Source organism: Schistocerca nitens, chromosome 2 (genome assembly GCF_023898315.1).
Source record: "Schistocerca nitens isolate TAMUIC-IGC-003100 chromosome 2, iqSchNite1.1, whole genome shotgun sequence".
NCBI classification, from domain to species: Eukaryota; Metazoa; Arthropoda; class Insecta; order Orthoptera; family Acrididae; genus Schistocerca; species Schistocerca nitens.
Window position 1 is genome coordinate 688,207,435 of NC_064615.1, and position 144,179 is coordinate 688,351,613.

The 144,179-nt window shown below is 42.4% G+C and overlaps 1 protein-coding gene across 1 annotated transcript; it reads left to right on the top strand.

Annotated features, from left to right (window-relative positions):
• The first annotated feature begins 29,122 nt into the window (after positions 1–29,122).
• Positions 29,123–119,273, top strand: LOC126235260 (uncharacterized). Its single transcript, XM_049943989.1, has 3 exons — positions 29,123–29,241; positions 113,042–113,895; positions 118,788–119,273. Exons 2-3 carry the CDS (start codon positions 113,065–113,067, stop codon positions 119,190–119,192), a joined length of 1,236 nt encoding a protein of 411 aa, XP_049799946.1. The 5' UTR covers positions 29,123–29,241; positions 113,042–113,064; the 3' UTR covers positions 119,193–119,273.
• The last annotated feature ends 24,906 nt before the right edge of the window (positions 119,274–144,179 follow it).

Below are 144,179 nucleotides of genomic sequence, written 5' to 3' on the forward strand. Positions count from 1 at the left end.
AGCAATGACAACGTGACTGCCCTTTTACGTTTTTCCCTTTTTCCGTTTTATTGTTCTGACTTTTCTGAGATGTCCCGTTAGCAGAATGGAGTATATTTGAAACAAGGGACTGATGACATTGCTGTTTGGTCCCTTAAACCTCAAACAACCAACCAACCAACCTAATTCGTCCCGTGTGTCGACGGCTTTAACGCTGCGAGCACAGCGCTGCGCGTGATTGTGTCCGTTACATCCGGCGGACATGTAACTTCCGTGGAGACGGATACCTGACGTACAAACAAACCTACTGGCATGATAATGTAAACAACACAACGTCAAGTGAAAGTAAGAATAAAAGTTGTAAATAGTAATATACAGTGGAATCTATTAACGAAAACCTTTCAGAATAACAAAGCGAGTACAAGACAACCCTAGGTGATGATGGTCAATGAAACAATTATTTAACAAGACTTTCAATGGTAGATAGTGGATTCAGAATAAAAACCAGAAAGGCAGCTCGCGGCCTCTCTGTAAACACTTTAATTTTCTAATGGAGTAACTTGCGATTCCTGGTCCTTCGCGAAGAGATGGTCTGCCCACTTCGTTCTTCGCCATCAGGGTTGTTTGACCTACTTGCAAGCGTCTGTGTCTTCTAATTACTGTGTCATGTGATGGTGCATTGCTGCCATACATTTCCATCAACTCAGTGGGGACTGTCGCAGCCATGATCCTTTCAAACACAGAAAACGAATTGTCGCCCTGTACTTCAGTTTATCTATGGCCTGCGCCACTTTGTTTTGACACAACTGTACGGTGTTGCGGCGCGGGTATTTCCATGGAGGTAAACTTGAAGCCGACCCAAGTGAAGATCCGCCATGTTAGCTACCCCAAAACATCCGCTTCTGGTAGTTTGGTTCTGTGTAGTCGTGAAGTGTTTTGATAAAAAATGCCGGCCGGCTTGCGTCGCTTACTGGTGTACTAATCGTTCTGATTGTAGTCTAAAGTTTAAACAAATCACATTTCATTCGTAAGTGGACTTATTAAAACGCTATTTTCTTATATATACTTGAAATTCTGATGCACTGTGAAGTTTTACAGTTTGGTTTTATTTCTGTGATTTGACTTTAGATTTCCTATCAATCCAACGCGAAGGTGAGCAATACACTTGGTTTTCATTGTTTGGTTATTCCCAAGTAACTGAAAAGTCCTGGCAAAAAATATCCTGGAAATGGGGACTAATGTTTTAAAATGCGATAATTTAATATAAAACTAATGTAACTACATGTAGTTAATTAAATCTTCAGTAAAATGTGTGGAACACCTGTTACAGTGGTTAAATTACAAGTACTTAAAGGGTTACATATTTGATAAAGCAAAGTTCCGTATCTAAGTCCAGTCTATTTAGACCATTACATTAATCACTGTGTTGTCGTGTTACCCTGTAAGTTGCTGTTATTTGCCACACTGAATGTCACTTGGTAGGTACAATTTAAAAACAAAGCACATGTGTAAACTGCAATGGGCCTGACAATCTTAAATTCACTTCTTTTCCTTCGTAATTTTACGAATCTTTCACTTTGTTGACATGACAGCTGGCTTGTTTATATCATCCCTGCATACATCTATGGGACACCAAAGGAAATAAGGCAAGTTTCTTGAAACTTGAACATTTAAAATTTGCATTTGACTTGAAAATGCAACGAATACAAATCGGTGCCTCTACACTATCAATCATTGCTTTTGGAGTTCTGGCTTTATCAATTATAGACACAAACACAATGAAAGTGAATAGAAATGGATTACGAAAGCACGCTTTTCATAGCACATACTTCTCGGTTATTCGAAGTGTATAAACAAAAAGAAATTACAGTACTGAGGCCAGAAGCGTCATATTTCAGTGTCATATTTCCGTGTCGTATTACTGTTTAACTGTATCGAATACGCATTTAAGACCAGAAAAACGTTTGAAGTTGCATTCCTTATGCTGTGTTGTTTACTAAAACAGTGTAACATTTACTATATAGCCGGTCGGAGTGGCCGTGCGGTTCTAGGCGTACAGTCTGGAACCGAGCGACCGCTACGGTCGCAGGTTCGAATCCAGCCTCGGGCATGGATGTGTGTGATGTCCTTAGGTTAGTTAGGTTTAATTAGTTCTAAGTTCTAGGCGACTGATGACCTCTGAAGTTAAGTCGCATAGTGCTCAGAGCCATTTGAACCATTTTACTGTATAAAATAATTATCGCGTGCACACGACAGAAATGACGAACAAGAAGGAATTGTAATGTCTGCTAATGTTTTGGGGGATTCAAGATGGCGGCAGGCCCCGCCCACTGGCTTCAAGTCTGTAACGCCATCTCCACTTATTCTACCTCCATGGGTATTTCAGTGTGTACCAGGCCTGTAAACATGTTCCAACAACATATTAATTCGGAATTTTATTTTTTAGAGTCATAAAACGTTGATACTATTCTTCGTATTTATAGTATGCCAGTAATGAACTCTCAATCTTTTTATATCTACGGTATTTATTTTGTCTTGCTGGTGACAAAATTCGTATGACAGTAGTCGTCACCCCCAGGGCTCCAGACATATTCAACATAAGCGAAATAGTAACTAAGCACCTGACAGCTCCCCGTATGCAAGGACGTTAGCACACGTAGCCGGATTGGACAGTAACGACTCAAGAGCTCAAAACAGCGTAAAACAAGCACATGTGTAGCAATTCCAAGGGTTAATTTACTCCCCGCAGTACCATGGAGCGTCTCTAGTTTTCCATATCTTTCCTCACATCGGCTTTTTCGACCTTAAAATGTACTTGTTGTATTTTCCGTCGCTTTCTTTAGACTAAAATTTTTGCTCTACTTCCCGTTTCTTACTACATTCTCCAATGATACTCCATAAAATTTTCTCCTGTTTTTATACTGCCTTTCATATTTCGTGACTCTTCCACTCATTCCTATCAGCTGCCTCTAGAATTCTTTAGCTTCCTTGTCTCCTGTACTACTTATTTCCTATTTTCACTATAGTCGACAAAATCGTCCTGAGAGATTCAACAATTCTGAAGATAATTAAGATAATTCTCATTTATTGTTCGGTCTCTGTTGTACATCTTTTAAGGAGATTACATGCTTCGATTACTCTAGATCTTTAGATGTAAGTACTCTGATATGGGATTCTGAGCAGACAAGACGGGTTGCTGACGCAACTACTTAGATCTGAAGATGATCCAGAGTGATCGAAACATGTAACTAATTTTAAAAAATGTGCAATTGAAACGGAACAATAAATAAGAATTATCTTACTTATTTCCTGTCGTCTTTTCACTCACATTTCTGTTCCTCTTCTTTCTCTTTTTTTTTTGGTCTTGCTCCCACTTATTTTCTAGAGACTTCCATTTTTATTCTCCTGTTCTTCTTTTTCCTGCTCATCCTTCTCTTACAACCCCTTAATCTCTGCAGGAGCCGACATCTCTTTCATATCCTGTGTGGCTACCTTCAATATTACTTCTGCTTTAGCACGTATAAAGAAGTTTGTCACTGCTGTTTCACTGCTGTAAACTTCCTCTTGCCTTCTTCTGCATTAATCTACGGTGATCGAACATCGGTGGCAGGTGCTTAATGTAGAGAACACGCTTCGTTGCAAAATAAATTTGACCATGTCACCTAATACGAAAATATTTCTCATTACTTTATGAATATTAAGGTTGCTCAAAAATTTAAGTGGAAAAATTTTGCTTTTAAAGGATAAAACCACAGAAAAATTTACTTAGTGGTTGTTTTTTTTCTTTTTTGCGAGTAACCACATCCTAATAATGCTTAGACCCTATCATGTTCGTATTAAAAGTTAAATATGTTTCAATTTCACAGTGAAGGTTGCCAATGCTATATTCCTCTTCTGAATTAATCTTTCACGTTGTTACTGTCCACGTTAGGTTTTTTATAACTTTTCAAATAAACATATGTTCCGGGAACGACAACCCACTGATTTAGTGGGTAATAAACCAAATCATTACTCGCTGTTACCAAGCCAATCGACCTAATACCTGTAAACCCATAATTCATCATTTTGGCAAACCATTCAAATAATTCATTGGGGTTGCCATATCTAGCTGGCACCTCGTCGGGACACTCTGAGATGGGGCCATAGAAATTAAGCAAAAAATTAATTTAATATGATTAATTTTTATTTAGAACACAATTTCATGGAACTTCTTGCGGCAGAAGTAGTTGGTACACTACATTTTCGGAAGGTTTCACCTTTTTCAGCAAGTCGTTCTTTCCGTTTTACGTATTTATAAAACTCCACGCAAGTCATCTTGTAGTTAAACTGGAACTGTAAGATTGATTCCGATCTCCCTGGCAGCAGTCGATTCCTTTTATAGATGCACTGGCTAATATCAACGAAAATACTCTTTTCACAGTGGTGTTGTGTGCAGGAATTAAAAACGAACATTCGCATCATTTTAGCAATTGGCAATTGCTGTCAGGATTTTCGGTTTCCTTAACAAAGTAAATCCACCTTCCTTCCACGGAGTATTTAGACTTCCATTCTTCCGAGTCACGCTTGGTTTCTAACAAGCTCTTCAGATACATATATTCCTGAATACAATTGTCATCTGAAATCTGCAGGGATATAATAGTGTTTTCAATCATTACCCAGTCTGGGGTTTCAGATAGCGTCATCCAGTCAAACACTTGATATTTATTAAAGGAAATAGCCCATTTCTCTAAGTAATCAAATGCTATGGTATGAAAGTCATTGTCCCTTTCTCAAATTGCGAAATCAAATTAATTATTTTTCGGTTAGGTTCTCATTCTTTAATTTGTTCAAATTCCTCTCGGTTTGATGCCACTAAGATTGGTAGTTTTCCTACCATTCAGATATATCTGACTGTCGATTAATAAACACAAATCAAAAAAAGTTTTCCATCACCTCGGTTCCGTGAGTTTCGGAACCTGTACCTAAAATTGGAGTAGAGATCAACATAAACATCATTTCCGCTCTTTTCATTGCTCATGAAAACCACTAATTGCTCGCTGTACCACCATACAGCGAGACCTTCAGAGGTGGTGGTCCAGATTGCTGTACACGCCGGTACCTCTAATACCCAGTTGCACGTCCTCTTGCATTTATGCATGCCTGTATTCATCGTGACGTACTATTCACTAGTTCATCAAGGCACTGTTGGTCTAGATTGTCCCAATCCTCAACGGCGATTCGGCAGAGATCCCTCAGAGTGGTTGGTGGGTCACGTCGTCCATAAATAGCCGTTTTCAATCTATCCCTGGCAGTTTCGATAGGGTTTATGTCTGGAGAACATGCTGGCCACTCTAGTCGAGCAATGTCGTTATCCTGAAGGAAGTCATTCACAAGATGTGCACGCTGGGGAGCGCGAATTGTCGTCCATGAAGACGAATGCCTCGCCAATATGCTGCCGATATGGTTGCACTATCTGTCGGAGGATGGCATTCATGTATCGTACAGCAGTTACGGCGCCTTCCATGACCACCAGCGGCGTACATCGACCCCACATAATGCCACCCCAAAACAGCAGGGAACCTCAACCTTGCTGCACTCGCTGGACAGTGTGTCTAAGGCGTTCTGCCTGACAGGGTTGCTTCCTAATACGTCTCCGACGATTGTCCGACTGAAGGCATATGCGACACTCATCGCTGAAGAGAACGTGTTGCCAGCCCTAAGCGATCCATTCGTCATGTTGGTGGGCCCATTTGTACCGCGCTGCACGGTGTCGTGGTTGCAAAGACAGACCTCGCCATGGACGTCGGGAGAGAAGCTGCGCATCATGCAGCCTATTGCGCACAGTCTGAGTCGTAAGCAAGGTTGTATCACGAGACCTATCCCCACCGACAACAGCCACAGCATTCAGTGTTCCCAACAGTGTTTCGTCGTTGGTCTGAGACAAGGCCGTTTCGGGTAGCAGAGGATAATGAAGGACGTACCCAGAATGTTCGAACACCAGACGTGAAGGAAAATGAAATTAACACTGTGTAAGGCTACCACCGTGTCGGTACCAGGCATCTGGCCTGCCAGTACAGGGTAAGGCAGACGACCGAGTGGAACATTCTCCATGACAATTGTTACTGCCCTTGTCACTTACAGGGTGTGCATGGCTTATTAGCGACAGACTTTCCACATCGGGAGCACTTTTGTCACTGGCTTCTTCACCAGGCAACCACGGTTCCGTGATTTATTCAAAAATGTTCAAATGTGTGTGAAATCTTAAGGGATTTAACTGCTAAGGTCATCAGTCCCTAAGCTTACACACACACCCATGCCCGAGGGAGGAGTCGAACCTCCGCCGGGACCAGCCCCGGGATTTGTCATCTATCCTATTCGCAGATGAGGCTACCTTTACGTGGAGTGGTATCTTCAACTTCAGTAACCGTCTTTTGTGGGATAGTATGCAGAGCCCCCATGGTATGGTGACAGCGAATCATCAACATCGGTGCTGCCGGAATGTGTGGCAGGAATAATTGGCGACAGTATTTTAGGACCAGTCTTCCTTCCACGTCGCCTAACAGGCCGGAATTAGCGGCATTTCTTGTGGCTGACTTTGCCTCCCCTGCTGGAAGAAGTGTCGTTGATAATTCGAAGAGTTATGTGGCTGCTACATGATGGTGTTCCAGCTCACTTCGCCGTTAACGTCTGGACGCATCTCAATCGTGCTTTTCCTGGTCAGTGGATCTGACGAGGGCCTCCAGTTGCATGGCCTGCTCGTTCACCGGATCTAAACACGTGCGGTTTCTGGTTATGGTTACATCTCAAAAGTATCGTGTACGCAGAGCCCATTCCAGATGTGGAAACACTGGAGCAGCATATTGATCTTGCCTTTGACACTGTTGGGATGCAGCCTGGTCAGTGAGAACGTGTGAGACAGAACGTGATACGACACGTACACGCGTGTGTTGAAGCACATGGAAACTATTTTCAACACGTACTGTAAGTGTGGCTGCGTGTTACAGCGCGTATTAGACCGCAGTCTCTGTAAAAATGTATGATTGAATAAATGGTCTCTAGCATTAAAACCGTGCATTTCCGGACATAACTTCATCAGAACTTTTTTGTTCCGTATCCTCTCATCGATCAATCCCTAGAGTTTTTACACGGCGGTAAATCTGAAATTATTTTAGGTGACCTGTCTTCGTCGTCAAAAAAATTGTTTTAATTGAATCCAGAGTTTAACAAGTCCCTCATCTGCTGGCATTAACGAAGTACACGTCACTATACAGTTCACGTACCATACACACACAGCAAACATTTCAAACATTACTGACTTGTACTTGTTGTTCGTATTACGTTTAGAAAGAAACGTCTTATGAGATCGCTATTCAAGTGGGAACTGTCCGATTCTTCCGCGTGACGCTGTTTAAATAGTTCAAACTCCGTACTACTGGGGAAGTCTGGTATTTTCTCGAACGATGATCGCTATATCTAGAAGATACGTCATCGATACAGGATACTCAACATGCAACGCCAATCTGTGAAACGACATCGTCAACATAAACTTGGTGACATAAATAAAACAGAGGCTGCATTTACATGTTGTGCTAACAGGGGGCATTACTCCAGTATTCGAGCCAAGCTCGTAACAGCATTTTGCAAAATCGGGCCAAAATTGGGTCTTGCCGGGTTGTCGGGACAAGAAATCCATCACTTGTGTCGTCCCCGAAGCCTTTCCGAACGTGCAGAGCAACATCTAGCATGTCAGATATTCTGAGCGTGGGTCTGAGCGTTGACCAATCAGATGGCACAACGCCACCTACGTCACATGCACGCCATCTCCCTTCAGCATTGAGCTGCGAGGTGCCATATTGGCATTCAGTTCAACGTATATATGTCGTTTCTGAGCACCGGCAAACTGAGAATCACTCGAGAACCCGTTGTTAACTGCGTGATTCGTTGCAATAAAATGAGACATTATATTCGTGGCAAAAGAATTATTGTAACTTGCGTATTATGAGAGTATGTCATTTGAAGGTAGCGTCACACCGAGGATCCACCAAAAACACATCGTTCTTGGTACAATTTGTTATAATTAAAGTTCAATTAGTAACATAGCTACGATTGAAGCATTTAGCAAGTGACAAGATCTTAGAATTGTCCACAATTGCATTGTTGTCACTTTAGCGTAGTGAGTAGCGTTGACGGTTCTGGGCCAGATACGCGATGAGATAATGGTTCGTGTCTCTCCTATTATTCACGTATATAATAGGTTCTAATGCTTTATTAGTTTAATGTAAGTATATACTACAATATTTCATGTTATGTAAATATAAGTTCACCTTTTCTTGGGGAGTGATTGGCTTAATCTACAGGACAGCTTGCGCTACTTGTAATATTTTCTTCCTTTTTCTTTTGGGTTTCGTAATTTACATGTTGTAAAGATTCTGCTACTGAGTAGGAACAGTGATCAAGTAAGAATGACCTTAGGGTTTTACTAAAATGTGGGAAAGATAAAATAGTGTTTATCGTATGTGGAGAACTGTTGCAAATTTGTGTCGCACTGTTTGTAATGGAACTTTTATAAGCCTGTGTCCTTATTGATTGGACATGGTACTTTCCTTTTTGTCTTAAAACATGTACATCAATATTTAAGTTTTATTTGTGTATATTACATATAGAACAACGTGACCAGGATATGAACAATGGAGAAAATGTGCGTTTTTATACAGCTAACGTGGGAATTTTAAGCGTGCCTGTTGAGTAAACAGAGTGATTTACGAACTAGAAACATCCCACAATTGCCGCTGGAGTGCGTTGCGATCGCGTGTACCACATTGGGACCCACGTATCGTATGCACAGGTCGCATAGTTCCTGAGCGTTCAGCAGCACGTAGAACTCGGTACGCTCAACGTTAAGCCGACGGCTTCAAGACGGCTCCCTCCTAGCATTCTGTCATCTGACTGGTAGTGCCTGGGCACTGTTGAACGTAACAGCAAGACAATGTCTCTGCCGAAAAAGAGGCGCGTTCATAGTCCGAAAGTTCCAGCGAACCAGCGACGCGTAAGGTATGATTTACTTCGCCATACCACTATGGACAGTAGGACCCCTTCGAAATCCACTCACTTATTTTCTGTGAAGTCTGACTACGGTATACTGAAGCATTACACCCTAAACTATAACTTCATCATTCCGATATCCTGTAACTGTCTTTTTTAATGGAACAATGGAACTAATTTTTTAAGTTATTTTGTGTGATACGAACATAAATATAAAGGCTCATTTCAAATTTCCTTTGAACTCACATTCTGTAACGCAGTACTTGGGTTCCTATGCAGCAATGCACACAAACTACACTCCTGGAAATGGAAAAAAGAACACATTGACACCGGTGTGTCAGACCCACCATACTTGCTCCGGACACTGCGAGAGGGCTGTACAAGCAATGATCACACGCACGGCACAGCGGACACACCAGGAACCGCGGTGTTGGCCGTCGAATGGCGCTAGCAGCGCAGCATTTGTGCACCGCCGCCTCAGTGTCAGCCAGTTTGCCGTGGCATACGGAGCTCCATCGTAGTCTTTAACACTGGTAGCATGCCGTGACAGCGTGGACGTGAACCGTATGTGCAGTTGACGGACTTTGAGCAAGGGCGTATAGTGGGCATGCGGGAGGCCAGGTGGACGTACCGCCGAATTGCTCAACACGTGGGGCGTGAGGTCTCCACAGTACATCGATGTTGTCGCCAGTGGTCGGCGGAAGGTGCACGTGCCCGTCGACCTGGGACCGGACCGCAGCGACGCACGGATGCACGCCAAGACCGTAGGATCCTACGCAGTGCCGTAGGGGACCGCACCGCCACTTCCCAGCAAATTAGGGACACTGTTGCTCCTGGGGTATCGGCGAGGACCATTCGCAACCGTCTCCATGAAGCTGGGCTACGGTCCCGCACACCGTTAGGCCGTCTTCCGCTCACGCCCCAACATCGTGCAGCCCGCCTCCAGTGGTGTCGCGACAGGCGTGAATGGAGGGACGAATGGAGACGTGTCGTCTTCAGCGATGACAGTCGCTTCTGCCTTGGTGCCAATGATGGTCGTATGCGTGTTTGGCGCCGTGCAGGTGAGCGCCACAATCAGGACTGCATACGACCGAGGCACACAGGGCCAACACCCGGCATCATGGTGTGGGGAGCGATCTCCTACACTGGCCGTACACCACTGGTGATCGTCGAGGGGACACTGAATAGTGCACGGTACATCCAAACCGTCATCGAACCCATCGTTCTACCATTCCTAGACCGGCAAGGGAACTTGCTGTTCCAACAGGACAATGCACGTCCGCATGTATCCCGTGCCACCCAACGTGCTCTAGAAGGTGTAAGTCAACTACCGTGGCCAGCAAGGTCTCCGGATCTGTCCCCCATTGAGCATGTTTGGGACTGGATGGAGCGTCGTCTCACGCGGTCTGCACGTCCAGCACGAACGCTGGTCCAACTGAGGCGCCAGGTGGAAATGGCATGGCAAGGCGTTCCACAGGACTACATCCAGCATCTCTACGATCGTCTCCATGGGAGAATAGCAGCCTGCATTTCTGCGAAAGGTGGATATACACTGTACTAGTGCCGACATTGTGCATGCTCTGTTGCCTGTGTCTATGTGCCTGTGGTTCTGTCAGTGTGATCATGTGATGTATCTGACCCCAGGAATGTGTCAATAAAGTTTCCCCTTCCTGGGACAATGAATTCACGGTGTTCTTATTTCAATTTCCAGGAGTGTATATCGTCTGTGTTGATGATAGATGTGTTGTTGGGGCTACTTAGATGACTTAGACAAAATTTCTAGTTGGTTTAATGAATGACAGCTAGCTCTAAATGTAGAAGAATGTAAGTTATTGCAGATGAGCAGGAAAACCAAACCCGTAATATTCGGATAATAAAAATGGTTCAAATGGCTCTGAGCACTATGGGACTTAACATCTATGGTCATCAGTCCCCTAGAACTTAGAACTACGAGGGCTATTCCGAAAGTAAGGTCCGATAGGTCGCGAAATGGAAACCACGGTAAATATCAAAAATGTTTTATTTGCAACAGTTAGATACACCTTGCAGCTACTTATCTCCATAGTCGCCGACCCGACTTAGACGTGTATCGTAGCGTTGTACCAACTTTCCCATACCCTCGCTATAGAAGGCAGCCGCCAGTGCTCTCCGCCAATTCTCTACGCTGGCCTACGGCTCGTTGTCTTGTGCCGAAATGTTGTCTTCATAACCAGCGGTTCATGTGACCTGAGCTGAAACTCAGAGGGAGACAATTACGGGCTGTATTGTGGGTAATCTCACATTTCCATTTGAAAACGATGCAGGAGCATCTTCATTGCCCCTGCAGAATGCGGCTGAGAATTGTCTTGAAGACGAAACAGCACGACAGTTATGTAATGTTAGCTGCATAGCTTCAGGGGAAATTTCTCACCAGGCCCCCGTACTTGGCGGCAGACACTATTTTCTAGACATCTTTACGCACTCACTGCGAGCTCAGAAATGAGAAGAGCGACGTGATGCTAACTGGGGTTATACTAGAGACACTACCCAACACATCTGTGCAAAGCTTTATCGGATTTTCATAGTCGTTTCCATTTCGTGACCGATCGGACCTTACTTTCGGAATAGCCCTCGTACTTAAACCTAACTAACCTAAGGACATCACACACACCCATGCCCGAGGCAGGATTCGAATCTGCAACCGTAGCAGTCGCGCGGCTCCGGACTGAGCGCCTAGAACCGCTAGACCACCGCGGCCGGCAATATTCGGATACAGCATTAGTAGTGCGCTTATTGACGCAGCCACGTCATCTAGGCGTTCGCTGCAGAACGATTTGAAATGGAACGAACGTGTGAGGATTGTGGTGGGGAAGGCGAATGGTCGACTTCGATTTGTTGGGAGAATTCTAGCAAGGTGTGGTTCATCTGTAAAGGAGACCGCATATAAGACGTTAGCGCAACCTATTCTTGAGTACTGCTATAGTGTTTCGGATCCGTACCAGGACGGATTAAAGGAGGACATTGTAGCAGTTCAGAGGCGGCCTGCTAGATTTGTTACCGGTAGGCTGAAGCAACATGCAAGTGATACGAAGATGTTTCAGGAACTCAAATGGGAACCCATGGAGGGAAGGCGACATTCTGTTCGAGGAACACTACTGAGAAAATTCAGAGAACCGACGTTTGGAGCTGACTGCAGAACGATTCTATTGCCTCCCACATACATTCGCGGAAGGACCACGAAAATAAGATACGAGAAATTAGGGCTCAGGCGGAGGCATATAGACTATTGTTTTTACCTCGTTCTGTTTGCGAGTGGAAGAGGAAAGGAAATGACTGGTAGTGGTACGGGGTACCGTCAGTCACGCACCATCGATTGCGGAGTATAGATGTAGACGTACATATAGATGCAGATGATGCGCTGCTCTGATGTCGTTACTCCTACCAGGTCCTGACCGGATCTCGTGGTCTAGCGCAACGCTTCCCAAACTGTGCTCCGCGAAACGTGGCGTTCCGCTGGAAGTGAATAAGCGCTGCGAGAAAAACTGTTATTAATATACCATTTTTCGACATTTTGACGATACTAGTTTTTTTTAATTTTATTGTGATTTCTATGTTATTAGTTATGATTAGACCTCGGATTTTAGATAAAAACCTGGTTTGTTCCTCATTAAATAAAGGTAATAAAAGTTGTACATACACAAATTACGCCAATTTATGATCGAAAACGCTACTTTTATAGCACCTAAAAATACCTTAATTTCAGGTTAGTACCTGACTACCTAAATTTTGAAAATCCAATTAAATAAAATTGTTTATGACTAACATTCTCTCGTGGTCTTCCCAGCTAAGAATTACGCAAATATTTTGTCGAAAATTGTAATTTTCTACTACCTAAAATACCTAATTTCATGTTAGAACCTGATTGTACCTCATTTTTAAAAATCCTAAAAATACCTCATTTCATGTTGGAGTTGACTGTATCTAATTTTTAAAAATCCAGTCAAATAATATTTCTATTTCTCATTTCCTTTTTATTTTTAAGTAAGTTTTGAACAGAGGTCGCATTTAAGTCAGCATGTTGCAGAAAATTTAAAAACTAAATCAAAATTGAAACAGACGTTTGTAACTAAACCAAATGCAACAAACAAAAACGAATTTCATCTTGACCTGCGTCGAGCAACTGTTGCAGCAAACATACCATTCAATACAATTGAAAACTGCCGGTTCAAAAGTTTGCTAGAGAAATACTGTCACCGCCGCATCCCATCGGAATCCACACTGAGAAAGAACTATTTAGATACTATACTTGAAATACATTGAGCAGGATATGGGAAGATATAGGCGATTCACACATGTGGATCTCTGTCGATGAGACAACTGACAGGCAAGGTCGCTATGTGGCTAATTTGATTGTTAGAAAGTTAGATCGCGACACTCGCTCTGTAACTCTTCTGATCTGCAGCAAGGAGCTAAAAAGGATTAAACAGGAAACAATTGTTTACTTAATAAAGCCCTCAAATTACTTTTCCCCAACAGTGTAGATGCAAATAAAGTACTTGTAATCTACACTGATGGAGCCGCATACATGACTGCTACTGTTACATTGTTGAAAGTATTTTATCCAGCCTTGCTCCATATCACATGTGTTTCCCATGCCATGAATAGTGTAGCTAAAACGATACGTCTCGAACTTCCACGTGTAAATAAGCTAGTTTCAAACATCAAAAAGGTTTTTATTGAAGCAACTACAAAATTCCTGTTATTTTGAGAGGAACTTCTCAATATACCACTTCCACCAGAACCAATACTATACTTACTCGATGGGGAACGTGGCTAGAGGCCGTGGAACATTAGAGCGAGCATTTGGAACACATTGCTCCAGAAGTTTGACCATTACGGAATACGGGGAGTAGCTCACAATTGGTTCACCTCTTACTTTAACAACAGTTAGCAAAAGGTCATTACTCACAGTGTTGACAATGGCTGTGATGTGGGGTCTGAATGGGGTACGGTCATATGTGCAGTGCCCCAGGGATCAGCGTTGGAGCCACTCCTGTTCCTTATTTATATAAATGATATGCCCTCTAGTATTATGGGTAACTCTAAAATATTTCTGTTCCGTGATGACACTAGCTTGGTAGTAAAGGATGTTGTGTGCAACCCTGGCTCGGTTTCAGATAGTGCAGTTCATGACAAAATTTCATGGCCTCTAGAAAATAAACTAACGCTAAATCACAGACTCACTATTTACAGTTTCTAACGCACAATTAAACAAAACCCGACGTTTTAATCTCACAGAATGGGCATATGAGTAATGAAACTGAACAGTTCAAATTTCTACCTGTTCAGATTGATAGTAGACTGTCGTGGAAAGCCCAAGTTTAGGATCTTGTTCAGAGACTTAATGCTGCCATTTTTACTGTTCGAACGGTATCTGAAGTAAGAGATCGTTCGACACGAAAATTAGTCTACTTTACTTATTTTCGTTCCCTTATGTCATATGGTATTATATTTTGGGGTAACTCTTCTCATTCTGAAAGGATATTTTTGTCTCAGAAACGGACGGTTCGGGCAATAAGTGGTGTAAGTTCGCAAACCTCTTGTCGACCTCTGTTCACTAGTCTGGGTATTTTGACATTGGTCTCAATATATATATTCTTTAATGTCGTTCATTGTTAACAATATCAGCTTATTTCCAAGAATAATCAGCTTTCACTCATTTAACACTAGGCAGAAATTCAACCTGCATTTGGATCGGACTCTTGTGCAGAAAGGTGTGCAGTATACTGCTGCATCCATTTTCTATAAGGTTTCAAATCGAAACTGTAGAGTTTCCTCATAGGTCACTCCTTCTATTATGTTGAGGAGTTCCTTGAAAAATTAACCTGATTCTTATGTTATATTGATGATTGAGTTTACTTAAACTTATGGCTTGACTTTTTTGGGTTCATAAACATTTTATTTTTATCTGTTATTACTTTTATGTTGTAATTTCATGTACTGACACGTTCCATGACCTTGGAGATTCGCTCCTCAATTTGGTCCTAGGAGCTTGACAGGTAAATAAATAAACAAACATTGTTCCAAATTGTGCGAGGAGGCAGTGAGCATTTCTTCTAAAGGACCCAACAATTTCCAACGACATTGCATACATAAAATTTCGTAATGCATTTTTGGTCCCTATTATTAAACCTCTAGAGCGTTCAGGGAAACCAGGCTACAAATGACTGCGATTGATAGAAGAGTTGACAGAAAAAATCAGTTTGGTCCCAGGATGTAATGGTGTGAAAGTTAGTGAGAGACTAAAGACAGTGCTACAAAAAAACCCAAGACTGACCACCCTCTGCACAGTGGCTGACATCTTATCAGGTAAATCAACAGAACATTAGTGTAGGGTCCCATTGCGCCTAATACCGTCATTTAAATATGCTCCGGTGACATCTGTTGACTTGTAACGCTCATTTTCGGCATGTTGTTGTTGTTGTTGTTGTGGTCTTCAGTCCTGAGACTGGTTTGATGCAGCTCTCCATGCTACTCTATCCTGTGCAAGCTTCTTCATCTCCCAGTACCTACTGCAACCTACATCCTTCTGAATCTGCTTAGTGTATTGATCTCTTGGTCTCCCTCTACGATTTTTACCCTCCACGCTGCCCTCCAATGCTAAATTTGTGATTCCTTGATGCCTCAAAACATGTCCTACCAACCGATCCCTTCTTCTAGTCAAGTTGTGCCACAAACTTCTCTTCTCCCCAATCCTATTCAATACCTCCTCATTAGTTACGTGATCTACCCACCTTATCTTCAGCATTCTTCTGTAGCACCACATTTCGAAAGCTTCTATTCTCTTCTTGTCCAAACTAGCTATCGTCCATGTCTCACTTCCATACATGGCTACACTCCATACAAATACTTTCAGAAACGACTTCCTGACACCTAAATCTATACTCGATGTTAACAAATTTCTCTTCTTGAGAAACGCTTTCCTTGCCATTGCCAGTCTACATTTTATATCCTCTCTACTTCGACCATCATCAGTTATTTTACTCCCTAAATAGCAAAACTCCTTTACTACTTTAAGTGTCTCATTTCCTAATCTAATTCCCTCAGCATCACCCGATTTAATTTGACTACATTCCATTATCCTCGTTTTGCTTTTGTTGATGTTCATCTTATATCCTCCTTTCAAGACACTGTCCATTCCGTTCAACTGCTCTTCCAAGTCCTTTGCTGTCTCTGACAGAATTACAATGTCATCGGCGAACCTCAAAGTTTTTACTTCTTCTCCATGAATTTTAATACCTACTCCGAATTTTTCTTTTGTTTCCTTTACTGCTTGCTCAATATACAGATTGAATAACATCGGGGAGAGGCTACAACCCTGTCTCACTCCTTTCCCAACTACTGCTTCCCTTTCATGCCCCTTGACTCTTATAACTGCCATCTGGTTTCTGTACAAATTGTAAATAGCCTTTCGCTCCCTGTATTTTACCCCTGCCACCTTCAGAATTTGAAAGAGAGTATTCCAGTTAACGTTGTCAAAAGCTTTCTCTAAGTCTACAAATGCTAGAAACGTAGGTTTGCCTTTTCTTAATCTTTCTTCTAAGATAAGTCGTAAGGTTAGTATTGCCTCGCGTGTTCCAACATTTCTACGGAATCCAAACTGATCTTCCCCGAGGTCCGCTTCTACCAGTTTTTCCATTCGTCTGTAAAGAATTCGCGTTAGTATTTTGCAGCTGTGACTTATTAAACTGATAGTTTGGTAATTTTCACATCTGTCAACACCTGCTTTCTTTGGGATTGGAATTATTATATTCTTCTTGAAGTCTGTGGGTATTTCGCCTGTCTCATACATCTTGCTCACCAGATGGTAGAGTTTTGTCATGACTGGCTCTCCCGAGACCATCAGTAGTTCTAATGGAATGTTGTCTACTCCCGGGGCCTTGTTTCGACTCAGGTCTTTCAGTGCTCTGTCAAACTCTTCACGCAGTATCTTATCTCCCATTTCGTCTTCATCTACATCCTCTTCCATTTCCATAATATTGTCCTCAAGTACATCTCCCTTGTATAAACCCTCTATATACTCCTTCCACCTTTCCGCCTTCCCTTCTTTGCTTAGAACTGGGTTGCCATCTGAGCTCTTGATATTCATACAAGTGGTTCTCTTCTCTCCAAAGGTCTCTTTAATTTTCCTGTAGGCAGTATTTATCTTACCCCTAGTGAGATAAGCCTCTACATCCTTACATTTGTCCTCTAGCCATCCCTGCTTAGCCATTTTGCACTTCCTGTCGATTTCATTTTTGAGACGTTTGTATTCCTTTTTGCCTGCTTCATTTACTGCATTTTTATATTTTCTCCTTTCATCAATTAAATTCAATATTTCTTCTGTTACCCAAGGATTTCTATTAGCCCTCGTCTTTTTACCTACTTGATCGTCTGCTGCCTTCACCACTTCATCCCTCAGAGCTACCCATTCTTCTTCTAAGATGCTATTAACAGGCAAGAGATGCAGTTTCTCGACTGGAACTGGAGAAAGTGTTAAAATGGTTCAAATGGCTCTGAGCACTATGGGACTCAACTGCTGAGGTCATTAGTCCCCTAGAACTTAGAACTAGTTAAACCTAACTAACCTAAGGACATCACAAACATCCATGCCCGAGGCAGGATTCGAACCTGCGACCGTAGCGGTCTTGCGGTTCCAGACTGCAGCGCCTTTAACCGCACGGCCACTTCGGCCGGCTAGAAAGTGTTAGTTATTTACTGTGACTGTAATTATGGACATGGACAATAATATTATGTCATGAGGTTACCTTCCATTCAGAAGGCTGTCGCACACAGCGACTGTTATTTGACTGGTAAATAATAGATTTCAGATCTAGATTTCAACTAGAAACTAGCCATTCTCAATGCACTATCATTTTTGATCAATATATGTAATTCCTGTTGGTCGGACTTCATCCACAATGAACTGTGGATGAAGCCCGACCAACAGGCATTACATACATAGATCTGCCAATAAAATTTAAAAAGGACGACTGATAGCTGAAATCTGTTATTTACAAATAATATAGTGTGGATTTTTGTCAATCTATTTATATTTCGAGACAGTAAAATATCAGATTTTGGTCACCTATTTTCTGGTTATTATAACCTACTTTTGTAAGTGATAGAACCTATTTTTGGTACCTAATTTAAGATTTTTAGTACCTAAAAGTCCGAGGTCTAGTTATGATTTAAAATTGAAGTAATCACTGAATAACGCAAGTTTTTCTCATTTTTTAAATTTTTGTCAACCTTCACAGTAAACAAAACGCAGTTAACAGCCTACAGATTCCATGCGAAGAGACGGGAGTACGGCTGAACTTTGCAAGGAAGACTTAAGTTTTTTATTTTCACTTATGTTTTACGACTCCGGAAAAAGTTAGTTGCTTCTTTCTCAGAGCGGATACACTCTTATCGTGTGATTTGACCCAAACTCTGCCAATCGAAAACTTCAGTGGGACATCCTGATTGCCCCAGCGCAGTTTCTTTGAGATCTCTAACCATTGAACACACGAGAATCAGTTCCCAGAAAAACTAACAAATCCCATCCAGAAAACTTAACTAAAGTAAAATAAATGTTGCTATACTAGAGGCTTACCTGCACTGATCGCACTTACAGGGGATTCTTTTCGATAGTGGAAGGACCTTCGACGTAACGTCCAAGACTTAACAGGCGGTGCTTCTATAGCCACATGCAGCTTCCACCGCTGCCCTCTTTTACAACAGTCGCCCGGTTATCGAGCCGCGAACACCATCTGATGATAGATTACCTTCAGTCTCAAGACCTCTGTGTACTGAAACAGTTGTTCGAAGTGCACCAGTAAGTTTCGTTTGCATAAAGGGAATCACAAAGAGCTACTTTTCTGGAACTGACTAGGAGGCGGATGAAGCGAACTGGAACCCAGTCGGTAAACGGAAGCAGGTAAACCAAATTGTGAGGTGTTGACTGTGGACTCACACAAGAGAAGTTGCCCAAATGGGTGGCGCGCTAAGCGACAGCAATGCTGCTATTGCCATAAACATCACTGTGAGGTGTTTTTCCATCGATATATTGCGAGACGCCAAGTCGTTACTCGTTCCCTGTAATAATAGTTGCCTTCTTTTCGAATTTCCCGGTAGCCGTCTTGTTGTCTCTTGATGTTGTGGGCCTGCTATGCAGTGCCACGTATTTGACCGCTGACTTCTTGTCCGATTTCAAAGGAGTGAGGGCTATAAGGGAGCTTCTGCATTTAAATAATCACTACTAAATCACAAAACACAGTTTCCGTAATTCTTCTATTTTCAAATACGTTCTCAATACAACAACTGATAATTAACAAGGCAACAATATTGATGCTACTAGACTTCAGCAAAGCTTTTGACACTGTTAACTTTGACATATTGCTCAGAAAAATGCAACAGCTTAATTTCTCAGATAGTGCAATCAGATGGTTTGAAAGCTAGTTAAAAGACAGACAGCAATGTGTTGTCTGTGTAAATGAAAAATCTTCCTGGAAACGTGTCTCCTCAGGAGTGCCACAAGGATCAGTCTTAGGACCACTTTTGTTTTCCTTCTGTGTCAATGACATTTCGCCGGTTCTGTCCTCCTGTAAGTATCATTTCTATGCCGACGACCTCCAGCTCTACCTAAGCGTCAGACATGAAGATATAAACACTGCAATCGCTCAGATGAATGATGATCTATCTTCAGTGGTGACATGGGCGAAAAACCTGGGGCTTAAACTAAATGCAATAAATACACAAGCAACCTTAACAGCTCATCAGAAATTAATAATATCAGATTTGCGCGAATGGCTGCCTCTTATTCTGCTGGACGGTATTCCAACTTTGGATGAGCATCTCAGATGGGCAGAGAATACAGTCGCAGTGTGCCGGAAGATGTCCGCTTGTCTCTATGCTCTCAAAAAGTTTCGAAACGTATTTCCACAGGACGTGAAACACCAGGTCGTGCAACCACGCGTTCTACCGAACCTCCAATATTGTGATGTAATTCAACAAGGCATTTGTAGTGAAACCAAAAGACGGTTAGAACTAAACATGAATGCCTGTGTGCGTTACACCTGCAACATTCGCCGATATGATCATGTTAGTGCTTCATATTCCCAGCTAGGGTGGCTGCGGCCGGACAAATTGCGTGACTACCACACTCTGTCTACTTCACCGGCTCCCTTGCTTCAGACATTGAACGCCTTTCATGCCATCATAATCGAAACACGAGGTCACTGTTATTAGGTATCCCATCTGTGCCCACTCACAAAACAAAAACTTTCGCAAACTCCTTCTCAGTTGCCGCTGTCCGCCTCTGGAACGAACTGCCCTTATCTTGCGCAAAATTCAACCCCCTGCTGCTTTTAAAAAGAAGTTGAAGCATTTCCTGCTATCATCCTCATAACGTTTTCCACAAAATTAATGTACAAGGCCAATCGTCCCCTCTGTCAAATAGCAAAGCTTGTGTCTCCTACCTTGCTCCTTTCTCTTCTTCATCTATCTCTATTAGCCACGCAAGCTTCTTTTCCGTTATATTTCCTTAATTATGTTTCATCATGTCCCTATTCGCGAGCACTCCTATCTAGAATCTGTCTCTATCATAATGTCTAATTGTAGCAGTACTTATCATCTACGAATACAAACTGTATACGCATGTATTTTTCCAAGTGTGCCCTTGAAATTTTTTATTTCACTTTTTGTACTAGATGTAGTTTAACATGCCTACTAAAACATATGAAAGTAAAATAAGTAAATGCCTCGTTAGATTTAAGAGGGGGCCTGATGGCCCTAATCTTTCTATGTTAAATAAATAAACAAATAAATAAATAAGAAAGCTTTTCAGACATATTCATACATGACGCTTCACTGCTTGGCCAAACAAAAAAAAAAAAAAAAAAAAAACAAAAAACAAAAAAAAAAAAAAAAAACGTAAGTTCGAACTTAACTCGAGGTAGCATGGCACAGAGTCTATATAACAACATTCATTTTTCTTTAGTGCTTGATCATTATCGTCATGTCCCTTTCTTATTTGGAGTCCACGGCACCCCACGACTGCAAAGTGCGAGTGACTCCTCAACTGGCCAGTCCAAATTAACATCCGTCGTCGCTTTCTGCACTGTGCATGCATTTTTCTTCCTCATATTTGCACATAAATCTCAACAAACCTGAGCACAGTAGCTGCTCCTTAGGCTACTAATAATTAAAGTCACGTTTTCCCACACGCACATTTTCCTTCGATCTAGTAAAAGGAAAGTGAGACGTGTTACTACGCTTTATAGCAACATATACGATTACAACAGGCAACACAGCGTGGAGCCGGGCGAAGCACTGGCAATTCGTCGATGATATTACTGTCTATTCGTCTTCATCCAAACTAATAACAGTTAGACAATACCAACTCATGCTCAAAAATTGGCCAGATTGGGCTACAAAAATGAGACGCGTTTTTCACCGAATTACCGGCGTTCATTAATTTCAGCCATGCTGGACAAAATTTTAATACTTTTCAGTTGTAGTTCATAGATGCTATTCTCAGTTTAACGAAGGTTTCGGGCCTCACACTTGATGCAAAGGTTATGTGGCTGCCACAGCTGAGGAAATTCAGCGTGGAAGTATTGAACCTCATGAATGTTCACAAATCTCTCAATCGCATTGTTCGAGAAGGAAGGAATATTATTGTTTACGTCCTGTCGACGGCGAGTTTTGTACTGGATAAGGATCAGGGAGGAAATCGACCGCACCTTTGCCAAAGGAACCATCCACGCATTCATTGTAAAAGATATCGGAAACCGCGGAATACTTAGATTCGCCTATGCGAGTCTATGTCGTAGCCAAATCGCCACGGGTCAGAAACTACAGTGCCGTAGATAATGGCTCTACGAATTTTGCAGAACTTTCAGATTCGATGTGACGATGACTGTAGCATCTATGGGCCAGCACGATCTACTTACGTAAAAACCTTGGTGTACTGCATCGTGAAGCAATAGGACTTTAATTATTTAAGTAATAAAACTCTGCACCAGTTACGTTTTTCTATGCATAGCTTGTCGCATTTTTTGAATTTATGCCCATTTTCAAGTACTAATACTTACAATGGTATGCATTGTATGTCATGTCTGCAGGTGTGTGTCGTTCTGCTTTCCCTGTCCTGTAGTGTTTTTTTTTTTTTTTCTTCTATTTTCACACGAAAATCGTCACTCAGTCTGTTTCTTAGATTCATAAACACATCAGGGATAGTGAAACGTCCCTTTAGAAAAAATATACAAGACTGTGCTTAAACTGACACAAAATATTTTTAGCGCAACGCAATCTGACTTTCAAAAACCCCTACAAAAGAATGGCCCTGACTAACATTAACCTATACCTTTCACAAATCACTTACCTCACCAAAAATCTTCGTTACTCGAACTACTGCAATACAGCGAGCGCCACTACTGCCAACTAAATAAAAGATTCAAACTACGGAAGGCACTAACTACTGATAGGCATAGTTAGCAAATGAAAGATTTTAATAGAGAACAAACAATGTATTTACCTTAATAGTCATAATTGACATCCAGTATTACAAATTTCAAAACTCCGCCATTCTCTCTCCCCACATCCACCACTACTGGCGGCTCACCTCCAACTGCGCAACGCTACGCGCTGTTAACATCCAGCTGCCGCTGCCCAACACTACAATGGCAGACAACAATGCAAACTAGCCACAGACTGCACACAGCACAGCCAGTGATTTTCATACAGAGCGCTACGTAACGTTGCCAATAAGAAAACATAAACAGCCTACTTACAATAGCTACACATATGCACAATACAGGACACCCATTTGGATTTTAGAGCAGAATGTCAAAGCACTCCACTGACTGAGAAAAGCCAAAAATATGAAGACAAAATATTAAATGAAAATCTGGAAAGTGGCTCAGTGAATTTCATCAGTTGCTTCGATATAATCCTTTAAGAAGTGAATAAAATATATACAATAAATAAAATATAAGAAAACAATATTTCAGATTACATGCGGAAAATACTCTCTGCGTGGAAGAATAGTATATGTACTCTGTAGACAGTCTGACGGCGTTATCTCTGCTGGCTGATTGTTCGTGAGATATATTTCTAACTTAACCAACTTCGATTCCACCAGGGACCGTTGTGCACAGCCTCTGTAGTTTATAAGGAAGGAGAAGCACATAGCAATCAGTCGCAAAGCTTGATTTCGGCTATAAATAGCCATCTTCAGTGCCTTTCCTTCTGCCTACACACCTGAAGGAACGGGCGGTGACATGAACTGCCGCAATTCAGTTGAAATGTAACGAAAATGCCTGAAGATGGCTATTTATAGCCAAAATCTAGATTTTCGGCAATAATAAAAGATAATGTGATTGCGACTGACTGCTGCGTGCCTCTCCTTCCTTATCTTTCTGTCTGTTTATGTACGTTTGCCACCTTCAATGTGCACTGTTTACGTAAATTGTTTGAGTGTAGTTTCTATACAAGTTGACTACAAGAAATCTGTAAGTAAAAAGTTTTTTTTTCTTCAAATTCACCATTAACTGTAGCGGGCAGTCAAATGAAACGAGAGAGATAAAAAATTAGAAAGTTTACTGTTTATTATTTCAAAAATAATAGCCGTAACTGTTAAGACAATTATGCCACTGCCAGACATGATGGTCAGCGCTTTCATGTAGAAATGTTTGCGGTTGCCTACTGAGCCATTATTGTACCGATAAGCTTCGTACATAGAAGTACATGCCTGGATGCAATCATGGTTCTGTAGGCAACCACAAACATTTTTCCGTGAGGGCATGACCGCCTTGTTAAACTAGAATAAATGTATTAACAATTATGGTGATTACTTTTCAAAGAAAAAACAGTTAACTTACTTTTTTTCCATCTCTCGTTTTCATTTGACTGCCGCTTGTATACAGGTTGATTTAGGAGGAATGTCACATAATTTGTGAGGTGATTCTACACGAGAAAACAAACCGAAAAAGACCGATGAAATGTCCCATTTTCGATCGTTACGGAACTGGAGAGTTTGGAGAATACACACATCATGAATGGGGATTTGAGGGCAAGTGTGAATATTACTTAACGAAATGTTCTGTAGACGCTGTGGACTGAATAATGATGAGCCAGGTGACAGGTACAGCCTACACGAGGTGCGGCGATTCTCCAACAGATGGCAGCACTGTGACGTTGCACGGAGGTAACAGCTCTAAGTGTACCCAGTGTGCAATCGTGGCTTTGATCAGTGAGCAGCCGCTAGCCACGTACATGTCGTGCTGGAGTGTTGTTTAATTGAGCAAGTCCATTGTGTCCGTGAATACCAACATACAGCATACGTTCACCCATGGAGAATATGCAGACATGTTGTTTGTGTACAAGTACTGTAACGGCAGCACCCAAGCACCCAGAGGCGTTTCCCTGATCGACGAACTCCCTGTGACGGAGTACCTCCCAGGGTTCACTATCCATTATACATGTAACATCAGAATGTGAGACTGCCCAGTCAGCTGACGAAAGGGAGGAGGTTTTTGGAATGGTACAACAGAGTCCCACCACCACTATATAGAGCATTAGCCGTCAACTCGTTATTCCAGAAATGGGAGTGAGACGTGTGATATATTACTAGGGCTCGAATCCATTTATGTGCAGCTCATGCAACGTCTGCATCCAAGTGACTCAGTGAGCAGACAACAATTTTGTAAATGGTTGGCTGACACAGATACATTGTGCAGTACATTTTATTTACATATGAGGCAATTCTCATAGATGGGCGATGGAGAACCCACATGACACTAGGGAAACAAGATTCCAAGTTAGGTTCTCAGTGAACGTCTGGTGTGGTCCGATTGATGACCGCCGGCCGCGGTGGTCTAGCGGTTCAGGCGCTCAGTCCGGAACCGCGCGACTACTACGGTCGCAGGCTCGAATTCTGCCTCTGGCATGGATGTGTGTGATGTCCTTAGGCCGGCCGAAGTGGCGTGCGGTTAAAGGCGCTGCAGTCTGGAACCGCAAGACCGCTACGGTCGCAGGTTCGAATCCTGCCTCGGGCATGGATGTTTGTGATGTCCTTAGGTTAGTTAGGTTTAACTAGTTCTAAGTTCTAGGGGACTAATGACCTCAGAAGTTGAGTCCCATAGTGCTCAGAGCCATTTTTGTGATGTCCTTAGGTTAGTTAGGTTTAAGTAGTTCTAAGTTCTAGGGGACTGACGACCACAGATGTTAAGTCCTATAGTGCTCAGAGCCATTTGAACCATTTTTTGATTGATGACCTGGTTATAGGGCTTGTGTTGTTGCCAAGTCTCCTAACAGCCGCAGCATACAAACATTTCCTGATAGAATAGCTACCTGCAGTTTTGGAAGAAGTGACAGAAGAGCAGCGACGGCAGGCAACATGATGAATCACCAATTCACTGCACAAGACAAGTATCCCAATATCTGAATAACACATTTCCTCAACAGTGGATTGGCCGTGGCGGACCCATTAACTGGTCTGCCAGGTCACCCGACCTAACCCGATTGGACTTATGGGGCTGGTTAAACGGGGAGGTATGCACTACGAAGGTGGATACCCGTGAAGAACTTGTCGCTCGCACCACCAACGCTGATGTTCGATGTGCACCACAACACACCCTCCGATGCATTGACAAGTGTACTGACATGGTTTGGGAACTTTTTGAACACCTCTTGTATCCCACCATTATTCCGTCCACCACAGCTCCTACACAGTATAATGGTTCAAATGGCTCTGAGCACTATGGAACTTAACTGCTAAGGTCATCAGTCCCCTATAACTTAGAACTACTTACACCTAACTAAGCTAAGGACATCACACACATCCATGCCCAAGGCAGGATTCGAACCTGCGACCGTACGGTCGCGCGGTTCCAGACTGTAGCGCCTAGAACCGCTCGGCCACTCCGGCCGGCCTTACACAGTATATCGGTAAGTAATAATCACTCTTGTCTTCATATCCATTCATGGATGTGTGTAGTCTTCAAAACGCTCCAGTTCCGTATCGATTGAAAATCGGACACACATTCACAGGACTTCTCTGCTTATTTTCAGATGTAAAATCATCTCACAAGTTATGTGATATTTCTCCTGAACCACCCTGTACACATAGTCATTATTAACTACAAAATTGTGCGTGTTAGCTGAACGGGTAGCGCGTTGGAATGACACGCTCGGGGGCCCGGGTCCGATTCCCGCCTGGGGTGGGAGATTTTCTTCCCTCAGCGACTGGATGTTGTGCTGTCATCATCATCATCATTTCATCCCCACTGTCGACACGCAAGTCGCCCAATGTGGCGTCGCACTCAATAAGACTTGCCCTTGGCGGCCTAACTTCCCGCCTGGGAACTCCCGGCCACTGACGCCTTACGGCCATTTCCATTTTTTTGCGCTTGTTTATGTATTACAGTAAAGGATCACAAACATCACGTATAAATGCAATATTATACAAAGAAACACACTTTAAAATGGAAATCACTTCCCGAAACGTGCCATGTAAGAAATAACGAAAATAAAATTGTGCCTGGCAGCACAAAAAGCTATTTCATAAACAAATGTCGATTACGATGAATGAAAAATTGAATTAGGCCTTTAACTGCAGATTATTGAACTAGTCTCTTCCATACTAGTCTCGTACATTCTAGCGTTTAGTGTGAGTGGTTTGCTGAGCTGCCTTTAACAATCGTTGGTCGTTCCTCACCCTGACAGATGTTTTGAGATTGGGTGAGTCACAGAACACCCTGCTTTCGGCGTCGTTAGTCGCCCTCCAGCAATCACTATTTATTCATCGCTATGGAATCATGAAGTTGTTGGGATTGTAACTTACTGGAATATGCTGTAGCTTCTCCCACAGAATAAATATCCATGTTGGGTAATCCACAAGTCCACTCTAAATTTTGTCGCTGGCATACAATGAAGTGTATACTATAAATGTTATTTGCCAGAATATATCCTGCTGTATATAAAACCTGACTTTGTTCATTCTGTGATAGACACTGGCGATTCCATATAAAGGAACTTAATCAGCTGCTCTGTTTTCTCGGTGAAAAATTACCAAGGGATTTCACTGTATTTTTTCTACTCAATCCTCGTGGCACTCTAACAGGTGAAACTTGACGATGCTCTGAAGTTCCTCAAACTGCACCGGGCGATGTTGGGCAGGGCTCACACTGGACCCACATTCGAAATGACTGGCGTTCAAATCCTCAGTTGGCCGTTCAGGTTTGTGTTTTCCCTGGTTTTCCTAATTCGCTTAAGGCAAATGCCAGCACGGTTACTTTGAAAAATACTCGACCTGTTTTCTTTCTTTTTCTTCCGCAATTGGAGCTTGTGCTCCCCGTCTAATGATCTCGTCATCAATGAGACGTAAAATGTAAGACAAGTTGTCTTTTTTGTGTTTAGGCCTCTGTTTTCCCACATTGGCATTAATAAAAGTAATGTAGGCTATACTCCTTCTTCTGCGGCAGCAATAAAAGTCTTATTTAGAACAAACGCGTTTCGCTTTATTTCAAAGCATCTTCAGTGGTCAGATTTTTTGTTCGCTACTGCATTCCTATTGTTCTCCCAAACATAGGTGCTCGGTTTCCAGAGTTTTGCGCTGTACTGACACTGAATATATATATATATATATATATATATATATATATATATATATATATATATATATATATATATACGTTTTCGTGTTTTGTGGATGCTCATACACGTCATGCACCCCGAAACAAACTGCAAGAGGCGTACGTGCATCCACACAATTTGAGAACGTTTATATATCCAGTGTCAGTAAAGTGCACTGTTCTAAATATCGAGCACCCACGTGTGTAGGATCATTAGGAATAATAAAGCGAGACGCGTTTGGTCTAAACAAGACTTTTATTACACTGGTGAGAGAATGAATGTAACATACATTACTCGTAAGCATCTAATATTCAGCTCATTTGTCCAGGATATCCAGGACGCATTCTTCCTCCTCCTCACAAAATGCAGTAAAAAGGTACTTTGCTGAGTACCAATGCGCCTTCGCCGGCCGCGGTGGTCTAGCGGTTCTAGGCGCGCAGTCCGGAACCGCGCGACTGCTACGGTCGCAGGTTCGAATCCTGCCTCGGGCATGGATGTGTGTGATGTCCTTAGGTTAGTTAGGTTTAAGTAGTTCTGAGTTCTAGGGGACTGATGACCACAGATGTTAAGTCCCATAGTGCTCAGAGCCATTTTGAACCAATGCGCCTTCTTAATCCATGGAAACTAGATGGTAGATGTATCAATTAACCTAGTGTCCAATGAAATCACAGTGACTCATTGTACTATCCCCTTGCAATCAGTGATGTCGTTGTTGAGAAGTATTTCCGTGGATAAATGGAAAAGGAAGTGGCTGCAAGTGAGAGAAAAAGAGATTCAGTTAGTCAAATTGACCACTCGACTGTGGCCTCCCTCTGTACAGTCACTCACAGGATAAGATGTAAATCTAGCCATCTTTGTGTGAGATCTGCCCTTTACCGACGGTTTCCTATACCATAAAGAGCATACAAGGTGCGACGCCAGTGATGCCGCGGTAATAGCGCACCATTTATTGACCAAGTGTCAGCTCTATGTTGAATGAAAAGCATCAAGTAGTTTAAACAGCGGTATACTTCTATTTTATGCGCAGGCATTGAGACTGTCTTGTGACTATGACCTCCATTTTGGGCGAAGGTATAAGTTTTAGATGCTTCTACATTTTTTTTCCTTTTTTTGTGAGAGAACAAAACTTGGTCCTAAAACTCTTATAAAGGTTTATTTAACGTATTTACAAAATGGTTGTAACTTTCTGAGAGATACAATCTGTATACTCAATTGTCGTTCATCCACATGTATTCCAATTCGATGTTTCTTTTGATTTTTTTGCGGGTTTATTTTGTTGCGTTCAGTGCCGTAAATAATTTTTGTACACCCACAAGCAAAGTGTTGAGGTCTTCGACTTCTTCAACACAAGGACGGCGGAGTGACGAGGCAACGAGAAGTGTGTCAGACGCCCCAGCTGGAGGTATCCCCTCCACTCTCCCCCACCAACTCCGCGCTGCCAGAGGAGGAGAATACCGATTGCGCATGCGCTAGTTGCAAGTTGATCTCACGTGGACGTCGCATCGTGAAGATAACGCGTACTATTTGCACTCACGGTAGTGCGTTATAAGTGACAGTGAAAGCACAACTCATCTAAACTGGAGGTCCTCTTACCTGTGCCGTGTAAGTACTGCAGTTGCTTCTCTGAAAATTCGTTTAGAACATAACATAGCCGGCCGGGGTGACCGAGCGGTTCTAGGCGCTACAGTCTGGAACCGCGCGACCGCTACGGTCGCAGGTTCGAATCCTGCCTCGAGCATGGATGTGTGTGATGTCCTTAGGTTAGTTAGGTTTAAGTAGTTCTAAGTTCTAGGGGACTGATCACCTCAGAAGTTAAGTCCCATAGTGCTCAGAGCCATTAAACCAAACATAACATAACTTTGTCATTCTACACTTTGACAATGCGTGATGGACGCTGTATTAGTTTCTATCATATATAAAGTGTTCTTCGTGATATATTTACACTTATAGTGTGGAAGAATGTCTTTTTGTGTGCAACTCAACGACCCATAATTAATACCATAGTCATTTCTTAGAGAACCGTAGGGGTTACCTAGATTGCTCATATTCCGCCTAACGTTTCGTCTTCCACTGCTGGAGACTTCTTCAAAGGCTTTAACGGCTCAGGAAGTGTTACAGACTCAAACAAGCTCAGCAAGTCGAACTGTTTACATATATCCACGCAAAGGTCGGCTCGTGACGTCATCAGACTGCAGTCAAAGATCGCTGAGTCGCGCCGTCGTATGATGGGCAGTTTTGTGGTGAGGAGGAGCAGTTAGGAACTACAAAAATAAGCATCAGCATCCGCTTCAGAGAACACAAGAAAAACTGTTGCCTGGCCAATACGGATAAATTAGCAGTAGCAGATCATGCCCTAGTGGCGGAAAAAATCAAATTCATTTCTCCGATACTGTAGTTTTTACAAGATCTAATAATTACTACGCAAGGAGGTACAGAGAGGCCATAGAAATTCAAAAGCACAAAGCACAAACACAATTTCAACAGAAAATGAGGAGGATTGAAATTAGAAAAGTTGTGCTTCGCCGTGCTAATTAAAACAAACAGCGCAAATCTTCCGCTCTACAAGCTCCAAAGCATAGGTGGCGTTAGGTAGCGGTCTCATAACGTCACGAACCGACCGTTGCGTATATACGTATAGACAGTTCGGCTTGTAGAGCTTGTTCGAGTCTGTAGTAGCTGAACAGTACCCGTGGTCTAGGGGCAAGCCGGCACGGTAGCTCAGCGTGTTCGGTCAGAGAGCCGGTTGGCTTCTGTAATAAAAAAACTGAGTGGAACGATCAACCAACGAACTTGAACAGGATGTCTTGCGACGTCCGCAACGACCAAACACAAGGATCAATAACGAACAAAATGAAAAAAAGGGGGTAGCGTCTTTGATTCATTACCAAAACGTCTTCGGTCCTGGGTTCGATCCCCGCCACTGCCTAAATTTTGATAAATAATCAGCATTGGCGGCCGAAGACTTCTGGCATAAGAAGTCAGCCTCATTCTGCCAACGGCCTTGTCAAAGAGGGCGGAGAAGCGGACTCTTTCTCCTCTTTCATTCCTTGTCCCAAGCCCATATTCTCCTGTAACCTTTTCTTCTACTCCTTCCCCTACAACTGCATTCCAGTCGCCCATGACTATTAGATTTTCGTCCCCCTTTACATACTGCATTACCCTTTCAATATCCTCATACAATTTCTCTATCTGTTCATCTTCAGCTTGCGACGGCGGCATGTATACCTGACCTATCGTTGTCGGTGTTGGTCTGCTGTCGATTCTGATTAGAACAACCCAGTCACTGAACTGTTTACAGTAACACACCCTCTGCCCTACCTATTCATAACGAATCCTACACCTGTTATACCATTTTCTGCTGCTGTTGATATTACCCGATACTCATCTGACCAGAAATCCTAGTCTTCCTTCCACTTCACTTCACTGACACCTACTACATCTAGATTGAGCCTTTGCATTTCCCTTTTCAGATTTTCTAGTTTCCCTACCACGTTCAAGCTTCTGACATTCCACGCCCTTGTCCTAGGGGTGGGAAATTGCCCCTAAAGGCGGAAGAATCAGCAATGATCAACGGAATGAGGATGCAGAAGGCAATGGAAACCACACGTAACGTGTATCCACAGGACATGTGGCATGTAACTGAAGAAGTGTCATGATGATCTCTCCATTGGCAAAAGATTCCGGAATAGTCCCCCATTCGGATCTCCGGGAGGGGACTGCCTAGGGGGAGGTTACCATGAGAAAAAGATTGAATAATCAACGAAAGGATAACGTTCTACGAGTCGGGGTAGAGTAGAAGAAAAGGTTACAGGAGAATATGGGCTTGGGACAAGGAATGAAAGAGGAGAAAGACTAATTGAGTTCTGTAACAAGTTTCAGCTAGTAATAGCGAATACCCTGTTCAAGAATCACAAGAGGAGGAGGTATACTTGGAAAAGGCCGGGAGATACGGGAAGATTTCAATTAGATTACATCATGGTCAGACAGAGATTCCGAAATCAGATACTGGACTGTAAGGCGTACCCAGGAGCAGATATAGACTCAGATCACAATATAGTAGTGATGAAGAGTAGGCTGAAGTTCAAGACATTAGTCAGGAAGAATCAATACGCAAAGAAGTGGGATACGGAAGTACTAAGGAATGACGAGATACGTTTGAAGTTCTCTAACGCTATAGGTACAGCAATAAGGAATAGCGCAGTAGGCAGTACAGTTGAAGAGGAATGGTCATCTCTAAAAAGGGCCATCACAGAAGATGGGAAGGAAAACATAGGTACAAAGAAGGTTGCTGCGAAGAAACCATGGGTAACAGAAGAAATACTTCAGTTGATTGATGAAAGGAGGAAGTATAAACATGTTCCGGGAAAATCAGGAATACAGAAATACAAGTCGCTGAGGAATGAAATAAATAGGAAGTGCAGGGAAGCTAAGACGAAATGGCTGCAGGAAAAATGTGAAGACATCGAAAAAGATATGATTGTCGGAAGGACAGACTCAGCATACAGGAAAGTCAAAACAACCTTTGGTGACATTAAAAGCAACGGTGGTAACATTAAGAGTGCAACGGGAATTCCACTGTTAAATGCTGAGGAGAGAGCAGATAGGTGGAAAGAATACATTGAAAGCCTCTATGAGGGTGAAGATTTGTCTGATGTGATAGAAGAAGAAACAGGAGTCGATTTAGAAGAGATGGGGGATCCAGTATTAGAATCGGAATTTAAAAGAGCTTTGGAGGACTTACGGTCAAATAAGGCAGAAGGGATAAATAACATTCCATCAGAATTTCTAAAATCATTGGGGGAAGTGGCAACAAAACGACTATTCACGTTGGTGTGTAGAATATATGAGTCTGGCGACATACCATCTGACTTTCGGAAAAGCATCATCCACACAATTACGAAGACGGCAAGAGCTGACAAGTGCGAGAATTATCGCACAATCAGCTTAATAGCTCATGCATTGAAGCTGCTTACAAGAATAATATACAGAAGAATGGAAAAGAAAATTGAGAATGCGCTAGGTGACGATCAGTTTGGCTTTAGGAAAAGTAAAGGGACGAGAGAGGCAATTCTGACGTTACGGCTAATAATGGAAGCAAGGCTAAAGAAAAATCAAGACACTTTCATAGGATTTGTCGACCTGGAAAAAGCGTTCGACAATATAAAATGGTGCAAGCTGTTCGAGATTCTGAAAAAAGTAGGGGTAAGCTATAGGGAGAGACGGGCCATATACAATATGTACAACAACCAAGGGGGAATAATAAGAGTGGACGATCAAGAACGAAGTGCTCGTATTAAGAAGGGTGTAAGACAAGGCTGTAGCCTTTCGCCCCTACTCTTCAATCTGTACATCGAGGAAGCAATGATGGAAATAAAAGAAAGGTTCAGGAGTGGAATTAAAATAGAAGCTGAAAGGATATCAATGATACGATTCGCTGATGACATTGCTGTCCTGAGTGAAAGTGAAGAAGAATTAAATGATCTGCTGAACGGAATGAACAGTCTAATGAGTACACAGTATGGTTTGAGAGTAAATCGGAGAAAGACGAAGGTAATGAGAAGTAGTGGAAATGAGAACAGCGAGAAACTTAACATCAGGATTGGTGGTCATGAAGTCAATGAAGTTAAGGAATTCTGCTATCTAGGCAGTAAAATAACCAATGACGGATGGAGCAAGGAGGACATCAAAAGCAGACTCGCTATGGCAAAAAAGGCATTTCTGGCCAAGAGAAGTCTACTAATATCAAATACCGGCCTTAATTTGAGGAAGAAATTTCTGAGGATGTACGTCTGGAGTACAGCATTGTATGGTAGTGAAACATGGACTGTGGGAAAACCGGAACAGAAGAGAATCGAAGCATTTGAGATGTGGTGCTATAGACGAATGTTGAAAATTAGGTGGACTGACAAGGTAAGGAATGAGGAGGTTCTATGCAGAATCGGAGAGGAAAGGAATATGTGGAAAGCCGGCCGCGGTGGTCTTGCGGTTCTAGGCGCTTCAGTCCGGAACCGCGCGACTGCTACGGTCGCAGGTTCGAATCCTGCCTCGGGCTTGGATGTGTGTGATGTCCTTAGGTTAGTTAGGTTTAAGTAGTTGTAAGTTCTAGGGGACTGATGCCCTTAGATTTTAAGTCCCATAGTGCTCAGAGCCATTTGAGCTTTCTGAATCGTTAAAGCCTCTGATGAAGTCTGCAGCAGTGGAAGACGAGCAATAAGCCCTGGACCACGGCCATACGCCCATAAATCAAATATCAGCAGTATCACAATCCCCAGCCATGGAGCACAATTTTCTCGCGGTTCTAGGCGCGCAGTCCGGAACCGTGCGACTGCTACGGTCGCAGGTTCGAATCCTGCCTCGGGCATGGATGTGTGTGATGTCCTTAGGTTAGTTAGGTTTAAGTAGTTCTAAGTTATAGGGGACTAATGACCACAGCAGTTGAGTCCCATAGTGCTCAGAGCCATTTGAACCCAGCCATGGAAGCCTGCAATGTATGATTATTCCTAGACTGCCTGCCATACAAACCCCTTCATAAAATGAAACTACATTTCTGCAAAACAAATAGAATCTTTCTCCGAATTTTTGGTGCGGCAGTTTTCTTCGGTGTTCCGACGTGTAGGTGAGATTTACCGTATAATGTCACAACGATTTTGTTGTTATTCACCAAATAAGTACGGTGCCCAACATAAACGTAGCAGGAAGCGATCCTACCACCACAGAAATGAGTTGCTGCAGGAGGAGGCGTGCTTGCACTGTCTTATCACAGGGCAAAAGCGAACCACAGCAACAATGGCAACACAATGAGTAACAATTAACAAACATTTTTAAAAGCATCTATATACACAAATACTCAGTTTTTGTGTGACGCTTATAAGAGAGCTTGACACAGGCGTTAAACATCTGAACACTAGTATAAACGTAATTGAGAGAACAATGACTAACTAATCTACGAGGGCCGTTCAGAAAGTAGCCTCCGGTTGATTTAAAAAAATACACCAAGTTAAATAAAAGTATTTTAATATATACATCTTACAACTACATCTTTGCACTATTTTTCTACATAGTCTCCATAGCGTTTGAGGCACTTATCGTATCTCTTCACAAGCTTTGAAATTCCTTCTGCATAAAAATCACCCGCTTGTGCCTGGAGCCAGCCTGTGACCGCATCTTTGAGCTCTTCGTCGTCATCAAACCGCTGTGACCCGAGCCATTTCTTCAAATGCATGAAGAGGTGATAATCACTTGGCGCCAGGTCTGGGCTGTAAGGTGGATGGTTGATAACGTCCCACTTGAAGGACTCAAGAAGGGCCGTTGTTCTGCGAGCAGAGTGAGGACGGGCGTTATCGTGCAAAAAAATGATACCGGAAGTCAGCATACCACGGCGTTTGTTCTGTATAGCCCGTCGTAACTTTTTATTGTTTCACAGTACACGTCTTGATTAATGGTCGTACCACGTTCCATGAATTCAACCAACAACACCGCTTTGGCATCCCAAAACACCGTTGCCATCAGTTTTCTGGCAGAAAAATCTTGCGAGGCTTTTCTTGGTTTGGTAGGCGAATTTGAATGTGCCCACATCTTTGATTGTTCTTTTGTCTCAGGGTTCACGTACTTAATCCAGGTTTCGTCACCAGTCACGATTCTGTTTAACAATGGTTCTCCTTCGTCCTCATAATGTGACAGAAAGTCTAATGCAGAGGCCATTCTTTGAGTTTTGTGGTGGTCGGTAAGAATTTTGGGCACCCATCGTGCACAGAACTTACGGTAACCCAATCTTGCTGTCACTATCTCGTACAAGAGAGTCTTAGAAATCTGTGGAAAACCAGTAGACAACTCAGACATTGAGAAACGTCGATTTTCACGAACTTTTGCATCAACTGTCTGAACGAGTTCGTCAGTCACCAATGATGGTCTACCACTCCTCTCTTCATCATGAACGTTTTCTCGTCCACTTTTAAAAAAACGTACCCATTCACGGACAACTCCTTCACTCATAACTCTTGGTCCGTACACGGCACAAAGCTCACGATGAATAGCTGCTGCAGAATATCCTTTGGCTGTAAAAAACCTTATGACAGCACGCACTTCACATTTGGCGGGGTTTTCTATTGCAGCACACATTTCAAACTGCCACAAAAACTAAACTAGCGCAGGTACGACGTTCACTCGACCACGGCTTGATGCCGACTGACCTGTTGAGTGCGTGAACGCACAGATGGCGTCGCTACTCCCCCCACAACCCGCACTGTGACCAATCGGAGGTTACTTTCTGAACCGCCCTCGTATTAGCAGATCCGGTCGCGTTCTCCCGTCGTTGACTGGTAAGTCCTGTCTCTGTTAATACAGCACACGGCGACACTCGATGATTACTGAGACACTGTGCGACGCCTGTACCACAATGCCGTCCGACGACAAATGCTGGCAACTGATGACTGGCCTAGTGAAGCTGTACGTCCGCTTAAATCCGCCGTGGGCTGATGAATGTCCATTTCCGAACTCTTTTCTGACGTCAGATGGAAGCAGGATGTAGCCCCTGCAGAGCTCCCTCTGCAGTGTCAGAACATAACTATGGCGGATAGATGCGACTTATGGCAGAAGCATAATGTCGTCACTGTTCTGTACGTCATCTATGTGACACCTAACCATAACTACACTGCCTGACAAAAAAATTTGGTTCAAATGGCTCTGAGCACTATGGGACTTAACTTCTAAGGGCATCAGTCCCCTAAAACTTAGAACTACTTAAACCTAACTAACCTAAGGACATCATACACATCCATGCCCGAGGCAGGATTCGAACCTGCGAACGCAGCGGCCGCGCGGTTCCAGACTGTAGCGCCTAGAACCGCTCAGCCACCCGGCCGGATGAAAAAAAAGTGAACCACTCAGAAGGAGAGGAGGAAAAGAAATAAAAATTCACAAGTGATTACAAAATAGAGTCAAAATGACAAAGAAATTGGCAATATGGGCCTACTTATCAGTATAAAGTTGGGCACAGCCTCTAGCCTGGTTGCAAACGCTGATTCTGTTGGGAAACGTGTATAAAGCAGTTGAATCCTCTCCTGAGGCAAGCTGGCCTACATCTGCTGTAACTGTTCCTTAATATCCTGGACCTGGCGTTGGGATGGAGCTGAAGTCCAAGCTGGTTCGACACGTGTCCTACCACAGACAGATCTCGGATCTCACTGGCCATGCAAGTACCTCAGTATCACTCTGACAGTTGATAAAGGCACGTGCGATGCGTCGACGAACATTGTCCTGTTGAAAAATAGTTGCATGATACTGCCACTTGAGAGGTAACACATGAGGAAGTAGGATGACCGTGACGTATCTGTGTGCTGACAGAATTCCCTCTATCTCACAAACCATGACCAAGTTATACCCGATGAGCACCCACACCAAGACAGCAGTAGTAACACCTGTGCGCCTCTCCAAAACATTGGAAGAATGGCATCTCTCTCCAGATCGCTGTCGATGGTCATCTGGAATAGTGCGACTCCATTCGTCTTCTGTCCATGATTCCCCGTCATAGTTCCACCCAAACTCTGCCTTTGGAGCTGCGGTGTTAACGGGAACCTGCACATCAGGCGGCAAATCCCTAGTTCGGCTGCAACTAGTCTCCGCTAACCAGTGCGGTATGACATAGAATGTAGCAGCTAGTCCATTTCTTATTCTCAGATGGCCGACAAACATGTGAAGTGGTTACGATGTGCTTGATGCACAATAGAGTGATCCTTCCTTGTCATTGTCAGACGTGGGCTACCGGAACTTTCAGAACGAGTATGTCTCACCTCACCTTCCCATACAGTCCTCTGTCGGGTGACTGCCACATCCAAATGCCTACCTAATGGATAAACATCGATTCTATATATTGCAGGATTCGACCGCCCAGCCAAATGGAGACCCAAATGAGGCCTCTTTCAAATTCTATCAGGTTGTGATAACACTGTCTCACACGCGTACACGGCACTCCGCGTCCTTCGCAGTAATTACTCAACATATGCACAGTTCACACCCCATATACACGCTACCAGGCCTTGGGTGAAGTTTTTAGGCGGTTTTCCACATCCCACTAGGTGAATACTGGGCTGGTCCCCACAACCCGCCTCAGTTACACTACTCGCAGACATTTGAGAAAAACGTTCGCACTATTTCATGGTTTCGACTAGACGTAGACTGCTGGGGTACACTGATTGCGCCCCGGACTGTACGGGGTGGTGACAGGAAGGGCATTCGCCACCCTCTGATACTAACATCGCCAAATCAATGGTAACTAGGCCGACCCCGCGTTGAAGTGGGACAAACGCCCAAAGAAAATGATGATGATGATGATAACACGCTACCAGGCCTACTAACAACACTAAACACGTACGACACTAACGCATTCTGGTGGCCGTTCTACCCGTCACAGTGAACTGCAAATTCTAAATACCTCCTCAGCGTGTATGTGTAGGGAGTAACACTGACGTCCGGCCATGTCTTCTGGGTGCTTAACTTCTTTCGTGTGGTGCCACGATGGGGACCTGCCCTGCTGTGTTACGCCCTTTGTGTATATAGCTGTGTGCCGTATCTGACAGCGGACACATCAGACGCAGCTGGTACCTAATTTTCAAGGGCAGAATCCTTGGACGCCTTGGAAGGTCACAGGCCGCTGCTATGACCAAGCCACAAACGGTATTTTCAGGGTTTTGACAACTATTGCAGGGCACAGATAATGATCGTGGTACACCAGCACAAACTCGACCACCAAGAGTAAAACCACTGCACAGCAGGACCGATATTCACCCTTAACTGCTCTGCGAAATTCAACGATTCTCTCACGGCAGTGGAGTTCCAAACTTGCAATTCCTATCGCAGTTGTAGTTTCACGATTAACTATGTACCAGAACAGAAGGTCTGGGTAATGGCAGCATGGATTCGGCAACGCAGAGATTAGATTTTCACTAATTGGTGGGATGTGGGAATATGCTTTTCATAGAAGAATTAGTCGTCGCTAGTTACTTGGACATTCATCTAGAGAGAAGGTTATAGCTGGACAGTGATATGAAGGCAGAGAGCAGTTTAGTGGTGGTGATCTCTGACAAGTAAACCTACCTAATGGATAAACATCGATTTTGATTGGCTTTGGATATGTTGTAATGTGGATTGTAGAGCAAACTAAGACACACATATTTTTATACGTGCTCATACGACCGTTAAGAGGGTTAACAGCGCCTTTAAAAAACCGAGTTTAATGTTTCTTAATGAATACCATTGAAACGGTCACAGATACAAAAAAAAATTCAAATAAAAGTTCTACAGTTTTTAATGTAAGCTACAACAGTGCAACAACATTTGTCAAAAAAGTCATTTTTTTTTCAAAATCCTCTCCCCCACACTATTTTGTTTTCCATTTGGACATTTACTAACAGCGAAACGTATAGCATCGCTAATATCAGATTCAGCCATATACGATGAAGATTTATCCCAAAGACGCATTTGTCAGAAATAAGCTACAAATATCTCTGTACCACTGTATGCGCGCCCATTATGTCTCCACTTCAATGCCACCTGTCATGTTGGGTTGTTTAACCACTCTTTTCGAAATAATTAAATTATAAATGTATATTCTGCATTGTTCTATATATACATTTTTCTTTTAATTTTGTAAAATATCTTTTGTTGTATTTGTATATTCTTTTTAAAATTCGTATATTTTTTGTTTTCAAGTTGTAACCTTTTCAGAGTTAATGGCGCTATATCTGAAGTTGTTACTGTTTAAAGTTATTGTAGACCTGTACAATAATGAGGTACTGCAAAATTGTCAGGTCAAAAAAAATGTGTGTGAAATCTTATGGGACTTAACTGCTAAGGTCTTCAGTCCCTAAGCTTACACACTACTTAAATTATCCTAAGGACAAAAACACACACTCACACACACACACACACACACACACACACACATCCCGAGGGAGGACTCCAACCTCCGCCGGGACCAGCCGCACAGTTGTCAGGTCAAAAAAATGCTGAGTGGGAGAGGATTTCGAAAAAATAACATTTTTCGACAAATGTGGGTGTGCCAATTAAAAACCATAGAACTTTTATTTGAAGGTTGTTTTTTTATATCTGCTACCGCTTCAGCAGTATTCATTCATAAATACTAAACTCAATTCCTGTCAAGGGGGTGTTTCAACCCCTTAAGAGCCGTTTGGGCACGTACAAAAACACGTGTCTCTTGATTTGTTCTACGCTACAACATATTCAAAGCCGATCAGAATCGCAGTGTGTCCCTAGGGTATGTCTACTTGTGAGTGTAGGGAGACACCATGTTCTGTAGGCATACCGAGCTGGTGGTCAAGTATGTCCTTTCAGTTCCCAGTGATACAGGACTCAGGAACTGCAATCTGATGTGGGTCTCTTGAGACACTCCATTGGTCCAAACTTCATGTTCATGAATAACATTGTCGCTAACATCCAGTTGCCCTGTTGGATATCAATCGCATGGAGTCTCCAGCTATTTATCCACATCTGAATCACAGTATGGCTCAAGTCTGGCACGTATCAAGGGACCGGCTGTCAATACAGCTCTTGAACTACATCGTACAAAACGTACCACATCACTGTGCAAGCGTATGTGGAAGCTATGGGACTCATATCCCTCATTAATGTTTCTTTGTGGAAGAGAGTTTTGAGTACTGTATTTTTTAAATCTATTCCTTGGTTTTCAAAGCAGTTATAACTGCATGTTTCAGACACCGCTGGCTAATAAATGTGTTGAATTTATAACTAAATTCTATTGCCCTTTTACGGACTTATTTATTCTTGCTACGCAAAAATATTTTAAAAATATGGGATTAAAGGATAATTTATTTTTTAAAGTTCCAAAACTAGAAAACAATCTCATTTGCGAGTATTTTATTAATAATCTAAAGATGCTCTAAAAGCGTGAAACGTGTCATTATTAATAAAACACTTGCAACAGAGTCTGTTTTCTGTTTTTGACACTTGAACCACTGTTGCAGCAACAGGCCAAAATTGGAGTGGAGTAATGTTTTCAGAAATTTGTCTCATCGGACAGGGTGTCGGGCAATACAGTCTCGTTTTAAAATTTTATTACCACTAAAGCGATCTCCGTTGTTCCAAGATAATCTGAGGATGCACTAACAGCGCGGAACGTGTCGCTATTAATAAAACACTTGCAACAGGGTCTGTTCTCTATTCTTGGAACGTTAAACCTCTGTTTTTGCATGAGGTCAAAATGGGGTAATGTGTCCATTCATTCAGAATTTTATTTTCTACTGCTTTCAAGATGAAACTGACGCTATGGAAAACTACTTTCCACCACACTTCTGTAGTCATCATTCAACGCTAAGTGATACTTGCAGCAACCATAAACACATCTCGTTCTTGCGTTTCTCATTGCCAATGAACCCAAAAGGTGACATCTGTATGTTTGTTCCAGTTCAGGCATTTGAGCCCATGCTTTGACAAGCCGTGCATCGTCTAGGACTTTGCTCCTCTTGTTCAGAAAGCTTAGTAGTTTCTCTTTCCGAAATGAAAAGCCTCTAATCAAATGTATTTTAAGTTGCAGTGTAAGACGCAGCTGATCTTCCTAACCTAATGTCCTCTATTCATCTTCCATGAAACATTCAAGCCTCAACGATAGTCAAGACAATAGAATGCAAAATATCTGATTGCACCATTGAGAGAACGCTTTAATCACTGCACAGCATTCTCGTAGACGATCGAAGCTACCAGCATCTTCCACAGTTTCATTTTATCTGGTTGTATACATGGAAGAACCCTGGAGATACTAAAAGGTATCAGATAGATTATATAATGGTAAGACACAGAGATTTAGGAACCAGGTTTTAAATTGTAAGACATTTCCAGGGGCAGATGTGAACTCTGACCACAATCTATTGGTTATGACCTGTAGATTAAAACTGAAGAAACTGCAAAAAGGTGGGAATTTAAGGAGATGGGACCTGGATAAACTGAAAGAACAAGAGGTTGTACAGAGTTTCAGGGAGAGCATAAGGGAACAATTGACAGGAATGGGGGAAAGAAATACAGTAGAAGAAGAATGGGTAGCTTTGAGGGATGAAGTAGTGAAGGCAGCAGAGGATCAAGTAGGTAAAAAGACGAGGACTAGTAGAAATCCTTGGGTAACAGAAGAAATATTGAATTTAATTGATGAAAGGAGAAAATATAAAAATGCAGTAAATGAAGCAGGCAAAAATGAATACAAACGTCTCAAAAATGAGATCGACAGGAAACGCAAAATGGCTAAGCAGGGATGGCTAGAGGACAAATGTAAGGATGTAGAGGCTTATCTCACTAGGAGTAAGATAGATACTGCCTACAGGAAAATTAAAGAGACCTTTGGAGATAAGAGAACCACTTGTATGAACATCAAGAGCTCAGATGGAAACCCAGTTCTAAGCAAAGAAGGGAAAGCAGAAAGGTGGAATGAGTATACAGAGGGTCTATACAAGGGCGATGTACTTGAGGACAATATTATGGAAATGGAAGAGGATGTAGATGAAGATGAAATGGGAGATACGATTCTGCGTGAAGAGTTTGACAGAGCACTGAAAGACCTGAGTCGAAACAAGGCCCCCGGAGTAGACAACATTCCATTGGAACTACTGACGGCCTTGGGAGAGCCAGTCCTGACAAAACTCTACCATCTGGTGAGCAAGATGTATGAAACAGGCGAAATACCCTCAGACTTCAAGAAGAATATAATAATTCCAATCCCAAAGAAAGCGGGTGTTGACAGATGTGAGAATTACCGAACAATCAGTTTAATAAGCCACAGCTGCAAAATACTAACACGAATTCTTTACAGACGAATGGAAAAACTAGTAGAAGCCGACCTCGGGGAAGATCAGTTTGGATTCCGTAGAAATACTGGAACACGTGAGGCAATATTGGCCTTACGACTTATCTTAGAAGAAAGATTAAGGAAAGGCAAACCTACGTTTCTAGCATTTGTAGGTTTAGAGAAAGCTTTTGACAATGTGGACTGGAATACTCTCTTTCAAATTCTAAAGGTGGCAGGGGTAAAATACAGGGAGCGAAAGGCTATTTACAATTTGTACAGAAACCAGATGGCAGTTATAAGAGTCGAGGGACATGAAAGGGAAGCAGTGGTTGGGAAGGGAGTAAGACAGGGTTGTAGCCTCTCCCCGATGTTATTCAATCTGTATATTGAGCAAACAGTAAAGGAAACAAAAGAAAAATTCGGAATAGGTATTAAAATCCATGGAGAAGAAATAAAAACCTTGAGGTTCGCCGATGACATTGTAATTCTGTCAGAGACAGCAAAGGACTTGGAAGAGCAGTTGAACGGAATGGACAGTGTCTTGAAGGGAGGATATAAGATGAACATCAACAAAAGCAAAACGAGGATAATGGAATGTAGTCTAATTAAGTCGGGTGATGTTGAGGGTATTAGATTAGGAAGTGAGACACTTGAAGTAGTAAAGGAGTTTTGCTATTTGGGGAGCAAAATAACTGATGATGGTCGAAGTAGAGAGGATATAAAATGTAGACTGGCAATGGCAAGGAAAGCGTTTCTGAAGAAGAGAAATTTGTTAACATCGAATATAGATTTAAGTGTCAGGAAGTCATTTCTGAAAGTATTTGTATGGAGTGTAGCCATGTATGGAAGTGAAACATGGACGGTAAATAGTTTGGACAAGAAGAGAATAGAAGCTTTCGAAATGTGGTGCTACAGAAGAATGCTGAAGATTAGATGGGTAGATCACATAACTAATGAGGAGGTACTGAATAGGATTGGGGAGAAGAGGAGTTTGTGGCACAACTTGACCAGAAGAAGGGATCGGTTGGTAGGACATGTTCTGAGGCATCAAGGGATCACCAATTTAGTATTGGAGGGCAGCGTGGAGGGTAAAAATCGTAGGGGGAGACCAAGAGATGAATACACTAAGCAGATTCAGAAGGATGTAGGTTGCAGTAGGTACTGGGAGATGAAGAAGCTTGCACAGGATAGAGTAGCATGGAGAGCTGCATCAAACCAGTCTCAGGACTGAAGACCACAACAACAACACAGCAGGTGGACACCTCATCATCTTTTCATCTACATCTATACTCCAAAAGACACCTTTGGTGTTTAGCAGAGGATAGTTTGTATTCCAGTGTCTTTTCCTCCTCTTCCTTTTCCGGGCGCGAATGGTTACATTCGTATTTTTTGTAGAGACTTTTGGTGGCTTTAGGGTTTCTGGTGTTATGAGGATGGTCACAGATTATTTGTCCTCAACAATACGGTAGAATACCCACGTTTTCACTGAAACAGAAATCCCTACCTCTGCATTTTACAGTCCTGTTTAATCATTGAGAAATCCCCTAGTACTGGGTCTCACTTTCCGAAGGGAATGCAGGGTGACACAGGAAAACTAGAACATTTCCACAATCCAATAAAACTAGAAGTGATGAAGGAAAGAAATTACTGTCATAGTAATTGAAATCTTGCCATTTACGAAACATTGATGGCATTTATCATTTTTTTTAATTGCGTGCTTTAGATGGCGTCCTCCTGTACGAATACATTCGTGAAATCTGATGTTGAGATTCCTCATTGGCCGCTGCAGCATCTCATCTGGGATACTGTGAATTGCATCCCGAATTCTCTGTTTTAACTCATCCAGGGTTCTTGGTCGAGTCGTGTAGACTTCGCTCTTGAGGTAGCCCCACAAGAAGAAATCACAAATGGATAAATCTGGCGATCTGGGGGGCCAGGGAATGTTACAGAATCGTGAGATCACACGATTGCCAAACAATTCTCTCACATATGGCACTGATTGCCGTGCAATGTGTAATGTTGCTCCGTCCTTTTGAAACCAGGCTTTGGAGACTTGTTCAGTGCAGGTGTAACGACAGTTCGTAACATCTCCACGTAACGATCTGCATTGACAGTTATTGTGTTTCCCTGTTCATTTGCGAAAAATACGGTCGGATAATCCCACGTGATGAAATACCACACCATACTGTCGCTTTACTAGCGTGTAAAGGGCGCTCATGAACGTCATTAGGATTTGTGTTTGCCCAGTAACGGTAGGTCTGTTTCTTCACATAACCTGTGAGGTGAAAATTTGTCTCATCTGACATCCACAACTTCTTTAGAAATTAATCGTCACTGTTTATTTTTGTAATTATTTGTTGACAGAATCCTAATCGTAACCGGTAATCGATGTCCTTCAATTGTTACACCAACTGTAGTTTGTACGGATGAAATTGTAAATCAAGATGAAGTATCCAGAATGAGATTTCATTCTGCAGCGGAGTGTGCGCTGATATGAAACTTCCTGGCAGATTAAAACTGTGTGCCGGACCGAGGGTCGAACTCGGGACCTTTGCCTTTTGCGGGCAAGTGCTCTACCATCTGAGCTACCCAAGCACGACTCACGGCCCGTCCTCACAGCTGTACTTCTGGCAGTACCTCGTCTCCTACCTTCCAAATTTCACAGAAGCTCTCCTGCGAACCTTGCGGAACTAGCACTCCTGAAAGAAAGGATATTGCGGAGACATGGCTTAGCCACAGCCTGGGGGATGTTTCCAGAATGAGATTTGCACTCTGCAGCGGAGTGTGCGGTGATATAAAACTTCCTGGCAGATTAAAACTGTGTGCCGGACCGAGACTCGAACTCGGGACCTTTGCCGAGATCGAATCTCAGTCCGGCACACAGTTTTAATCTGCCAGGAAGTTTCAAGATGAAGTATTCTGCGAACACTCTCCCGAGACATTCCAACCACCGGTGCTTGATTACGAGTTGAACGCCGTGGGCTCTGAAAGACGGGCCCCCCATACAACATCAATGTTCGCTGGAGAACGCACACTTCTTGGTCGTCCTGTCGGTTCCTTCTTGAAAGCAGATTCAGTCTCTTCAAAGTTATTAATCAAACACCGTATAGCATGTTTCGATGCAATGGCATCATGACGTCCTAAATTATAAAAACGTTGAAACTCCCTCTGCGCCGATACCAAACTATCACTGTTTTTATAAAACATTTTTATGGCTAACGCACGCTGTTGTCCGTTCCACTGATCCATGATTACTGGAATGCCGGCCTGTTTACTCGCTAATTGTCTCGAGTCTGCAGTGCTGTCACCTGCCCATGGCTGCCACTACTCATTTCAAACATTCCCGTAATTCTGTGTCACCCTGCACATCCATTTTACGGTGAGATTACCATTATATTCATTTGCGGTGACAAAATTACCACACAACATGTGTGCTGCAAATCTTGATTAAGGCTGCGAACATTTCTTTGCCCTGAAGGTACGCTGCTCATTCAGTATAGACCAACATAATTTCTGGAGCGGGTAGTAAAAGCTTGCGCTCAAAGTCAGTTAAGATCAAGGTGTAACGTGAGCAAAAGGAAAAAGGTACGAAGTCGTTGGGAAGCAGTCTGAAGCCTGCAGCCCCAAAAAGAGCCCTTTTAAAGAAATTATGGTTCACTTTCTGAATGTGTCTGAACCTGGGACGCTAGTGCAGATATCATCAACACAGTGTAACTCTCCGGTATGCGCTCCATATTGGCAGTACTTCTCAGCTGCTTTCTCTGTACACTGTGATGGTACAGGCGTCGAGCAACCCGCCAGCAGGAGTTCATAACGCTGTATAGCGGTGCTCGGAGCAGTACTGGTGAGCTACAGTTCGTCGGTCTCAGCTGAAATGCTGATGTCTTTTTATCGAGGTCAGCGCGTCAACAAACTGAACGCTCTGCTTGCCTGGCGCTGCACTGTTTGTTCTGACTGCCGACTCCGCAGTCTGTCACTGGTGTACACAGAGGAGTGTTCCACCATTTCAACAGGAATACCTTTTGCTACGTTAGATATGTTGGTAACCTGTTATCGCGTGGGCTAATAGTAACAACTAAAAAATACTGATCGACGTGTTTGCGTAACCTAGTTGGTCCACATAAATAAAGACTTCGATTTTTTTTTCCAGCTGCAGCTAACAAGGAGACCGCGCCTACTTGTCATCCCCGATGTCGTCGAAGTTTATGGTATATGCAGGTCTTGGCCAGAAATGAAAGTGACACATGAGAAAGCTCCAGGTGGCGTAGCGCTTAGAGAAAATAGCAGTTGTGACGCGGGGCGGGCGAGGTATGAGCCATTATTTTGTGTTAGCCTGGCGGTTGACCCAGCGGAAAGAGTACGGAACAGCAATACTAAAGTCATGGGGTCGAGTCTCTCTGCAGGAGTTATCTTATTTTTTTATTATCAACTCTTACTGCGCCTGCACTGCAAATAACCTGAAGTGATGTTCCATGTATTGTACTTCTTAATATTTTCGTAAAAACGCATGAAAGGAGAGGTAAAGGAAAATGCGGAATTGCAAACAAATATCCAAGAAGCAATTATAAGGAATAGGTCTACATGCGAGCATCATACACACATCAAAAAAAGTTTGCATCACCTCGACTCCGAGAGTTCCGGAACCCGTACAGAAAATTGGAATAGAGATCAACATAAACATCATTTCCGCTCTTTTTATTGCTAATGAAAACCACACATTGCAGGTTGTACCATCATACAGCGAAACCTTCAGAGGTGGTGGCCCAGATTGCTGTACACTCCGGTACCTCTAATACCCAGTAGCACTTCCCCTTGCATTGATGCATGCCTGTATTCTTCATGGCATACTATCCACAAGATCATCAAGGCACTGTTGGTCCAGATTGTCCCAATCCTCAACGGCTATTCGGCGTAAATCCCGCAGAGTGGATGGTGGGTCACGTCGTCCATAAACAGCCCTTTTCAATCTATACCAGGCATGATCGATAGGGTTCATGTCTGGAGAACATGCTGGCCGCTCTAGTTGAGTGATGTCGTTATCTTGCAGGAAGTCATTCACAAGATGTGCACGATTTGGGCGCGAATTGTCCATGAAGACGAATGCCTCGCCAATATGCTGCTGACATGGTTGCACTGTCGGTCGGAGGATGGAATTCACGTTTCGTATAGCCATTACGGCGCCTTCCATGACCGACAGCGGCTTACGTTGGCCCACATAACGCCACCCCAAAACAGCAGGGAACCTCCACCTTGCTGCAATCGTTGGACAGTGTGTTTAAGGCGACCAGCCTGACCGGGTTGCCTCCAAACACGTCTCCGACGATTGTCTGGTTGAAGGCATATGCGACATTCATCGGTGAAGAGAACGTGATGCCAATCCTGAGCGGTCTATTCGGCATGTTGTTGGGACCATCTGTACCGCGCTGCATGGTGTCGTAGTTGCAAAGGTGGACGTCGCCATGGACGTCGAGAATGAAGTTGTGCATCATGCAGTCTATTGCGCACAGTTTGAGTAGTAACGCGACGTCCTGTGGCTGCACGAAAAGATTATTCAACATGATAGCGTTGCTGTCAGGGTTCTTCCGAGCCATAATCCGTAGATAGCGTTCATCCACTGCATTAGAAGCCCTTGGGAGGCCTGAGCGAGGCATGTCTTCGACAGTTCCTGTCTCTCTGTATATCCTCCATGTCCGAAAAAATCGCTTTGTCTCACTCCGAGACGCCTGGACATTTGTTGAGAACCCTTCCTGGGACAACGTAACAACGCGGACGCGATCGAACCGCGGTATTGACCGTCTAGGCATGGTTGAACTACGGACAACACGTGTCGTGCCGGCTGGTCTGGCCGAGCGGTTCTAGGCGCTTCTGTCTGGAACCGCGTGACCGCTACGGTCGCAGGTTCGAATCCTGCCTCGAGCATGGATGTGTGTGATGTCCTTAGGTTAGTTATGTTTAAGTAGTTCTAAGTTCTAGGGGACTGATGACCTCAGATGTTAAGTTCCATAGTACTTAGAGCCATTTGAACCATTTTTGAACCGGGGTGATGCAAACATTTTTTTTTGATGTGTGTATATAAAATTAAACACTTTTAATGCGTTATCCGATGATTTACGCGTGCTGAAGTGATATTCATTGCAAAAACAGGGAAGCAATAATTTTCTCTGCAACATGAACACTTTATAAACGCCGCATTTCTACAATTACATCGTTGTATTAAAGTTTCTATAGAAAAAAACGTGGTTTACATCCATAGAACGTTCTCTCTCATCGAACAGTTTGTCAGCAAACCACGCGTAAGTAAATCCTATATGCTTGAATTACAACCCCTTCTTGGAAAGTTATCTGCAGAATTCTCGTGGACGCTGTAAGTTCAAAACCTTCCTGGAAATTTATTTGCAATTGCATATTTTCCTTAATCTTTCCTTTTCATCCCTTTCATTAAAATATCAATAAATGAAATACAGTGACCATTATTTCGTTTTATATGCAGCATACGTAACGTAAAAACTGAAAATAAAAAGTGCTTCCGCATAGGGACTCGCTCCCACAACCCTCGGACTACCGTTCAGTTCTCTATCCGCTGACCCGATCGCTGCCTGGAAACCATGCTAACATAAAATAATGTCTCCTTCATCGCCCGCTCCGCGCCAAAAATGCTACTTTTTTTTAATTTTCTAAACTCTCGGCCATCTGGCGCTACGACTTCGCTCTCTTTCATTTCTGTTCAAACTCCGCTTATATCATAAACCTGGACCAAATTGGCGATGAGCAGTAGTCGCGGTGCCCTTGTAGGCTGCATTTTCGTCCACAATAAACGTTCATGTTTACAGAAATTGATTGCTTTAACTGTGTTGCATGTCGTTGTTGTGAGCTTCCGTACGAACGCAGGAAGTAACGTCTTGAATCAGCTGCTTGTTGAATTTTCAGTTTTCGAGCCCTAAACATAGTTTTTACATGGGTTTGAAAGAACATTTGTATGTGGTACAATAGTTTAAAAAAGTGCTACAGGTCGATCTGTTGCTCCACGCTAGTATACGCTTTGCAAGCCTCTTCAGCTCTGCGTAAGCACTGCAACCTACACCGTTTTGAATTTGTTTACTGTAGTCGAGTTTTGGATTCCCCCTACAATTTTTAGCCACCACACTTCCCTCCATTATTAAACTGACTAGAATTCTTTTTCGTACAAGGATTGTTTCAATGGAAAAAGGAGTTTCACGACTTTATTATATGTACATTCGTGTATGAAAAAAATGTATCTCACAAAAAATTAAAAACGGCGGCGCATGCTGGTTTGGGTGGATCCATAAAAATAGAAAATTCTTAAATTACAATGAATTCGAGGGGCGATCGCGACGGGATTCTGATAAATACATACTTCGAAAAAATGACGGCTATTTGTAACATATGTCAATTTCTTGGTATGTTTTTCTAAGTTCAAATGCTTAAAAAATATTTAATATTTTAATACAATAAGTTCTCGCAAATGTTCGCCAAATTTAATTCTCTTTCACTTAAAAAAAATATCAGATGAATCGGTTAATCTGTCGACGATCCAGAACGCGCAAAGAAAAATGTTGTTTCTAGGAAAACGTGTTTAAAGTTTGCAATAACAAAGAAAAGGAGGTTTCAAAACTTACAGTTATTCTACAATCCCAGAATCATATAGGCATCGTTTCTCTTCCTCAAACGTGTTGTGGTTCTCAATTTGGTGCTGCATTTGTTCAGTCCTGGATCTTTTAACAAACTGACACATTCCTTGCTCCGCGGCGACCACACGTTTTTTGCCAGATAGCCCCGCAAAGTTTTAGCTGTTCGTCCCTATGACGATTCCTAACACGTCCATGGCCTTCAGAACAGATGACTAACCTTCACTGAATATACCTGCAGCTATGCATCCTGCTGTTTCGTTTATGCCCTACAATGAAGGTGTCCGGTACCTATTAATAAATGTACGCTTTGAAGCACATATTTTAGGCAAATCTTCAGTGGAAAGAAGTTCTTATACTGGTCGAATCGATCACCTGCAGGTGCCTATATTTCGATCGACGCACAGTTCCATTCAACACTGTAACTTCAGAAATACTTTCACAATCAGAAACCCTTTTGCAGGCATAATTTATACACTTCAGTGGTGCAAATTATGCAACAAAATCTTTTTTTATCGTTCTCGATCAGAATCTGCCCTTATTGTCTCAGGGTGCGTTCTATGAACCGATTCCATCTTTTAGTGAATTTGCATCACAAATTTATTTTCTCTCCAGTTCGATTCAGTAGCTCTTCATTGGTTATCCGATGTGTCCATCCGGTTTTTTAGCCTTCTTCTCTAGCAAAACTGTTCAAAACTTCTATTTTGGTCTTGTCTGAACTGCTTGTCGTCCACTTCTCACTTCCACACAAGGCTACACTCCAATCGAATATCTTCAGAAAAGACCTCTTACCACTTAAATTTAAATTCATTGTAGTTACGAGAGCAATTTAAGGAAGAAAAATACATTTAAAAATGGAATCTTTCCGCAGTTTCCGAGGAGGCATGCATATGACGCTAAGGCGTAAATCACTCTCAACGTCTTACCTGTATATACGTCTCCTCATTTAACAATAAGTTATGTTGCACTTATGCTTGCAAACACTGTTTGGAGCATTACTTCTTTTATTAATGATTAACGGTTTCGATCTGTCCAACAGATCATCTTCAGATCTTCCACCACAAGGTCAACAGCTGTAAGAATAACATAAAATAAACGTAAAAATACAGTAGATGTTACTTTTGTGTCACCTTACCACTGTTGACAAACTGAACCTTGTGGTGGCAGATCTGAAGATGATCTGCTGTGAACCGTTTAGTTATGCAATTCGCGCAGAGCTAACTTTGGCCGCCATTTTATGCTGTATGGCTTATCAATTTGCCTTCCAAAAATTATTTTCATAGTGCTTAAGATATGTACCTTTGTTTGTTCGTAAATATTTGTATGCTAAAATAATTTTATGCAGAATAAAAATGTTGAACGTGACGATAAAATAAGGATCCGAGCTGGTAAAATTCCCTTAAGGCGAACAACAGCATAATTCTTTGTCTTACATGAGTTTATGCTCCGTCTCTAATGTTCTCATCGTGTACCCAATGCTCAGCCCTAATCTTCCTTCCTTTCTCCCCGTAGATGTTTCGCTCATCATAAACCTGCTATCTGCCAAGGTTTAGCGTAATCTCAGGCAAGATTGAAGTATTAAGAGAAAGTAGTACACTACCTCGTTTGCAGGCCTCTCCTACAACTTTTTACTATAGTTCCAGAAGAGCTAAGTCTCATACTTATTTAACAGAGTCATGTGGAGACTCACTGATAATCTATTCACAGTTATCGAATCAAATACTGATATCCATGGAACAATCTAACACAATGCAGCTTGAGAACTTTTGAAAACAAGCAGTTTTATCTGCTACACCATAACTTATTTCTGATATGTCCTGAACTTCTCTCTCAATTAGAATTTTCATTTGTCTAACTAAAATGTCGGTATGCTTCCTTCGAAATGAACACACGCTGCCACATTGCCTTATCTTCTCATTAATCGCTTTCTCGTCGTTGTCAATATATTTACGTGTGTGATAAGATTATTGTGAAGTACCTCACAATACAGTGACACCTGCGAGGCTAGACAGTGAATCAACAGGTCAGTGACCCCTCTTCCCCTCCCCCTAATCAGCCTTACCTCGTACCGCTGAACTGAACAGAAAAGTTATAAGCTGAAGTACACTGGACGCACTATGGCTCCGTGCTAACGTGGCCCACAACAGCACAGCGACATTCGCATACTTCCCGCGAGTCCAGTTTTCTGGATGGACTTGCTGACGTCACCAAAAACGCTAAAAACGTACATTACGTCAGTAGTTTGCGCAGACCAATTCTTTTGATTAAATACTTTTGCTAAGTGACTCTCCATAGGCCATAACTATTGCTTGAATGTCATAAAGTATAAACTCCCCTGCAATCGTTACGTGATTTTTTTTTTATTTTACGCCAGTTTAGGTCTTTAAGACCATATTCAGGAACACAAACATCACCGCAGTATACATATGTTCACATTATGATTTCCAAACATGTTTGTGAAATCATGACAGTCATGACAATGTGATGATGGTTTCATACGATGGACATTTCGTAAATAATGCACAGGTTGGTGTTACTGTGTATTGTTTGATGCAACAACAATGAAAATTACGTTAGATGTGGTTGGAGCCTGAGGAATATTCACATTAACTTTAAATGCGAACATTTTTAGGTTAGGCTTTACCGTGACTGTTACTGACATTAAATGAAACAACAAGTTTACTGTTACCAGTCACCGTTTTATTTATTTCCACGACGCGTTTCGAAGGTTTAAACCTCCATCATCGGGTGGATTTACACTAGTTAGTATGATATTTATGTGTGTGTTGTGTTACGATTTCTGGAGGAACTTGTGGCATTGCCTAGTGGAGAAACAAGGCAATATTTCAGAATATGGTTTAGGATTACTTTTGACAAAAATGAAACTGATATCTAATGGTAAACACTAAAAAAGTAAACTAGAGTACCTCCAGTGGTCACAGGTTCCTTTTGCTGTCGTAACACATCACATGTATACTGCCACATTTGCAAACAAAAATGTCGTCTAGAATCAGCTGGGTGCAAGGTTCGTATAGCAGAAGAGAAGACATAATCGCAAAGTGCAAAGACTATACATCGTAACAACATTATTCAAATGGTTCAAATGGCTCTGAGCACTATGGAACTTAACATCTTAGGTCATCAGTCCCCTAGAACTTAGAACTAGTTAAACCTAACTAACCTAAACATCACACACATCCATGCCCGAGGCAGGATTCGAACCTGCGACCGTAGCAGTCGCGCGGTTCCGGACTGCGCGCCTAGAACCGCGAGACCACCGCGGTCGGCAACAACATTATTACAGAATAATTGTTTAAAGCATTTGGAGGTGTTTGTTTTGAGGTGTCGAATATATCTATCTGCATATTTTATAGCATTAACCAATGTATTACCTCAACCTTAGGCAGCTAATATATGTAACATGTAATCTTAAGACTCCTTTCCATGTAAATGTTTGCTCTCATATAATCACTCTTTCCTCTCTCTCTCTCCCTCTCTCTCTCTCTCACACACACACACACTTTCTCTCTCTCTTCCTCTTCTTCTGCCTCCAGCCCCTCACATCTGTTTATTAATCCCAATCAAAGAGTGTCATCTATGTATGATTTTACTGCTGTAGCCAATATGATCATTGTAATTCAAGTCTGTAACATTTCACCTAATTGTTATTAACAAGTATGAAGTTTATGCCATTTTAACATTACTCCTGATTGTATAAACGAGTACGAATGTTTAGCTGTTTTAACTTGTCAAAATTGAATTTATATACCACCTGAAGTACACACACATATATTCGACACCTCAAAACAAACACCTCCAAATGCTTTAAACAATTATTCTGTAATAATGTTGTTACGATGTATAGTCTTTTCACTTTGCGTTTATGTCTTCTCTTCTGCTATACGAACCTTGCACCCAGCTGATTCTAGACGACGTATTTGTTTGCAAATGTGGCAGTATACATGTGATGTGTTACGACAGCAAAAGGAACCTGTGACCACTGGAGGTACTCTAGTTTACTTTTTTAATGTTTACCATTAGATATCAGTTTAATTTTTTGTCAAAAGTAATCCTAAACCATATTCTGAAATAGTGTCTTGTTTCTCCACTAGGCAGTGCCACAAGTTCCTCCAGAAATCGTAACACAACACATACACAAATGTCATACTAACTAATGTAAATCCACCCGATGATGGAGGTTTAAACCTTCGAAACGCGTCGTGGAAATAAATAAAACGGTGACTGGTAACAGTAAAGTTGTTGTTTCATTTAATGAATATGCACTTTTTTTTTTTTTTTTGCTTAACATAAAATTGGCGAGAGGTAGAAATGGATCCTGTAGGAGTATCGAGTACTATGGCCTAAGACCAGAGGTCAAACATCAAGATCGAAACTTTACGCAGCAAACTCTGCAGAAATCACAGTGCGTTAACTGAAGTATGTCGTGACTTTGCAGTGGACCGTAGTACAGTTTCACGTTGGGTTAACGGTTTTCGTGGTGGTCGTACGGGCATAGCCGATAATCCGAGATCCGGAAGGCCGAAAACGTCAACAGGTGAACGAAGTGTAAATCTTATGGCAGTTGCTCTTGAAGATGATCGCTGTGAGACTTGTGAGTTACGGGAATTTCTCGAACATAAGTATTCCGTATTCCGACAAATGATCTGAGGAAGAGAAAAATTTCTACGAGATGGGTCACACAGTGTTTGACTGCTGATGAGAAGCAGAAACGCCTGGACATTGCAACGTTGCTCAAACAACGATTCGACCGTGAAGGTCAAGGGTGCATGTGTCGAATTTTCGTTGTTGATGAAACGTGGTAGAGACTTTGAACCAGAGACGAAATCACAGTCCAATGAGTGGAGAGCTTAAGATTCTCCACGTCCGAAAACATTTCGACGCGCTCGATCAAAGTTCAAGAAAATGATGAGTTTTGCTTATGACCCCCGTGGAGTCTTCATGACAGAATCCCTTGTGGAAAGAGTCTCACAGCAGTGTATTATCGTAACTTCATGCAAAACCTGCAGAGAAAAATGCACAAAACCCGACCTCAGTTGCTCTAGGCTGGGTCACTCATTCTCCACGACAATACTCGTGTATGGGCAGTGTTGTAGCCCAGAGACTGGGCGAATACGAATGGGAAGCATTGCAGCGTCCTTGCTGCAGCCTGGACATGTGTCCACCGAAATGTTCCCGAATAAAAAAAAAAAAGAAACTATGCGTGGACGTCGTTATCTTTCTCTGGAAGAGTTTTCTACCACCGTTACCCGAGCCGTTCGACAGATGAACAGAAGTGGTGTCCTGTATGGAATAACAGAGCTTCTGAGATGCTGGGGTCATATAGCAACAGGGAACTCTCTGCATCAACATGTCAGCTCGCCGCTCCGCGTGAGATGACTGTGTGCAGCAGCAGACTTTCGTGCCTGGCGTCTGTTTGTGCCGTCCATAGAGGGTAAAGGGAAGGGGGCGGTCTTGGAGCGGCCCCGATGACTCGGATAGCTCTCTGGCTTGGGCGGCGAAGCTTTCTTGGTGGCCAGCGGTGGTGCTGCTGTCGTCTCAGGTGAGGCGACACGTTAGGGGGTTACTCTTCTCTGAGATCACGTCGGTGACAAAGTGCATCTCTGCAGTGGCTAAGGGAGTGGTTATCTGGTAGCTGGTGCCCTCTCTTCGTTGTTTGGGTAGGATGGTGGTGGTAGCAGGATACTCTTCTTTTTCCGTACGGAGATCGTGCTCGAGTGCAGCGCGCAGTCGCCGCAGCTGACGGAGGACTCATCTGTCTGCCGCTAGGGCTGCTCTGAATGCTGCACGCTCTGCCGCCATGGCGGCTTTGGAGGCTACAGCGGCCTCTACGGTGGCAGTGCGCAAAGTGGGGCGCACACCGTCGCCGATCCTCCTCCAGCGCGTCTTTCCAGGCGCGGGCAGTGCTTGACATTTGTCCTCTCGCTGTCGGCCACCATCCCCCAACCCCCTCTCCACTGCCACTGTTGGAGTTTCCCACTCACTCGAGGGCAGCGGAACCTGTTGCAAGATCGTATCCGTGTAGCGCCATCCTAGAGTCCATCAGCTGTCGACGAGTTTTGTCCTTTGTCGGTGTGTCTGTGGCTTGGCTGTGGCCAGAAATTGCCTGGCATCCACGCCGTATGGTGAGAGCTCCACCACAGCAAGTGCACTTCAGTGTCTATTCCTTGCTTCTGTCAGAGGTGGAGCAATCGTGTGCACCTGAGCACTTCACGCACTTCGTCGTGTTGCGGCAGAACTTCGCTGCACGTACTCCTTCCTGGCACCTTTAGCTTTGTGGCATTGGATCCATGCCTACAAAAGAGCCTCCATTTTGAACCCCTCTGAAGTTCTGCTTCTGCCTTGGATTGTCTGCCGTTTGCTACAACAAACAGGGGCGGCCTCTTCTTATTGGGGATGCCAAATTAAACACCTTTGAGCCATCTAGTTTCCAAACTGATTTTATTTGGCTACCAGTTTCGGCGATTTACTAAGCCATCTTCCGGCCCCTGATCGACGCTTAGGAAGATTCCACCTTGGTTCTGATAAGATAGGGGCCAGCAACACTGGTATTAGTAGCGATACCTTCAATCATCATCTGCCGAGGGTTAGATTAAACAGAACAAGAACTGTAATGCCAAAATTTTTACAATCTTGCCACCGTATCTTCAGGAAATACAATGGGAAACAAACATTAAAACCGAATTACAAACAGGGATTCTAAAGTCATATGTCTTCTACTTGACAAAGTATACTTTAAAATAAAATATGGTCTGTGCCCATGGGTTGGCATATGTACGTAAGATGCGCTGTCATTCTAACGAAAAGGCCTTTTTGCATGTACACAGGATGAACTAGAGCACCGACAAAATTTCGGAGGTCGTCCAGAAATATTTTCTTAATATTTTGGTACAAGAGACCTGTGGTCTCGAGAGGCTCGTCACAGAGTAATTACATTTCGTTTTTTACCCCTTGTATCGGTATCGCATTGAAAGTATCGGCGCAACAGTTAATACGTCGACGGTAAGCGGCGTGTGTCTTGTTTGAAGACAAACTTGTTGCATTCGCTCACGGTACTTGATGTAGACAATAGTTAGGCCCACCTTCCTCGAGGTACTCAAGCTTTCATCTACTACTGCTCAGTCCAATCTAGTGTTGGTTCTTCCGGTGGTGTTAGTTGCACTTTAATGGTGCTACAGAACAGTATGGAAAGGATTTAATGACGAAAACTTAGCTGATATGCATCTCGTCGATGGGTTCACTAAATGCAATGGATACAGGGGTAAGAAATCAAACAAAATGTAATTACTCTCTAAGGAACCACTGGTGACCACGCGTCTTTATACCAAAATACTCTGAAATGTTCCCTGAACAAACTCTGAAATATTTTTAGGTGGCGTTCTGCTTCATCCTGTACAGTTGACATGAGTTGTACGTAGATTCTTCTCTCACTTCTAGTGTTACGCTACAATTTTCTTTATAACAATAAGTCGGCCAGTGTGGCCGAGCGGTTCTAGGCGCTACAGTCTGGAACCACGCGACCGCTTCGCTGGTACGTTAACTTCCTGAAGCTACTGTTGTTTATTTTTATTTGGAACTGGAGTTACAATGGAGCCAGTTGTTTTTAATAAAACATTTCTAGAAAGTTTTATTCCTGTAAGCAGGAGTTATTGTAGATTTTGTATTACGTATTTCCGTTTTTAAATAGTAGTTTGTACAAACTACTTTTATATAGTTCACACAGTAATGATACGCAAATGGGTTACCCACTGACGTTTGAATAATACAAATCTAAGGTATTTTAACAATGTTTTTATCTATTGTGTTTGATGTTTTCCAGGTAGCCAACATTGTAAGAACAAGGCCAGTAAATTGTGTAAACTAAACTACCTATGTATGTAGGCCGCTGCACACCATTATGATGTACACCGAGGACAGTTGTGTAATAATTGGGACCTCGTGTCATCTACTCTTCTACGAAGCTTATACAACTATATTATGTTTGCTTCACGTACGTGTCTTATTGTAAGGAATTCTCATACACTTAAGAGCCAAAGAGACTGGAACACCTTTCTAATAGTGTGTAGGGACCCTGCGAGCACGCAGAGGTGCCGCAACAGGCCGTGGCATGGACTCGACTAATGTCTGAAGTAGTGCTGGAGGAAACTGACACCATGAATCCTGCAGGGCTGTCCATAAATCCGTAAGAGTACGAGTGGGTGGAGATCTCTTCTGAACAGCACGATGCAAGGCATCCCAGACACGAGTACGCTCAATAATGTTCATGTCTGGGGAGTGTTTAAACTCAGAAGAGTGTTCCTGGACGTATGGGGTGTCGCATTGTCCTGCTGGAATTGCCCAAGTCCGTCGGAAGCACAATGGACGTGAATTGATGTAGGTGATCGGACAGGATGCTTACGTGCGTGTCACCTGTCAGAATCTAATCACTCCAGCTGCACACGCCCACACCATTACATAGCCTCCACCAGCTTGCACAGTCCCCTGCTGACATGCAGGGTCCATGGATTCATGAGGTTGTTTCCACACCGTACACGTCCATCCGCTCGATACAATTGGAAACGAGACTCGTCCGATATGTTTCCAGTCATCAACAGTCCAGTTTGTCGTCATTCCATTCGACAGCTGACGGTTGTCCATATTCGCAATTGCGAATACATTTAACGTAAATTTATTTTCTGTCAGCGTATGCCAGATGTGTTGAAGTTGCGTCACATTTGAGTAAAAACTGCAGTATTGACAGATTTACACCATATTCCTCAACAGAAGATGAAGACAGCGCAAATTTTCGGAATTCGAGTCTCTAGTTAATTGCGGCAAAGTTTGAACACCGAGACTATTTTACACAACGAGTATTAATTCAAACGAAAAACCACACCTAAACTGTCTTCTCTTCAACTTCATCGTCAGTACAGAAATATAAGAGAATTCACTTTCTTGTGAAGCTGACATAAAGTTTAGCCATGTCGGAAAATATGTAGGTCTGCAGTGAGCCTTGTTCTCTTGAACATTTGATGCAGTATAACAATACTTGAGAGATTATGAAGTATTTCACGAGGATTACTTCTTTCAGTATTTAATTTGAATCGTCAGGATTCCGTAGGACTGTAGATTATCATGTGATCCTGAATGTACATGTTCGACAGCGAAACAAAACATAGAGCAGAGACAGGAGCCATTGTGGTTTCTTCTCGAACGACAGAACTCATCGTATGTCTGGGATATTCTTCCTAGGAGGACGTGAGATACTAATACTAATACTATACTATGCACTAATACTAATACTATGCACAGAAAACTGTGTAATATTGTTAACTTCTTGACAAATAAAGAGAAAGTTTCGAAAAGCGCTGTGAAACTTTAAACTTCTTCCCTCGTATCGAACGTTCAGATAACTTACTTGACTGAAGCCGGCTAACGTACTCTGAACCTGCAGATATTTCTACAGGCGAACTTGTAACCCACAGGCCTTTTGCGGGCATATCCAGCACGTGGTATAACAACAAAGACTGCTTCTCCCTGACAGAAAACAAATAAGGAGAGTGAGAGAAAATTGATTCGAAAAATCAGATTGCTTATTTACACCGCTACCGAGATAACGAATCGACTGGTCCCGAACGGCGGCCTGTTAGTTGATTTATTTAAAAGTTCATTAATTAATACGTGCGATTTGAGCACGAAAGTAAAATTTCTAATACCATTAAATCACAGCCATGTCATGGCTTCAAAGTGTAGTATCGGGCGGAGAGGACTAAATAATATTCCCCATTCTCCGATAATCTTCAGACGGCCAGGCTACGCCTCCAATCTGGGACACAGAAACGTTGACCCCTCTCCGCCCCCCCGTCCCCCGCCCCCCGGCCAAGTCGGTATCACGGAAGTGAATTGTGGGGAGATGCTTGAGGCAGCAAAACTCCGGAGGGACCAACTGCCTCCCCCAGTTACACGCAGTTGTTCGGAGAGGCAAAACGCGCCGCTTCGTAAGTAACGCAGAAGTGGCCACCATCTCATCTCAGACTCTTTCCGATTCTTGGAAGCAGTCTCGCATAACTCGTTTGCCATCGCGTACTATGAATACCAACCCTGGTGCTGCAGTGACTAAGATGGTTTCCCACGCGCTGTTACGCGAGTTTCCATGCTCGCGTCCAGTTTCGCGGCTACGAAGTCAGTAACGTAATCAGATACATCTTGCTGTCTGTGCTCCTACTTTTACCTCTCAACTCTCGTGGTTTACTATTAATGTAATTGAGGTAGAATTCTCGCAATCGTTATCACTCTCTCTGGGTGCTCAGTTCTCTATTCTATTGCGATTAACGGTATCAAAAGCCTTCTGGAAATCTTGAAATATGGGCTCAATTTTATATCCACCTGTCGATATCTCTCATTACTATATGAGAATGAAGAGGTAGTTGTGTTTCACAAGAACGAGTACACTGAATCCGTGCTATATGTCAATGGATCGCTTCCATGGAGGTAATTCACGATGTTCGAAAACAGTATATGTTCCAAAATTCTACTGCAAATCGACGTTAGTGGTATAGGTGTGTAAATCAACACTCATATTTCCTTTCTTCCGTATTTATGTTACCTGTGCAACTTTCTCGTCTATAGGTACGGATCCTTTCGTCGAGCAAGAGGTTATATATGATTGCTGAAAATGGAGCTATTACAAATGGCTCTGAGCACTATGGGACTTAACATCTGTGGTCATCAGTCCCCTAGAACTTAGAACTACTTAAACCTAACTAACCTAAGGACATCACACACATCCATGCCCGAGGCAGGATTCGAACCTGCGACCGTAGCAGTCGCGCGGTTCCGGACTGAGCGCCTATAACCGCTAGACCACCGTGGCCGGCGGAGCTATTACATCAGCATACTCTGAAAGGAGCCTAATTGGTACACATTTTGGACCAGAAGACTGGGCTTTATTAAGTGATTTGAGCTGTATAGCTACAACGAGGGTATCTACTTCTAAGTTACTGATGTTAGTAGCAGTTCTCGATTCTAAATCTGGGCTATGTACTTCGTGTTCTTTGGTGAAGGACTTTCGGAAATCCGTATTTAGTAACTCCCCTTTAATGACACAGTCGTCGATAACATGCATACTCTGTCCTAATATGAAAAATCATTGTGTTTGTCACCTTCAAAACATTTTTGTTCTTTTGTTATGCAAGTCACGGCGTTACATACGTTGTGATGAGTACTCTGTTCTTTTAAAGTGTGTCTTACTTCATATACAGTTTTATAACGCTCCAGTATCTTCCGCTTTGCAATAACGACAGTGTTATGTAGAATTATCCAGGAGTATTGCTCCTACTTATTTCTCGCATCGCTGCAGAAAGAAGTGACGTAGATATTAGTGTCAATGGTGTTGAGAAGCGGTTGAAGTCGCTAAAATTTAAGGAAGCTTCAGCACACAATGGAATATCTATTAGATATTCCGTCTGATTTCCGCCTGAGTTCACCCCTTTCAATCATATCCTGTCGTAGATCCCTCAGACAAAAAACTGTGCCCAATGATTGGAAGGAAGCGCAGGCCATACGCATCTAGAAAAGCGTATCAGAAGTGAACCACAGAACTAACGTCCAATATACTTGACATCCATTTGTTATGGAATATTATAACTTATTCTGAGCTCAAACGTAATGAGGTATATCCTCCATGCCAAACAGCACAGATTCCGTAAACATCGACCACGTGAAACCCACCTCGAAGTTTTTCACTTGACATGCTGAAAGCCACGTATGAACGCAGTCAGGAGATGCAGTATTTCTCGATTTTCAAAAAGCGTATGCCTGAGTAACACATCTACGCTTAGTATCGTATGGGGTATTAAGCGAAATTTATGACTGGAATATGGATTTTTCGTTAGGGAGAAGGCAGGACGTTATCTTGGATGGAGAGTCATCAACAGACGTACAAGTAACATCGTCTGTGCCCCAGGGAAGTGTGTTAGGACCCCGGTTGGTAATGTTGTATAGTAATTACCTTGCAGAAGATATTTTGGTAACCTCAGACTTTTCACAGATGGTGCCGGTATCTGTAACGAGAACTGTCTGAACAAACTGCACAAATGTTCAGTTAGATCTTTATAAGATTTGAAAGTGGTGCAAAGATTGACAACTTGCTTTAAATGTTCAAAAATGTAATACTGTGCACTTCATGAAACGAAAACAACGCGGTGTCCTATGACTACATAATCAACGAGTCACAGATGGAGTCTGTCATCCCGTAGGAACAACTGAGCGTATCAGTTTGTAGGGGTGTGAAATGGAGCGATCACACAGGCTCAGTCGTAGGTAAACCAGGGGGCAGACTACGATTAATTTGTAGGATACTAGGGAGATGCAATCAGCCTACAAACGATATTGTTTACAAAATAGTCGTGCGACTCATCCTGGAATATTGGTCAAGTGTGTGGGTCCCGTACCACAGAGGAGTAACAAGGGATATTCAACGACAAAGAGAAATCTGATTTGATCCATTATAAATGGTTTTTGAAACCTTGCGACTGTAGAAACAATAGGTTTGTTTATAAATAAATAAATCTTCTGCTACCAGTCACGATTTTTCTTTATTTTACTATTCGCACGACGCGTTTCGAGAAATAATTCCCATTTGCAAGTGCGTTTTTTGTGTGTCTTAAGCCATTTCTTTTGTTGTTGTCAGTATGTGAGTGAGTCTGCTTCATTTTGTTGACTTTTACTGTAATACATAAGAAACACGCGATTTTTTAGTTGGGTATCAATTCTTTTTGTGAGATTAGTGGCTAAAATTTAGAAGAATCTGTACTTACAGTTTTCTAATGGTCCATTTGTGTAGAGTCTCACACACACTTAGCTCACAAAAGGAATTGATACCCAACTAAAAAATCGCGTGTTTCTTATGTATTACAGTAAAAGTCAACAAAATGAAGCAGACTCACTCACACACACTGACAACATCAAAAGAAATGGCTTAATACACACAAAAAACGCACGTGAAAATGGGAATTATTTCTCGAAACGCGTCGTGCGAATAGTAAAATAAAGAAAAATCGTGACTGGTAGCAGAAGATTTATTTATTTATAAACAAACCTATTGAGAAAGAGAAAGGCAGCACTAACGGTAACAGGTCTGTTTGACCAGTGGGAAAGTGTCGCGGAGATGCCAATGAAATTGAACTGGCAGACGCTAGAAGACGAAGAAACTGTCCCGGGAAAGTCTAGGTAGTAAGTTTCATGAATCAGCTTTACATGATGAATATAGGCGTGTACTACAACACCCTACATGTCGCTCCCGTACGAATTGCGAGGATACGTTTGTACTAATTACAGTGCCCACGGAGTCATTTGAGCAATCATTCTTTCCTCACTCAGTACGTGAATCCAACGTTAAGAAACGTTAGTTACAGGTACAATGGGAAGTGCCTTCTGCCATGTAGTTCACAATGATTTGCACATTATGGATATAGAATTATTGTTATAAAAAAATAGTTCAAATGGTTCTGAGCACTATGGGACTTAACTTCTGAGGCCATCAGTCCCCCAGAACTAAGAACTACTTAAACCTAACTAACCTAAGGACATCACACACATCCATGCCCGAGGCGGGATTCGAACCTGCGACCGTAGCAGTCGCGTGGTTCCGGACTGTAGTACCTAGAAGCGCTTTTTTTTATCTCATTTTGTTCGCTTTTGTTCGTTGCATCTGCTCGGGGCGGACGTCGTAAGACATCCGTTTAAGTTCGTTGCTGATCGATTAACTCAGTTTTTTTTATTAAAGGGGGCAGCTGACCCTCTGACCGAACACGCTGAGCTACCGTGCCGGCAGCCGTAGCAGTCGCGTGGTTCCGGACTGAAGTGCCTAGAACCGCTCGGCCACAGCGGCAGGCCCAGCGAACGTACTTTATAAGGAACGAGAAACATTACATTTTACAATGCATTCAAATCCACACTTCCCACAGGACCACACAATTATTGCTTCAGTCTGGTGCCACATACATTGAGCTTTAGAGCCACATGGGTAAATCTAACTATTGCCGCCCACCTCGTCGAAAGTGAACATGGAATTACAGTTAGTCCTCGCACATGAGGATGTTCCATTCATGTGAAAAAAGGAAATTTATGGATGTAATGGAGGAGCTGGAAATTTTCTGCCAGCAGTCGTCTCGTGGTGCGCTACTCTACGTGGCAATGACGAGCACTGGTTTATGGGAACGTTTTAAAAACCATTTTGAGCTTGACCAGTGACAGTAATCGCCGGTAGGCACATAGGCCCGCTAGTATTGGCCTGTAATAGTTGTGGGGCTCTCATATGAGAACATGTTCGGTATTATATGACATAAAGGTTTTTCTACAGCAATAGCCAGCTTGCTCTGAAGCTCAGTGGAATTGGCACCAAACTGAAACAATAATTTATGTTCCTGTGGGAAGTTTGGGTATAAATACATTGTTAAGTGTAATGTTTCTTGTAACATACCTTCGCTGGTATGTTAGTTTCTAAAACTTCTAGTGCGTATTTTTCTTTGGAACTGGCATTAAAATGAAGCCAGGTTTCCAGTCAAGTTTTATTCCTGTAAGGAAGGGTAACTGTATATTTTTTTCTTATGTGTTTGCGTTTTTAAATAGCAATGTGTACACACTACTTTTGTTTCACACAGCAACCACCATGCAGGTCGACCCGCTAATGTGTGTGTGACTGCCTTTTGAATAACACAATTCTAAGTTATTTCAGCAATGATTTTATGTATTACGTCTGATGTCTTACAAACATTAGCCAACGTAGTACGAACAGTGCCAGTAAAGTCTGCGTTCTTCACTACATATGTGTAGAGTAGGGTGTCCATTTCATTTTCATTGAAGAAGGGGACATTTAAGATAAATTAGAGAAAAACCTGGACAATGAAGAAAAAAAAACGGGATATAAATATCGTATTGACTAAATTTAATATACACACAAGTTTACCTTTACAACGTGCACTCAGATGATCCCAAATCACTTTTTACAATTATTCTGCCACACTATCACTGTACTTTTCCCTTTTATGTACTTTATGAAGAAGTGCATTTTCGTTTGAAATTGTATCATAAAAGTCAGTACACGATACACTATTAAAGTGTGTTTTGACAATGAGCAAGGCCCTCACTGTTTCAACTTTCATTCTGTTTTTTTCATCTGACCACAAAGAGTTCACTAACGAAAACACACGTTCCACAGCAGCATTGGACCCAGGAATTGCCAGACAAAACTCCACCAAATGAATCATGGTTTTCATGTTAATGTTTTTACTTTTGAAATAAGCAAATATTTTACACCACGTTGCACTAACACTTTCTTTGTCTCCTTCTTCTCTTTTTATGAAGTTCTGTGCACATGAAAATTCATCGTCTTCATCAACAGGAGAATTTGGTACAATACTTTTAACAAAAACACAACAGTCCTGAATACTCTTCCACTGTAGCTGCTCCTTTTCAGTATTAACCCAGTCAAATCACACACTTCCTAGCGGAAATAATTGCGCAGTTAATAGCAAGTCAAACAACCAGTAGCGTAAAATACTGTAGCCAAGCGGAATCATAAGAAAACGGGACATTTGAGAATCCCCAAAAAAACTTTCGGGACAGCGGGACATTTTGGTAAAAAACGGGACAGTCCAGGGAAAAACGGGACGAATGGACACCCTAGTGTAGAGGGTTCTGCACACGTACACCGAAGTCAGCTGTGTAATAACGGTACACTGGGGCGTCAGTGTGAACTGAAATACTGACATGGGTATTGTAGTAGAGGCTACATGTATACGCTGAAACGACCCTACGGTCTTGGCGTGCATCCGTGCGTCGCTGCGGTCCGGTCCCAGGTCGACAGGCACGTGCACCTTCCGCCGACCACTGGCGACAACATCGATGTACTGTGGAGACCTCACGCCCCACGTGTTGAGCAATTCGGCGGTACGTCCACCCGGCCTCCCGCATGCCCACTATACGCCCTCGCTCAAAGTCCGTCAACTGCACATACGGTTCACGTCCACGCTGTCGCGGCATGCTACCAGTGTTAAAGACTACGATGGAGCTCCGTATGGCACGGCAAACTGGCTGACACTGACGGCGGCGGTGCACAAATGCTGCGCAGCTAGCGCCATTCGACGGCCAACACCGCGGTTCCTGGTGTGTCCGCTGTGCCGTGCGTGTGATCATTGCTTGTACAGCCCTCTCGCAGTGTCCGGAGCAAGTATGGTGGGTCTGACACACCGGTGTCAATGTGTTCTTTTTTCCATTTCCAGGAGTGTATTTTCTAAGATTTGTCGTAGGGTCAGTATTGCCTCACATGTTCCAACATTTCTACAGAATCCAAACTGATCTTCCCCGAGGAAGGCTTCTACCAGTTTTTCCATTCGTCTGTAAAGAATACGTGTTAGTATTTTACAGCCGTGGCTTATTAAACTGATAGTTCGGTAATTTCCACATCTGTCAACACCTGCTTTCTTTGGGATTGGAATTATTATATTCTTCTTGAAGTCTGATGGCGTTGACGAGGTGTAAATAGGATTAGCGCCCTGAGGGTTCGATACCAACTTCTTTATGTACAAAGACAGTCCATCCATTTTGAAAATCGAGGACCGCGATACTTTTTCTTCTATCGACGTTGATATTGGCGAAATATCGGTCCCATGGATTTATAGACTTAAAAGTTTAAAGTCTGATAAGAAATGATGGTTAAAATGGTTCTGAGCACTACGGGACTTAACATCTGAGGTCACCAGTTCCCTAGAACTTAGAACTACTTAAACCTAACTGACCTAAGGACATCACACACATCCATGCCCGAGGCAGGATTCGAACCTGCGACCGTAGCGATGGCGCGGTTCCAGACTGAAGCGCCTAGAACCGCTCGGTCATTCCGGCCGGCGATAAGAAATGAGAAAATAAATATTTTTCGTGTGATGCAATTATAAATTAATAATTTTTTTTATATACTTGTACTGTAAAATTTCTTCTTGTCAAATTTCATGATTCTACATTAAGGGGAATCACGCTATAGGATCTGATGAGTGAGCCTTGAAGCATCACAATATGCGACATATATGGCCGTATCTTCTGATTCATGAACGTAGAATTTAACGTTTTTACACCGCCAAGAGACTATAGACCATAGTTGCGACATAAATTTCAACTGGATACGCCTACCCTTTCCTGAAAAAATAGTTCTGAACAGGCGGACAACACTCAGTCGGACAACTGACAAAAAATTTTTCATGTGGTTTAATTACAAATTAATATTTTTCCGTTAGTTGTAGTGTGAAGCCTTGCTTCTTAGCAAATTTCATGACAGTAGGTCAACGGGAAGTATTCTACGCGCAATCAAAGTTGACACTCGTCGGGGTGGCTGATGGGTGCGATTGCAAAGGTATTTCCCATTTACAGCCGCTCCCATCAACCACCGTGCAGTGTCAACTTTGTTTGCGCGTTTAATACTGTGAGTGAAATCTGATGAGCGAGTTTGCGAGTGTCAAAATATGTGACACAAATGATCGTGTATCTCCTGACTGCACTGATTTACATGCTTCTCTTTTTTACATCAGCAAGGGACCGTAAACCTTAATGTGTGACGTAAGTTTCAGCCTGACATGTCTGCCTGTCCCTGAGAAAAATGTTTCTAAACAGTCGCACAGGCAGACAACACAGCGATCCTGTAAAGGTTTCGCTTTTACCGACTGATGTACGGAACCGTAAAAATGCTGCTATCTATGGCATACATTTTAAAGAAGACTGTTATTTACCGGATTTCCAAGTTAAATTAAGTGGGCAGTCCCTCTCTGAACGCATGAGAAATACCTAGGTACTGTTCGTGATATTTTTTTCACGTGAAATAAAAAGTATTGTTAAATCGGACAATAGTTTTATTCCTTACACTTTTGTCTTTAAGAAATAGTTGTTTCCTCATCGGACGCTCCCTATAACCGCTGCATCGGGTGGAAGCATCCCTTGTAACCAGAAAATTCCGGGTAATTTCCAAGAATGATTGCCTATCGAAGTTGGAGGGCTCCAAAGGATACATATCGAACGTACGATAGTAAATCGACTATGGAAGTCTCGTGGCGCGCGTTATTAGTGTGTTTAAAGTTGTCACTACAGCAACGACAAAATAAAAGCGTTAGAGAAGCACTTATAAATTCAAAGGAGACGACTTACCTTACTCGTCGTCGGTGTTATCGTCTTGTGACAGTCTGTGTGATGTATAAGGTAAAGGGGCAATTCCTTTTTTCCGGTAGCCGGGGTAAACTCTGCCAATATCGCGCAGGAATATCGGCAGAGTGTCACATGCGTCGACTTGCAAACGCAAGTTGTGGAAGTACAGGTACTGGAAGAAGTACAGTTCGTCCCTCTGTCCTGGACGCACTTCTCTTTTTATGGTAGACTTGACAGACTTCCACAGCCGTTCTATATTCTGGGTAAGGACACTGGCGTCATCCGAAGAGACGAACTCCACAGAGTTGTTCACGAATTCGGGTCGAACCCTTCAGCTTTCAGAATCTGGTACGACTTTTGTTCCAGGCAGTATGAAGTGTTTTATGAGACCCACTAAAGTCGCCTTGTCTCTCGGGACAATACCCTCGCAATGGAACACTTGCGGGACTGTCTTTCTATCCCACCGAAAACCTAAATATGACCTACTTCACTTTTAGGTCATCCACACTTTTTTTTTTCGTCTAGCAATATGAGATTCGTCTACTTCTACTATTTTATTCAGTCCACCAATTGGCACACTGTTATTTGTTACTACCACGTAACACACTTCTCGGCTTACCCGAAATAGTCACACACGGTATTTTCCGATAACCCAGTTTCTGATGCTGTGGCTTGCAACGTGTAATCTCGAATCCAGCACAACACAATAATTACGCTCGTCTGAATCGATGATTTGGAGGGCTCGAACCACGTATTTTTAATGTGATGCTTCGCTTTCCGCAAAGCCCGCAATGAAAATGCAACGGAATCTCAGTGTCCACACTCTTCTTACGAAGTTTTACAGACTTCACAGCACCACAGTCCCTCCTTTCTTCGTCCAGCAGAAGTCCGTATTTGCGGCAAAAAGTCAAACATTTGTCTATGCTGGGTATGCATGGAATTAGAATTTTCCATGTCAGACAATCCGCAGAAGATAGGTGAGAAGCTGCAGACATTACACTCGCTATCAACAGAAACCGTGTGGGTTTCCCAATCAAATGACGGCGGGAATGTAATGTACACGAACTGAAGAAACAACGGAAAACTGATAAAAATGATTGATCACAAATAATTGATAGTAACGCGCGCCACGAGACGTCCATAATCGATTTACTATCGTACGTTCGATATGTATTGTTTGGAACCCTCCAACTTCGATAGGCAATCATTCTTGAATATTACCAAATTCGATGTGCAACAAAATAATTGTGTATGGGTCATTTACAATATATTTTCTATGAACATACATAGGATAATTGAAAAAATATTAAATGCTAAGAAAACGGTGACGTGTTGAAATAAATGTTATGTTCTCCCACAAAATCGATTCAAAAGCGTGCACCGAAAGGATACATATGAAGACATAGCAAAACGCCTACGTTCGCTGATAGCCAATTCAATTTAAAATGCTGGCATCGACGTCCTTTCAAAATATTATGGCCGGCCGAAGTGGCCGCGCGGTTCTGGCGCTGCAGTCTGGAACCACGAGACCGCTACGGTCGCAGGTTCGAATCCTGCCTCGGGCATGGATGTGTGTGATGTCCTTAGGTTAGTTAGGTTAGTTAGGTTTAACTAGTTCTAAGTTCTAGGGGACTAATGACCTCAGCAGTTGAGTCCCATAGTGCTCAGAGCCATTTGAACCATTTTTCAAAATATTATGTACCGTTCTCAAGTTATCTTTCCCGCCACTGGATTACATTTTTTTTGTAATTAAGTAGAACACATATTTAGTCAGTGATCCCTGGACCGTACAGTAATCCTTCCAGATCCAAAAGGAGGTCCTCTCCGTCTTCGTGACCATGGTGATTCTGCGGGCCTCTTTGGCATCCGTTGTTCTGCTCGCTCGATACGCATTTCGTCCCCTTTCCTGCTGAAGCTGTGACACGCTGCTCCGATAATAAGTTCGAGCACGTTCATAATTTCCACAGTGCCTGTTCGGTCGTTGTTGAAATAACATGCCGCTACATCGACTGCGATATCGGCTTTTTTCCCCCCACTGTGAATGGTTTTCGAAGGCACTTTCTCAAAAACCGCCTTGTACCTCGATGTATAGTTTCTGGCGAACTTGGTATGAATACTACAATGAAGTAGACACCCCAGAGAACATCTTAAGCTAAAAAAATCTTTTTAAAATTTTCAAAGAGGGCTATCGCCTTAATGAAACTTTAGTCAAAGATCTTAAAGCCAACTGTAGTTCCTACATTACACCCTATTAAAGGTATTTCAGCTGCTGCTTAATCTTCCGTCCAACATAGAAATGACAGAAGGAAAGATCGTGAAACCGTAAACGTGCACTTAACACACTAGTGTCATTGTCATGGAAGGAAAAAGTAGTGGATCAAAGCACAGAAACAGAGGAGGAAATGGAGGGATTTAATAAAGAATTATCGCTACTGAAAGGAAAAAAATCTGCGTTTAAGGCCCCTATACACGCACCAATTTATTGACCGACCGACCGATTTCTTGGCAGCCCGCACGCGGCCTGACCGACTGTACTCGTCGATTACAGCGCCGCCCTGTTGTTGTGATTTGTGTAACTTCATTTTTGTTTATTTTGCAAAAGGTTTCACTTTTTCTTACTCTGAAACAAAAACAGAGATTTGTCTTGGCTGTTCCGCAGCTCCAGAACGCATGATTCTTAGATAATAACGATGTTTAAGTAACAGAACATGGATGAATTTATTTCCTTGCATTTGCCGCTTCTTTACCCACAGCTTTCTCTCGGCTTTTTTTTTTTTACTCTTGTTACTTTTAAAGTTGTTGTAGCCCCACAATCATTAACTAAAATGATTCCTGAAACCTGCACCGTGATTTATACAGGATGTTACAAAAAGGTACGGCCAAACTTTCATGAAACATTCCTCACACACAAAGAAAGAAAATATATTATGTGGACATGTGTCCGGAAACGCTTACTTTCCATGTTAGAGCTCATTTTATTACTTCTCTTCAAATCACATTAATCATGGAATGGAAACACACAGCAACAGAACGTACCAGCGTGACTTCAAACACTTTGTTACAGGAAATGTTCGAAATGTCCTCTGTTAGCGAGGATACATGCATCCACCCTCCGTCGCATGGAATCCGTGATGCGCTGATGCAGCCCTGGAGAATGGCGTATTGTATCACAGCCGTCCACAATACGAGCACGAAGAGTCTCTACATTTGGTACCGGGGTTGCGTAGACAAGAGCTTTCAAATGCCCCCATAAATGAAAGTCAAGAGGGTTGAGGTCAGGAGAGCGTGGAGGCCATGGAATTGGTCCACCTCTACTAATCCATCGGTCACCGAATCTGTTGTTGAGAAGCGTACGAATACTTCAACTGAAATGTGGAGGAGCTCCATCGTGCATAAACCACATGTTGTGTCGTACTTGTAAAGGCACATGTTCTAGCAGCACAGGTAGAGTATCCCGTATGTAATCATGATAACGTGCTCCATTGAGCGTAGGTGGAAGAAACTAAAATGAGCTCTAACATGGAAGTTAAGCGTTTCCGGACACATGTCCCACATAACATCTTTTCTTTATTTATGTGTGAGGAATGTTTCCTGAAAGTTTGGGCGTACCTTTTTGTAACACCCTGTAGTTTGCTTAGGAAATACATAATGCTAAACCAAAATAAATAAAACAAGACTTTCCTGTCAAGTTTATTAATTTATTTATGTACATAGTTTAAAAATAAGCTGCAAGTTTAGGAAACTCGTTTCAAATTCGAAGAAGAAAGATTACAGATGATGGTGGCGCATATCATCTAATAAATACAACAGCAAATGCATAAGGTTGAAATGGCTCTGAGCACTATGGGACTTAACATCTGAGGTAATCAGTCCCCTAGAACTTAGAACGACTTAACCCTAACTAACCTAAGGACATCACACACATCCATGCCCGAGGCAGGATTCGAACCTGCGACCGTAGCACACGCGCGGTCCCAGACAGAAGCGCCTAGAACCGCTCGGCCACTGAGGCCGGCTGAATAAGGAGTGAAGCATTTAGCAACTGTTATAACTGTAAAAATAGTTTCTGTCTGCTCTTCATATCAGAAGACTTGGATACAGGTTGGACATTTTAACACTTATAACAATGAAACAAGTATATTTTATGAATTAACGTTCGCTGAAGGTCGATATCTATGTTTTTATATTTCATTTCCAGTATGTATCGGGTCACCGGACTTCTATTCTCCGAAACCATTATGGATTCCTTAAAAGATGAAAAAAATGTGCTTCATTTCTTGCATTTACATTGATATACTTCTTACGTCGTGAATCACAGTAGAGCAGCGATTTGCAGTCCAACAACACTTTATTACATAGTCACAGAACATACAATACAAAAGGTCAAAGACACATTGTCCTAAGAGTAAACAGTCTCTCACTTGCCCAAAGTGCATCACTCTGTGACATCCTCCCCACCCTGGTCGATCTCCAAAGGTACGGCCAGCTTCACAGGACGACTAATGATGTGACCTTCTGGTGTCCGGAGTATTCTCGTCCTTACCCTGCCGTCTCTTCCTGGTAGTACCTTCTCTATCCTGGCCTTCTTCCACATATGTTGCGGACGAAGGTCCTCTTGGATGAGCACGATGTCGCCGGGGTGAAAGGGGATGACTCGTCCCGATGGGCGTTTAACTTCATGGTAGTTCCTGAGCTCCAATAGGTGCTGTCTCAGTCGGAATTCCTTTGTTAAATTCGTGTTCGCTGAAGGCTCTTGTTGTGTCTAGACAAGACAGCCTAGACACAATGAGAGGAAGCCGAAAGGCACGCGCTTAAACTCACGCAGGCTGGCGTGAGGTCTGAAACAGGATACGTAATGAATGCTATAAAGAAAAGTACGTAGCTTCTGGAATACTTAACTTTAATCCACAATTGTAGAACATCGCTCTTGATGATACATTAATAGAATCTCAATATCAATTGAATACGGCGCCTTGCTAGGTCTTAGCAAATGTAGCTGAAGGCTATGCTAACTATCGTCTCGGCAAATGAGAGCGTAGTTGTCAGTGAACCATTGCTATGAACATCGGCTGTACAACTGGGGCGAGTGCCAGTACGTCTCACTAGACCTGCCGTGTGGTGGCGCTCGGTCTGCTATCACTGACAGTGGCAACACGCGGGTCCGGCGTATACTAATGGACCGCGGCCGATTTAAAGGCTACCACCTAGCAAGTGTGGTGTCTGGCGGTGACACCACAGCTCTGGTCGCGTCGGAATAGTCGTAAGTTTTTCTTCCGTCAGAAAATGAGAAGGTGTGAGTGCATCACAATCATCTCCTGGTGTGATGGGCCTGGAGTTCACAGCGGCTTCAGTACTGATCAAGGTGGTGTTAAGTTGTTCCTCAGTGAGCTTTGCGAGTCCCAATATCTTCCGTAGGCAACGCTTTATAGTGCCCACCATTCTTTCCCACCATCCTCCCCACCAAGCCGCCCGGGAGACAATAAATTTCCAAGTAATACCGTGGTGGGCGAGGAACTGATAAGTTTTTGTGGTGGTTAGTGCCTTCCAAAGTTGAGCTAGTTCCATATTCGTGACGTGGAATGGTTTCGCGTTATCTGTATATATCGTGTGGAGTAGTCCACGTCTTCCGGCGAATCGCTGAAGTGCCATTAAGAAACTTGTCCGTTGACAAGTCTGTACAGAGTTCGAGGTTTACAACTCGTGTGGTAGCACATGTGAAAAGAGTGATATATGACTTGTGCGTTTCCTTCCCCACTTTGATGAATAGTGGGGCCAGCAAAGTCTATTCCGATCACAGCAAATGGTTTGGCAAGCGAAACTCGTTCAGGTGGCAGCGGTGCTTCGATCTGTTGCCCTCGTGGATTCTTAGAGATCTTGCATGCGAGGCATGAGTGTAGGATTCTTTTGATGGCCTGACGAGCTCTAAGGATCCAAAATTCGGTTCGCAGTTCGGATAGTACAGAACGAACACCAAAGTTATGAAGGCGGATGTGTGTCTCTCGAATAATCAATTGTGTGAAGTGGTGGGAACCGTCAAGGAGTACAGGATGTTTTTGTTCCCTGTTTAGGCTAGTGAACTGCAGTCGACCTGCTAGACGTATCAGTCCATCTTCTCCGAAAGGACTGTATCGTGCGATTTTTGACTCTTTTGGCAGTGGTAAGTTATGCTGAAGTGCATTTAATTCGCTGGGGAAGGAATCTCTCTGGCCCACTCGAATCCAATACATTTTGGCAGCTGATAATTCGGTGGCTGTAAGTTCTCCTGAAGATTTATTCTTCTGACGAATGTTGTGTAGGAAGCGGAGAGTCCATGCTGTGATACGAATGAGCTTCCAGTATGAGCTGAATTTAAGTAAGTTCAAAAGGCTGTTTGGCGTAGATATCGACAAGATTTGGCTCTGGGCTTTCTTCCTCTTTTCTTCGGGAGGAAGTCGTACCATCGTTGGAGTATCGTTTGGCCAGCATTCAGGAGGGCGTGTAAGCCAAGGTGGCCCATGCCACCAAATATCCAGAGAATTCATTTGGTAGCCGAGGAGTCCACGTGAGAGGTGGTCAGCAAGATTGTCTGGTCCTGGGCAGTGTTTCCATTGCGTGGGAGTCGTGTGTGTTTGTATCTCAGTTACCCGATTACAAACGAAGGTCTTCCATCTGTTAGGATCACAGCGAATCCAACTTGGTGTTATTGTAGAATCCGTCCACAATATCGCTTGGGCAATGTTTAAGTCTGTTGCGCGGCAAAAGTAACACAATAGTCTGGTCCCAACTACTGCCGCTAAAAGTTGGGAGTCGAGGCAATGTCACCTTCTTAATAGGAGCAAGTCTGTTCTTGCTACAGACTAAATGGGTTACCACGTCATCATCTAAGACAGTACGAATGTACAAAGCTGCTCCATATGCCTTTTCCGAGGCGTCACAGAATACGTGCAGCTGAGAGTCTCTTCCATGAGCTGTAGCTATCCATCTAGGGACACGTATATAAGACAATGAAGGTATGCTAGATACCCAAGTGCGCCATCGTGCCCCTAAGATCCAGGGCATAAGTTCATCCCAGCCAATTTCTAGGCACCATGTGTCCTGGAATAGCAATTTCCCAACAAGAGAAACAGGGGAAAACAGTCCGAGTGGGTCATAGAATTTACCCGTACATTGTAAAAGGAGTCGTTTGGTGGCTGGCTCTTCTGACGACCTTCTGATGATTTCGCTAGGATCGATACAGAAGTAGTCACCTGCAGTGTTCCAGTCTACACCTAAAACTTGAGTCTGGGTGTGGAGTTCTCGCCCTTCTGCCCTCCAGATAGTGTGGAGTTGTTCACAGTTGGTAGCCCATTCTGATAAGGGGAGACCGATCAATTTCATTAGGGTTACAAGTTCATAGTATATAGTTATCACCAAATTATCACCTTCTACTGAGATCACAAAGTCGTCCATGTATGCAGTCTTGTTTATAAGTGGCGCTACGGTGGGAAATGCTGTCATACACTTGTCGGCAAGTTCTCTTAGTGTTGCAGAAAGTAAAAATGGGCTGCAGGTCAGGCCGAATGGGAGTCTGTTAAAACGGCATTCTATTAGTGCGTGCGTCGTTTGGAGATTTCCTGTTTGATCCTGGCCAATTTTGAACCAGAAGAATCTGGTCAAGTCTTTGTCCTTTTCGTTCAAGGTTAATTGAAGGAAAGCTTGTGTGATGTCCGCGACGATAGCCGTAGAATATAGCCTGAAACGCAGTAAAATTTCCAGAATCTCTGGTAATAGGTTCGGTCCTACTTCTAATACCTCATTCAGAGAAGGTGCATTGTTTTCGTGAGATGAAGAGTCAAAGACTGTTCTCCACTTAGTGGTTCCGTATTTCTCCTTCCTGACTGCATGAAGAGGGAGATAAAATAGCTCCTTTCCTGAGAGTGGAGTGGGAGCGACCTCTACTTGCCCCTTCGTAATGTAGTCTAGCATAAGATCGAAATACATTTGCTTAAAGGTCTCTTTACGTTGAAATCGTTCCCTAAGGTACTTGAATCGTTTTTCCGCGATCGGTCTGTTACTCGAAAGCACTGTATGTTGTCTTTTGGGAAGTGTAACCTCTGCTCGATGATCCTTTATAGAGAAAGATGATCTAAATTCTTCAAGAAGTCTCGTATCCTTGTTGTTCACTGGTAGATCCTGATCGGCAGTAATCCCTATAGTATCCAAGTCCCAAAAACGTCTGAAGTCATTGTCCGAGTGCAGAGGAGATCGGTCAGTCTGAGCAAAATTTACCACGGTTGCATGCACACAGGCTTGTGACTTGTCACCACTAAGTATCCAGCCAAACAGAGAAGGAACTAACACTAAGGTTTCAGAGATGCGTATGGGCGAATTGTGCTCCACTACCTTCCAATAAAAATCGCCTCCTACAAGAATCTCCATGGGAAGATCTTCTGTTGAATCGGTTTTCGGATCTGCTAGCGTAATCTTACGGGCATCTGGTAAACTCTTTATATGTTGTGGAACTGAAGGCTGGTGAGAAATAACGTGAGTACTTTCGAAGGCAGTAAGTGTCACTGAAGAATTATGCCAAAGCCCCTTCATATTAAACTGAACAAGCCTGCGGTGGTGTGGGCGTGTAGGGTTTGATTCAAAGGAACAAACGGTTAGTTCTTGTCGGTCTACCGTTTGCAGTTTCAGATCATCAATCAGCGATTTTGCTATGAAGCTAGACTGACTACCTGCGTCCAGTAGACATCGCGTTGTCCTGCTCAAACCTGTAGGTCCTGAGACGCATACTTGAGCTGTCTGAAGATACGTATATCCGTGGGGAGCGACAGATACCTTTCCCACGGAAGTATCGTTTGTCTGACCCGCAGGACCCCTAATATCCTTTCGTTCCTCACAAATGGACTTATGATGCAGTCTTTTACAGTTAACACACCGAGCCTTTTCTTTGTTTTTGCAATTTGACACTTTGTGGCCACGTTGAAGACAAAGAAAGCATCTGTTTGCTAGTTTCAATTTATCTATCCGATCATTAACGCGTACGATATTCTTACAGTCTTGCGCCCAGTGACCGCAAGATTCGCAAAAGACGCAGAATGGTTCCTTTACGCTGGTATCCTTCGGAGTCGATCTTTTAGATTTCGCGTGTACGTGAAGTGTGGACGCTGTGGGAAGGTTACCAGAAGTGCTGGAAAATTCACCGCGTATCTTCTGCGTGGTAAGCGCCCCGTCGACTTCCTCGTTCAGAAACTCCATCAGTTGCAAAATGTCCCCTTCGGATATTCCCGTATGCTTGGCGTGAATTATCCAGCGGCGGCATATGTCATCCGGAAAAGCGCGTAAAATTTTCGGCGCGAGGACTCGGCCGTATCCGTTCACGTCTTCCCCAAGTGCCCGGAGAGCTTGAATACGTCGCTGGCATTCAATGAATGTTGAATTAAGTTCCTCTGGGGTGGACAGCTTAACTGGTTTTATGGCTTCGAGATAATCTAAGTGGGCTTGAATTATTCGATCCTAGTTGCCATAACGCGCTCGGAGAACCCTCTTCGTTTCTGCGTACGTCTCGGCCGTCACCGCAATACCGTCCACTAAATGCTTTGGTTCTCCCGAGAGGTAGCAGCGAAGAAAGATGTGTTTATTAATTGTAGTTACCGTCGGATCGTTGTCAACCGACTGCTGAAACTGCTCCCAGAATCGCGCCCATGTCTCGATATCGCCTGAAAAAGGCTCAAGCTTGATCGGGGGAAGTTTTACTGAAGCTGTGGGAACACTCATTGTTACAGATTGTACTGGCGGATTGTCGGGACACTCTGCTATCGATTTCGCAAGCTGTTTCTCTATTTCGTGAGACAATCGAGAAATTGTGAGTTTCGCGGTGTCTATATAATCTTCGCATTTAAGAACATCTTCTTCGTATTCGTCATCGTCTAACAACTCGTGAATATCCTCATCTAATTTAACGAGGCGGTCCAGAACGTTTCCCAATCTGCCATTGTAATATTTATAATCAGCTATTTCCGATGTGTCGGACAACCTTGCAACTTCCGCTACGAGTCGCGTAATGTTTGCTATTTCTCTCATACGTTTTCTCTTTAGAGAGTGTAACTGTGCTTCTGGTTTGTGGTCTGGCATGTCCATTCCGTCCGATTACTCTAAAGTTTAAAGCAGTGTCGGCTAGCGATCAGCTGGTCCTAGTAGGGCGTTACCTTTGGATCGCTAGTCGAAGTAGTTCAATTGATGGTCGCCAGATGGCAGCACTAGTCATATACAATCTACAGGCGTAGCGTAGGATCTGATAATTCGTTAAAGCGCTAATCGAACAGCTACAATAGCAATACACAGCGGCAATTTTGTAATCAGTTGCCTTTACAAATGGCACTACAAAACATGTTGCGTGATAATTCAATTGAACTTAGCTGTGTATGCAGGCGGTTGCGTGGTGTGACAAATTGCTGCAGTAAGCCCCCTCGTAGTATTGCCGCGTGACGTACGTCCAGAATTCGTGTTTCACAACGGCAATCGTGGAAATTGTCTCGGGCAAATCTAAAGCTCCCGGGTTTCGGTACCAAATTCTTACGTCGTGAATCACAGTAGAGCAGCGATTAGCAGTCCAACAACACTTTATTACATAGTCACAGAACATACAATACAACCAGTCAAAGATACATTGTCCTAAGAGTAAACAAACAGTCTCTCACTTGCCCAAAGTGCATCACTCTGTGACAATACTCCTCACGCGACATGTACCACCGCGTTTCTCCAAAAAATCTGTCTATAAGTTTTCCGCCTCGCAACCTGTCGTGTTTACTATAACGGCACATTATCCCGCGCCCGTTGACGAAAGGAAGCTGGAACGACACGACAGCCCACACACGTCACTATCTGTTGAGTGGAGTAGAGCGGTCAGGGGATGCCGGGGGGGGGGGGGGGGGGAAGGGGTTGCCTGTCGGCTGGTCCTACCTGCCCGACATCCCGACGAGGGAAATTCTTCAGTCGGTCCAAACGCCTAGACACGTCCAATTTGTCGGTCCGTTGGTCGGTGCGTGAGTAGCGGCCCCTCAATAGCAGAAAACAATACGCTGTGAATGGAAATCAAATTACTGGCTTGTGAATTAGGCCGGATTTCCATAGGCATGGGTTTCTTACACGTGCATCCTTACCACCACCACCACTCGCATTAGTCATCTTACATGTGGATACAGCCTGCTTACGCACTGTCATATCAGCTGACGCGGAAGTTAACGGAAGTTGACGGCCGTTCTGCTCTCTTGCATGGTATCGCTACCCCTCCCACCGCCAACGACCTTCAGGAACTGCCAATAGGTGGGTATGTTCTCATTCTACTCTAATTCGTTCGACAGTACAAATACGGAATCGTTTATATTCGCGGGAAGTTAGCGCCATCCCAGAAAAGTGGCCTTAGTCTTCAACTAAGTAAATAAATCCTTTCTAAACTGGTAAAATGTCCTTTAACAGTGCGATAGGAATATCGTTCTAGCATTCAGCACTTCCTTAAAATCATTGATTTGTAACAGAGTAACACATCATCTGAAGTGACGAAATGGATTGAAAAGTATTGAAATTGTTAGCGTAGACCTGCTGAGTTTCGTATAACTATAGCACCGTCAATACTATGGAGGTATTTTTTTTTTATTTCAGTGCAATGATAATTTTTGTTTTAATCTTTGAGTGTAAATATTACCGTAAAATGCCGGCCCGGGTGGCCGAGCGATTCTAGGCTCTACAGTCCGGAACCGCGCGACCGCTACGGTCGCAGGTTCGAATCCTGCCTCGAGCATGGATTTGCGTGATGTCCTTGGTTAGTTAGGTTTAAGTGGTTCAAAGTTCTAGGGGACTGATGACCTCAGATGTTAAGTCGCATAGTGCTCAGAGCCATTTGAACCATTACCGTGAAATGGAAATTTATTTGTGGCTTTAGAGGTGTAAAACTACTCTTTAACCTCACTAAAATCAGATGTAAATATGAGTGTTCATATTGGCGCTATCATTGAGTAACGACTGTTCTCTACAGTAATACAAAGTTTGCTTACAAAATTAAGTACCTCACTTGTAAAACAAACGTATATTTCAGCAGCTGCGTCCTATCAGAAACCTGACTAACTCTGAAAATAAAAACAGAGCTGAACTGCTGAGACAGAAACCTTACTTTGCGGTGTACCTTCTGTGTTATGTAGATGTTGTTGTTGTTGTTGTGGTCTTCAGTCCTGTGACTGGTTTGATGCAGCTCTCCATGCTACTCTATCCTGTGCAAGCCTCTTCATCTCCCAGTACCTACTGCAACCTACATCCTTCTGAATCTGCTTAGTGTATTCATCTCTTGGTCTCCCCCTACGATTTTTACCCTCCACGCTGCCCTCCAATACTAAATTGGTGATCCCTTGATGCCTCAGAACATGTCCTACCAACCGATCCCTTCTTCTGGTCAAGTTGTGCCACAAACTTCTCTTCTCCCCAATCCTATTCAATACTTCCTCATTAGTTATGTGGTCTACCCATCTAATCTTCAGCATTCTTCTGTAGCACCACATTTCGAAAGCTTCTATTCTCTTCTTGTCCACACTATTTATCGTCCACGTTTCACTTCCATGCATGGCTACACTCCATACAAATACTTTCAGAAATGACTTCCTGATACTTAAATCTATACTCGATGTTAACAAATTTCTCTTCTTCAGAAACGCTTTCCTTGCCATTGCCAGTCTACATTTTATATCCTCTCTACTTCGACCATCATCAGTTATTTTGCTCCCCAAATAGCAAAACTCCTTTACTACTTTAAGTGTCTCATTTCCTAATCTAATTCCCTCAGCATCACCCGACTTAATTCGACTACATTCCATTATCCTCGTTTTGCTTTTGTTGATGTTCATCTTATATCCTCCTTTCAAGACACTGTCCATTCCATTCAACTGCTCTTCCAAGTCCTTTGCTGTCTCTGACAGAATCACAATGTCATCGGCAAACCTCAAAGTTTTTATTTCTTCTCCATGGATTTTAATACCTACTCCGAATTTTTCTTTTGTTTCCTTTACTGCTTGCTCAATATACAGATTGAATAACATCGGGGTGAGGCTACAACCCTGTCTCACTCCCTTCCCAACCACTGCTTCCCTTTCATGTCCCTCGACTCTTATAACTGCCATCTGGTTTCTGTACAAATTGTATATAGCCTGCCGCTCCCTGTATTTTACCCCTGCCACCTTTAGAGTTTGAAAGAGAGCATTCCACTCAACATTGTCAAAAGCTTTCTCTAAGTCTACAAATGCTAGAAACGTAGGTTTGCCTTTCCTTAATCTTTCTTCTAAGATAAGTTGTAAGGTCAGTATTGCCTCACGTGTTCCAGTGTTTCTACGGAAGCCAAACTGATCTTCCCCGAGGTCGGCTTCTACTAGTTTTTCCATTCGTCTGTAAAGAATTCGTGTTAGTATTTTGCAGCTGTGGCTTATTAAACTGATTGTTCGGTAATTTTCACATCTGTCAACACCTGCTTTCTTTGGGATTGAAATTATTATATTCTTCTTGAAGTCTGAGGGTATTTCGCCTGTTTCATACATCTTGCTCACCAGATGGTAGAGTTTAGTCAGGACTGGCTCTCCCAAGGCCGTCAGTAGTTCCAATGGAATGTTGTCTACTCTCGGGGCCTTGTTTCGACTCATGTCTTTCAGAGCTCTGTCAAACTCTTCACGCAGTATCGTATCTCCCATTTCATCTTCATCTACATCCTCTTCCATTTCCATAATATTGTCCTCAAGTACATCGCCCTTGTATAGACCCTCTGTATACTCCTTCCACCTTTCTGCTTTCCCTTCTTTGCTTAGAACTGGGTTTCCATCTGAGCTCTTGATATTCCTTCAAGTCGTTCTCTTATCTCCAAAGGTCTCTTTAATTTTCCTGTAGGCAGTATCTATCTTACCCCTAGTGAGATAAGCCTCTACATCCTTACATTTGTCCGCTAGCCATCCCTGCATAGCCATTTTGCACTTCCTGTCGATCTCATTTTTGAGACGTTTGTATTCCTTTTTGCCTGCTTCATTTACTGCATTTTTATATTTTCTCCTTTCATCAATTAAATTCAATATTTCTTCTGTTACCCAAGGATTTCTACTAGTCCTCGTCTTTTTACCTACTTGATCCTCTGCTGCCTTCACTACCTCATCCCTCAAAGCTACCCATTCTTCTTCTACCGTATTTCTTTCCCCCATTCCTGTCAATTGTTCCCTTATGCTCTCCCTGAAACTCTGTACAACCTCTGGTTCTTTCAGTTTATCCAGGTCCCATCTCCTTAAATTCCCACCTTTTTGCAGTTTCTTCAGTTTTAATCTACAGGTCATAACCAATAGATTGTGGTCAGAGTCCACATCTGCCCCTGGAAATGTCTTAAAATTTAAAACCTGGTTCCTAAATCTCTGTCTTACATTATATAATCTATCTGATACCTTTTAGTATCTCCAGGGTTCTTCCATGTATACAACCTTCTTTCATGGTTCTTAAACCAAGTGTTAGCTATGATTATGTTGTGCTCTGTGCAAAATTCTACCAGGCGGCTTCCTCTTTCATTTCTTAGCCCCAATCCATATTCACCTACTACGTTTCCTTCTCTCCCTTTTCCTACACTCGATTTCCAGTCACCCATGACTATTAAATTTTCGTCTCCCTTCACTATCTGAATAATTGCTTTTATTTCATCATACATTTCTTCAATTTCTTCGTCATCTGCAGCGCTAATTGGCATATAAACTTGTACTACTGTAGTAGGTGTGGGCTTCGTATCTATCTTGGCCACAATAATGCGTTCACTATGCTGTTTGTAGTAGCTTACCCGCATTCCTATTTTCCTATTCATTATTAAACCTACTCCTGCATTACCCCTATTTGAGTTTTTGTGTTTATAACCCTGTAGTCACCTGACCAGAAGTCTTGTTCCTCCTGCCACCGAACTTCACTAATTCCCACTATATCTAACTTTAACCTATCCATTTCCCTTTTTAAATTTTCAAACCTACCTGCCCGATTAAGGGATCTGACATTCCACGCTCCGATCCGTAGAACGCCAGTTTTCTTTCTCGTTATGTAGATAACATAAAAATTTCGAACGGTGCTTTTCGGAATGAAATACGTATATTACAGTGACTCCAGTTGCAAGCTTGTAAGTTAATGGGAGCTGGCATGGCTCTCGCATACTTGTATTAGAATTTTCTACAGAACCAGAAATATGGCTCAAAAAAATTCAAAATTAATTTTACTCATTCGAAAATTATTTTCAAATAAAACCTCATCCTCTTCAGATAACTCCCTTATTAGCGTATTTGATGTTCCCAACAACATTCCTACGAGATGCCCATTACCACAGCCAGTAACTTCGGGTCGGTTTTTTTTTTTCCGTCAGCGTCAGCATCAGCATCAGCATCAGCATCTCGCGTCCGTCGGCCGTCGTAATTTAATACATTAGTATTGTTATTATTTTTTGATTGTTGCCGACTTACGTGTTGGACCTTAATAAAAATGATATTTCATTTAATTTTGATTTACGATTAAATGCTTTCCTGAAGTTCTCCTTTTTAACAATATTAATCTCAAATTATTTGTGACGTTAATGAATGTTAGACTCACTGAATCTTAAAACATGAGCATATAAGCTGAACAATGTAATAAACTTTTCATATTAATTTCCTCGGCTAGTCAGCTCACTTTAAAGCAAAAGATCTTTAGTTATTAATTACAATTGCGGCCCACACACGCGCGAGAGTATTTTTCTTACCTCCGTTAACCATTGTATTGTAGTCGGAGTCCTGGCTCTGGCTCTCGGCTATGGTACTGAAAATAAGAATCTTAAAGCTACGTATTTCTGCAACTTTGTGCGGCTGTGGAGAAAAATTAATATTATGTTAACAGCGGGCGAGTATTTCGCTTCCGCTAATTTTTCATAAGTTAATATCGCCACGTAATGGCGCCGTTGGCTGCATCGGCCACTGCGATTGTTGAACTGTAAATTTCTTGAATGCAGGTTAATTCAAGGAAGGCGGACATGAAATCGGGATCACCTCTTACAAATTAAAAGTGCACAATAATATTAAATCAGTATATATATAATCTGCTTAACTCATACAAATATGCTTACATTTGCCAGCACTCGCAAGATGTCCGTCTATACACAATCAAGACAAGAGAAGAAGTGAAGTCGACTAAAAAAATTAACAAAAGAGCGTATCTTGTCGTCTCTTTGGATCACTTTGTTATATTTCTTTGCATTGCATTTCTTTGCATTTCTCGACAGAGAAATTATTGTTTTACGGCTACAAGATAAAAATATATTATTCAATTTTTTAATGTCTCTTCTTTATAAATACTGTTTTTTAAGTCTTTTCGTAATATAGCACTGGGGACGTTATAAGCATAAGCTCTTCGGTTAAAACAGCTGCGCAACTTAATTTCACTTTCCGCCATCTTGAAAATTGTGCCAGTAGTGTTTCAAACTGAGGTCCGTGGAAACACTAACGTGCACGTAACTGTAGAGGTGGGCGGATACGCGTGTAAGAGATTCATGCCTGTGGAAACATAGCTTTAAGTAGACAGAGAAAGCAGTGCCAAAGCTTTAGATATTGACAAAGTGCTGTATTGACGACTAGAGTACACTTTTACAAAAAGTCTTTTCGGTCATACAAATTAAATTTCTCGTCATACCCAAGAAGAGTAGCCAGTGGAGTCGTGGAAACAAAGCCTTGCTTCTGCGTTTTCTGTCCACAAAAACTTATGTTTATTTGAGAAACATAAGGGTATACAAGTACCAGGATCTTCTACGTTAAAAAGATGGATATCTGATTCGTTTCTCTGTGTTGCTGGCATTTTGACTGACGTACGTAAGGAGGCAACAAGCTTATGTGAAGGTGAGAGGCTGTATGTGCTAAGCTTTGAAGAAATAAATGTGGATAGTTGCAAATTCTACGACCCGTGGTTTATGTGGAACCTGGTAGCAACCTATACAGTAAAATTTTGATACTATCATGACTCGTTATTTGCTGGTTAGTATCACCGAAGAGACGCGGAAAATGAGATTTGTCGTAGTTGGTATTATCTCATCTGTGGGGTAAAAATGGGAGTGTGTGGAAAGCATTCCACATCGACTACACAAATGCGTAATTCATCAACCCAAAAGATATAACGAAACGTGTTTGGGAATTGTTGATGTACTTGATGACTTGTGAATCTTTCGAGAAGCCACTGTTTAGGTAATGGTATTTCATTGAGCGACAGAAAAGCAATAACAAAACGCGTAATCGAACAGCTATTGTTGAAACATATTTGCGAACTAAAACTGTGACCTGAACTTAGTGCTCATCATCTAACAGTTTCCGGAAGAGATCGACAGTGTGTTTATTTTGCTTGCAGCTCTTTTCCAACACTGTGTCAGAGGGAAATTCTTTTGTAGCACTTGAAGAAAAACATACTGCCCAATTCTTAAAGTTGCTGAAACATACCTCTGGTGCTAAGAATTCGAGGGTATCTGTTGGTAAACGACGAATGTCTAGCGCTGTTCGATTGTGTATGGAGATACAATAATGTATCTTCGCAGATTCTACTCATTCTGTAAAAAAATAAAAAATAAAAAAAATAGGAAATCTTAAAACTTCCCTTCCTTCCGATAAGGGATCACTTCGATACGGTCAGTGGTGGGTTGTTCTCGTGATTTGAAAAACGGCTACGATTTCAAGTATGTATCAAGTTTCAACCAAACTCCCTTGAAAACTTATTTTCACAGATAAGAGCAATTGGCAGAGGCTATGGTCATCCATTACCAGTGGAATTCAAAACCCGCTTGGGTATATCAATTACTAAAGTACTGCTGACAGTCAGTTACACAATTCACGAGACGCAGTGGATACTGGCAAACTATATGACCTCAAAGTCGTTTTCAGCACTTGGGCACTGAGGAAGCGTTGTCAACAAATAAGATACACACCTTTTCTACAGGCTTCAGAGTGTTCTATAGAAGGTCTCTGCTACATCGCTGGATATATTGCTTCCAGATACGCCTCCATAGACGTCAGTGTGATTAAAAACGTGACAAGGCTTTTAATCGGGAAGTTTCCAACTATATCTCAAGAGGTCATCGCAGTGTGTGCTAAGACCGGAACCTTCATCCGGATAAGACAGCTCAACACATCAGCAAATGCGCTGAGGGCCGAACAGCAGCAGCAGAGAGCAACGCATACCTGGAGCTCTTCTGCAATTCATTCAAGATCGGATTAAAGTATTTAAGTTATTCGTAAAATTGCTGAAAGTGAGACAGTTAATCTCTAGCTTCTGTATAATCACGTGTAGTAATGTATAAAGTAACTGGAATTTACATGCTATTTAATATCTGCATGAAAAAAATGTTATGCACTATTGCGATTGTGACACACAAAATGTTTACTAAACTGAAAGCTCTTGTGATTAGTATGTTTCCAGTACTAAAAAAAAGTCTAATATTTAAAAACGGACTGAAGGATGACAAGTTATGAGTTATGTAACAGAAAATATTGAATAGTAGAATATACGTCAGGGGGAGGCACAGTCTATAGTTCTACTTTCGTCTTTACTAGAAAGACATAAATTTCATAGCCGTAATTAGTAGTAGCATTCAATCCCTGTGTAGGTATGCTTCTATCGAGCCCATAACTAATTATATCGCCCCTCAGTTTTCGTAAATTAATGTTACTTTAAGCGGAATAGTGCCATACACGAACGTGAGAATACATATAGCGCTCCTACCTCGAATCAACCGTAACGTCACTCGGAAGTGCCGAACGCACTGACCCAACCTCTATGAAATAACTCTGTCTGCAGCTAGCACAGAGTATAAATATCTATGGAGTGAGCATTGGGCTGCGCGGAACGAGAATTCTGTCTGCAACATCTCTTGTAGCTCAAGTCACGTGATTTTGGTACGGCGTATTTTAGCCCTTATAGCGCTTAGAGTCTCATGAGTTTATTACTTCGCTGCTACAAATGCAGCACCTTCAGAAGTGCTGTGAAATTTTGTATACGAGTTTTACAGACATCTTACCAATTTGATACCAGAAACTGAAGTTGGATTAAAGATGTGAAGAGCAATAGTATTTTGCTTTTTCGCCACAATATCATCGCTCAGATTTCATTTTATTTTTTCGGTAACGGGATAATAAGAGATAGGCAATAATATGTTTTATGTTTTCTATTGCACTTATTCTTATTGTCGAATCTCTGTTCTAATTAATTACGTTGGAATGATACCACAGACACCGCAAAAGTGTCATGAAAAACCAATGCATTTGGAACTATGAAATTATTACAGTAAACACAATAAGCAATTTGCACCACCTGCTTGCCCATTATCTTTTTCAATTTTTCTTATTTACTGTTCTGTTTTGTATAGACGAGTAAAATATCTATTATATTTCTTCGCCTTGTCATCAGGGAAATAAAACCATACACTACACACAAAAAATAAAAAATTCAAGATCAATGTTCGAATTTTGGAGATATAAAAGAAGTGATGGCGAACAATATTTTTAAAAAAATTTTCTATTGCACTGATTCATATTGTCAGACCTGTTCTTAGTAATTACGTTAATATGACACTGTACAAGAACCTGCGTCATGCAGAAATAGATAAACACAAGGGTCTGAGAACCTGCATAAATTGGAGGAAATTAATCATACCGTCATATATAAATTTTGGCTGCACGTACCGATCAAAAGTGACTGGTTCCCTTTACACATACTTTTCTTTCCATCCGTAACAATACTGCACCACAGCGGTTACTAAAATTCAAACCTGCATAAACATATATAAAAAGTGAGACGATATTCCATAAGCATGCAGTTTTATTAGAAGTCCCTTGTGAGGACCAGTGTCAAAGCCTTCTGGGAATCTAGAAGTATAGAATAAACTTGAGATCCCCTATCGATAGCACCCATTAGTTCTTGTGTATGGGGAGCTAGTTGTGTTTCGTAAGAACAATATTTTTGGAATCCGTGTTGACTGTCAGTAAGTCGTTTCCTTCAAGATATTTCGTAATGTACATTCCAAACTTTGACTGCAAATTGGTGTCAGTGATACGGGTCTACTACAATTCAGCGGATTGCTTCTGCTGCGTTTCCTCGGAGCAGTACATTCAGTGGCCGAGACGAAGGAACGTTTCATATTGACGGTGACATTGTTGGCTAGTTCAGTTTCCTAAAGCCTGAATTTTTATGTGCTATCAAGTCGAAACATTCATTTAGTATCATATCATTAAACAAGCATAATGAGGCAGCAAAACCATAAAAATATGCGGTATTAAAATTCAGCCAAATATTTATCTCTAATTTCTTCTAGAATAGTATACAAGAACAAATTCCTCCAAATTTTCTTCAGTTACGCTCGTGAGTCTGTCAGAGAGAACATTTTTGAACATAAAAAAAGTCTTTTCTACGCCATACGAAGTGGCTGGTGCATACTTCAGTGAAGAAATTTCGGACAAAGTCAGATCAAGTTGAAATCTTTCACATTTTCGCCATCAAATATTGTTTGTGACCTTCATAAACTCAGAATCAGGATTTGATCTTTTACTTACGTTCATTTTATCTCTGTTGCAACAACCACTTCTCCAGAGAATGACTGTATAGAGTTTTCAACCTCTTCAATAAGTATCAGAAATTCTATCACAGATACAAAAAAAGATCTGCTGGAAGGTGCTGCAAAAAAGTAATTTGTTGAAAAAATAATATATAATGCAGAGAATAAAAGCAAAGCAGTCCGGGATGTTATAAAAAAAGGAAATGGGGAGAGGCAACGAAACGCAGAATAACATGCTGCTAAGGGAGGGAGGTAAGGTAATAAATGATCCACAACAATTAGCAAACTATGTAAACGAGCATTTTTCAAGTATTGCAGAGAAGTTGCAGCAAAAATTCCCCAAAACAAAATATAACACAACGATGTTACTTTTAACCACAGAGAATGAAGTCAATAAAACTGTTCAAAAACTAAAAAATAAAGTTTGTAGACTCATATGAAGTACCAATGTGTGTACTGAAACAATGCATAGGGATATACAAGGCCCCTTAACAATAAATGAATCCTTCACATCAGGGACATTTCCAGAGCAGCTAAAACAGGCAAGAGTTGTACCTTTGCTTAAGAAAGGTAATGCAGAAGACATAGAAAATTACTGGCCCATTTCCCTGCTGTCAGCATTCTCAAAAATAATAGAAGCAATTATGAAAGACAGATTAATGAATTACCTGAATAAATACAATACCTCTTTAATAAGTATCAGAAATTCTATCACAGATACAAAAAAAGATCTGCTGGAAGGTGCTGCAAAAAAGTAATTTGATGAAAAAATAATATATAATGCAGAGAATAAAAGCAAAGCAGTCCGGGATGTTATAAAAAAAGGAAATGGGGAGAGGCAACGAAACGCAGAATAACATGCTGCTAAGGGAGGGAGGTAAGGTAATAAATGATCCACAACAATTAGCAAACTATGTAAACGAGCATTTTTCAAGTATTGCAGAGAAGTTGCAGCAAAAATTCCCCAAAACAAATATAACACCTGTAAATAATGTTGCACTAAACACAACGATGTTACTTTTAACCACAGAGAATGAAGTCAATAAAACTGTTCAAAAACTAAAAAATAAAGCTTATAGACTCAGATGAAGTACCAATGTGTGTACTGAAACAATGCATAGGGATATACAATAAATGAATCCTTCACATCAGGGACATTTCCAGAGCACCTAAAACAGGCAAGAGTTGTACCTTTGCTTAAGAAAGGTAATGCAGAAGACATAGAAAATTACTGGCCCATTTCCCTGCTGTCAGCATTCTCAAAAATAATAGAAGCAATTATGAAAGACAGATTAATGAATTACCTGAATAAATACAATACCTCTTTAATAAGTATCAGAAATTCTATCACAGATACAAAAAAAGATCTGCTGGAAGGTGCTGCAAAAAAGTAATTTGATGAAAAAATAATATATAATGCAGAGAATAAAAGCAAAGCAGTCCGGGATGTTATAAAAAAAGGAAATGGGGAGAGGCAACGAAACGCAGAATAACATGCTGCTAAGGGAGGGAGGTAAGGTAATAAATGATCCACAACAATTAGCAAACTATGTAAACGAGCATTTTTCAAGTATTGCAGAGAAGTTGCAGCAAAAATTCCCCAAAACAAATGTAACACCTGTAAATAATGTTGCACTAAACACAACGATGTTACTTTTAACCACAGAGAATGAAGTCAATAAAACTGTTCAAAAACTAAAAAATAAAGCTTATAGACTCAGATGAAGTACCAATGTGTGTACTGAAACAATGCATAGGGATATACAATAAATGAATCCTTCACATCAGGGACATTTCCAGAGCAGCTAAAACAGGCAAGAGTTGTACCTTTGCTTAAGAAAGGTAATGCAGAAGACATAGAAAATTACTGGCCCATTTCCCTGCTGTCAGCATTCTCAAAAATAATAGAAGCAATTATGAAAGACAGATTAATGAATTACCTGAATAAATACAATACCTCTTTAATAAGTATCAGAAATTCTATCACAGATACAAAAAAAGATCTGCTGGAAGGTGCTGCAAAAAAGTAATTTGATGAAAAAATAATATATAATGCAGAGAATAAAAGCAAAGCAGTCCGGGATGTTATAAAAAAAGGAAATGGGGAGAGGCAACGAAACGCAGAATAACATGCTGCTAAGGGAGGGAGGTAAGGTAATAAATGATCCACAACAATTAGCAAACTATGTAAACGAGCATTTTTCAAGTATTGCAGAGAAGTTGCAGCAAAAATTCCCCAAAACAAATATAACACCTGTAAATAATGTTGCACTAAACACAACGATGTTACTTTTAACCACAGAGAATGAAGTCAATAAAACTGTTCAAAAACTAAAAAATAAAGCTTATAGACTCAGATGAAGTACCAATGTGTGTACTGAAACAATGCATAGGGATATACAATAAATGAATCCTTCACATCAGGGACATTTCCAGAGCAGCTAAAACAGGCAAGAGTTGTACCTTTGCTTAAGAAAGGTAATGCAGAAGACATAGAAAATTACTGGCCCATTTCCCTGCTGTCAGCATTCTCAAAAATAATAGAAGCAATTATGAAAGACAGATTAATGAATTACCTGAATAAATACAATATTTTAAGCGAATCACAGTTTGCTTTCCGAAGTGGCAAAAAAATGGAGTCAGCCATAGTAGAATTCACAAAAGTTGTATTTGGTGCTCTTGATAAAGATGAATGTGTCACAGGCATATTTTTGGATCTTTCTAAGGCGTTTGATACAGTCGACCATAAACTTCTATTGAATAAATTAGAATAATTGGGAATAAGAGGGGTAGCTAATGACTGGTTTCGATCATACCTAGCACATAGAGTACAAAAAGTAGAGATAACACATACTTAAATAGATCTAAACACTTAGTAAAACACTTATCAGAACCAAAATACATTAATATAAGGGTTCTTCAAGGTAGCATATTAGGACCAATACTATTCCTGATATACACCAATGACTTTCCCAGTAGTTTTTAACATTTTTATGCAGCGACAGCAAATATTTCCCAGTAGTGTCACTCATGGTGAAAAAATTCTCTTCGCTGATGACAGCAATATTATAGTCACTGAGAAAACAAGAGAACTCCTTGCCGAGAAAGCAAATGAAACTCTCAAGGAAGTTTATGATTGGTCAATAAGCAATAAAGTGACTTTGAACATAAAGAAAACTAATGTCATGAAGTTCAGTTTGAAGAGGGAAAATGACAATGTTAAATTAAATGTAGATGGCACCTCTATAGACTGTGTAACAAATGCAAAATTTCTAGGAATGAATATTGATTCTCAGTTGAAGTGGTCTGAACACACAAAGGTACTTGCAAACAGAATGTCATCAGCATGTTATGCCCTTAGAATCCTATCATCAGTGTGTAACATGGAGTGTCTTTCAGTTACATATTATTCATATGTACAATCAATTCTTAGCTATGGCATTCTTTTTTGGGGAACAAATGCACAAAATATGAACAGAATTTTCAAACTCCAGAAAAGAGCCATAAGAATAATAACCAAAAATACTAGTCGAGCTCATTGTAAAGATCTGTTCAAAACGCTAGGGATTTTAACTGTTCCATGTAACTGCATTTACCAGTCAGTTGTACACATCAAAAGTAGCATTGGCAATTATTGCTCAAACATCTCTGTCCATGACCATGCAACAAGAGATAGACTGAACTTACATTTACCATGAAAAAATAAATATAAACCTCAAAACAGCATTTTCTACCAAGGAATAAAACTGTACAATAAATTACCAAAAGAGATTAAAGAAATTGCAAAAATACACGTATTTAAAAAGGCAGCTAAAAATTACCTGTTATGTAATACATTTTATACATTGAAGGATTGCTTAGCTAAAACAGAGTAGGGGTTTGATAAAAAATGTTATACAAATAAATAACAATGATTATAGAACTTCGAACATTCCACTTAACACCTTCACATTGTTTTTTCATTCTTTTTTCCGTTCTAGAAACACTCTCCCCTCAAGCTATGTATAGCACAATACTAACACCTCTTCCTCTTTCTGAGCTCAGCATCTCCCTCATTACGGAGGGACGCTGACTCAGTTTTTCAGGATAGCAAATGGGAAGTTGTGGTACAGAAAATGGCCCAGAGATCACCAATGCGCATGCACATGTGTGTGTGTGTGTGTGTGTGTGTGTGTGTGTGTGTGTGTGTGTGTGTGTATGTGTGTAGGGAGTGAAGTGTTATAAAACAATGTGTGTATAGTGTGTGCAGTGACTGATAGTGAGATATGAGTGAACAGTGTGGCATTACACTATTTAATAAATTATTTGTACAAAAAGTATTGTATACCAGGAGTAAAACCTAATGATTGTCTTTAACTAGAAGTCTGTAAATGTATGTGTATACGAATTAGCTTATTTTAAATTGGTCTAAACTTGTAAATACTTTGAGATGCCCTATGTCCTTGTAAAAAGAGATCTACGGATGTATAAAGCTACTACTACTACTACTACTACTACTACTACTATACCAGTTACCTGAGGCTTCAGCTTCGCGCAAAATTTGATTTCATGTAAATCAGGTCTTGTTTCAGATCTATTTTCTTGATTGCCATTTCTGGGACTCCAGTGCAAGCTATATTAATGGCTCAGAATATGTCTACGACCTAAAACATGAAAAAATTAGGGGGTATTAGCTAAGGCTTTTCAATAGAATGAAGCAAATAGATGTTAAATTCCATAAATTGTCGGGCATTCGCGATCTCTTACTAAGTTAACTTCATCGAAATTGTAACAGTAAAAGATAGCAGCACGTATGTATTAACCCATCTGGTTGAAATATGTAGGCTGTGGTGGCGAAGTTAAATCTGACAATATCTCTCTTAATGTTGCAACATGGACAGTTTCTTTCAAGAATACCTTCAGCAGGAAGAAATCAGCTTATGACTTAATGCTGTAAGAATTATCAAACACATGCATTTTGTGCCTCTATTTACCTTGTTTGTGGAGGATATCAGGGTATTCACGTGTCGTGTTTTAGACTACTGTTTCACCTACACGACAATTCAGACTGTAACAAAATTTGCTACATTACTAATGTTCTGCACTTTTGGTGTAATTCTTATTAAGACAACATCAGGAAAATGTTCTATTATACTAGTTATTGCAATATATACATTGAGGTAAGGGAAACTATGTAATATGCAATATAAACGTCTAAATTTATGCAGTTATATCGATTAAATCTTCGAAATACGCATTTACTCCCAAAACGCCGAAACATGCAGACATGCGTGAAACATGTATTTACACGGAAATGCGGGTCTAATGACTATTGAAGGGTCACCTCTACTCCATATTCTAAGATGTAAGTGTATACAAAAACATACAGCTTGGCATTCGCATTACTGGGCCTCAAAAGTATTCCTCGAGAGCCATGCGTTTGACAACCATAAGGCATTCGTTTGCGATCGAATGACACAGTTTGCTGCAGCAAAAAAGCGAAAAGATATTTATTGTTGTACATATTTTCTCGGCAATATAGTTTTCTGCACTTATTTTTAAATGACGTGTTAGCTTCTGCATTTATTCCTAACATAGCGAGTGTAAAATTTCGTATTTGTTAATAATACATTCTTTCACAGGTACATTTCAAGATTGATCCAGTTCTCAGACGTCGAAAATGCAGACATCGAAAATTGTTACTTACAACTATTTATATATAAAAAGTTAACCCCCTTCTAGGGAACATGAATTTTTAAGATTTAAAGAGTAAAATTTAACATCGAACTTATTTCCTGGAATCCTTTGCACAGGTCTTCCACTGAGTACCTTTCTGAAGCTATTTATTGAATGTTTGTATTCGATAAAAAGTTAATTTTAAATATATTTGTTTCACGTTGGTTTCATCATTGTAAGTCCTGATCAACAGCAGTTGGCAGAATTCAGCCCCTACCATAAAGTCGTAACTTCTTCACTCTATCGGCTTTCAGCTGGAGGGATGTGATTACTAAAGTTCCTTAGAAAAAAGAGAAAAAAGCGAGAGACAGCAAGCGCAAACATTCTTGCTCAATAAGAGTAAACAAGGATACACCCATTCTACATCTACATCATACTCCGCAAGCCACTTACCGATGTGTGGCGAAGGGTTCTTCCTTGCTCCACTCGCGAATAGCGTGTGGAAGAATAATTGTCGCAAAACTTCTGTATTAGCTCTAATTTCTAGAATTTTCTGGTAGTGGTCATTCCGCGAGATGTATGTGGAATATGTAATATGTTAAACTTAGTCCTGTGCGGCATCTGCGTTTCCTACTATTTGTTGTATGTGGCCATTCCACAGGGTATTTTTACACTGTTAAATTGAGCCGAAAATTAGGAACATTTTTTCATGAGTTATTGGAACTGTACTCTCGATTTGCCCACAGTACACAGACATGTTCTGCTTTTCTACTGAATAAATTTCTTTGGGAAAAGAAAGCGTAGTTTTTGAGATTTTTTTAAATGTTTGTTATACATTTTAACATATATTTTAAAATAACACAAATCCCTTAATACTAAACAATTTCATAAATCTCTTAAATTCAGGTATATTAGAAGTCCTCAAGGAACAACTCCTAAAAATTTCATATTTCTGCTGTAAATAGACTCTGTGAATGAGCCTTATATATGAAAAATTGAAAGTTACGGGGAAATTAGATTTAAAGTTATTACTTCAGTTTATGTCTGATCCATACCTAGTATCATCAGAGTCCAAACAAAACATAGCTGATGCAGTTTGTAAACCTACGAAGAGCCCTATCTTCTGCAAAACTTTGCACTTTATTGTATTGCCCTGATTAAATGATGAAATGGCATCATAAACAGTGAAAAGTGAAAAGAGTTTATACCCACAAAGAGTTTCAGGTAGTCTGTTCCATATCACAAGCTTCGCACACACATATGGATTTTGAGTCCAGTCGTAAGGATATTTCTTTAATAGACTAATATCCGTGAGGTCTCGGAATAATGGTTTTATTTCGTTCATTATGGGAAGCTGCAAATGGTGAGGATGATTGTATTTTTGTTTAGTTACATAGCCTACACTATAGTTGCATCGACTATCTTCTCCTTTTGGACATATCACATGTTGGGGATTCTCATTGCTTGAAGCTGTATGAAAAACAGAGCCCACACTGTTCTTCTCATTAATTCTGCATGTGCTATATTGCGTCTACTTTCTAGACCATAGCACTAATGAATATGTTCTGTAGCAGCATTTTTTTCCCATATAAAGTTTTTCCTTCCTTCAATTTCTTGCCTTGCTAGACCTGAGCCATCGAAGCCTTGACCCCATCCTTTTCTGAACGTGACCAGCACACTCTAGATTGCAAATCTTATCATTGTTCCCATAGGGCTTCAGTTTCTCAACTTCTTTAAATCCCTTTGAGTCACAAAGGTAACTTCTGTACCTAATATTGTACCATTTTACTGAGCACTGATAAACACTTCTTACTCCAGCAACTTTAGTTCCACCACTTGAACCATAATGATTTATTCTGTACTCTTCTTCATGTTTATTTTTCATTTTATCCTTGTATCTGCAATACTTGGAAAGAATTGCCATATCAAACACCTTGTCAGTGTCAACACTTGTAGCTGTTACACCTCTAAATCTACATCTACATCCATACTCCACAAGCCACCTGACGGTGTGTGGAGGAAGGTACCTTTCTGTACCTCTATCGGTTCTCCCTTCTATTCCAGCCTCGTATTGTTCGTGAAAAGAAAGATTGTCGGTATGCCTCTGTGTGGGCTCCTATCTCTCTGATTTTATCCTCATGGTCTCTTCGCAATATATACATAGGAGGGAGCAATAAACCTGACTCCTCGGTGAAGGTACGTTCTCAAAACTTCAACAAAAGCCCGTACCAAGCTACTGAGCGTCTCTCTTGCAGAGTCTTCCGCTGGAGTTTATCTATCATCTCCGTGACGCTTCCGCGATTACTAAATGATCCTGTAACGAAGCGCGCTGCTCTCCGTTGGATCTTCTCTATCTCTTCTATCAACCCTATCCGGTACGGATCCCACACCGGTGAGCAGTATTCAAGCAGCGGGTGACCAAGTGTACTGTAACCTACTTCCTTCAGAGATGTGTGGCCATTCTTCTGCCAGCCATCAAAAGCTTTGGTAAGTCCCTGTTACTATTATTTTCAACAGCAGCTTCAACAACTTTCAGCAAGACCGCTACGGTCGCAGGTTCGAATCCTGCCTCGGGCATGGATGTTTGTGATGTCCTTAGGTTAGTTAGGTTTAACTAGTTCTAAGTTCTAGGGGACTAATGACCTCAGCAGTTGAGTCCCATAGTGCTCAGAGCCAACTTCCATATTTTCCTGTGCGACGTGTTTAACAGAGGCGCCTACAGCAGTGATGTGTGCGTCAAAAGTTCATTGCACAACGTAACATAGCACTTGTCGCCCTGTTCTACCCTATAGACCGTAATCCATAAACCAGTGTAATGTTTATATCAAGAAGTTTACCTGTATCGGCAGTAACATGTGAAGAGTTGAAGTAACATAGTGTTTGCAAAATGCACACCAACCCCAATTCACAAGCAAATCCTACACGTCTTCTGGGTGAAACATCACTTTTCCACATTGTCCACAGCACACATTGTTCAAAACAGCTGTATAATTGCTAGACCGTAGCACTTCTGCATATGATCTGTAGCAGCATTTGTCAGTCTGTTTTTCCCATTTAAAGCTTTTTCCATCTCTCGATTTGTTGACTTTCATGCTAGCCTTGAACCATCGAAGTCCTGATCGCATCCTTTGCTGAACGTGGCAAAGACATTCTAGTTTGCCAATGTTCACATTATTTCCACATTACTTCTCATTTTTTTCAGTCCCATCATTTGGTTTCTTGTACTGTTTTTGAATTCCATCTAGTTTTCAAAGCGCTTTCAGGTGTAGTCGCAGTAACATTACTCAATGTATCACTACCATTGTAGAGGTTTGGCGCTGCTGGGACGTTAAATACTGGTGTCGACGATGTATGAAAGGAATTCCTAGTACCCTTTACTTTCTTGTGTCAATCTACACACTTTTTAAATACCTTCACACTTGATCTTGGCATGCTGAAGCGAAGAAACCTCAATGACTACATCAAGTATGACTTTAATAACATGCACCTGCTTTTATTCACAAAGGGAAGAACACAAATGGAGCAAGTTAGATTGCCAACTGTCCTGCAATGGAGCCAACCGAAAAAATTACTCTCAATTATATCTCTGGCAACGCAGACTACGTCAAGCATGTTTCGTGTCTCAAACACTGCGGAACTTCGTGTGTTGCGATTTTTAAAAGATGATTTAAAATACTTCTACACACTTCATGTCAATATTTTATACGCAACTTTAAACGGGAGGCTCTAAATATTTCTAAAATGCATTTTCCCAAAAATCGATTTTCTCATCGAAAAACTCATTACGTATACCCTTTAGGTCGCTCTGATACTCCTGTATATTTTACTGTAGCTGCTGTTACCAGCAATTTGTTGTCAAGAGTGCAGTTGTAAAATGCGAAATTTCAGTGTCGAAAATCTCACAGTTAGTAAAATGTTTCGGGCTATTATGGTGTGGTCGAATGGAAAAAAAGTGTGTGAATTCCTAAGGGACCAAACTGCTGAGGTCATTAATCCCTAGCCTTCCACACTATTTAAACTAACAAATGCCAAGAACAACACCCACATCCTTGCATGAGGGAGGACTCGAACTTCCAGCTGGAGGGGCCGCGCCATCTGTGAAATGGCGCCATAGACCTCGCGGCCACTCGACGTGGCGTGGTCGAATGGAGTTAACGCTTAAACCCAACGTTTTGTCGCCATCTGAGGAGGACTTTGTGCATCCGATTCATACCCTGGCTCGTTATTCGCTGCAGCAAAATGCCGTTTTCTCATGCTTCCGCGCTGTGGCGTGACGTCACATATTTTGAATACCCGAGCGTAGTTGGCCGGTGTCGTCTGCTGTAGCCCGCTGTTGCTGCCGCCCCATAGCGCAAGACAGGTACTCATCTTCAACACCGGAATCCGGATGTCATTCAGTTTCACGCCCTCCTCCTTCCTACTGAAATTCCTGGGGTGTTTCACAATCTCTGTGGCCACTCTGTACAGCCTTTCATGGCTTGGGGCTGCCACTACTTGAGTCCTATCAAAATGAATGTGGTAGTCTCCTGCCTGCAAAGCATTTTCCGCAACAGCTGATCTGTCAGTCTGCCGGCCGTTGTGGCCGACCGGTTCGAAGCACTTCAGTCCGGAACTGCGCTGCTGCTGCGGTCGCAGGTTCGAATCCTGCCTCAGGCGTGGATGTGTGTGCTGTCCTTAGCTTAGTTAGGTTTAAGTACACTACTGGCCATTAAAATTGCTACACCACGAAGAGGACGTACTACAGACGCGAAATTTAACCGACAGGAAGATGATGCTGTGATATGCAAATGATTAGCTTTTAGAGCATTCTCGAAAGGGTGGCACCGGTGTCGACACCTACAACGTGCAGACATGAGGAAAGTTTCCAACCGATTACTCATACACAATGACAGTTTACCGGTGTTGCCTGGTGAAAAGTTGTTGTGATGCCTCGTCTAAGGAGGAGAAATGCGTACCATCAAGTTTCCGACTATGATAAAGGTCAGATTGTAGCCTGTCGCGATTGCGGTTTATCGTATCGCGACATTGCTCCTCGCGTTGGTCGAGATCCAATGACTGTTAGCAGAATATGGAATCGGTGGGTTCAGGAGGGTAATACGGAACGCCGTGCTGGATCCCAACGGCCTCGTATCACAAGCAGTCGAGATGACAGGCATCTTATCCGCATGGCTGTAACGGATCGTGCAGCCACGTCTCGATCCCTGAGTCAACACATGGGGACGTTTGCAAGACAACAACCATCTGCGCGAACAGTTCGACGACGTTTGCAGCAGCATGGACTATCAGCTCGGAGACCATGGCTGCAGTTACCCTTTGTAACCTCCCCACACGAAATTGTATAAATAATAATAATAATAATAATAATGATATGATTCTAATTTTTTGTGTAACCTCTGAACAAAATTGGTTCCCATTTATAATCTCCGTGCAGAAATGCATTCACATTTAATGTACCCACAAAATTCTTTTCTCATTTAATGTAAGGTAGAAACAGAAAAATTCTTAAACTTCGTAATAAAAAAAAATCAATTCAGTAACCTGGTAAATTTTGGACGACAGCAGTGCTGCGTCACGGCCCTGTAAGATCATTCTGAATAAAAAAGGAAAAATTCTTACCTCAATAAAGTCGCCAACAATCTGCTCTTACAATAGCTTTTTCCAGCACAGCTCTGTGCAATGCTGGCCTATACATTTATGATTTATGAAAGGAAGCAACTAATTTTTCTTTTGCAACAATCGGAATGATCATGGATGGGAGAAATTAGTAAATTCTTTATATTGAAATGAATGCTTGTTAGAAATTACTTTATATGACAAAGATTATTATTAGGACATTTTTAAAAGATTTACATGGGAGTTCACATAACATTACTAGCTATGCGCGAGGCTGCTTTTACCTTATACTACAACGCTCAGGCTCCGCCATCGGTGCACCACGACCGGCCCAGCCAACACGATACACCAGACTGCCCGCTAGCAACAACTTACTGCTACACAGTTCCTACTGCATACAACACTGCTCTTTGGTCTCAGATTCTCTTATAGCTTACATATCGCAGGCAGCGCATACCTCTTACATAACCCTCCACTGGGGAGGGGGGGGGGGGGCAAAATTTGGCAGCGATGGTGAGTCAATTGGACTTGCCATGAGCAACAAATTTTTCTTAATTAACTAAGTTTACAGTCATAGAATATATACATATATATAAGTGCAGAACATGAAATGAAATATAGTGCACATGCACTGAGTACAGAACATATCAAGCAATGACAAAATGTATACGCAATAAGTACAAATCATATTAACAAATGACATAAAGTGCATACACACTGTAGTACAGAACATATCAAGCAATGACAAAATGTATACACAATGAGTACAAATCATATTAACAAATGACACAAAGTGCACACGCACTGTATATTTTTTTTTTTTACCATTTTACAAGAACTAGGGTAGGAAAGAGAAGGATTGCATCATCGTTGTAGCACAGTAGGTTGCACGTAGCTGCACTGAAAGTCCATATCTTTCTACAGAAGCACCACACCAAGTGAGACAATCTGAAGTTCTCTTCCCTGAAGTATTAATCAGTGTAGCCAAGACACTGAAATGTCGTATAATATTGTATGTTATTTTGTAGTACATTAGTTACACCAAATAGTATAACCATAATAAAATCTCCATTGTTCAAGGTGGTGGACAGCATCATGTGTCAACACCACACTCTTTCATCAACGTAGAATTCGTGCAAAAACCAAATATGGTGCTCCATGATCATAAGGATGGACACGACAAACGGATATTGCAGTAATTTCTGGTAATTAGGTCAGAAGGTGAAGGACATTAAGTCTTATGCTAGTCATCATTGAGAATTATACTAGTCTATCAACCGATTTGAGTAATTGGTGGCACTCATCGCCTAGTTACTAAACATTTCTGTACTATGTATGAAGTATTACAGAATAATGTTCATAAGTCATCTGATTACAGTGAACATTGGCACTCATTGGCCAGTTACAAACCATTTTTATGCATTAATCAAAAGTGATCATTCAAAACAAGAGTTAATTAATGACATACCATTTACATAATTCATCTAGGTATAGTAATCATTGGCACTCATTGGCCAGTTACAAATCATCAGAAGTCATCATTCAAAACAGGAGCTAATGAGTGTAGCATCAAGCTACTGGTATTCATATACAATAACATGTAAGTGACATAATACAAATTTAAAATATAAGAAACAGTGGCATTCATTGGCCAGTTTCTAAACATATAGCATGTATTGAATATTACAAAACATTTTTCATCATTCAAGTGACATACGACATACTTAAAATAATTATTGGCAGTCATTGCCCAGTTACAAATCATCAGAAGTCATCATTCAAAATGAAAGTTAATTATTAGCATAGTATTTGTAGAGTATGACAAAAATATTATTTACAGAAATTATTGGCATAGTATTTATGCATTATTACAAAACATCAGTGTTACTCAGAACTCTCTTAAACTGGTAGCATTATTTGGGACTGGTAATACATTTTTTTTGTGCTAGCAATGCATTGCGTTGGGATCGATAATTAATTGCTGGGGCATAACAATATTTGCTTTTGACGTATTGCTGCAAATGAGGATAGGTAACGTCATTCGTCATGAGTCAGCTGTAGCACGGTTATGAAACAAGTAGAGTATATGTGATCACATTCATGAATGACACACATAAATGGGTAAAAAAGTGCAAGTACTAGAACAGGTTTAATGACTAACTGCTTATAGCACATTAATTTCATGAATAGCTTCTCCTAGAAAAAATACAATATGGATTATTAAGCTGAAAGAAGAAACGCATATTATGCTGAAAAGTAGTGAACTTCGAATTAACAGGTAATGAAATGTGTACTCAGTATGTATGTACTCTAGCTGTCCTTTCCAATACATTCAGTCATTATACCATGCGACATAAGACATACTGTCAAAACGAACTGCAACAAATCTTAAATAACTACATAGTATTTCTTAACTAACAGTAAATATATAAACTTCATCATTATTCTCATCTGCAAAGAAAAATTTAAAAGTGATGCGTTAAGTGGCCATATAAAATTTATCACTGTCATCACCTGCAAAGAAAAACTTCATTATTCATATCACCATAACTTCATTACTATCATCACCTGCTAAGAAAAACTTCATTATTCTTATTACCATATTCTTCATATAACTATTCATCGTCATTCATTATCATTTGCAAAAAGGCACTTCATTATTCATTATTCATTATTCATATTACCATTTACTTCATACAACTATTCATAGTATAGAGTTTCTTATTTCTAGCATATTTCATCACTAAAACTAAGATGTGTAGTTCTGTCTGACAGCCTGCATCAATCGCCTCGTATTCTGAAAGAAAAATTAGTTAAGACTGCTATCATACGATGTGTATAGTATATTCTTGTTAGTGTTTGTTAATTCTGATCCATTTACTCTTCGTGACGAGGTATTGCATCTTCTTTCGTTCATTCCGAAAGTGAAATTCCCATTTCATAGTAATCCACTGTGGTTTGTTTAATTTATTTCTTTTACACTTTATTGCTTTCTGAAAATGTTGAATAAGGATTAAAATCTTGCATTTAAATCGTATACCCATTAAATAAAAACTGGTTTCTAGTGATATAATTAAGCATACAGCATAGCATGACAGAAAACGTATTATGTCAAAAACATGGACAGTGTTCAGGTGCACAAATGTACACAGAGTATCATAATGCAGTAGCAAAAAAAATGTAAAATAGTCACGATGTTGAGATATCATAAGGCAAAATGTCAAAGTCAACTGGTGTTTGTTACATCTTAAACATTTCATAGTGCATACAAACAAACAGGAAAACAATCATACATACATAAAAAATTAAAAATGTACACGGTCTGATATATAACGACAAGAAATGACTTTCTTTGTGTTCAGCTTGTATGTTGTGTAGTTGATAGAGGCGAGAGTTGAAGACTTTAATGGAGAAAGAATTTGATAAAATTAATATGTCACTAGTTAGAATTGCATAATTGGTCATAAAATGTGTAATTTTATCTAGAAAAATGTGCACGGTCTTATGTGTAACGACAAGAAAAGTGACCTGCTAACCATACCTTGCCGGGCACTTGCCAAGAAAAGATATGATAATCATCAGTAAGTAGTCACATAAATATAATTGCATAAGTGGTCATAAAAAATCAGGAAATGGCATTACAGTGTGATAAATCATAAAGTATGTTCATTCAATAAAGGGTTTAATATTGGAGACATGGTGATTGCCTTTGCTTTTTTTGGTTCTCAAAGTTTCGACGTGTACTACATTGGGGTGAGGAATGCTGCGAATTGATATGGACTTACGTATAGAAGCTCAAATTTACTACATCTACTCTTTCCTCTGTTGGATAGATAGTGTGTACGTACTAATATCTTCTGTCCAGTGTGAAAGTCACGGCGTGTACAAACCTGTTTCTGCTGTCTTCTGCGGCATGTTTGATGTTGTTCAGCGCAATGTCAATTATTTCATGGTGTCGTAGTCGACGAGATGTAGGAAAGGATACTAATTCTTTAATTTTGTTAGGTGGTTCAACATTTCTCAGTATAACAGTCGGAGATAGCGTAGTAGATTCATTTGGTATGGAATTAATTACATCCTGGAATGAGAGTATGTGTGTGTCCCAATCAATATGTTTTTTATGGCAGTATATTCTACATAGTTTACCAATTTCTTTCATTAGTCGTTCACAAGGGTTCGATATATAGATCGGAGAAATGTTTCTAGCTCGTAACATACGTGTCCATATAGCAGATCGAAACTGTGATCCATTGTCGGGAATTACTTTCATTACATGTCCTACATGAAATAGAAAATGTTTTATAAATGCTTTCGAAACAGATTTAGCAGTGGCTTTGCGTAAGGGAGTGAAGGTAACAAATTTTGAAGTGAGTTCAACAGCGACAAAGATGTAGCAAAAACCTCTATTAGTTCTGGTAATCGGACCAAAAATGTCTACAGCGGCCATGTGTCTCAATTTAACAGGTACAACGGGATGTAATGGAGGAATATGTGAAGTCGTATCTGACTTAGCTTTCTCGCAGATTTTACATGACGCTAAAACTCGTCGAATACGTTTCTCCATATTGGCAAAATAACAGTTCTGTCTCAGTATAAGAAAACAATTTCTGGCTCCGTAATATGCGTAACTTAAATGAGTATACCATATTAATTTGTTAACAAGCTCGTCAGGAATACATAGTAACCAATTGTTGCTGTCAGGGTGAGAGCGGCGAAACAGAATATTATTGCGTACAGTGTATTGGTTTCTAATGGTAACATTATTCCTGTCTTGCCAAAGGTGTTTAATTTCTTTCCACACGTTATCTTTACTCTGCTCTTGCGCTATGTCTCGTAATGACGACGAAATGAAATTTTCAAATGCAACTGTTTTGATAGACGCTGAAATTTGCTTTGCAGAAGTTGGTTGCGATGTCTTGCTGATTGTTGCTGAGAGAACGGGATAGTGCGTCTGCTACAATATTTTGTGTACCGGGAATGTGAACAATTTTAAAATTAAATTCCTGTAAATAAAGTTTCCATCTGCTTAATCTGTCGAGTGTAAATTTAGCGGAAAGTAAAAACTGTACAGCTCTATGATCTGTGTAAACGGTCGTATGTCTTCCATAAAGAAAATGCCGAAATCTCGTAAATGCCCATACAACACATAATGTTTCAAGTTCTGTGGCAGAATAATTGCGTTCAGCAGGCGACAGAATGAGACTCGCAAAGGCGATGTTTTTAATTACTGTAGTACCATCTTCTTCAATTTCCTGAAATATGTGTACGCCTAAAGCGGTGTTAGAACTGTCGGTGGCAATGGAAAAATTTCTAGTAAGATCTGGATGTGATAAAAGTGGTGCATTCAACAAAGCTTGTTTCAGATTGACAAATTCAGAATGTGCTTGGCTATCCCAGGACCAAATGGTGTTTTTTCCTGTCAATTGACATAATCTATAAGTGTCTAATAAAAACTGTCACTTTCGGTAAAACTCGTCATATCAGATTTCTTTACTCATTTCTAATGCTAGATAGATCGATAGTTGAAGAGCTGTTTTGATAGATATACAGGATAGTAGAAGAGAAGGCAGCAGTGCAGAAAACTAAAGATGAAATAGCACTACTACAGCTCGGGGCCCTGTGCACGCTACGGCACATATTCATCGAAGTGTAATGAATCCCCTGAGGTCTATTACGCGCTGCAAATAAATTTTAGCTTCTGCGTTACAGGCAATGCCGGTGAAAATTCAAAAGTAAATTGTTGTATCCAGGCCAGTTCTAGTTTCTGCATTACAGGCCAAGCTGGTGAAAATACAAAAGCAAATTGTCGTATCCAGTCCAAAGCGTGATTCTGTGTTCTGTCATTATTAAGTACCTTAGATTTTTTTACGGATAAAAATTGCTTATAATCAACGTTATCGTCTCTGAATGTGTGAACAGGTTCAGGATTGAATGAGAATCTGTCTGTGTCTCTTCGGATTCTAAGTCACGTACTCTCTGTAAATTACCTAAATTATACAAGCTGTGTGAGTGTGAGAAATGTTCGGAATGTGGCGTATGCTGTGCCGTGTTAGAGGCTGAAACATTTTTCATCTCTGTCACTTCTTGCTGTAAAGTTGACAATTTTCTACGTAATATATTATTGTACGAACCTATCTCACTGATCGTCTGCTGTAAATTTTGGAATTCGGGTGTTTGATTAAGCAAAACTGGTGACGTATCGTCTGATTTGGTGTCATTATTATTTTCGATAACATCAATACGACTGGCCAATTCATCATATTTTCAGTCAGTACTTTTACCTGATCATCTTTTTAGTATCACAAGCATTAATTTGTTCTTGTATTTTACGTGTGGTTTTGTTCAATTTTTTAACGTCTGCTTTTATGGCATCGGGATCCTGAATTAGTTCTAATTGTTCAAGTCTGTCGGTCACTGTCTGAAAGTCTACTGTGTGTGTGTGTCTGTTTTTTGCTTTAGGATCGGAGATTTCATCATGCAATTCGGTGTCCAACTGTTTGATAGTATTAATTTCGTCTGATACTGTAGCAATATTGTTGTCTACGTATGTTTTTGCTTTCGTAAACAATTTACGCTTATCTTCCTGTCTCTGTGCAGTAATTGTTTCCATGACTTGTTGCTTTACTTTATTCTGTTCCTGTATAAATTTATGGTAACGCGTTTCACTGTTTTGTAGGTGGTGATTAAAACGTTCATCAATTTGGCTGTTCTGTTGGTCAAATTTCGCGTCTACTTTCGCATCCAGTGTGCGTGAAAGTTCTGCTGACATTAATTTAAACTCGTCGCGTAACTGTGTTGCGTTCTCAGAACATTGTTAGCGACTGCACTAATTTCGTCTCTAAGTAATTTAGTTGTAGCTGCATGTGTATTATTTAATTCTTGTGCCACAGATCTAATTTCTTCACTACTGTTCCTAGCACAAGCCTTAATTTCCTCACGTAATTGTTCTTTAGTATCATGACATTGCACAGCAACGGCTATAATCTGTTCACTAAGCTGTTTGAAATTGTTGTCTTGTTTTTCATTCGACTGTTTGGCATTGCTGTCTAGATTTTCATTTAGTTGTTTGACATGTTCATTATTTTAATTAATTTGTTGTTTGAGATTTTCATTAAGTTGTATCATTAATGCTATAACTCGATCCATGCCATAATTAGCTACTGTATTCTCTGTGCTGTGTGATGGTGTATCTGCTTTTGTCTCGTTTTGTGTAACCATTTGGTCATTCTCTGATTCACAAAAAGGTTTGCCAGTCGGATGTGCACTGTTGGTCACTACACCGGAATCAAATAAATCTGACGTGTTTTGTGAATATTGTTCACCTTCGTTAGAAACAATTATCTGTTCACTACGTAAATTTTGTAAATTAGGCGTGTCAAACTGGGCAGCGTTCATTGTATCAGAACGTGTCGCGTCATCAATTGTCGTTAAATTAACAGAGGACACAATTGAATTTGTTTGCTCATCATTAGCATTAAAATCATTATTAGTGGTCGGTACGCACTGATTGTCTGTAAATGGAGGATTATCATTATTATTACACAGAGTGTCGCAAGTATTATAGGTCAAATTATTCGAGTCGGCTATTTCACTCATTACACATCGCGATGTACTGTTAACAGTTTTTCGCGGCATTTTCCACAAATCAACATTAAGGACAAAAATGAAACAACGTCAAAGCAAAAAAAAAATTGAACAAACACAATTACAACAAAGAGCAATAAATTTCCGATGATCTGTGAAAGAAAAAGTGACAAATTAGTAAATGCGTTGCGCCAGATGCAAACTACATTTAAGTAAATAAGAGCAGATATATGACTACTTCTCAGAGATTCACAAAGAAATACGATCCTGGCCGGTTGTCGCCAAGTGTAACCTCCCCACACGAAATTGTATAAATAATAATAATGATATGATTCTAATTTTTTTTGTGTAACCTCTGAACAAAATTGGTTCCCATTTATAATCTCCGTGCAGAAATGCATTCACATTTAGTGTACACACAACCGCGGGACTGCTACGGTCGCAGGTTCGAATCCTGCCTCGGGCATGGGTGTGTGTGATGTCCTTAGGTTAGTTAGGTTTAAGTAGTTCTAAGTTCTAGGGGACTTATGACCTAAGATGTTGAGACCCATAGTGCTCAGAGCCATTTGAACCATTTTTTTGTACACACAAAATTCTTATCTCATTTAATGTAAGCTAGAAACAGAAAAATTCTTAAACCTCATAATAAAAAAAATCAATTCAGTAACCTGGTAAATTTTGGACGACAGCAGTGCTGCGTCACGACCCTGTAAGATCATTCTGAATAAAAAAGGAGAAATTCTTACCTCAATAAAGTCGCCAACAATCTGCTCTTACAATAGCTTTTTCCAGCACAGCTCTGTGCAATGCTGGCCTATACATTTATGATTTATGAAAGGAAGCAACTAATTTTTCTTTTGCAACAATCGGAATGATCATGGATGGGAAAAATTAGTAAATTCTTTAAATTGAAATGAATGCTTGTTAGAAATTACTTTATATGACAAAGATTATTATTAGGACATTTTTAAAAGATTTACATGGGAGTTCACATAACATTACTAGCTATGCGCGAGGCTGCTTTTACCTTATACTACAACGCTCAGGCTCCGCCATCGGTGCACCACGACCGGCCCAGCCAACGCGATACACCAGACTGCCCGCTAGCAACAACTTACTGCTACACAGTTCCTACTGCATACAACACTGCTCTTTGGTCTCAGATTCTCTTATAGCTTACATATCGCAGGCAGCGCATACCTCTTACACCTTGTTGCTGCATCACAGACAGTAGCGCCTGAGATGGTGTACTCAACGACGAAACTCGGTGAACGAATGACAAAAGGTCATTTTTTCGGATGAATCCAGGTTCTCTTTACAGCATCATAATGGTCGCATCCGTGTTTGGCGACATCGCGATGAACGCACATTGGAAGCGTGTATTCGTCATCGCTATACTGGCGTATCACCCGGCCTGATGGAATGCGGTGCCATTGGTTACACGTCTCAGTCACCTCTTGTTCCCATTGACAGCACTTTGAACACTGGACGTTACATTTCAGATGTGTTACGACCCGTAGCTCTACCCTTCATTCGATCCCTGCGAAACCGTACATTTCAGCAGGATAATGCACGACCGCATGTTGCAGGTCCTATACGGTCCTTTCTGGATAAAGAAAATGTTCGGCTGCTGCCCTGGCCAGCACATTCTCCAGATCTCTCACCAACTGAAAACGTCTGGTCAATGGTGGCCGAGCAACTGGCTCGTCACAATACGACAGTCACTACTCTTGATGAACTGTGGTGTCGTATCGAAGCTGCATGGAAGCTGTACCTGTACACGCCATCCAAGCTCTGTTTGACTCGATGCCCAGGCTTATCAAGGCCGTTATTACGGCCAGAGGTGGCTGTTCTGGGTACTGATTTCTCAGGATCTATGCACCCAAACTGCGTGAAAATGTAATTACATGTCAGTTCTAGTATAATATATTTGTCCAATGAGTACCCGTTTATCATCTGCATTTCTTCTTAGTGTAGCAATTTAAATGGCCAGTAGTGTAGTTCTAAGTCTAGGGGACTGATGACCTCAGATGTTAAGTCCCATAGTGCTTAGAGCCATTTGAAACAGCTGTCAGTCTCACCCCTTCTACAGCTTCCCTTGTGCGAGGCATCATAAAAACGTTGGTGGATACAGCAAGGAACATTTTCGAAAATAGCTGCTTTGTGCGAAATTAAACCACCTCACCAATCCATTGCTCAACAATGATTATTCGTCCGCTGAGGTAAAAAGTACGTTAAGACCACCGCCTAAAAATCATAGCGTTGCAGAAGCGCCTGTGAAATCGAAAATTTTCCTGCCTTTCCTTAAGGACGTTACTGAGCGCACAGGAAAAATTGTGACAAATTGTAACATCGCATTAATCTACAAACTCACCCAAACCGCTAGAAAAGGCAGGAATATATAGGATTGCGTGTACTTGCTGTGAGGTACACTTGGGTACTACAAAAAGAATAGTCCAAAAACGAATAGAAGAACACAAATGCATTTGCAGGAGGGGAGAGATTGACAGATCAGCTATTGCAGAACAGTCTTTGCACCCGGGTATAGAAAGCATTTGATGTCGCGTGGCTGTGTGGGAGCACGTGCAGTCGGAATTTTGCTGCTGTCAGTAGCGAACCAGGGGGTGAATCGGACACACAAGAAAGCTACGATTCCCACTGAAAATGTCCCTCACAGGTGGGAACGAAACGTTGGGTTTAACTGTTAAATCCATTCAATCACAGAATAATATTCCGGAACATTTTATTAATTGTAATGTATTTGTACAGCAGTGGATTTCTTTCCCCATGTACGTGTAATATGTTATATTTACGAGGCGTGTTTTTTTTAAGTAAGTACCGTTTTGAAACTAAAAAAAGACGTGCTAAGATATCTCGATAATTTTATTTTTACATGAAAGCCTATACCTTATTCCACGCACTGACGCCATTGCAGTCTGATTCTTCCTTGTTTACGTTGCGTACTGAGTGTTTAAGATGCCTCCGATAATCGCGAGTCCCGCCGACTGTGAAGTACTGGATGTTATAAGATTCCTTAGTGCTAAAGGCCTAAAAGCGATCGATATTCATCGCGAGATCTGTGCAGTTAACGGAGAAAACATTATGAGTGATGGAATGGTAAGAAAGTGGGTGAGAGCATTTAAAGATGGCCGCACAAATGTGCATGATGAACAACGGAGTGGGCGTCCTTCGGTCGTTAATGAAAGTTTGGTGCAGGAAGTGGACAATAAGGTGAGAGAAAACAGACGCTTTACGATTTCCTCCTTGCGGGATGACTTTACTAATGTTTCTCGTAGTGTTTTGTATGGCATTGTCACCGAGCACTTGAATTACCGAAAATTGTGCACACGTTGATTAAAGAAAATGTTGACGGATGTGCGAAAAACCAAACGTTTAGACAGTGCATTGACTTTCCTTGAGCGGTACCACAACGACAGTGATGATTTCTTAAGCCAAATTGTTATGGCGATGAAACATGGGTGGCCTACGTCACACCTGAATCAAAGCAATAGTCCATGGAAATTGAGCAAGGGCTTAGTTTTTGTGCAAGACAATGCCCGTCCGCATGTGGCGAATCAGACCAAAGATCTCATCACATCTTTTCGATGGGAAACTCTAGATCATCCTCCGTACAGCCCCGATCTTGCGCCCAGTGACTACCATCTGTTCCTGCACTTGAAGAAACACCTGTGCAGTCAGCGTCTTCAAGACGATGACTAAGTCAAAACAGTGGTGATGCAGTGGTTAACAAGTCAGGTGGCAGACTTCTATGGGGAGGGTATTCAAAAACTGGTACAATGCTATGACAAATGCTTCAGTATTGACGGAAATTATGTAGAAAAGTAGATTAAGGTACAGGTTAGATGTAAAAATAAAATTATTGAGATATCTTAGCACGTCTTTTTATAATTTCAAAACGGTACTTACTTTAAAAAACACGCCTCGTATTTACATTCAGATCAAGTGCCAGAGCCTGCAGCATTTGCTAATCCACGTTCAGATCATCATTTATCCACGGGTAGACGTCAAAACCAAACAGTGTGCAAATACCATTTGAGCTTCACATGCAAACAATCACTTATCGCTTCGATGTGAACTGTGAATGCACTGTGGCAGGAGCCCGAACAACAGAGGATTGACGTACTCGAAGGATTGACGTACTAGGGCATGTATTAAAACTCTGAAATACCGCACTGATAATGGCTAGTTACTAGCCGAATGCTAGATTTGCTTTAATAAAGTCTGACTGGAAAGGATGACTGATCGCTGTGCTCCGCCATTTTGAAAATCTAGCTCTTCTGTTTGTTTGTTTTTTTTTCTTTTCTTTATTGTTATTTTAAACACCTTGTACAAAGGTTGGCTGTCAGCAGCATAGTACGCTGCTCTTCAGCCGCGAGTGGTACAATATATGACATAAAGGAGGTACAGATAATACAATAAAAATGGCGGGCAAAAACTGTAGACACGGAAAACAATATACACGAAGCCGTTCACACTGGACAAGAAAAAACACTAAAACCTGTTGACATGGCGCACAAAACACGGACGACTGCGACGGCACAGGTGAACGGTGGTGGCGTGACGACGAAAGAACAATAAACACAAACATGAAGGCACACACACGAGACACTGATGGCGATGATCTCCGGCACGCGACTGTCCACTGAGCGTGTGCGAGTCCGGTGACGTGCCAAGAGAGGAGAAGGGGCGTGGGAGACGGGAGAGCAGAGATGCCAAGGGCAGGGGAGATAGGGGGAGGGAGGAAGGGGGAGGGGAAGCCCGGGGGAAGAGGGGTGGAGGAAGGGGGTATGGGGGGGAAAAGGAGAGAGAAGGGAGGGAGGGTGCCTAAAGGAACAAACACAGGAAGAGGGAGGGAGGATCAAAGTTGGTAGGAGGGGTAGATGGAGGGGAGGAGGGCAACATCAGGGAGGGTGAGCTGGCGGAAGCCACCTTGGGAGGGGGTAAGGAGGGTGGAGAGATGGAGACCGGGTGGGACGTGGGAATACAGGCACGGCAGCAGGCGCGGGTGGGATAGGATGGGTGAGAGAAGCGGGTGAGGAGGATCGAATTTACGGGAGGTGTACAGGATCCGTATCCGTTCGAGGAAAAGGAGGAGGTGGGGTAACGGAATTAGGTCGTACAGGATCCGCGTGGGGGAGGGGAGACGGATGCGATAGGCGAGGCGGAGAGCATGGCGTTCAATGATCTGAAGGGATTTCTAAAAGGTAGGGGGGGGGGGGCGGAGATCCAGGCCGAATGGGCGTAAGAGAGGGTAGGGTGGATGAGGGATTTATAGGTGTGGAGTATGGTGGAGGGGTCCAGACCCTAACTCTTCCGTTTCATTTTCAGAGAAAAGAAACCGCGGCTGTGTAATGGAGCCGAGCACGGAAGAGAGAAATGAAATGCCGTCATGGATGGACAACAAATTCATCGAAGAGGCTTTCCTCAAAGCGGGCAACGAAGTGGACCCGGATACTGCACGTATCGAGTACGCGTGCAAGTACGGAGGCGGCTTAATGAGCGAGACTTTCCGTCTGCGGGCGAAGCTTCGAGGGCGGAGTGCAGGAGAACCGTCGCTGGTGGTGAAGAGCGCGCTGCGGTCGGAGGGCGCGATGAAGGACCTGGCCAGCTCGGACGTGTTCTCGCGGGAGCGCGCCGTCTACTGCGACGTGCTGCCCGCGCTGGCGGCCGAGGGCGGGGGCGGCGCGTGGCAGGCGGTGGCGCCCGCTTGCTACGGCAGCGGCGCGCCGCCCGGACCCGACTACCTGCTGCTGGAGGACCTGTCAGCGGCCGGCTTCTGGGAGCCGCAGGCGGCGCCACTGGACCTCGCGCAGTGCTCCGCCGCGCTGACCGCGACCGCCCGCCTGCACGCCGCCAGCGTGCCGCAGCTGCCGCGACCCCCGCTCGACGGCCCGCTCTTCCGACAGTCGCTCACCTTCGCCGACGAGAACGCCGCCGCCGTCGGCGGCCTGGTGCGGTCGTCCCTGATGCGCATGGGGGAGGTGCTCGCGGAATACCCGTGGTTTCACCCGTACGAGCAACGCTTCCAGAAGCTAGCGCGCGAGCTGTACCCGCGAGCGGCGCGGGCAGTCAAGGAATGCTCCGGTGGTCTGCGCGTCCTGCTGCACGGTAACCTCAAGAGGAACAACATCATGTTCCGCACCGCTGCGGGAGAGCTGCAAGTCCGTCTATACGATTTCCAGGTCTGTGTCATACATTCCTTTATATATACAGTGTCTCTCCTGAGAATCATCAGGCGCGTTTTCTCTACTGGCCATTAAAATTGCTACACTAAGAAGAAATGCAGATGATAAATGGGTATTCATTGAACTAATATATTATACTACAATTGACATGTGATTACGTTTTCACGCAATTCGGGTGCATAGATCCTGACAAATCGGTACCCAGAACAACCACCTCTGACCGTAATAACGGCCTTGATACGCCTGGGCATTGAGTCAAACAGAGCTTGGATGCCGTGTACAGGTACAGCTGCCCATACAGCTTCAACACGATACCACAGTTCATCGACAGCAGTGACTGGCGTATTGTGACGAGCCAGTTACTCGGCCACCATTGACCAGACGTTTTCAATTGGTGAGAGATCTGGAGAATGTGCTGGCCAGGGCAGCAGTAGAACATTTTCTGTATCCAGAAAGGCCCGTAAAGGACCTGCAACATGCGGTCGTGCATTGTCCTGCTGAAATGTAGGGTTTCGCAGGGATCGAATGAAGGGTAGAGCCACAGGTCGTAACACATCTGAAATGTAACGTCCACTGTTCAAAGTGCCGTCAATGCGAACAAGAGGTGACTGAGACGTGTAACCAATGGCACCCCGTACCATCACGCCGGGTGATCCGCCAGTATGGCGATAACGAATACACGCTTCCAATATGCGTTCACCGCGATGTCGCCAAACACGGATGCGACCATCATGATGCTGTAAGCAGAACCTGGATCCATCCGAAAAAATGACGTTTTCACATTCGTGCACTCAGTTTCGTCGTTCAGTACACCATCGCGGGCGCTCCTGTTTGTGATGCAGCGTCAAGGGTAACCGCAGTCACGGTCTCCGAGCTGATAGTCTATGCTGCTGCAAACGTCGTCGAACTGTTCGTACAGATGGTTGTTGTCTTGCAAACGTCCCCATGTGTTGACTCAGGGATCGAGACGTGGTTGCACGATCCGTTACAGCCATACTGATAAGATGCCTGTCATCTCGACTGCTAGTGATACGAGGCCGTTGGGATCCAGCACGGCGTTCCGTATTACCCTCCTGAACCCACCGATTCCATATTCTGCTAACAGTTTGGATCTCGACCAACGCAAGCAGCAATGTCGCGATACAATAAACCGCAATCGCGATAGGCTACAATCCGACTTTTATCAAAGTCGGAAACGTAATGTTACGCATTTCTTCTCCTTACACGAGGCATCACAACAACGTTTCACCAGGCAAAGCCGGTCAACTGCTGTTTATGAGAAATCGGTTGGAAACTTCCCTCGTGTCAGCACGCTGTAGGTGTCCCCACCGGCGCCAACCTTGTGTGAATGCTCTGAAAAGCTAATCATTTGTTTATCACATTATCTTCTTCCTGTCGGTTAAATTTCGCGTCTGTAGCACGTCATCTTCGTGGTGTAGCAAATTTAATGGCCAGTAGTGTATTTCCAATTTCCTATTTTCAGTGTGGAGCTGGAGTCAGCTCATACAAATTCCGCTCGTCACGTCCTTCATGCGATGCCCAGCGCCGACGGAAACCGTCAGTTTGTTTCCCGTTACAATCCAAATTACTTTTGAAGCGGATTTTTACTTGCCCCGGTCCCAAATTAGTCTAGTTCGATAATTGTGGTCTAGAAATGTACGAGGGTGAGTCAAATGAAAACCTTAAATATTTTTTTAAATATTATTTATTGTGCAGAAGTGGTACAAAGCTGTATCAATTTTCAACATAATCTCCCCCACACTCAATGCAAGCCCTCCAGCACTTACGAATTGCATAAATTCCTTTAGAAAAAAATTCTTTTGGTAGTCCAGGCAACCAGTCATGCACCACGTGGCATACCTCTTCATCATAACGGAACTTCTTTCCTCCCATTGCGTCTTTGAATGGTCAAAACACTTGGGGGGCAAGATCTGGTGAGTATGGTGGATGAGGAAGACACTCAAAATGCTGCGGTGGCACCCCTCTTCGTGAAACTGGAGCACATCCTGCACAATGCGGTGTGTTGACCCATGACTAATCTGTAAACATGCTGCAATGTCATTCAGTGTCACTCGGCGGTTTTCCTTCACTATGGCTTCAACTGCCACAATATTCTGTTGATTCACATCTCGTTGTGCCTGACCTGGCGAGGAGCATCTTCCACTGAAGTCACACCATTTGCGCACTTCCTACTCCATTCGTAGACTTGCTGCTGTTACAAACATGCATCACCGTGCTGAACCTTCATTCGTCGATGAATTTCAATAGGTTTCACACCTTCACTATTCAAAAACCGAATAACGGCACGCTGTTCTTCCCTGGTGCAAGTCGCAAGTGGGCGGCCATCTTTATACTGACACTGCGTCGGTATGTGTGTATCTGCACTATGCTGCCACCTACAGGCCATTCTGCACGCTGTTTTTAGCACGCTTACGAACTTACAGGATAACGGCGCGAAATTTCGATTTGTTATTACAAATTTCAGGTTTTTCATTTGACTCACGCGCGTAGATAGTTGCAGGTGGACGGGCCTTTAGGGCTTAGAGCAGTGGTTCCCAACCTTTCTGAGACCATTATCCCTCAGTGAAGCCAGATATTAGTCAGAACCCCCCCCCCTCCCCCCGGAATCTCCTCCCACCTCCCCCGCCTCCACCACCACTATCTTCAACATTAGAGTCTAACTGAAAATTAGAACCACAAACAATATTCTTTGAACACTTTTACTTTCAAAATGAAGGATAAATGATGTATAGTTATTGTAGATTATTAACCCACGAACGAGTAAGTAAATGAGTCGATTAGTATTGCACGTTTCTAACAATCTTTTTTTATACAATGGTGCAGTTCTCAGTCCATCCCGAGTGCTACTTACAACTCCTTTTCAGAAACGAAAGCAAACTATCAACATTGAGGGTAAATACTTGCTACAAAACACACGCTTCCTCACCATCACTCCTCTCCCTAGTGACACCTACTCAGCCACAGTCTGCAACCGCATTTAAAATCAACCAAGTTAAGATGAGTGCGCTATACTTATTACTTGCAGTTTATTTCAGTGGCTCGACTCCTTACTTCTAAAATGACACAAACTGAAATACTTCCACTGTGAATGTTGCGCATCTAACCACAACCGATAATAATGTTGTTGTTGTTGTAGTTGTTGTTGTAGTTGTTGTTGTGGTCTTCAATCCTGAGACTGGTTTGATGCAGCTCTCCATGCTATTCTATCCTATGCAAGCTGCTTCATCTCCCACTATGTACTGCAGCCTACATCCTTCTGAATCTGCTTAGTTTATTCATCTCTTAGTCTCCCTCTATGATTTTTACCCTCCACGCTGCCCTCCAATACTAAATTGCTGACCCCTTGACGCCTCAGAATATGTCCTACCAACCGATCCCTTCTTCTAGTCAAGTTGTACCACAAATTTCTCTTCTCCCCAATTCTGTTCAATACCTCCTCATTACTTATGTGATCTACCCATCTAATCTTCAGCATTCTTCTGTAGCACCACATTTCGGAAGCTTCTATTCTCTTCTTGTCCAAACTATTTATCGGTTTCACTTCCATACATGGCTACACTCCATACAAAAACTTTCAGAAACGACTTCCTGACACTTAAATCTGTACTCGATGTTAACAAATTTCTCTTCTTCAGAAACGCTTTCCTTGCCATTGCCAGTCTACATTTTATATCCTCTCTACTTCGACCATCATCAGTTATTTTGCTCCCCAAATAGCGAAACTCCTTTACTATTTTAAGTGTCTCATTTCCTAATCTAATTCCCTCAGCATCACCCGACTTAATTCGACTACATTCCATTATCCTCGTTTTGCTTTTGTTGATGTTCATCCTATATCCTCCTTTCAAGACACTGTCCATTCCGTTCAGCTGCTCTTCCAAGTCCTTTGCTGTCTCTGACAGAATTACAATGTCATCGGCGAACCTAATAATAATAACAATAATAATAATAATAATAATACTATGTAGGCCCTACAGCATTATAATAGCCATTACGCAGTTACGGTTATGTTGTGCCATCAATTAGTTCGTTTATCTGTGAATACTGAAGCAATTTCTGGTCCTAAAATTCGGAGAAGGCATTTTCAAGAGATATTTAAGCATATGTTATCTACATGTCTCAATTTTATTGTTGTAAGTGCGTGGTACAAAGTTCACGTGCATCTTAGTTTCGTAAACTGTAATCTCCACCAGATAACGTAACACGTTAACGCTAGTACTTGAGAAATGCAATTACTGGGCCGGCCGCGGTGGTCTCGCGGTTCTAGGCGCGCAGTCCGGAACCGTGGGACTGCTACGGTCGCAGGTTCGAATCCTGCCTCGGGCATGGATGTGTGTGATGTCCTTAGGTTAGTTAGGTTTAAGTAGTTCTAAGTTCTAGGGGACTGATAACCACAGCAGTTGAGTCCCATAGTGCTCAGAGCCATTTTTTTTTTTTTTTTTTTTTTGCAATTACTGGTAACTTATGTAATCGGTATTACTGTCTTACAAAATAGTGATAACAGTAATAACATTTTAAAAATAATTTAGTTTCATGACCGAAACACAGTAGAACCCTTTTGTTTTTACCCCTCAGAGCGTAATTGCCCCCAGGTTGGGAACCACTGGCTTAGAGTATAACACTAATGCCGCGCGGATTAGCCGAGCGGTCTAAAGGCGCTGCAGTCATGGACTGTGCGGCTGGTCCCGGCGGAGCTTCGAGTCCTCCCTCGGGCATGGGTGTGACAATTTAGGTTAAGTAGTGTGTAAGCTTAGGGACCGATGACCTTAGCTGTCCCATAAGATTTCACACACATTTGAACATTTTTTATAACACTAATGATGTGAGTGGACTATTTCTGAAGGCGTGTTTCTTTGTACATTTTGCAGTGCGCACACGTGGGGTGCCCCGCCGAGGACGTGGTGTACCTGCTGTACAGCAGCGCCAGCCTGGAGGTTCTGCGGCACCACGTGGACGAGCTGGTGGCCGGCTACCACGCCAGTCTGCAGGCAGCGCTGCGGGCCCAGGGGCTGCACCACGCGGCCGACGACTACCCCCTGCACCAGCTCACCGGCGATATGGAACACATGGCCCCGGTGAAGCTGTTCTGCACCTTCCAGAGCATGCCCTTGCTCATCAGCCAGCACTGCATAGACTTCGACCCCAACGTTGCGCTCGCAGATAACGACGATGGAAACGTGAAGAGATTTATTCGCCAGTGTATCACTAATCCGACCTTCTTAAGCACTGTGCAGTACCTGATACCTGTTTTTGAGGAAAGAGGTTGGATATAGACTGCTTTGTATTGGCCATTGCTTGCTGCTGGTGCGAGTGGTAAATAAACGCTAAGGAAAAAAAATGAAAAAAAAAAGATTCCCTTCTAAGGAATTACCCGAATGGAAGTGAAATCGGTAGATGTGGTGTACTGTACGGAAAAAAATTATTAAAACTTCAGTAAAATTGGCTGATTTATTAATTGTATTATTTATTCAAGAGAAAAAGCTTCACAAATTGAGTAAGTTAATAATATGTAGGCAGACCTCTGGCCTTATACGAGCAATTATTTGGCTTGGCATTGATTGACTGAGTTGCTGGATGTCCTCCTAAGGGATATCGTGCCAAATTCTGCCCAACTGGCGCGTTAGACTGTCAAAGTCCCTATTGGTTGGAGGGCCCTGACCATAATGATCCAAACATGCTCATTTGGGGAGAGTTCCGGTGATCTTGCTGGCCAAGGTAGGGTTTAGCAGGCACAAAGACAAGCAGTAGTAACTCTATACTTATATGGACATGTCCGAAATGACAGACACCAATGATGACATGCTTATATTAATACCTTCAGCTGCTAACAGGCCTTGATGTATATCAACGGGGACAGGTGAAAATGTGTGCCCCGACCAGGACTCGAACCCGGGATCTCCTGCTTACATGGTAGACGCTCTATCCATCTGAGCCACCGAGGGCACAGAGGATAGCGCGACAGCAGAGACTATCTCGCGCACGCCTCCCACGAGACCCACATTCTCACCTTGTATGTCCACACACTACATTCGTAGTGTCCCACCCCAACACACTCATTACTCGTGGAAGACAGTCTTACCAATTTTCGTAAGAGTTCGGGGAATATATGTGCATCCGCATAGAAGAAGGTCATGGCCGGTGTTGCCAGAATTAAATACTTTAACTTAGCGTTTAGTAACTCTTGTCGGTTGGGCATTATCTTACTGAAATGTAAGACCAAGATGGCTTTCAATGAAGGGCAACAAAACAGGTCCAAGCCTGACAGATTGGTATCAAACGACTGTCCGCGGCCTCTCCACACACGTCTTCATTGTTTATCTTGGCTCGCTTCGAAGAGGGACTCATCACTGAAGACAAATCTACGCCAGTCAGTGAGAGTCTAGGCCGAAGATGTGTCTGGTGACGCTCCAGACAGCGGAGGTATACCAACCCGCTTGCCGCCCATCGTATGGGGCAACAACCAGGTGTGATGATGGTCTGGGGTGCAATTTCTATTCACAGCTGGACACCTTTCTTTCTCAGTCGCTACATCTTTACGATATTATACTCTGCCATTCCGAACTTACATTTCAGGACGATAATGCCCACCCGCACACGGCATTTTCGTGCTTGGCAAACCCTACCTCGGCCAGCAACGCCGCCGGTTCTCCGCCCAAATAAGAATTTTTGGAGCGTTATGGGCAGGGCCTCCAACCCTCTCGGGCTTTTGGCGATCTAACGCGCCAGTTGGACAGAATTTGGCACGATATACCTCAGGAGAACATCCAACAACTCTTTATCAGTCAATCCCAAGCCGGATAACTGCTTGCGTAAGAGCCAGGCCGATGTATCACTGACTTGCTCAATTTTGTGAAGCTCTTTCTCTTGAATAAACCAACCAATTCCTATGAACTTACAATCGTTTGTTTGTCTGCACATGTGCATCACATCCACCTATTCCTTCATGGTGCGTAGTTTTGTAAAATTTGAAATTTTCCAGGCGAATCAACTGTTCAAACAGATTTCGGACTTTCAGCCGGTCGTCGTAAACTTCATTGCACGATATTTCGGCTGGACAACTGCCAGCCATCTACAGGTGAGCCGAAGGAGGACTCGTGCTTAGTTTTGTTTTTCTTTTTTTTTTTTTTTCGTGCCTTAAGGTATATTAGCCTCTAGCAGACTACGGAAAGGAAGACCCAGGTTTACTAATTACCTCAACGAGTACAACTACTGCAGTGCTATATTGCTACTCCGTTAATGTCTTCTTTTGCAGTGGTCAGGCGTTACCTCTTCCTACCAAAGGAACATAGAGCAAGCTCCAGATTTTCCAGGTTAATGCGGATTTAGACTGCACGTATAACCGAAAAACGCACGGAAACTCCGATTTACTGTGTTTGCAAATATGCAACCTGTCATATTAGAACCACTGCATTACTGAAGCGCTATTCGTCATAAACTGACAACTTACTTACAAAATTATACTTAAAAGTGGTATTTCGTACCACTTACTTTACGTTCAACTTCGGAAAATAATCGTACACTTTTTCTGCTTCCGTTTCTCATCCTCTTTCTTTTCCTGACTACGGTTGTCATTCACTAGCTGATCGATCGTCAAAACAAATCGTTTTGCGTTTGTCTATCGCCCTCCTAGCACGCGTAAGCCGTCCGAAACTTCAGCAGCAACAAGAAATGTAATATATGTTAACATTTCTTCTTAATGATCCGTTTTAGATGATGATATTGAGATCTGCCGGTGGCTACGAAAGTGCGAGCAAGATACATTACTCATGTCAATGTTTAACAGTATGCTTTCATTTCATAGCGATGCATAGCAAGAGTTCTAAAGGAAATCTTCGCAGAAGAACCTATAAATCATTTTCTTTTATCATCAGCTTTTAATGAAGAGCAAATTGTCGACCATTAAGTCCTAGAAAAGCAGCAAAGCAACTTGTAGGCATCAAATTGGCTGCAAACTTTTTACAAAAGTAGTCCTCGAATTTACCTGAAACAGATTACTATGGAAAAATATGTGGGGTCTCCATCTTCTACCGGCGGGGAAACCGTAAGTCACATGCATAATAGTGCATCCTAAAGGAAAATATCCGTTCCAATTGTAACCGTATACTTCAGGATAAGTTTCATAATTTTCAAAACTTGCTAAACTGTGTACAGATAATCCGCAAACTGGGTAATCTTCACTTGGATAATCTGGAGTTCAGCGCAGCACTGCATTCGCATGGCGAAGCCGAATAAGCAGCATTTTAGGACCTCGTGTGTGTGTGTGTGTGTGTGTGTGTGTGTGTGTGTGTGTGTGTATGTCAGTTAGTTGAGAGGGGCGGGGGGAGTTCACATTACTCAGCGCTGAAGCACATTAATTCTAAGTATCGATATGACCTGGTGAACAATGAAGTAAACATGTGCGTACTGGGCCAATAAGTTATCAGCAAGATTTCGAAAAAATGAGTACTTCAGAAATCACATGACAAAAGCGATTTCTTATTTCTTGTTGTGCGATAAAATATTATTCAATGATGTTAGTTTTAAAATAAAATGTTTCTTCATTAATGAAATAAAAATGACCCTTCATTAATGTTAACCACTAGTCTTTAATCAATGGAGTTCTCTCCAAATCTAGTTCCAGAAGTTCGAGGCTCCGAAAGGTAAGGTTGGTAACCACATCTGCTATTTATGTACATGTCCTGAGTCTACCTAATGCGACGGAAGGAAGATTAGGGTTTAGTATCCTGTCGACTGCGATTAGGAGCAAAGCACATCCACAAGAGAAGGACGGGGAAAGAAATCGACACTATGCTTTCAAGAGAAACATCCCAGCATTCATCTTAAGCCGGCCGGTGTGGCCGAGCGGTTCTAGGTGCTTCCGTCTGGAACCGCGCGACCGCTACGGCCGCAGGTTCGAATCCTGCATCGGGTATGGATGTGTGTGATGTCCTTAGGTTAGTTAGGTTTAAGTTTTTGTAAGTTCTAGGGGACTGATGGCCTCAGATGTTAAGCGCCATAGTGCTCAGAGCCATTTGAGCCATTCATCTTAAGCGATTTAGGGAAAAGACAGGAAACCTAAATCTGGATGAAATTTATTCCTGAAATTCATCTTAACTGTAACACATATAAATGTACTACCTAAAGCGCTGTTCTACCTAAAGATATGTATGAAAATTTGTACCAGATCGGGACTCTAACCCGGATTTCCCACTTATCACGAGCAGTCGCCTTACTGCTTAGGCAATCCGAGCATTCTCCCCAAACTAACGCAGACTTCCATATGTTACACCTACTTCTTCACATGTATCCACACTCGCACGTGGGTCGGTCCAGGGCTCGAATAGTTAAAGTGATAGGATTACTACTCTCGATAAGTGGGAAATCCAGTATCGTGTCCCAGTTTCGCACAAATTTTCATTTGGCGCTTTAGGTAGTACATCTATGCCAATTATAGTTAAGTTGGATTTCAGGAATAAATTTCAGTATTTGAAACTAGTTCGTCTTCAAATGTATCTCTGGATGACAGGGTGTAGGTCTGAACCGCCTTCCTCCAGAACTTGGCTGTAGTGTGCTGGCCACTCACTGGCTTTCTCTCTAACAGCAGAAAGGAGCCAGCCAAACCTTGCGTCCCCCAGTCCACTGACATTTTACCATTAAATATGTCTGACGTTCCGTGCCTACTCTACGAAATATTGTGTGGTGTTCAGTAATTTAATGCAGTACTGACTAATGCTGAGTAATAGCTTCTCCTTGCGGGAAGTGAACCGTTTTCGCACATCTACTACGTCCATGGTTACCAACTTCAATTTCAAAGACCGATAGTGAAGCGAAAGAGGATAAAAGATGACAACAAACGTATGTCTTGAAGTGATATTTCAAGACACTGTCATCACAATCATCAGCCTTCCTGGCTCGCAAGAAGGAACGCTGCATTACACTCCCTAGGAGTCTAGCACTGTGATCGAGCATCCAGCCTGTAGTCCCTTTTTATTCGCTTTCAGAATTTGCTCTTACAGCTTTTTTACAACAGGTTTAGTTCTTTTTTAATTTATAACATTTCAAACTCGAATTTTTTAGTGGATATACACGTACAAATTGCTCTTTTTACATTGTGTAAGTTTTACCAACTATTTTTACATATACAGGATGAGGCAGCTAAGAGAGGCCATCCTCAATATGTTTAGAATTGATAGATATATCAAGATGTGGGCAAACCGGCTAATTTTCTGATTTTAATGAGTAATTTTATTCCAGAATGAGATTTTCACTCTGCAGCGGAGTGTGCGCTGATATGAAACTTCCTGGCAGATTAAAACTGTGTGCCCGACCGAGACTCGAACTCGGGACCTTTGCCTTTCGCGGGCAAGTGCTCTACCACTGAGCTACCGAAGCACGACTCACGACCGGTACTCACAGCTTTACTTCTGCCAGTACCTCGTCTCCTACCTTCCAAACTTTACAGAAGCTCTCCTGCGAACCTTGCAGAACTAGCACTCCTGAAAGAAAGGATATTGCGGAGACATGGCTTAGCCACAGCCTGGGGGATGTTTCCAGAATGAGATTTTCACTCTGCAGCGGAGTGTGCGCTGATATGAAACTTCCTGGCAGATTAAAACTGTGTGCCCGACCGAGACTCGAACTCGGGACCTTTGCCTTTCGCGGGCAAGTGCTCTACCACTGAGCTACCGAAGCACGACTCACGACCGGTACTCACAGCTTTACTTCTGCCAGTACCTCGTCTCCTACCTTCCAAACTTTACAGAAGCTCTCCTGCGAACCTTGCAGAACTAGCACTCCTGAAAGAAAGGATATTGCGGAGACATGGCTTAGCCACAGCCTGGGGGATGTTTCCAGAATGAGATTTTCACTCTGCAGCGGAGTGTGCGCTGATATGAAACTTCCTGGCAGATTAAAACTGTGTGCCCGACCGAGACTCGAACTCGGGACCTTTGCCTTTCGCGGGCAAGTGCTCTACCACTGAGCTACCGAAGCACGACTCACGACCGGTACTCACAGCTTTACTTCTGCCAGTACCTCGTCTCCTACCTTCCAAACTTTACAGAAGCTCTCCTGCGAACCTTGCAGAACTAGCACTCCTGAAAGAAAGGATATTGCGGAGACATGGCTTAGCCACAGCCTGGGGGATGTTTCCAGAATGAGATTTTCACTCTGCAGCGGAGTGTGCGCTGATATGAAACTTCCTGGCAGATTAAAACTGTGTGCCCGACCGAGACTCGAACTCGGGACCTTTGCCTTTCGCGGGCAAGTGCTCTACCACTGAGCTACCGAAGCACGACTCACGACCGGTACTCACAGCTTTACTTCTGCCAGTACCTCGTCTCCTACCTTCCAAACTTTACAGAAGCTCTCCTGCGAACCTTGCAGAACTAGCACTCCTGAAAGAAAGGATATTGCGGAGACATGGCTTAGCCACAGCCTGGGGGATGTTTCCAGAATGAGATTTTCACTCTGCAGCGGAGTGTGCGCTGATATGAAACTTCCTGGCAGATTAAAACTGTGTGCCCGACCGAGACTCGAACTCGGGACCTTTGCCTTTCGCGGGCAAGTGCTCTACCACTGAGCTACCGAAGCACGACTCACGACCGGTACTCACAGCTTTACTTCTGCCAGTACCTCGTCTCCTACCTTCCAAACTTTACAGAAGCTCTCCTGCGAACCTTGCAGAACTAGCACTCCTGAAAGAAAGGATATTGCGGAGACATGGCTTAGCCACAGCCTGGGGGATGTTTCCAGAATGAGATTTTCACTCTGCAGCGGAGTGTGCGCTGATATGAAACTTCCTGGCAGATTAAAACTGTGTGCCCGACCGAGACTCGAACTCGGGACCTTTGCCTTTCGCGGGCAAGTGCTCTACCACTGAGCTACCGAAGCACGACTCACGACCGGTACTCACAGCTTTACTTCTGCCAGTACCTCGTCTCCTACCTTCCAAACTTTACAGAAGCTCTCCTGCGAACCTTGCAGAACTAGCACTCCTGAAAGAAAGGATATTGCGGAGACATGGCTTAGCCACAGCCTGGGGGATGTTTCCAGAATGAGATTTTCACTCTGCAGCGGAGTGTGCGCTGATATGAAACTTCCTGGCAGATTAAAACTGTGTGCCCGACCGAGACTCGAACTCGGGACCTTTGCCTTTCGCGGGCAAGTGCTCTACACTGAGCTACCGAAGCACGACTCACGACCGGTACTCACAGCTTTACTTCTGCCAGTACCTCGTCTCCTACCTTCCAAACTTTACAGAAGCTCTCCTGCGAACCTTGCAGAACTAGCACTCCTGAAAGAAAGGATATTGCGGAGACATGGCTTAGCCACAGCCTGGGGGATGTTTCCAGAATGAGATTTTCACTCTGCAGCGGAGTGTGCGCTGATATGAAACTTCCTGGCAGATTAAAACTGTGTGCCCGACCGAGACTCGAACTCGGGACCTTTGCCTTTCGCGGGCAAGTGCTCTACCACTGAGCTACCGAAGCACGACTCACGACCGGTACTCACAGCTTTACTTCTGCCAGTACCTCGTCTCCTACCTTCCAAACTTTACAGAAGCTCTCCTGCGAACCTTGCAGAACTAGCACTCCTGAAAGAAAGGATATTGCGGAGACATGGCTTAGCCACAGCCTGGGGGATGTTTCCAGAATGAGATTTTCACTCTGCAGCGGAGTGTGCGCTGATATGAAACTTCCTGGCAGATTAAAACTGTGTGCCCGACCGAGACTCGAACTCGGGACCTTTGCCTTTCGCGGGCAAGTGCTCTACCACTGAGCTACCGAAGCACGACTCACGACCGGTACTCACAGCTTTACTTCTGCCAGTACCTCGTCTCCTACCTTCCAAACTTTACAGAAGCTCTCCTGCGAACCTTGCAGAACTAGCACTCCTGAAAGAAAGGATATTGCGGAGACATGGCTTAGCCACAGCCTGGGGGATGTTTCCAGAATGAGATTTTCACTCTGCAGCGGAGTGTGCGCTGATATGAAACTTCCTGGCAGATTAAAACTGTGTGCCCGACCGAGACTCGAACTCGGGACCTTTGCCTTTCGCGGGCAAGTGCTCTACCACTGAGCTACCGAAGCACGACTCACGACCGGTACTCACAGCTTTACTTCTGCCAGTACCTCGTCTCCTACCTTCCAAACTTTACAGAAGCTCTCCTGCGAACCTTGCAGAACTAGCACTCCTGAAAGAAAGGATATTGCGGAGACATGGCTTAGCCACAGCCTGGGGGATGTTTCCAGAATGAGATTTTCACTCTGCAGCGGAGTGTGCGCTGATATGAAACTTCCTGGCAGATTAAAACTGTGTGCCCGACCGAGACTCGAACTCGGGACCTTTGCCTTTCGCGGGCAAGTGCTCTACCACTGAGCTACCGAAGCACGACTCACGACCGGTACTCACAGCTTTACTTCTGCCAGTACCTCGTCTCCTACCTTCCAAACTTTACAGAAGCTCTCCTGCGAACCTTGCAGAACTAGCACTCCTGAAAGAAAGGATATTGCGGAGACATGGCTTAGCCACAGCCTGGGGGATGTTTCCAGAATGAGATTTTCACTCTGCAGCGGAGTGTGCGCTGATATGAAACTTCCTGGCAGATTAAAACTGTGTGCCCGACCGAGACTCGAACTCGGGACCTTTGCCTTTCGCGGGCAAGTGCTCTACCACTGAGCTACCGAAGCACGACTCACGACCGGTACTCACAGCTTTACTTCTGCCAGTACCTCGTCTCCTACCTTCCAAACTTTACAGAAGCTCTCCTGCGAACCTTGCAGAACTAGCACTCCTGAAAGAAAGGATATTGCGGAGACATGGCTTAGCCACAGCCTGGGGGATGTTTCCAGAATGAGATTTTCACTCTGCAGCGGAGTGTGCGCTGATATGAAACTTCCTGGCAGATTAAAACTGTGTGCCCGACCGAGACTCGAACTCGGGACCTTTGCCTTTCGCGGGCAAGTGCTCTACCACTGAGCTACCGAAGCACGACTCACGACCGGTACTCACAGCTTTACTTCTGCCAGTACCTCGTCTCCTACCTTCCAAACTTTACAGAAGCTCTCCTGCGAACCTTGCAGAACTAGCACTCCTGAAAGAAAGGATATTGCGGAGACATGGCTTAGCCACAGCCTGGGGGATGTTTCCAGAATGAGATTTTCACTCTGCAGCGGAGTGTGCGCTGATATGAAACTTCCTGGCAGATTAAAACTGTGTGCCCGACCGAGACTCGAACTCGGGACCTTTGCCTTTCGCGGGCAAGTGCTCTACCACTGAGCTACCGAAGCACGACTCACGACCGGTACTCACAGCTTTACTTCTGCCAGTACCTCGTCTCCTACCTTCCAAACTTTACAGAAGCTCTCCTGCGAACCTTGCAGAACTAGCACTCCTGAAAGAAAGGATATTGCGGAGACATGGCTTAGCCACAGCCTGGGGGATGTTTCCAGAATGAGATTTTCACTCTGCAGCGGAGTGTGCGCTGATATGAAACTTCCTGGCAGATTAAAACTGTGTGCCCGACCGAGACTCGAACTCGGGACCTTTGCCTTTCGCGGGCAAGTGCTCTACCACTGAGCTACCGAAGCACGACTCACGACCGGTACTCACAGCTTTACTTCTGCCAGTACCTCGTCTCCTACCTTCCAAACTTTACAGAAGCTCTCCTGCGAACCTTGCAGAACTAGCACTCCTGAAAGAAAGGATATTGCGGAGACATGGCTTAGCCACAGCCTGGGGGATGTTTCCAGAATGAGATTTTCACTCTGCAGCGGAGTGTGCGCTGATATGAAACTTCCTGGCAGATTAAAACTGTGTGCCCGACCGAGACTCGAACTCGGGACCTTTGCCTTTCGCGGGCAAGTGCTCTACCACTGAGCTACCGAAGCACGACTCACGACCGGTACTCACAGCTTTACTTCTGCCAGTACCTCGTCTCCTACCTTCCAAACTTTACAGAAGCTCTCCTGCGAACCTTGCAGAACTAGCACTCCTGAAAGAAAGGATATTGCGGAGACATGGCTTAGCCACAGCCTGGGGGATGTTTCCAGAATGAGATTTTCACTCTGCAGCGGAGTGTGCGCTGATATGAAACTTCCTGGCAGATTAAAACTGTGTGCCCGACCGAGACTCGAACTCGGGACCTTTGCCTTTCGCGGGCAAGTGCTCTACCACTGAGCTACCGAAGCACGACTCACGACCGGTACTCACAGCTTTACTTCTGCCAGTACCTCGTCTCCTACCTTCCAAACTTTACAGAAGCTCTCCTGCGAACCTTGCAGAACTAGCACTCCTGAAAGAAAGGATATTGCGGAGACATGGCTTAGCCACAGCCTGGGGGATGTTTCCAGAATGAGATTTTCACTCTGCAGCGGAGTGTGCGCTGATATGAAACTTCCTGGCAGATTAAAACTGTGTGCCCGACCGAGACTCGAACTCGGGACCTTTGCCTTTCGCGGGCAAGTGCTCTACCACTGAGCTACCGAAGCACGACTCACGACCGGTACTCACAGCTTTACTTCTGCCAGTACCTCGTCTCCTACCTTCCAAACTTTACAGAAGCTCTCCTGCGAACCTTGCAGAACTAGCACTCCTGAAAGAAAGGATATTGCGGAGACATGGCTTAGCCACAGCCTGGGGGATGTTTCCAGAATGAGAACTTGCCCGCGAAAGGCAAAGGTCCCGAGTTCGAGTCTCGGTCGGGCACACAGTTTTAATCTGCCAGGAAGTTTCATATCAGCGCACACTCCGCTGCAGAGTGAAAATCTCATTCTGGAAACATCCCCCAGGCTGTGGCTAAGCCATGTCTCCGCAATATCCTTTCTTTCAGGAGTGCTAGTTCTGCAAGGTTCGCAGGAGAGCTTCTGTAAAGTTTGGAAGGTAGGAGACGAGGTACTGGCAGAAGTAAAGCTGTGAGTACCGGTCGTGAGTCGTGCTTCGGTAGCTCAGTGGTAGAGCACTTGCCCGCGAAAGGCAAAGGTCCCGAGTTCGAGTCTCGGTCGGGCACACAGTTTTAATCTGCCAGGAAGTTTCATATCAGCGCACACTCCGCTGCAGAGTGAAAATCTCATTCTGGAAACATCCCCCAGGCTGTGGCTAAGCCATGTCTCCGCAATATCCTTTCTTTCAGGAGTGCTAGTTCTGCAAGGTTCGCAGGAGAGCTTCTGTAAAGTTTGGAAGGTAGGAGACGAGGTACTGGCAGAAGTAAAGCTGTGAGTACCGGTCGTGAGTCGTGCTTCGGTAGCTCAGTGGTAGAGCACTTGCCCGCGAAAGGCAAAGGTCCCGAGTTCGAGTCTCGGTCGGGCACACAGTTTTAATCTGCCAGGAAGTTTCATATCAGCGCACACTCCGCTGCAGAGTGAAAATCTCATTCTGGAAACATCCCCCAGGCTGTGGCTAAGCCATGTCTCCGCAATATCCTTTCTTTCAGGAGTGCTAGTTCTGCAAGGTTCGCAGGAGAGCTTCTGTAAAGTTTGGAAGGTAGGAGACGAGGTACTGGCAGAAGTAAAGCTGTGAGTACCGGTCGTGAGTCGTGCTTCGGTAGCTCAGTGGTAGAGCACTTGCCCGCGAAAGGCAAAGGTCCCGAGTTCGAGTCTCGGTCGGGCACACAGTTTTAATCTGCCAGGAAGTTTCATATCAGCGCACACTCCGCTGCAGAGTGAAAATCTCATTCTGGAAACATCCCCCAGGCTGTGGCTAAGCCATGTCTCCGCAATATCCTTTCTTTCAGGAGTGCTAGTTCTGCAAGGTTCGCAGGAGAGCTTCTGTAAAGTTTGGAAGGTAGGAGACGAGGTACTGGCAGAAGTAAAGCTGTGAGTACCGGTCGTGAGTCGTGCTTCGGTAGCTCAGTGGTAGAGCACTTGCCCGCGAAAGGCAAAGGTCCCGAGTTCGAGTCTCGGTCGGGCACACAGTTTTAATCTGCCAGGAAGTTTCATATCAGCGCACACTCCGCTGCAGAGTGAAAATCTCATTCTGGAAACATCCCCCAGGCTGTGGCTAAGCCATGTCTCCGCAATATCCTTTCTTTCAGGAGTGCTAGTTCTGCAAGGTTCGCAGGAGAGCTTCTGTAAAGTTTGGAAGGTAGGAGACGAGGTACTGGCAGAAGTAAAGCTGTGAGTACCGGTCGTGAGTCGTGCTTCGGTAGCTCAGTGGTAGAGCACTTGCCCGCGAAAGGCAAAGGTCCCGAGTTCGAGTCTCGGTCGGGCACACAGTTTTAATCTGCCAGGAAGTTTCATATCAGCGCACACTCCGCTGCAGAGTGAAAATCTCATTCTGGAAACATCCCCCAGGCTGTGGCTAAGCCATGTCTCCGCAATATCCTTTCTTTCAGGAGTGCTAGTTCTGCAAGGTTCGCAGGAGAGCTTCTGTAAATTTTGGAAGGTAGGAGACGAGGTACTGGCAGAAGTAAAGCTGTGAGTACCGGTCGTGAGTCGTGCTTCGGTAGCTCAGTGGTAGAGCACTTGCCCGCGAAAGGCAAAGGTCCCGAGTTCGAGTCTCGGTCGGGCACACAGTTTTAATCTGCCAGGAAGTTTCAGTAATTTTATTGTTTATAGTCCCAAATTAAGACACCGACTTTTCTCTAGTGGAACTAACTGATGTCCTAAATTAAAGCAACAAACCGCTATTTCCACATCCTGCGTTTAATGCACAATACAATCATACAAACTGTCAACAGATGTCTGTGTGGTAGCGTTCTGCACGGAAGATGGTTCAAATGGCTCTGAGCACTATGGGACTTAACATCTTAGGTCATCAGTCCCCTAGAACTTAGAACTACTTAAACCTAACTAACCTAAAGACATCACACACATCCATGCCCGAGGCAGGATTCGAACCTGCGACCGTAGCAGTCCCGCAATTCCGGACTGCAGCGCCCAGAACCGCACGGTCACCGCGGCCGGCACGGAAGATGGTATTCCAGTCAACGGACAACCAGGTCAACGACAATGTCAGGGAACCTATCAAATGGGTGAATATTTACCGCATAGTCCCACATCCACAGTCGCTGTGTATACAGACATAGATGGTGCAGTATGGCACAGAATAGACGCCTACCAGACACCCTGCAGTGGAGGGCCATAGGAAGAATCGAAGCAGGACACATCAGTTAAAACTTCCGGGCTGAGAGGCCGTGGTCGATGTATAAAATTTCCACCTGACGTTTCGTCTCCATCTGCAGGAGACGTCTTCAGAGGTCGTCCGGCTACTGCCACTGAGGCTCGAGGTACTCTCGCATTTATAGAGCGCATAGAGGGCGCCACCATTCGTCACGTGATGCCGACGGTATGCCTGTCTTTGGAAGGCGTCATCATTCTCGATTAAGATTAATCGATTATCGTTCTGCTGGCGCAACGTCGACATCCATATTTTGTCCAACTTTAAAACTTCCTCTTTTCTATTGAAATTGTTGTGGTGTTTGTGAATTTCTATTGCTTCTCTATACATGCGCGCATGATAATGGGATGTTCGTGCTAGAATGCTTGTCTCATTAAATTTAATTTCGTGATTCCCATCTCGAAAAACATGCTCAGCTACGTCCGATTTTTCGATGTGTCCCAAGCGACAGTTTCTTTTAAGTTCGGCTAAGCGGGGGTTTACACTTCTTTTCGTTGTTCCAATATATACTTGTCCACAACTGCATGGAATTTTGTATACTCCAGGTGTTGCTAGGGGATGTCGGGTGTCTTTTGCAGTTCTTAAATATTCCTTAATCTTCTTGGTGTGTCTGAAGATTGTTTCGATCCCATACTTGGCCAGAATTTTCCCGACACGGTCCGTAACCTTATTAATAAACGGTAGGAAAACTTTTCCAGTAGGTGACCGTTGTTGCTCTGGACTTCTGGCTTCTTTTCTTCTTTGATGGAGGGCTCGATCAATTTCCTTGCTGGTATATCCGTTTTTGATGAAGGCTGACCGTAGGTGATTCAGTTCATCTTGTAAGTAAGCTGGCTCGCAGATTTTGTTGGCTCTGTCCACCAAGGTTTTAATGACACCTCTTTTTTGCCTAGGATGATGGTTAGATTCCTTGTGGAGGTATCGATCCGTGTATGTTCTTTCTATATACCTTGTGGCCCAGCGTGACGAATGGTGGTGCCCTCTATGCGCTCTATAAATGCGAGAGTACCTCGAGCCTCAGTGGCAGTAGCCGGACGACCTCAGAAGACGTCTCCCGCAGATGGAGACGAAACGTCAGGTGGAAATTTTATACATCGACCACGGCCTCTCAGCCCGGAAGTTTTAACTGAAGACAACACCGGCCGTGAAAGCCTACATTGTTTGAGGAAGCAGGACAGTTCAAAAACATGGTCCAAATGGCTCTGAGCACTATGGGACTTAACTTCTGAGGTCATCAGTCCCCTAGAACTTAGAACTACTTAAACCTAACTAACGTAAGGACATCACACACATCCATGTCCGAGGCAGGATTCGAACCTGCGACCGTTGCGGTCTCGCGGTTCCAGACTGTAGCGCCTAGAACCGCTGATGTGGCCCGATGGCTTAACGTGAATCGTTCTGTTGTTTCTCGGGTGTGGCGACAGTTTACAGAGACCAAAACTGTATCGCGAAGCACGTGTAGCATCAGAAAGAGAGGACTGTTATTTGGCTGTCAGGGTACGATGGTGCCGCCATAGTACCGCACTGCAGCTGGCATCTGACCTCGCAATATCCATGGACGTCTGTACCGAGGCAAACGGTGCACAAAAGGCTTCGGCAGGGTAGCCTTTGTTGTCGAAGACCAGTTGTATATGAACATCTAGAACAGTTGTCAATATGCCACATGGACGGTCGAACAGTGGGCCGATGTTCTTTTCACAGATGTGTCCCGATTTGGTCTGGAGAGTCATGCTCGACGGATTCACATCTGGAGAAACGTGGAATACGATTTCGGGACCCAAACTGTGAAAACAGACCGATATCGAAGAGAATCCCTAATGGTGTGGTCAGGGATTATGTTGACCACTCGAACACCTCTTCATGAAGTTGTACAGGTGAATCTACAAGGTTTAACTGCTGTCAGGAATCGTGACGAGATCTTGCGACCTTACGTGAGGTTCTGGCGAACTGCTGTGGCTCCAGACTTTGTATTGAGGGACGATAATGCTCGACCACATAGAGCACGGGTGGTCGATGTTTTCTTGGAAACGGAAGCTATTGCACGCAGGGCGTGACATGCTCATTGTCTCGATTTGAATCCCATTGAGCATAACTGGAATGCACTAGCGAGACGGAGTGCATCACATTACCATCCACCAACCACTCTCCAAGACTTGCGAGCAGCTCTGCAAGACGAATGGGTGTTATTGCCTTTACTTGAGGTCGATGACATGATCCACAGCATGACCCGTCGTTATCAGGCCTGTATTGCTACCAGAGGTGGACACATCCCATACTGAGAACATTAACCAGTACCGAGCGAGGTGGCGCAGTGGTTAGCACACTGGACTCGCATTCGGGAGGACGACGGTTCAATCCCGTCTCCAGCCATCCTGATTTAGGTTTTCCGTGATTTCCCTAAATCGTTTCAGGCAAATGCCGGGATGGTTCCTTTGAAAGGGCACGGCCGATTTCCTTCCCAATCCTTCCCTAACCCGAGCTTGCGCTCCGTCTTTAATGACCTCGTTGTCGACGGGACGTTAAACACTACCCACCACCACCACCATTAACCAGTTGTCAGAATGTGTCAGAATGTTTTTGCTGCCGTTAAGAATGTTGCAGTTGTTTACGTTATGTATTCTTTACATTGTTTCTACTTTTACATCAACTGTTTATACTGTTTTGTGACAAAAGAAACGCAGCTTTGCAAAATTTCTGTTTGTCTTAATTTTGGACGCCATTGGATATACCTTCTTCTGTGGCATTTGAAAAAAGCTTCTAAGAGAACTTCAATGACATAATCTGCAAGGGACTCGATCAAATAGTATCAAGGTAACAGCACCGCAAACAACTGTCCCGCCGTCAGGAAAAGAGATCCACAAACTTCTGTCCTATTACACCAGATGTGAGTAAGCATGTAACTAAGGTACGGTTCGTGTGTTCATTATCATGGCTGTTACACCAAGTGCCCAAAATGTTGATCTTGAGCATTTCAACACGCTATAAAGTGATTCTGGAGGAAAAGTACCGCACATTGTATTTCATCTAGAGTTAACGACAGCACAGGCCCGTATTATTAACACTTCGGAGACAATGCACTTGGAGGAATATTGGGTCTCGGAAACCGGCCGTTTGTGCCATTACTTGAAGCGTTTCTGCCACACATGTAATTAGTGAAACTTAAAGAGTAATACATACTAAAAAGGGTCCAAGCTTCAAGTTTTATTTTTCATAGTTACTTCGGATATATCACAAATTTTAAAATGACAGAAAGTATAATTATTTTCCAAAAAAAAAAAAATAATAATAATAATAATCGTGGCGAGCTATGGAGCAAATTTATTCCTCTTGAGCTTCCACAATTACTTGCTCACTCAACAAACGTAACGTATTTGTAGCAGAATTACGGAGAACTGCGGAACATAACGAGTACACGCAAAAAATTACGTCAGTGACCATATTGTCTCAGACATTAACGACAGTAGCTATTACGTTCATTGTTTCTTTCGAAATAATTCTAGAAATGAACAAAACAAGACAACACCAGTCAAGAGGCAGGTTAGGAGACTTCCATACATTGTCGTTACATGAAATGAGTACAGTTTTAAAGCGACTGGAGGCTCGCGCGTCAATAAAATTGCGGTCCGACATTTACTCGGGAGCGGTCTTTGTAACACAGTGAAACGTCCCCTTTGAACCATTCATACACGACTGTGCTTAAACTGACACACAATATTTTTTAGCGCAACGCAATCTGACTTTCAATAATCTCTACAAGAGAATGGCCCTGACTAACATTAACCTGTACTTTTCACAAATCACTTACCTCACAAAAATCTTGGTTACTCCCACTACTGCAATAGAGCAAGCGCCACTACTGCCAGCTAAATAAAAGATTCAAACTATGGAAGGCACTAACTACTGATAGGGATAGTTAGCAAATGAAAGATATTAATAGAGAACAAACAATGTATTTACCTTGATATCATCATATATAAATATAGCAGTTCATGACAAATTTCAAAACTCCGCCATCTCTCTGCCCACATCCACCACTGCTGGCGGCTCACCTCCAACTGCGCAACGCTACGCGCTGTTCACAGCCAGCTGCCTAACACTACAATGGCGAGTATTACAACAATGCAAAGCAGCCACAGACTGCACACAGCACAGCCAGTGATTTTCATACAGAGGTGGCGTTACCAATAAAAAACCTAAACAGCCTACTTACATAGCCCCCATGCTCCCCACAAAAAATTTTACAAATTGGTTTGGGCAGTGGCCAATACAGATTTGAAAAAAAAATTTTATAATTACAATAACAAAGAAATCAAATACACACACTTATTGATACAATGTTGGTCAAAAGCTAAAATTTTCTCACAGTCCATAAAGACAGTCCTGATCATTCATCACATTGCAGTGTTTTTCTCAAAGTCTGAGGAGGAAAAGAAAATGCACACGGAAGTAGTGGATTTCCATGCAATCTTGAAGAAGTAGCGTTGTCCTTCCAACGGAAAGACAGTGCTGACTCTCGACATGCAGACAGGTCATGGGCCACAACAGAGCAAACCCACAGCGGAGTCAGTCGACGTTTTGAAGAGTATTGGTGGGTAGGTCATTACAGAGCAGACCCACTGTAGTCCTGGTAGAGATTACGGTATTGGTGGGCCACCAGAGGTGCAGACGCAATGCAGTCCTTGTAGAAATAATGGTATTGATGGATCATCAAAGACGTAGACCCACTGTAGTCCTTGTAGAGATAATGGTACTGGTGGGTCATCAAAGATGCAGACCCACTGTAGTCCTTGTAGAGATGGCCAGCAGCCATCTGTTGTGACTATGCAGGTGCACAATCACCATTGAAGAGTCTTGCGGATAATAGAGCAAGTCCATAACCACCACTTGTGCACTCACAAAGTTTTTGAATTGTCCTGAGAACCAGCAATGCTGTTAACCAGTCCCTTGCTGAATTATTAACACACGTGCAAACACTAACAGTCCCTACTTCTCACATATTGTCCATATACTATGACCAATAGAAACGTGTGCAGTGAAATGTAACTTACAAGTTACTTAATTTGATGAACTACTGTCAATTACAATTTTATAACATAAGAATATAATAACAAGGTACAAAATACATCATTCAAGAACATAACAATACAGATAACATTTGTAGTACAGGCTTTACAACAGAATAGAAATAAACATATACATCAATGTTACAGGAATGATGAGATAAGTAGATACATAAAAGTTCAGAATAACTTTCAAAACATCAACTTCACACATGAGCATTAAAACAAAACAGAATAAATAATATCTAAGCACATTTACAAGTTAAATAACATATTATTAAAACCAATTATATTTGAGGATAACAGTATTCCTCATCATAGTGAATAGTATTAGAAAAAAATTCTATGAAACTACACAGAGACAGGAAGAAAACAAATACACAAGGGTACACAAACACATAGGGGGATAACACAATGGAAAGGACAGGGTTCGTTTTCGGTGTAACTTTTGGTACTGCAGTATTTTGCGAACAAAACCTTTTTTGTTCTTGGAGATCTCCCTTCGTTCATCATTATTCCCAAAAAGTCCTATCTATACCTCCTTTTTGTATTCCAACCATATTTCTTTCAAAATAATTATGGCTCATTGTACAATACTCATTTTGGCCCAAAACGTTTTCATATACCTTGTCAATGCATTGCTTCCAATTCATCATAGTTAGTTTCTTATATAGTCTACCCCCTCTTAAGCTAACTTAAATCTACAGAGCTCAGATGCTAAACTAAGGGACGAGGCAATGCAGCAGCACAAAACAATTGACACAAACAGCAATGATCAAAAATACAAATGGCGAAGCAAGCAGCATAAATTACATAATATAAGGCAATGAGCAGCAAACAAGAAAAATAAATCAGTAGTAAAACTAGCTTAACAGAGTAATACAAAGTGAAATTTAGTAGCACTATGCCTGGCACACAGCAGCAGCAAATGCAATAACTTATATCTAAACATGACAAAGCTCAAGCAGAAAGATTAGTAACCTAAAGACAACAATGCATATAAGGGAAATGTCTATACACATCTTAATGTCTATGTAATTAAAGTGGTGCACCACAACAACTTATTGTAAAAAAAATATTACCATGTACTTGAAAAGAAAATTATGAACGCAGTTCCTGTGAAGGGAAATGTCTTTTTGTGCTCCCTCATTTTTTTGGAAATATACCACAAAACTATTATTTACTGGATCTGTAGACAGAAAATATTTATATTAGTACATCTATAAAATTTTATTTTAATCAATGCTGCAGTGCAGCTAGAAACTAGATATTAAACAAAATGAGTAAACAAATACATAAAGCAAGCCATATGGCATTTCTCTCAATTAGCAAGACAATAGCCGTGAAATGTTTCTCATTGTTTCATAAGGCATTTTAGTAAATATCATAAATTAAGAGCTTCACAGTGTAATCATATGTTTTCAAGTTCGACCGTGTCGTTTTTGCGATGCTCTCTACAAAGGAACGTCAATAGCGAGGATAATGGCCTCCCTTTTTTTTTTCTACCTGTGCCGCTGAAAAGGGCTCGCAATAATGGCTTTTTCTCCAGGCGTCTGACACAGCTGTGTGCCCGCGACGCATTACGTGCAGGTGGTCACTTAACTTTCGTACGGAAATATTTACGACACCAGTTTCCGCTACAGTGACAGTCTCATATAAATATATTTCACAGGTCAAGAATTTGGGTTACAAATCTGTAGAAACAAAATCCTATAAATATAACAGTGTCCAAAAAATTTTCGCCAGCATTGTGATACATTCACGCATATACACACATTTCATAACTCTTAAAGTACGATTCTTGGTTTCCAACATCCTTTTCCACAAATCAGAGTCCCTAAACACTACTCATTATTCCTTACCTTATTACACATATACATATTCGTCGACACTTCTTCAATATATAGCATCAGCTTACTGATCATAAACATACCGCAACAGCATAATACACATAGTCATCGTAATAATAACATCATAACACCTCAGTCAAATCTCAAAAACATCGTAGCTTTCTGCAATAATTTCTAAACCCTAAAACATATTCTCTGCTCATTTCAATAGTGTCATCTACCTCAAACGTACCTTAAAAATCATGATCTCATACCAAATACATCATTCAAAGCTCTCATAGTATCACAATGGTTCCGAAAAAATATGAACAGCTCACAAAGTACAGACAAAATACAGTTTCATAAGTGTGAAGTTATTCAACTGTGTAATTACGTAAACATCTGTCACTGATGTAGTAAAATAAATGTTTGCCTCTCCCAGTTAAATCATCAGATAGCTGTGTAATTCTGTGTTACAGAAATATGGTACCGATGTGTAAAGTTGTATAAGAAAATCCCATATCAGCTAGGGCTCCTTGTGCTTGCCACACACATGGTACACAAAGTAAGCGTGTACCCCCCTGAGGATTAATGTAATTATACCCTCAGGTGTTACAGATTACAGCAATGGAATGAAATGTATCACGGAAAACCCTTGTATCATTGCACTTCAAATATCTTAAAAAAAATGTTTTAAGTGCAAAATCAATCACTCAATTACGTGTACTGTAGCGCTAAACTGTGCGTCATGTTGTAAGATAATCTCTGTGGAAGTCTCGTAGTTATCGTCCTCCGAAAGCTAAGTTCTGCAGAAGTCAATGTACTTACCTCATGATAAACAAAAGTGAAATGCTTTGCGTATAGATATCATAGTTATTATGCTTATTGGCGTGATGAAGAAAGTACTGTACTGTAACGTATTGTTGTGCTATGGAAAAGGCTGTCTCATTGTAGCTATACCACAAAAGTTACTACTAAAACATGTTTTACTTTCCAGAATAATTCAGAAAAAACTGTGCAGATATAAAACAGATACAACGCAAAAGCAACATTGTAAATTGTCACTCATTAGTAGCGTCGTGATAAAATCGTGTAGCTGTCACAGAAAACAAATACTAAGTCATCTTTAATCTCACACAAACTACTTCAAATAAGGAATGTAGTTTCAAGTAAACCAAAATGTTGCATTAGAATCTCATTAGCAGTATATGTTCTAAGTATGTAAGCCTTATAGTCGTTATGTAATCGAGCAACTAACAAGCAAGAATGTACACACACAATAACACTGTGTCGTCTGTTCACAATAACAATGCATTCGTAATTTCTGTTTAAAAATGTTCCCTAGGTTCTAGACTGGATATTTAACTTCAGACATTGTTGCATGTTAACAGTTTCTAAGTGTGACAAAGCTTACTAGTAACTTGAAGTGAAAAGTTATATGGCAAAGACAGAGTTAAAAAGCAGATTATCTTTCAATAAACGGTTTTACATGTGAAATGTGGTGTAAACCTTTACTCTTCCTAGTACGCAGACTTTCAACTGAAAAGCAATTGTCATGTTTTATACGTCGGTAAGGAATGCTAAATCTTTTCTCAAGGTTAGCGTCTGTGTTATTTTTCTCTGAGCCAGCCGGAGCAGGTGGCTGCCTGCAGTGCGAGTCATTGTCTGTCCCTTTGTTGGCGCGCGTCGTCATTGGGATTAGGAGACCTAACTTCTACAAATTCACCTTGCCGAGAAGGCCCTGCCCTGTTTAAATCCCGCCAGTTCTGATGCAATTCAGGTCTGTCGTTACGAATATATCGTCTGTCGTCATGTCGGTAGGTTCCGTAGTTTCTTCCTTGTCCGTCACGTGGTGGAGAGTTTCTCCCTGAATCGTAACTGTGCGCCGAATTGTTGCGTCTTAAGTTATTCTGTCTCCCTTGATAATAATTGTTTTGGTTCCCATATTGTCTGTTTCTATGGTAATCTCTGTCATATTCGTTACTACGGAAATGCGATCTTTCTCTGTAACTACTATTCTGCCAACGGTTGGCATATGGGTGGTGTCTGTTTTGGTCACGATTTACATTGAAAGAATAGCCATGTCGTGTATTATTTCTGTCATCGCGGAATTGTGACGAATGTGATCTGTAATTGTTGTGCTCCTGTTTTCGCGTTCCGCGATTGTCAGTGTCAATTTCCAGTTCTTGTAACAGTCCCTGAAAAGCTTCAATGTCGTCTTAGCAACGTCCTGCTAAAATAATATGCCGTAAATGTTCAGGTAATTTGATTAAGCAAATTCGGATGAGTTTTGAGGGGCTGTATGTGTTTGAAAGATACTGATTCTTATGCAACATGTCTTCAAAATATTTCATAATACTGGAAAATTCAGATTGTTCGAAACGTTTCATCATTATGATGCTATGTTTTACTCGGTCTTGTGTGGCTTGAGACCAATATGCTGAGAGGAAGGCATGGTAAAATTCTCCTTCAATGTGGCAATCGTGAATGACCGATTGCATTCTTACAGCTGGTTCATTCTCTAAATAGCCACACATAAATTCTAATCTGTGCTCTAATGACCAGTTGGGAGGAAAACAATGAGAGAATTGATGAAGCCACGCTTGTGGATGAATGTCGTTGGCAGAATTCTTAAACGTTTTGAATTTACGTGTAGTAATGAACAGCTTATAGTCAAAATCATCGTGTCGGCGAGTCGCATATCGGTCATTGTTACGTCGTGTCGGCGGTTCCATCTCAAAATCCAATGCGCCTTGCCAATTTCTTTCATAATTTCCAAAGTGTCCTGTGTTATTATTTTGTGGTTGTTCCGTATTTCTATGTCCCTCTTCCCATGTTGGAGCGCGAGTGTCCTCTGAAATACGTAATTCTTGTATTACCTGTGTCAGCTGATCTTGTACTTCCCGGATTTCTACTTGGTGTTGCGTATTAATTTGATTCAGATTTTGTTTCAGTTTCCTAATTTGATCGCTCTCTTCTGTGTCATTAAAGACTACCGGTTTTGTGTCATTCAGATTATCATCTACCTTCGTAGATAAATTATTTAGCTGATCCGAAAGTTTAACTACTTTCTCTGATAATGTACTAATTTCCTCCATGTGTCTTTCTACTGTGTCCTTTAAGTTTTCCTGGATTTTTGCAAGTTGTGTAACCGAATCAGTAGATGCAACTGAGTCAATTTTAGCTTGCAAGGTCTCATGATTTTCATGAACAATAATTTGCAGTTCTTTTATGGCTGCTTCGTGATTCTGTAATGCATTTTCATGCCGCGAAAAAATAGGTTGAAAATGCTCACAAATTTGTGTTTTTACATCATTACAGACTTTTTGACATTTCGATTCAATGTTATGTAACTCGGTAGTTAAATCTTCACGTGTTTGTTCAAGCTTATTTTCCACTGAGTCTAACTTTTGAAGCTTTTGTTCCAATGTGTCTAATTTTTGAAGCTTTTGCTGTGTTTGCCTCTGATTTTGTTCCATTGTGTCTAATTTTTCAAGCTTTTGCTGTGTTTGTCTCTGATTTTGTTCCATTTGTTGCATTAATTGCAATAATAATGTATTAGTGTCCGGAATCTGTTTCTCTATGCTTTTTGGCAGTGCATTTTCACCGGCAACATTCACATTTTGACAAGCAGAAAATGTCTCTTGACTCATTTGAGAAAACGGTGAGGACCCACAACCTAAGTCTACAGTATTTGCAATATTGTGTTCTGTCATTCCCGATTCCTGAGGCGAGCTGTTGCCGACCGATCGATCGATAATGCTTCCCTCTTCACTAATTGTTTCCCTGTCCACGCCATTGTTTGCCGCACGCTCCATTTCCCTATGCACAATTACCAAATTACTAATTTGAACATCAGTTAATTCATTACTCGGTGGCGCTAACACACTGCTTTCATTTTCACTGTCATTTCTCAGTTTACTTTGGAGCCTAGTATTACGTTTTTCACACGCCATTATTGTCACAGTATTTCACACGACAACACAGAAAAACACAATTTGAAGAGCAAAAATAGGGGAACACATTAACATAGCACTGAAAATAATATCTAGTTAATTGCAGCTGCGAAATACTTGGTGCAAATCTACATGCATACCACAACTGTTTTACTGTACAACAATGAAAGACTGCAACTACAAAGGAGATTTTCTCTACAATTACGCGCTAGCAATAAACAAAAGCTACACTAATTACACAAACTACAAGAAAAAATCAGAAGATTCCAGTGAGGTATCCTGGCAGGGTCGCCATATGAAACGTCCCCTTTGAACCATTTATACACGACTGTGCTTAAACTGACACACAATATTTTTTAGCGCAACGCAATCTGACTTTCAATAATCTCTACAAGAGAATGGCCCTGACTAACATTAACCTGTACTTTTCACAAATCACTTACCTCACAAAAATCTTGGTTACTCCCACTACTGCAATAGAGCAAGCGCCACTACTGCCAGCTAAATAAAAGATTCAAACTATGGAAGGCACTAACTACTGATAGGGATAGTTAGCAAATGAAAGATATTAATAGAGAACAAGCAATGTATTTACCTTGATATCATCATATATAAATATAGCAGTTCATGACAAATTTCAAAACTCCGCCATCTCTCTGCCCACATCCACCACTGCTGGCGGCTCACCTCCAACTGCGCAACGCTACGCGCTGTTCACAGCCAGCTGCCTAACACTACAATGGCGAGTATTACAACAATGCAAAGCAGCCACAGACTGCACACAGCACAGCCAGTGATTTTCATACAGAGGTGGCGTTACCAATAAAAAAACCTAAACAGCCTACTTACAACAGTCACGGCCCGAGCTGTGTTCGGGAGTGGTCTCCAGTGTTAGGGCACTTCATGCCTTCGGAAGTCTTCCATGTTCCGTAACAGACATCTTGTTTTAATTTTCGTCACAGATAAAAGTGTTAAGTTTGGCGAGTCTGCAGACCATATTGCGTTTCTTGAAAGACTGTTCCAATGCTCTCCAAATGTTCTCTGAAAATGGTCTGTCAGTGCATGAGTGCAATGAGAGGGACATCTGTCATGTTGGCACCACACTTATTGCCCTATGTAGTGGAATGTCTCCCAATAACTGGGGCACCAACATAAATGAGGAACATTAGATATTCGACCGTATTTAGATTCCCATCAATAAAATCGGGACCAGTCATGTGGATCTTAAAAAACAGGTACCAGAAATTTGTTTTTATTAGCATCTTTGAGTCAGCGTGTATTTTCAACTGACGATTCGTGCATATTGCAAAAAATTGACT

Excerpts from the sequence above, each read along its gene's own strand:
- LOC126235260 (XM_049943989.1), top strand. The coding sequence starts at position 113,065 with ATGGAGCCGAGCACGGAAGAGAGAAATGAAATGCCGTCATGGATGGAC. Across the intron at positions 113,896-118,787 it reads TCCGTCTATACGATTTCCAG|TGCGCACACGTGGGGTGCCC; the intron begins GTCTGTGTCATA and ends TACATTTTGCAG.